Below are 129,402 nucleotides of genomic sequence, written 5' to 3'. Positions count from 1 at the left end.
ATCTTTGTTAGGGCGGGTAGGGGCCACCCTCTTACTCATTGGTTATAAGGGTTATGAAGCCTATTAAGGACCTGTTATCTTTAGCTTAATTTCACTTCAGTTCAGTTCAGTTGAGATTCAATTAGTTCAGTTGAGATTTAATTAGTTCAATTCAGGTCAATTCCTAATTTTTTTTCTCTCATAAAATATTCAGTTCAATTCAATTCAGCTCTAATCAGTTCAGTTCAGTAAATCAGAACAGACTCTAAATATAAGTGGTGAAAATTAAAGTATTGTTATTTTTAAGGGAAAATACACTTTAATAATCCCAACTATTGCCGATTTACCTACAACAATCCTAACTAAGGTTTATTTTTTAACAATCCTAACTATGCACCCAGTTTTCCTCCAACAGACCCATCCGGTCAACACCAAGTCAATGACTTGCTGTAACAGGTAACCAATACCCGTGTCAGCACGTGATTGGTCTAAATTAAAAAATAAAAATAATAAAAACAAAAAATCCTCACAGCCACCACCCCTCCCTTACGCCACCACGAAACACTAGGGGCAACCCCCAGCCCGTCGGGAAATGGTCGACCATCTCACTCGACCCTCGAAAATGGCCGGCCGGCCCTTCCCAACCACAAAAATCACCGTCGCCGGCCCATTCCCACCCCAAACCACCGAATTCGACCTCTAAAAACTCTCATTCCCGAACCACTGAAATCGACCCTTGAAAACAACCTTCCCTCCATAAAAAAACGACCGTCCTCCCTTCCCCAACCCCCGAATTCGCCCCCCTAGGCGGTTTCGACTTTCGAGGGTGTAGGAAGGGAGGAGGAACGACATTGATTGTTTTTTTTTTTTTTTTTTTTTTTTTTTTTTTTTTCCGACGAAAGGGGAGCGAAGGGAGGAGAATGGTTTAGGGGATGAGATGGTTCGAATGTGTGTTCTTGGGGGGTTGGGAGGGCCGGCCGACCATTTTAGAGGGGTTAGGGAGGTAGTCGGCCGGTGGCTGGTGGTTTTGAGGGTTGTCTTAGAGTTTCACGGTGGGTGAAGGGAGGAGGGGGTGGCTGCCTGGCTGGGTTGGTTGATTCGATTTCTTTTTTTTTTCTTTTTTTTTTTTGAAGTTGATTCGATTTTTTTTTCTTTTGTTTTTTTTTAAATTTTTTAAAATTAAGCCAATCATGTGATGACATGTGGCATTTAAAAAACAAAAAATTACCCTTTCAGCAGGTAACCGATTTTTGGGACTGCTGGAGGAAAACTGGGTGCATAGTTAGCATTGTTAAAAAATATACTTTAGTTGGGATTGTTGTAGGTAAATTGACAATAGTTGGGATTATTAAAGTGTATTTTTCCTATTTTTAAAATAAAGTTCGAAATCAAACTTCAAAGTTCTCCAAAAGCGAGGTTATAAACAACTACCAAGCACTTTGTACTAACTTTTCTTGTATTGAAGAAAATAATTGAAAACAAGTAACCATAATTTTAAGCTTAGTAGTTCAAAACAGAAAAAGTCGAAAATGGACAAATAGATAAACACCAAAAAAAAGTGTATAAATAATAAAGGCACCAATGCATCATGATTAGAGAAGAAAGCCAATATTTGCCTATCAAACTTTCCTATTACTCCATTTTCTCTCTCCATTTTCATAACTCAACCAAAAAAAAAGTTGTGCAACAATGAAGTTTAACAACAAAAATAAGAGTATCCCATATTTCATTCATTCATTTCTATTTATCCTATTTATTATCCTCCAAAATAACCACATTCTTTTAATCCACGGTTCACCTATCAAAACCGTTGTTATTTTAGTTATGGAAAACCGGTCCTTCGACCACATGTTGGGTTGGATGAAAAAACTCAACCCGAAAATCGACGGCGTAAACGGGTCCGAGTCAAACCGGGTTTCACTCACTGAACCGGGTTCTCCAATTATTTATTACAATGACACGGCCCATTATGTGGTTGACCCGGACCCGGGTCACTCATTTCAAGCAATGAGGGAACAGATTTTTGGGTCGGACCAAACCGGGTCTGAACCGGCCCCTATGAATGGGTTCGCTCAACAAGCGTATTCTATTAATAAGAGTATGGAAATGGCTACACATGTTATGAATGGGTATAGACCGGAAATGGTTCCGGTTTATCAAGCTTTGGTTCAAGAATTTGCCGTGTTCGACCGGTGGTTTGCTTCCGCTCCGACCTCAACCCAACCGAACCGGCTTTTTATTCACTCGGCTACTTCAGCTGGGGCTACTAGTAATATCCCGGCCTTACTCGCTAAAGGTAACTCCTAGTACGAAGTATTAATTTTTTTTACTACGTATACCTCTTGTCGTTCTTTTTTAGTTGGCGTGTTTCTTTTTTCACTGTTATCGATATGTTAATTATAACTGAAATTTTTCTAGTTACTTGAGCTTTTGCTCTCCACATATTCATTACTCCGTATTTTATAAACAATTACTTCGAAAAATTATTTATCCATAATTGTTAAATTTGAGTCCGCCTATTTTAACTCGTGTTAGAATTATAACATTAATCTTGCATCGTTTGTGTGTGCACAAAGTTAGAAATTTTATTTCTTAGAGAACTTGGGCACTTGTTTAGTAGTTGATGCGAAAACATTTAAAATTACTAGTGTAAAAACATTGTGCAACGGAAGGAGTACGTGTTGCAAGTATTGATTTATTGCATAACGATAATGATTAATGAGTAACACGTCACTTGATTATATTTGTTAAACAGGGTACCCTCAAAGGACTATATTTGAGAACTTGGATAGTGAAGGAAAATCTTTTGGAATTTACTACCAAAATATTCCAGCCACATTGTTCTACCGCAATCTAAGAAAACTTAAGTATGTCACAAAATTTTTACCCTATGGTACGTTTTTCAAAAGACATGCTAAAGAAGGGAAGCTCCCGAGCTACGTAGTCGTGGAACAACGATACACGGACACTAAGGCTAACCCAGCCAACGACGATCACCCATCACACGACGTGTACAATGGTCAATTGTTCGTAAAGGAGGTGTATGAAACCCTAAGGGCTAGTCCACAATGGAATGAAACCCTCCTCTTAATCACATACGACGAGCATGGTGGGTTTTACGATCATGTCCCTACCCCGGTTAGTGGGGTCCCTAGCCCGGATGGTATTGTGGGGCCAGAGCCTTTCTTATTTAAGTTTGATAGGTTGGGAGTTCGGGTCCCTACTATAGCAGTTTCACCTTGGATCGAGAAGGGCACTGGTAAGTATACAATCAACCCCGTGTTTATTTTAATTTAATCAACTTTTATTTGACTTTGGAGAAATTGATGAGAGAAAGTATCTAGATAATGCTTTTGACTAAATGGGTTGAGAGCTGGATTTTGTAATTGCATTATTGGTTTCATTGTGGCCAAGTGGAGTCCAAAGTAAAATTTTGATGATATTGGAGATTTATTTAATTAGCTAGAAATGCAAAACGTTATAATTGAAATAATGAAATCCCACTAAAGTTGAAGATAGAATTAGCTAGAAACCTAAAAAACATAGATGGCCAAATAATTATTATTTTTAACAAAAAGTTGTAATTGAATAGTTTGTTGACCTATGTTGTACAATACTTCAAAGAGTTTCCACATTAGAAGGTAAACCTTTTGAAAGAGTTAGGTAAATTGACTTCCTACCACATCCATGTTTTCTCCATTTACAAGATACAAATGATGTTTGATTTGCATATCTTTTGTAGATTTTGTACGATTTTTCGTGCATTAATGAATGAATTTTAGTTTAAAAGTAATATAGTTATTTACCAAAAAATAAAATTTCTAAACAATTTAAACATTGATTAATTGATGATTATATATATATGATGGTTTGGTAAACATAGAGTTTAGAACTAATATCCGACCTTAGCTCAGTTGGTAGAGCGGAGGACTGTAGTTGTTCAAATAGACATCCTTAGGTCGCTGGTTCGAATCCGGCAGGTCGGAATTTTTTTTATTATTCCATTTTTGGTTGGAAAATTAATTTCTTATTATTGCACAAGTGTTTATAGAATGCTCAACTTGTTCATATTTGACACATTTTTGCAGTTGTTCATAAGGCTAAAGGACCATATCCAACATCAGAGTACGAGCACTCGTCGATTGCAGCTACTGTCAAAAAACTCTTCAACCTGTCTAGCCCTTTCCTAACTAAAAGAGATGCTTGGGCTGGCACCTTTGAGGGCATTGTACAAACCCGAACTCAACCTAGAACAGATTGTCCTGGTTAGTTCAAACTTTTCTTAAACTACACCAGTGTAACATAATGTATGTCTTCGTGTATTTCTTGAAAACTCGTTGTTCATATAAATATTTATGTTCGTGTATGTGTTCATAGTGCAACTGCCAATGCCGGTGAGGATGAGGCAGGGGGAGGCAGATGAAAAAAGGCAGCTGAGTGAGTTTCAGCAAGAGCTGATGCATCTTGCAGCAGTGATGAAAGGCGACGACATACTGTCAAGTTACCCTGAGAGTATAGCTAAAGGAATGACAGTGAAGCAAGGGAAGGAGTACATGGAGGATGCAGTGAAGCGATTCTTCGAGGCAGCAAGACTTGCCAAGAAGTTAGGAGTTCATGAAGAACAGATTGTCAAAATGAGGCCTTCTCTCACTTCAAGACCTTTAAAATCTGACACTCAACAACACCCTTAAGGCCCTATATAGTCAGTGTATCAGTATAGGTAGATTAGATCATCTAATCCGAAAAATGTACCAAAGTTTCAGGTAGTTAGTTTTGTTGTAATATGGAGTGTAACATTATCAGAAATATGGGAAATATAATTAACACTGATCACAAATTTCAGAACCCATACACATTTCTATAAGATGCAATTATGCACCGCGAATGGACTGTCTGACTGTCACTTCTGTATCGCGTTTTTTTATCTTCTCTGTTCATATATCTGCTGCACCACTGCTACACTTCATATGTAACTTTTCTCCTTAACAAAATCTCAATAGTAGTTCTATGCTTTATATAAGAATTTCCATGAATGTATATTATCCTCAGAGAATGTGTTATAATGTAATTACAGATTTTCCCAACCAGGTATATTGGCTGTGGCTTCGTTCACCATATTTATTAATCTTACCTGCAGCAAGAGTAGCAGCCATCCACAATACTCAAATGTGATTTCGAGTTACTTAAAGAAGCTCAATGAAGCAACGCAATCGATTATGACTAATAATGTAAATTTGCAGCATTGTTTAGACTTGACAGACAAACTCATGTAATTAAATAGAGGCTTACCACAGTCTCAGGAGCTCCAGGAGGAGGCAGTGTAAGATTCTTAGGTGGAGGACCGTCTTGAAACGATCTCTTGTCGAAATGCCAATCAGTGATCTGTCCATAAGTAAGCTCTCCCTGCATAGTTGTGACTATCAGACCAAAGAAATAGCTAGATGCTTTGTTACAACGAAAATTGCACTGATTTTCTAGCATGGTTCATTCTGATTATAGTTAAGGATGTACTAGCAGTTGGTTCCTAGAGAATGAAAAGGCGGTATATGCCAATAGTATTGGCTTGTCTTAATCACAACCATAAGTATAATGGATGATGAGAAACAATGGTTAATATGTACCTTCTTGTTATAATCACAACCATAAGTATAGTGTATGATGTAACTATTTCCAATATTCCAGTCCCTTGGAGGCTGAAATTAAATACAGAGGAGTTAACAATAATATTATCAAAGTAAATATACACATTGCTAAAATACAAATTATGCAAATATAGCCATAATTTTAGTACCTGCAACATGAGATGTTCATGAAGATTGTGCTTCACCCCATGTAATGCTGAAGCTATGGCATATGCATACCTTCACACAAGCACATTTCGACCTTAAACTCAAGACAAATATAGTCACGTACATCTATAATATTATTTGAACTAATAATGTGACGACTGAATCCAAAAGTAGATTGTAAAATTTGAACTCACATTTCTTGCACCCAATCAAAGGTACTATCCGCCTCTGGATCACTTTTTATTCGCAAAGATATATTCATCCAAGTAGGCGCGATTTCTTTTAGTAATGACTAACAAGTTGTAGAGTGTACCATTATTAGTCTAGGAGAACATAAAAAAATAAATGAGGTAACTAGGACAAAACTTCATTGCTTTCTTATTTACTTGTACCTTTGCTATTATAACTGGTGAGCTTCCAATAGGATCCACATTCGATATGGATCCTACCGGGTAAAACTTCCGAATGATGTTCTCGTTTTCTTCGGGTTTGATGTAGAAAAACGGATATGCTGCCGGGTTTTTTCCTTGTGCCAAATTAGGCAAGGGTTTCACAAATAGATGGTCTGGTTCACCCATCAAAATATATCTACATCAAGATTTTATGCGTAATTTTGTTTGATAATGTCACTTAGCTTGTTACAAAATAAATACTTCTTCATAAAAGGAATTAAGCAAGGAAATCACTTTTTTTTTTTTTGAAAGAAAGCAAGGAAATCACTTACTCTTCCTCGATTGTTGCCTTTTCCAACCATTGAACAAAAGCCCATGGTCTGTTTAACACAATGTATCCCTATACAAAATGTTATCAAATTTAGAACAAGCCTTTATTAATTTTTGAGAATTTTTGGTCAATAAAGTTTGAACCCAAAATACATATACTAATTCAAAAGAATATACATTTCATATTTTCATCTTTCGTATAACTCAAAACAAGAGCAAGTGTTGTTATTTTGACTGGATGCACCATGAGCACTGTACACCCGGGTCCACCAACTAAGTGCCAGTACTTTTTTGTATTTGGAAAGACAGAGAGGATGGCTTTATTATTTGATTATAGGAGGAAAATTAGAAGAGATTACTATTTTGAGTCTATTAATCATACTTCATACCTCAAAGATTAATTAATTTATCACAATGGTACTCACCTGATCTACACCCTCAGGAAGAGGATCCACCACAAAGGAAGGGATCTCCTCCATCAAACTATCGGGTTGACCCGAATGCAAAACCCGGGTAAACCCACCCATATCGGACCCGGGCAAATCTTTAACTCTCTTGTACCAATAGTACATTATCCTGCACTGCCATTTGCTATAGAGTGAATCTGTAGCTGTTACTGCTACATGAAACTTCAGCCGGTTTAAGCCCACGCCCTGATCCGGGTCCGTGGGCATGTTGATAACCGGTTCAACACGTCGATCCGGCCCGTAACTACTTAACACTCTTGGTTGACTTCTTATCAACAATAGAGTAGAGAAGTTACACAAGGCTATACAAAACCCAATAGCTAGTCCCACAAACAAAAACATAGCTCCCCTGCTCATTCTAGTTCTCCTATTCATTTTTGTACAAGTATGGTTTATCACATGAAAAAATATTGAAACTTTAGAAAGATTTTACAAGAAAAATGAATGTAAACCAAATTACAATTACAGAATTGTAGAAGAGGAGGTTGGATAAAAAATATGAAGCTTAACAAATGAAATTGTTTGTATTATACAAGTAGTTCATAATATAAAGCAGACAAGATAAGTTGTTGCAAGAAATTATTGATTATATATGATAATTGGTGTTTAGTATATGGATAAATGAACACTAGCCCATTTTTTATTATATGAAATGATCAACCAACCAAAATTCAATTGACTTGTGTATAATTAATTCTACTAATAATTGATTCGAAACTACACTGGTCTGACCAATACAAGTCTAAAATGGCGGTGGTAGTATCGACCTGTAATTGAAACCAACCATTGCAAGGATAAGACTTACATGTACCGTGATCATACAAGCAATACCTTATGCTCACATTGAAACCAAAGGGGGCGGCGTAAATCTTTTTATAGTCTTCCATAATTGAATTCAAGCATCTACTTCTGTGTTGAGGTAAAACTGTTAAAAAGTAAAACATAATTTGTATGTCATTAGGAAGGAGACTCCCCTCTCTACAAAATACACTGTAGTTTTTTTCCTCTGTTTTTCAAAATATGGAGTATTTCGGTACATTTTCTGTATATTCATCCCATCAAAAACTAAACAGACCTATGCTTTGTATAAGAATTTCTTTGTATATGCTATGTTCATAACATACTGCGTTCGATTACAGGGTTTACCAACCAGGAATATTGGCTGTAGCTTCATTTACCATCTTTACTAGTCTTACCTGCACCAAAAATCAGCATTATACACATCATTACAAAAGAGTTTTAAACTGCTGCAATGTTAATGAACAAAAAATGGTTATGTCATGTGGAAGTTTTCACTAATAATGAACATTAGAACAACGCGTCATGTTGTTTGTATAACATGTGGTGTCTGGTGTGTATAACCTGATATATGATGTATTCAGTAAGTGGCTATCTAAGTCAGAGACATACCACGGTCTCAGGAACGCCAGGAGGAGGCAGGGTAAGATTTTTCGGGGGAGGACTGTTTATATACAATCTCTTATCAAAGCGCCATTCACCAATTTTTCCATAAGTTAGGATTCCCTGCATATATAAATTTGAAATTCAGAGCAAAGTGACTGAAAATAATGTACTAATGTATTCATGATTATTAGTACCTTCATGGTATAATCGCAACCATAAGTAAAATGGATGATGTAACTTTTCCCAATATTCACGTCCCATGGAGGCTGTACCATGAATTTTTTGTGAAGAATATGCTTTACACCGTGCAATGCAGAAGCTATGGCATACGCGTACCTTCATACAACCACATTAACATTAATATCAAGCAAGCGCGAGTTGAATAATGTTGATCAAGGTGATAAAAAACAGTTACTTGTATCAGCTAACTCACATTTCTTGCACCCAACCAAAAGTGCGGTCTGCTTCAGGATTATACTTTATTTGCAATGATACATTCAACCAAGTAGGTGCGATTTCCTTCAGCAAGGACTATGACAGGAAAAAATTCATACCAAATTAAGGAAACTACTAGTTCAACTTTGACAAAGTGACACAATTCATTGCTGATGTACCTTGGTTATTATGACAGGAGAGTTTCCAATAGGATCCACATTTGATATGGAGCCTTTCGGATAGAACTTCCTGATAAGCTTCTCGTTTTCAGCTGGTCTGATGTAGAAAAATGGGAATGCAGCCGGGAATTTTCCGTGTGCTAGGTTAGGCAAGGGTTTAAGAAATATATGGTCTGGTTCAGCCATCAAGACATATCTACATTAACATTGGTAAAATGTCACTTACCACAAAATAAAGCAGTCAAGGAAGTTTTTACTCCATACTTACTGAATCCCGAATTAGTTGTTTATCTCAAAATCTTATAATTAAGGATATGTGAACAGGCCCTAAGTATTTACACGGGTGTGAAATATTCAATCACGAACCACTACTATTTTCATAAAGGCGACAACTTTTATAGACGGAGCAAGTATCAAAGATTTGGAGAAGTCTTAAGTTTTGATGCAATTACTCACTCTTCCTCAATTGTTGCCTTTTCCAACCATTGCACAAATGCCCAAGGTCTATTCAGCACAACATATCCCTAAATAAAATAAAAATCTCCACTTTAGAACAAGCAAATATAAGAAATTTTTATGTCAGATTACATACATTTAAATATGTTAATAGAATAGTAGAAAGTAGTTCTCAAATCAAACAAGTAACCTATTATTTATACCAATTATCTGCAATGAATATTGTCAATGATGAAAGATGTATATGTATATATGATTTTGAAACCTTGACCAGTAACAGGTACCAGAGAAGCAATTATGCACCTAACCATATAATTATTTGACCTTGATTTCATGAAACATGAACTAAAAGCAAAGTAAACTATACTATATTCTGCTAGACTAGAAAACCACATCACCATACAATAAATTAACAAAATTGCCAAAAGCCCAACCAATAATAATTTAATAAGTACCAATATAATTAGATTAATTACTTAAAACAAATTAGATTAGATTAATTGCTTGTATATATGCATAATAACTTAAGAGTTCTACTTACCCAAGAGAATTATGTAAGCAAGTAAGCAACTTCCCCTATTTTGTGGTAAGTAGTATTTGAAAGTTCCACTTCCAATGCTTCTATGCATATGCCAACGAAACAACTTTTCAATTTTTTATATCCTATGAATTTGCACATTTTATAAATTTAGATGTCAACCAAACAACCACTAATCTACTAAAGAACGGATTTTTTTTATTGAACTATCTAGTCTAAGAAGAATTAAAATGAGGTTTTGAAGGTACCAATTTCTTACATTTTAAAATTCTTTCTTTGAGAGGATTCTCACACTACATGACTACAATCACCCTCTACTAAAAGTTCTTTTTTTTTTTTTTTTTTTGAATACCAAAAGTTTAGTTTGGTTGGTTGCTATATATTTTCATGTGCATAAAGTGAAATGACACAAAACACCAATCCAAACAAAAAAATAAACCAAAAGACAAACTTGAAACCAAAGCAAAGCAAACTAGACTAGACTAAACTAAAGCACAATCATTCTAACAAAAAACTAAAACTAAAACTCACCTGGTCAAGGCCATGAGGGAGAGGATCCACAACAAAAGAAGGGATCTCCCCCATCAAATTATCGGGCCGGCCCGAATGTAAAACCCGAGTAAACCCGCCCATATCCGACCCGGGCAAACCCTTAACCCTCTTATACCAATAGTGCATTATCCTACATTGCCATTTGCTATAAGGTGTGTCTGTAGCCGTGACTGCTACATGAAACCTCGGGTTCGGGCCTTCGGCTTCTTTCCGTTCTTTAGGCATTTCAACAACCGGGTCAGCCCGGCCCGGATCATTATAACCCACTCTTTTAGGTTGATTTTTTAACCACATTAAAGTGACAAAACAAACCCCAATTGTTAATGCCACCCATAAAAACAGAGTTCCCCTGTTTCTAATGCTTTTCCTCCCATTCATTTTCCCTCAATCATTCAACAAATTCTGCACATAAAAATGATTTTAACAAAATGGGTATGAATAAATTTTGAAAAAAAATTGAAACCCCAGATGAAATTCTCAATTTTTATTGAAATTGATTAAAACAGATGTTAGTAAAAATGGTGAGTTAAAAGAGGGTACCTGAAATTCTGGAATTGATGATGCAGAGGAGTAATTGCAAAGGGTGGGAAATTGGAGGAGAGAGAAAACAGAGGAGAGGAAATAAAAGGGGTGAAGTAAGAGTTAAAATCACATGGAAAGTGAGAAGTGGGACAATATTGATGGAAGAAGAATGTGAGAGGGAAGGAGAAAATTCTCCCCGTCTCAAACGTTACTCAACTTGACAACTGGGGTTTTGTTTTATGGACTGACTCGCTATTCATTAAGGTTGCAGAAATAAACAGTTGACTTTCTTTTGTCACGCATATGCTAGGAATTAGACTTGGGCACGGTCTTGGCCGGATCCTTTAAGCTTAAGTGTCATGTCAGCGTGTTTTGTACTTAAACAAATCGTGTTTGTAACGGAGTGATAAAACTTTTGCTAAGAATTGTGTTGATTTTATTATATAGGACCTCATGTTCCATATGGCATGTTGTGCAACTCGTGTTGTGATAATATTTTTTGTAAATAGATTTTAAAAATATATAAAAAATATATATATATATATAAAAGAAAAAAAAAAAATCAAGCGAGCGAGCGAGCTGATACATGGATCAACTTTTTAAACTCGTGACGTATTTTGAAAATAATTGACCTTCCAATGTATTTCTTAGTACCATGGCGGACTTGTTATGAGTCAAGCTTTTTCGTGTCGTGCCTTATCGACCCATACTCATCTCTATTAGATTAGGGCTTGTTCTCTTACGTTGAAATTCAGTTCAGTTCAGTTCAGCTTCTAATTTCCTTCTCTTATAAAATATTCATTTCAGTACAGTTCAGTTCAGCTCAGTTCTGTTCAGTTCAGTTCAGTTCAGTCAATTCAGTCAATGAGAACAGGCCCAGTCTTAGACTCGATACACCTATAGGGTTTTATTGCAAATAGAAAATTAATGTTTGTGTTAGTAAACTACTCTGTAATTTCAAAAAAATAAATCTTCACATGTCAATAATTCCATACTCCATAGTACAAGCCATTATTAACATTCAACTATACCCGTCAAATTTTTTATTTTTTTTTCATGTATTGCGGTCACAATTGTTTAAAATCTTATCATACAATAGAAACTTTTGTGAGTTCATTTATCTTTATGTAAGAGTAATAGATGATCACATTTTAATAATGAACACATGAGATTAAAACACTACAATCGTTCTCCTTTTCAGACTTGAGACTTCCCAACCTCAAACGTAGTTTTGAACTTCTGATAAACTTTGTTCATTCCAAAAACAAAAATTAACCCAAAAAAATACAAACTTTATGTTTTTAACTCATCATACCTTCTTTTAGTAAAACTCAAATGTAATTAACATTTTGTAATAAATGATAGGAAGTTCAAATAAATTGATTATGACATAAAATGAAAAATATGAATACTTGTTTAGATTATAAGAAACAAAAATTAAAGTGAATTGTAATTAGCCAAAAAATATATCCGTGAAATTGGATCGGGGGTTTTGAACCCGACGTGAATCGAACACGCAACCTTCTGATCTGGAGTCAGACGCGCTACCATTGCGCCACGGATCCATTTGTTAAACATTATTATGACAATTTATATTAGAACATTAAACCAACAAAGTATGCAATTATTCAAATACATTACATGAAATCAATGACTTTTCACATGAAATTGAACTACAAGATTGTTGTTGCAGCTCTTCGTGCTAATATAATCCAACAAATAACGCGATACACGATGAAAAACCCGATCATAATCCCAACATTTTCCCATCTAATATCTCTATCAAGACCTCTATTCCTCAAAACATCACCTCCATTCATCAAACAATTACTAGCAGTATGGTTTTTATTGTTTGCCCAAGCAAAACAATCATTTCTCATACCCCAATATTCGTTAACAATCAATGAGTCCAAAGGGTACCTATATAATGAAACATAGTACATAAAAATCCAATACTTTGGTATGATCTCTTTTGGTATGAAGTAGCCAGAGAACAAGAAGAATGCTCCAAGAACGGTGCAAATGAGCGAGTTTCCGGCTATAAAATCCGGGGATATTGAGCTTAGGAACATGACTAATGAGCTAGCCATGGAGATTATTAGCCATACCGCGAAAACAAAGAAGGAGAATGCTTGGATTGAAGGGTTTAACCCTACAATCCAATACACAGGAACAGAGAAAAGAAGGGCTATTACAAGTAAAAATGGGAGGAATATTAGGGTATTGGCTATCATATAAGAAGACATTCTATATGCTTTTCTTGAGGATTCTTTCATGATTACCTTTCTTTCTTGGAGGTATATAGGTAATGCTTCAACTGTCGACGAAAGGAGGAAGCTTAGACTGAATGCAAATAGGCCTAATCTTTCTCCAACACCGGTTTCGTTTTTTCCTAGTTTCACATACACACTTCCTAGGCCTAATCCTCCTACAAGAGCTTGCATTGTTCTTGCAAGAAATAGTTGCTTTGTTCTATATATCACTTTCCAAAATCTTGAACAAAGGATCATTATTTCAAGACCCCAATTGTAGAAATACCCTTTAATTCCTTCATCAATTGTTGATGAGCTTGATTCGTGGAAGTCGAATTTCTCATCCTTGTTCCAAATTGTTGTGTTAGGAGAGGTATTAGGTTGCTCGATTTGTGAAATTGTCGATTTTTTATCTTCGAGTTTGGAAATTATCTCCATAGCAAACTCTAAGGCATTTAATTGTAAGGGAATTTGGTAACCAAGATGGGAGATCCTTCCCTCAAGCGATTCGAGGCTTCCACTGTGAGCCACCCACCCATGGGATAAGATCAAGAAGTGAGAAATATGCTTAAACATTCGATAACTCGGTTGGTGTATCGAGAAGATAACACTCTTTTGTGTCGATTTCGACATCAATGAAGAAAGCAATTCAATGACTTGAAGTGCTGAGGAGCTATCTAACCCTGAAGTTGGCTCATCTAGGAGCAAGATTGGAGGGTCATGGATCAATTCGACACCAATCGATACACGTTTTCGCTCTCCCCCGGAAATTCCCCTGTTTTCTTCATCACCCACAAAGCTATTTGCAACTTGGAGTAACCCAAGTTCTTGCAACAAACTCTCAACTCTGTTTTTCCTCTCCTCTGAGGTTAACTGCCTTAACCGAAATTTGGCGCGAAACATTAAAGTTTCTTTAACGGTTAACAAAGGAAGTAAATCATCTTCTTGGGCCACAAACCCACATAAAGTTCTTAATTGGGCTGGGCTTTTTATTGGGTACCCATTTACAGAGATTGAATTTGGGTCAAATTCTTTCTCTTTTACTCTCCCAGAAATGACCCTTAAAAGGGTGGACTTTCCTGTCCCACTTGGGCCCACAATAGCTAGCATTTGGGAACTTTGGGCTGTGAAAGAAATTGATTTGAGGATCTCAATGTTGGGCTTGGGCTTATGAAATGGGCCCCCATTTTGTTTGAGGGTGTAGGAAAGGTTTTTGACACTTAACTTGTAAACCGTTGTGGATGGTGGTGGTGAGTGGTGGCGCGAGGAGGAGGAAGAGGAGGAGCAACTGGATAATTCTTCGTTCGAGTCTGAGGTCGAAAAAAGAATTATCGCGTCATCTTCCGTGGCGGGTAGTTTAAAGCATTTTGCCATGGTTTTGTTTGGGGGTTATATGCTTAGGTTTGGAACTAATATATGGCAAAGTATTTTATAGTAAGGGAGTTTATGTATTTTTGGAGGTTGGAGGTTGGAAGTTGTAACTACCAAAGTTTGCTTAATGGTGTGGAATTTCTTGTGTTTGGTTATCTAAGAAATATTATGTACTCAAGTTGACTCTAAACTAAAGACTTGGGTTGGGTATGAATGGAAATAATGGAATAATGGTTTTTTAGTTTATTTTGGTTAACCAACATAAACTTAGGTTAAATTAGGTTTGAAAGTAATTTGTAGTTCCCTATTTTGGAGATTACTTTTCCCCTGAGTTTCTCATGGTAACGGTAACGTATGGACATTTGATTACTTTCCTTGATTTTATGCTATCTTTTTAATAAATCACCACATTAATTAATTTGTTTTTGTTTTTTAACTATCAATTTTATTTTTATTTTTATTTAAAAAAAAATTAAAAAAAATCCACACCTTCTTTTTGTTTCAAAAAAATTTGAAATTGTCACTCTCCAAAAAAAAATTAAAATGATCATTTTCCTCGTTTCTTTATTTCTTGAGATGGTCACTTAGGCATTTTTCCTTGTTTTCTAATGGTCACTTTCCTTATTTTGTTTTCTTCCTCTTTTGCTCTTTCTTTTCTGTTTTTTTTTTAAAAAAAAAAAATCACTTTCCTGGTTAGTTTATTCTTTACATTTTTTTAAAAAAAAATGTTCACTTCTTAATTTTATTAATTTTTTCTTTTTTTTACAATAATTACTTTCATTAATTTGTTTATTTTTTGAATTAATTTAAATGATCACTCAATTGGTTTATTTTTTCCTTATATTGGATCACTTTCATTAATTCATTTATTATTTTTCTTTGAAATGATCTCTTTCCTCAACTCATTTAAATTTTACCTCTTTTAAAATAACATTTTCGTTACTTCTTTTGCTCATTTTTGTTATGACATATAAAATCACTTTCTAAATTAGGTTGTTTACCAAACCAGACCAAAGACCAGCATTTTCAATTTCAATAATAGGTAATCGCCCTGATCGGACCGGTTAAGCTGTGAAATTTCCTCATTTAGAACATTATTACATGTTAGCTAATAATGATTGAAAAACTTTTACTGAATGTTTTGTTTCTTGCATTAGTTTATGTAAAATTGCCATAAATTATCACCTTAATAGATATTTTTTAAAAAACAGGAGTAAAACTTTAAACAACTAGTAAAAAATAATTCATTTTTGACCAAAATGAAATGGGGATAGAATTTCAATCCAAATAACCATATGAATACATCAAGCTGAAACAGAATTTACACATAGGTAAATACCAATAATGCAATTAGTTTACATAAATTCCTAAATTGTCACTATCTTTTAGTCCCAAAGTAAATCATCAATTAGCTCAAACAGAACTTATAAAGTAGATTTGTAGACTTATGTTAGTTTCAAACAACATTTAAACTCATTTAAGACTTTCAAATAACTTTTCAACCTCTAATAAGCTAAAACTTTTCATCAACATACATATACAAAATCCTATATGTTGTCAACCAGACAACCACACCATTAGTTGTTGGGGTGGCAAATACATTCACATACAAGGAGTAAATTAAGTAATGAATTTTACGTCGATGTTCATACAGGGAATAAGGGGTTACTCTAATGGGAAAATGAGGCAAGTGGATTTATACTAACGAATAATGGATAAACGATTACTCTTATAAACAAATGTGGTCCGTCCATAATCAATACTTACTTCTTATTCAAGTAAAATTTTAGAACCATATATACTTCATATAAATTAAACATACAATTTATGGAATATATTTTCCATAATTCACTTGCCCAAATTTTTGTTTTAAGTTGAAAATAGCAACTAACACCTTACCAGAATTGTTTTTTGTTTGTTTTTTTTTTTTTTTTTTTGTATTTTTTTTTTGTTTACAAAAAAAAAATGTTTTTTTTTTTTTTTAAATATATTCCCTCCTTTACACGATTGCTAAAATTAAATGTAGTCGTCAAGAAGGAAATCTCAAATTGGAAAGCAATGGTTTATCCAAATAATTCAACTGAAATAAATTATACGAAGTAACAAATAAATAAAAATTTATAGGGAGCAAAAAACTCAGAGTTGTCATAGACATATCTCCAACCTAGTGGCATGTGATAGCTTAAAAAGATACAGTTGAATAAGACACTTCACATATAAAGCCAAGGGTACTTCTGACATTATTATGCGTTGATTCAAGACTAGGACGATTTGTTGATCAATGTTCAATGTCTGTGTACAATTTTATTACCATTAATATTTTAATTAAGTTTAATCTACCATGGTCAAACCCATTTATAGAAGCTAAATCATTTGTTGAAAAAGTTTTAGTAACTTTTTTGTTTGTTTTCAAGAGATATATTGGTGATCTTTGCTTTTGTTTCAGTTTTGGATTAGGTTTTCATGGGTTGGGATTTGGGTTTGTTTTCATCTCCGAATTGATACATCATATAATCGTCTTTTTTTCATAAAGTAGTTCTATCATGAGTTAATTACTTGGAATTAAAATTAAAAGTTAGGGCATGTTCTTTTCAGCTTAATTTCACTTCAGTTCAACTCCTAATTTCGAGTCTGTTCTGATTGACTGAACTTGACTTATTAGAGTTGAACTGAACTGAATTGAATATTTTATTAGAGAAGAAAATTAAGAATTGAACTGAACTAAACTAAACTGAACTTATTGGAACTGAACTGAACTAAAAATAATCTGAAGAGAACAGATCCTTCCTTCTCTCATAAACAATTCATTCCAGTTCAGTTTAGTTCAGTTCAACTCAGTTTAGTAAATCAGTTTAGACCCTTATTATGAGACTATGAAGAGATTTCATATATAATACGTTTGGTTTCGTCATTAATAATATTGACATACTATATTAGAGTCATTGTAATAATTAATTTAATTCAAAAAATAGATGATTCAAGTTTTCCTTTAATAATACATAGTACTCCGTAATATGTATACAGAGTACGAGATAAATATAAATAAATTGTAAGAATTTGTTGAAAATTAAGGGTGAGGATCGAAAGTTTATTGGACACGAAGTATATTTTATACAATCTTATTTTAATGGTAACAGAAATGTGGTTTTCATCAATTGACTCTTATTTTGACGTGTAGGTATAATTTGATGAGCATCAACTAATTAAACTAACGTTATTTCACTGCAAATTTGTATTATTATCGTTGAGGTAGAAAAAAAAATGAAAAATTTTAGAGTTTAGCACCCTTTCACATCTTGATTCTAAAATCAATTCCAAAATAATTACGATCGTAGTGCCAAGAATATGAGATACATATCAAAAAGATAAGATTCTACGTAAACATAGAGGGGTGTGCAATAAACCTTGATAAGTTCAATTAGAATAAAGTACTAATTAAAATAATTAGATTAAGATCTCCAAGGTTATGTTCTTGACAGTAATCAAGATTATACTACTAATTTTGCTTACAAATTCCCGACTTTTATGCATCGTTAGAATCGAAGTCAATTTTATAAATAAAATGATCTTTTGTTGACCTTTAATATGTGAACTAAGGGGAGTACTACAATACTCGTACTTATCATTATGTACGACATACGTATGTTGCGGCATGTCCATGGTATAATGAAGTTGCAAGTCTTGTAACAACATAGAGCTAGGGTTAGATAAATGGCTACATCAAATATGATTGAGAGAAGGGGCCACACTAATTATTATTATTAATAATTAATATGATTAATGATATTTTGACATTACTAGAGTGTATGGTATAATAGAGCTTATGTTGTCAAAAAGGGAATAAAAGGAAATATTTCCTAGAATAAGCTAAACATCAGATAGTCCATTTCATCTTAATCACAGTTATTTTCGATAATCTTTTTTTAAAAAAAGTGATAAGTTTCCGACTGCGTTTCTATCTACAAATCTATTTAAGTCTCAAAGAGTATTAATTAGTTTTAGTTCTGATGCCATTAGGATAAAAAATAAAAAGGATTAAGAAAAATCAAGCTCGAAAAATCATGTAGGATCTCTTAATGTAATTATGTAAACATGTGAAGGAAATACCCGTTTAATTAATTACTACCTCCGTTACAGGTTATGTGCAACGACTTGACATAAAGCAGAGAAGGAAAATGTCTAATCATTGCACATAACCTGTAACGGAAGTAGTATAACACTATACAAGATCTTACAACTGTCATTTCACTTGCTCTCAGCTGACGAATGATATATACCATGAATTTTCTTTAATGGAAATATCAGTTCAATTAAATATAACACTACACGGGATCTTACAACTGTCATTTCACTCGCTCTTAGCCGACGAATGATATATACCATGATTTTTTCTTTAATGGAAATATTAGTTCAATTAATTATAACACTATACAAAATCTTACAACTGTCATTTCACTCGTTCTCAGCTGACGAATGATATATACCCTGACTTTTTCTTTAATGGAAATATCAGTTCAATTAATTATAACACTATACAAAATCTTACAACTGTCATTTCACTCGCTCTCAACTGACGAATGATATATACCATGACTTTTTCTTTAATGGAAATATCAGTTCAATTAATTATAGCACTATACAAAATCTTACAACTGTCATTTCACTCGCTCTTAGCTGACGAATGATATATACCATGACTTTTTTTTTTAATAGAAATATCAGTTCAATCAATTATAACACTATACATGATCTTACAACTGTCATTTCACTAGCTCTCAGCTGATGAATGATATATACCATGACTTTTTCTTTAGTAAAAATATCAGTTCAATTAATTATAACACCATATACAAGATCTTACAACTGTCAGTTCACTCGCTCTCACAAATGCATGCAACCATTGCGTATTAATTCTCCTCTTTCAAAAGTGTCATCCAATAGCTTATGATCTTATAAGTTACGCTAACAAAATTGTTCTTGACACATGTTAAAATTGGATGTCTTTTAATTGATTAATTGTCATATAATAACGCGTAATCCTGTAATTGAAGTTTTACTCCCTTATCAATGTCGCAATTAAGTCTTAATACTGAAACTATGGGATTGCATGCCTTTTTCTCTAGAGTTATTTTGTAAGCCTAAAATCTGAAATGATTCATAATAGACATAGGAAGAAATCAAAAGAATATTCCTTGTTGCTTGTTTCTAAACCATTTAAAACCTTCACATGTACTTGTTTGATCAACCATCTAGAAAAAAATATCTCACATTAACAATTCAATCGCGCTACATAAATATTTACACGTGTATGAAAATAACAGTGAATCAGTAAAAAAAAAAAACCAACTCCGATCCATTCAACAACTACACACGTGACAAAATAGCAAACTAACCCCATCAATCCTTCACTACGCGTCGATAATCAACACTCCTCGGAGTAAATCTAGTTCAGTATTAAGTAAAAATCAGGTAAATAGAAAGAGATTGTGAGCAAATAAGGTAATACTGAGAAAGTACCAAACATGATACTATATCCAAATCAATATGTAAAACTGTAATCCAACGGATTTTATAAGCGCGTAAAAAGCATCCACATTGATTTTCCACCTCTTATTTAAACCAACTCTTTCATACAAACTACTCACACTTTACTAGTGTTATAAAAAATAAAACACTTTCTCTCTCTTCATTTTCTCTCTCCACCGCAAAAACCGTCGCGAAAATGTCTCGACATCGCCGTCAAGCGTCGAGAGTTATTCCGCCGGAAATCATGGCATTCGATTCTCCACCGTCTGATCCTTGCTTTCTGATTGATCAGATCACAGCCGTTGATGGTAATAATCAGAAGAATCCTAACCGTCAATCAACTGCTACTGCTGTTCCTGCTACTACTGATCATCAGCAAAATGTGGGACCACAGAATGTTGGTGGTGCTCCGCCGTCAGATGGCAAGACTCCTGCTAAATCAACGCTTAAAATTTAGGATTAAAATTGGCCCAATAATAATAATAATAATAATAATAATAATAATAATAATAATAATAATAATAATAATTTCTCTTTTTTTCTTTTTTTTTTTGGGTTCAATTTTAGTGGTTTGATTGTAATGCTAAATCTTATGATGAAATAGAAAGTTGGATTTTATCCTTTGAAAATAATTTTGATTTTGTTGCTTCCTTTAAATTTTATTATCATGTTCATTTATTTTTCATTCTTGTTAATTTTTAATACAGTAAAAAATTAATATGATTAATTGAAATTTTGTTGAAGTGGGATGATGTAATTATTTATAATTGTTCATCCACTTATTTAAAAAGAAAATTAATTTCTTGGCCAAAATTTTATGATAAGAGCTACATTAACTTCTCATTTTGTGATTGACCACTATTTTGTCAAAAACTCAATTTCAAGGTCGATCAGCCACTTATTAACATGAATTTTGTTTGCATCAAAAAACATGAATTTTGTAAAAATAACATTTATGAATTGAAGAATTTTTTTAAGCACTTGAACAATAATGATAATAGAGTAAATATTTTTATGTGAAGTCATCTTTTTAGATTCATTTGGTGAATTTTTCTATACTCTGAAATTTATGAATTGAAGTATTTTTGAAGGAAATTGATTAATAGTGACCACTTGGCCAATATTCCTTCTGTTTATTTTCATGTTTACACTTTAATTTTCACGGTCTCTATACACTTTTTCACAGTCTTTAATTTTCACATTCAATATAATTTGAGTAATAATTCCAAAAAAATTGATATTTTATAAAAATATTCATTTTAAGATGAATTTTTTATCAACATCATCTCACATGAATATAATTTTGTTCATTATAATACGGGTTTTTTATTTTTTATTTTTACTACTCGTGTAGTCAAAGTTTTTAAACGGTAATCACCATAGTCAAAATGTAATAATAGAAAAGATATTGATAGAGTAATACAGTATTAATAATCAAATATACACATTTAAACTTGCATAATTGCAAGTAAATAAGTTATAAGAAATGAGGACAACACTTCATAGCATTAAATACATACATATATCAATTATTTTAGAATTTGACTGAAAAAGTCAAAGTAGAAAGAATTAATGGACTCATAATAGGTATTTAAGGTGCATAATTAAAGCATCAATAAAAGTTTAATTATAATCAACAGTGAAAAGTTTGTAACATATAGTTATGAATTATATATGACTATTATGAGGTCTAGCATGTAGCAAACAAAATCATCATGTTAATGTGATTTGCTTGTACTTGATTTTATCTTATTACCACTTTTTAAAAACATCAAATTTTGCGCCTTGGATTCGTTACAAGATTAAAGAGATTCAAGACAAGCTAAGTTTGACTACACCTTTTATGTCTAAATTTTGTGTTAAAACTTGATTAGACACTATATCAACTTGATTAATAAAATGAAGGCAAAATTTCAAAAGTAAACAAGGCTTTCTATACATTCAAGTATTAAGTAAACCTAATTATTCTATACATCTCACTATGTATTTAATAGATTCTAGAGATTATTTTGTGTAATTCTGTTTGGAAAATAATCGACATAAAAACTACCTTTAATCCCAATGAATTTGTCTAGATACGCTGCTTGTTTTCCGCAAATTATATTAACTTCTCCTTTTAAAATGGTGTCATATCTCATGTTTAAATTATTTTAATATTCAATATAGTACAATCATCGTAACTAAGCAAGTATAACTGTGTTGACGTACAAGACATAATCCACGGCCATAGTTGCTGTGTAACAATGGATAAAATGACATTTGGATGGTTTAGAAACGTCCTACATAACATAAGTAACTACCATATGGATGAAGTGCATTATTCTTGTCCAAAATGTCCTATTCTATTGAGATTTTAGACCCTAACACCATAAATGAGTTTATTGTCCTTTATAAAAAACTTGTAATTGCAGATGATTTTCAATGGGTCCTAGTTTACAAGTCTTTATCTTTATACTTTAGGATATTTTTCTTTCATTTATAAATCAATTATATGATGTTTGTTCGTATTATACGACTATATTATAGTATGGTCTTATATATGGACGTGCTTCATTAATAGGGGACCATGCCATATGTTGTGGGCAATTTTATCATGTGATATATTATTATGATAGATATATTTCATGGCTGAGACACAAGATTCGGATTCCGATCCGTACTCCTTGAAGTTGTGTGAACATTATTTCTTCAATGTCTAAATGATGAGAAGACGATACACGTCTAATACAAAGTATCTTGAGATGAAAAGGTCTAGATTATATAACAGAAAGGGAATTGATTAGTTTTTTTTATTTATTTATTATTTTTTTTTAAAACATGATTAGTATTATAAATCAAATTTTCATTTTATTTTAGATACGTTTGAACTAGACCTGGTTATTGGGCGGGTTGGGTCAGGGTCGGTGCGGGTCGGTTGCGGGTCAGGGTCAAAGAGGGTCACATTTTATAGGGTCAATATAGGGTCGGGACAATGTGGGTCGCGGGTCGATAATGGGCGGGCCTACAAAATATCAATCAAAATAAATATTAGACAAAGCCATTATTAAATACATATGAATACAAATTCATCTATATAATTATTTTTACATTATGTATTTTCTTTATCAACTAAATTGAAAAAACATGTTGGCCCTATATTAACCCTACCCAATAAGGGCCCTGTCCATTAAAAGCCCTGTCCATTAAAAGCCCTATAAACTTGGCCCTGACCCTATTATCATTGGACTACCCTGTCCAATAATCACCTCTAGTTTGAACTATAAAATCATTGAAGTATTGGACATGTGACATCACAAAATTTGCTCATAATATGGAAGTCTTTATTCTTATCGGTGAAGACTGAAGGCGGTATAGTGTTTCATTTAACTAAGCACATGATTAGTATTAGGCATTAGATATTAGTGGCACAAGAATTTAATTAATGTTATTTATTAGGTTTGTGGATAGAGTTTCCTAAGTGCTTTTACTTGCTGTATTAAGAGTAAGGGGCGGTTACATAAATACACATATGATGAAATATATATATATATATATATATGGTGAGTTAAGTTAATTAGCTTGATTGATCTACTTTGAATCAATTTAGAATCGAAAGATGGGCAAAATAAAAAGGATTTCTTTCCATCATAGGGCGTGGACGCGCGGACAGAATAATTATGTACATTATATATATGAAGAACATTTTTCCAAATAAAATAAAGCCATGTTAATGAAAAAATGCATTGTTCAAAATTATAGGTTGCTTATCTATCACAGACCAACTCTATTATAAATGAAGCAAAATCTTTTAAAATAGTGCTAAAAACATCTCATTAAAATGAACCTCTTCTAATGTTTATCTACTTATTTTGCTAAAAGTGCTAACACACAAAAAAGACAACATGTGACTATATGTCTATTTGAGTAATTTGACTATATAAGTAGCTGAATGGAAGCATAAACTTGAGACGTATAAACACATTACATTCTAAAAATTGTGGCTTCAAAACTTGGACATGAATGGTTTATGGTTCTATGAGTTAGTTTTTGCCTCACCTTTATCTTTATTCCTCAATTTTATTGCTTTACATATACAGTAATTCATTGACCAACTAAAGTAACTAACCAATTAAACACAGTTGCTCACTTGCTCAACTACTCCATTGGAATTACTGGTTTCAAAGCTTTGACCACCGTCTTTCACTGTAAAGGTAAAAATACTTCTGCAATTTGTGCATGAAGAATCATATAGAGTACTCCTCCCGAAAGATGTAAACATGGATATGGCCGTGTCGGGCCATGTCTTATGTGAGCCCACGTGCTTTGGTGTTAACTAGACCAAACCCACTAGTTATATGTCGTGTTGAATTTTTAAGAACTTAGTTCATGCACAACTCAAACCTATGTGATATCATGTGAAATTTACGTGTCTATTCAAATTTCACTAATTTTGCGTGTATTGTTGTGCCGGGCCGAGTCGTGTTAAGCTTTGTCGTGCTTCTCTCAAATAAAGATTGTCCATGGCTTCATCAAAAAAAAAAAAAAAAGATGGTCCATGGCATGACACGAACAGTAACACATTGTTCTATGCTTTATCATGCAGGGTTATATTGTGCCTTGAGTAAGCCTGATCTAGTGTCATCTTTATTCATTGGTATCATCTTTATTTTCACTTCATAAAAAACTCTCAATACTAAATTAAGTAAAGATAAGGTGTGAAGACCATGCTAACTAAAATAGTAAAATAATGGAACAATTATATTATGTCAAAATTCATTCCATCAAAATATCAAATCATGCTTTGTTACGGAGTACAGTATAAGATATCTTGAAAAAAGTAAAGCCGTGGTTTTTGTAGTAAAAATCAGAGTAACATTCAACAATACTATTAATCAGTAAAATTTGATGCAGTAACTTTACAACCCCATTTCCTTTTTTATTTTATTTTTTTATTTTATTAATTTCATATCATTTCCCTAATTGCTGTTATACTTCAAAATTCAACAAATATCAAATGTTGAATTTTAAGACCTTGCTTGAGTTTTCTTAGCGAAAAGTTAATAAGATTAAACATAATCTAAGTTTGCCACACTCTATAAGTGTTTCCCTAAGAGTAAATAAAAAAGTACAAGTACAAAATAGATAAAATCAAGCCTCACTAACAGTAACAATCTAGCCCAAAATGCTGGCCCAGGAAATACACAGCTTACTTCTCCCGTAGCCCAATGCATGGCCCAACTTCAGCAACATAGCCCATCAGCACTATAGCCACAACGCATTGGCACCCAGGTGAAAGCCGTGCAACTAGAGCTGTCAAAAGTTGACCCGACCCGAAATACCGACTCAAACCCGATTATTAACCGACACATCTGAACCCGAAAAAATGGTGTCCGAAACTCGACCTGAAACCAACCCTAGACCCGAGTTGACTCGAGTATGTGAGACCCGAACCCGAACATAAACTGATCTGGAAATGACCCGACCTGAATGTAACCCGTAAATTATTGACCTGAATCGAACCCGACTTGAACTGAAATTGACCCAAACCCGTTATAACCCGTCAAAACACAAATTTAACCCGACTTGTTACAAACCTGACCTAAATTCAACCCGACCCGTTCCTAACCCAACCTGAATTTAACCCAACCTGTTACAAACCCGACTCAAAATTAACCCGACTTGTTATTAACCTGACCCAAATTCAACCCGACTTGCTATTGACCCGACTCGAATTTTACCAGATCTATTACTAACCCGACCCAAAAATTCAACTCGGTTTGTTACTAACCCGACTCGAAATCAACACGACTTGTTATTGATCCGACCTAAATTCAACCCAAGTTGTTTCTGACCCGATTTCAAATCACATTAAATGAAATTTAGACCACCTTATTATTGTTGATCAAAGCCTTTTGTCTCGGGAGACCAAGTCGGTCCAGGCCAACAAAAGAAAGGAGCATCATCCTCAAATTTAAGAGTTAAATATAGTATATATTTGTTGTATGGTCAAAGGAGATAATTATCTTCCTAAATTATAAACTATAGTTCCCTATTATATTGCCATATATATTATAGTCAAAGGAAATAATTATTTTTTGCTTGATAAAAATGATAGTTATCTATTTATAGCTAGTTGAACCCGAAATCCCGAATATGACCTGACTTGGAAATGACCCGACCGGATTGTAACCTGCAAATTATTGACTTGAACAAAACTCGACTTGACTCCGAGAATGACCCGACTAGGAAATGACCCAACCTGATTATAACCCGCAAATTATTTACTTGAACCGAACCCGACTTGAACCCGAGAATGACCCGACTTGAAAATGACTGAACTTGATTATAACCCGCAAATAATTGACTTGAACCGAACCCGACTCAAACTCGAGAATGACCCGACCTGATTCTAACCCGCAAATTATTGCCTTGAACCGAACCCGACTCGAACCCGAGAATTATCCTAACCCGTGAAAACCCGAATTAAACCCGACCTATTGTTCACTCGACCCAAACCCGATAAGAAGTATGACCCTACGTGACCCGACTCAAGCATGACCCAACCCAAACCCGACTCGCATAGGTTATGTAATTAATCCGAATTGACCCGACCCTAGTTCACCCGACCCACTCTTACCGACCAAAACCCGACCCGTTTACCCGAATTGACAGCTCTACCCGAAACCTCCAAAATTTCTCAAAAAAACCTTCAAATTTTATACCCATCCCCGCCCCATCACCCGCCAAACCTCCCTCCATCCCCGCCCCACTTGGGCGGGGATGGGGCGGGTCTCCCATTTAACCCGACCCACTGCCATCCCTAGGTAAAACCATCCAATTTGCCTTTAAACGACCAATTTACCGGTTTACAACTTGCAACGATTTCATTAACTCAACCTTACCACGAATATTTGTGACAACATATAATGATCATATATGGATCCAAACGGCATTATATGACCCCGAGATATATCCCCTATTATCTCAATGCTTTTCGACACCGGGCCCCTAAACATTCGAAATTTTTCAAAAAGAGTGGATATTAGCCTTCAATTTTGGAATTTTTTGACTTTTTATCGCCCGGATATATAAATTGTCGAAATGTTTACCATGGTCCTAAATACCCTCCGGGAGTTCAATTGGGTGGGTAAAACCATCCAATTTGCCTTTAAACGACCAATTTACCGGTTTAGAACTTACATCGATTTCATTAATTCAAACCTACCACGAACATTTGTGACAACAAATAATGATCATATATAGTTCCAAACGACATTATATGAACCCGAGATATATCCCATAGAATTTCAAGACTTTTCGACACCGAGTCCCGAAACCTCCAAAAATTCTCAAAAAGCATGGATATTAGCCTTTAATTTTGGTATTTTTTGACTTTTTTTTCGCCCGAATATAAAATTGTCGAAATGTTTACCATGGTCCCTAATACCCTTCGGAAGTCCAATTGCTTGGCTGGGTAGAACCATCCAATTTGTCTTTAAACGACGACCAATTTGTCGATTTACAACTTGCACCGATTTCATTAACTCAAGCTTACCACGAACATTTATGACAACATATAATGATCATATATGGGTCCAAACGATATTATATGACCCCGTGATGTATCTCCTCAAATCTCAAGCCTTTTCGACACTAGGCCCCAAAACCTCCAAATTTTCTCAAAAAGCGTGGATATTAGCCTTAAATTTTGGAATTTCTTAACTTTTTTTTTTCGCCTGTAAATAAAAATTGCCAAAATGTTTACCATGGTCCCTAATACGTACCCTCCGGGAGTCCAATCAATTAGGTGGGTGGAACCATTCAATTTGCCTTTAAATGGTGAATGCACCGATTTCATTAACTCAAGCCTACCACGAACATTTATGACATCATATAATGAAAATTTATGGTTTAAAAATATAATTATATGGCCCCGAGATTTATCCCCTAAAATCTCAAAGCTTAACGACACCGGGCCCTTAACCTCAAAAATTTCTCAAAAAGCATGGATATTATCCTTCAATATTGGAATTTTTTGACTTTTTTTCGCCCGAAAATAAAAATTGCCGAAATTTTTACCATGGTTCCTAATACCCTCCGGTAATCCAATTAGGTGGGTGGAACCATCCAATTTGCATTTAAACGACCAATTTACCGGTTTACAACTTGCACTGATTTCATTAACTCAAACCTCCCACGAACATTTATGACAACATATAATGGTCATTTATGGTTTCAAACGTCATTATATGACATCGAGATGTATTTAATAAAATCTCATTTTTATTCGACACCTGGCCCCGAAACTTTAGAAAATTCTCAAAAAGCGTGGATAATTAGCCTTCAATTTAGGAATTTTTTTGACCTTTTTAAGTCCGTAAATAAAAATTGCCGAAATGTTTACCATGGTCCCTAATACCCTCCGGGGGACCAATTGGGTAGGTGGAACCATTCAATTTGCTTTTAAACTACCAATTTTACCGATTTACAACTTGTACCGATTTCATTAACTCAAGCCTACAACGAACATTTATGACATCAAATAATGATCACATATGGATCCAAATGACATTATATGACCGCGAGATGTATTTCCTAGAATTTCGAGAATTTTAGACACCGGGCCCGAAGACTCCAAAATTTCTCAAAAAACGTGGATATTAGCCTTCAATTTTTTAATTTTTAACTATTTTTCGCCCGTAAATAAAAATTTCCAATATGTTTACCATGGTCCCTAATACCCTCCGGAAGTCCAATTATGTGGGCGGAGCCATCCAATTTGCCTTTAAACGACCTATTTACCGGTTTACAACTTGCACCGATTTCAATAAGTCAAGCTTACCATGTACATTTATGACAACATATAATGATCATATATGGGTCCAAACGACATTATATGACCCTGTGATGCATCTCCTTTAATCTCAAGCTTTTTCGACACCAGGCCCCGAAACCTCCAAAATTTCTCAAAAAACGTGGATATTAGCCTTAAAATTTGGAATTTCTTAACTTTTTTTTCGTCTATTAATAAAAATTGCTGAAATGTTTACCATGGTCCGTAATACCCTCCGGGAGGCCAATTGGATGGGTGGAACCATCCAATTTGCCTTTAAACGACCAGTTTACCGGTTTACAACTTGCACCGATTTCATTAACTCAAACCCACCACGAACATTTATGAAAACATATAATGATCATATACGGTTCCAAATGGCATTATATGAGGCCGAGATGTATCTCCTAATTCTTTAGGCTTTTTGACACCGGACCCCGAAAACCTCCAAAATTACTCAAAAAGCGTGGATATTAGCCTTTAATTTTGGAATTTTTTTGACTTATTTTCGTTTGGAAATAAAAAATTTCCGAAATGTTTACCATGACCCCTAATACCCACCGGGCGTCCAATTGGGTGGTTGGAACTATCCAATTTGCGTATAAATAGACAATTTACTGATTTACAATTTGCACTGATTTCATTAACTCAAGCCTACCACGAACATTTATGATAACATATAATGATCATATATGGTTCCAAACGACATCATAAGACCCCGAGATGTATTCCCAAGAATTTCAATACTTTTCGAAACCAGGCCCCGAAACCTCCAAAATTTCGCATGGATATTAGACTTCAATTTTGGAATTTTTTGACTTTTGTTTGCTCGGAAATAAAAATTGTCATAATGTTTACAGTGGCCCCTAATACCATTCGGAAGTACACCTGGCTGGATAGGACATCCAATTTGCCTTTAAACAACCGATTTACAGGTTTATAACTTGTACCGATTTCATTTACTCAAACCTACCATGTACATTTGTGACAACAAATAATGATCATACATGGTTCCAAACGACATTATATGACCCAAAAATGTATTCCTTAAAATTTAAAACTTTTCGACCGGGCCCTGAAACTTTCAAAATTTCTCAAAAAAGTGTGAATATTAGATTTCAAATTTTGAATTTTTTTAACTTTTCGACACTGGGCCCGAATCCTCCAAAATTTCTCAAAAATCGTGGATATTAGCCTTCAATTTTGAAAATTTTGACTTTTTTTTTCGCCTGAAAATAATAATTGCCGAAATATTTATCATGGTCCAAAATACCCTCCGGGAGTCCAATTGGGTGAGTGGAACCATCCAATTTTCCTTTAAACAACTAATTTATCGGTTTACAACTTACATCGATTTCATTAATTCAAGCCTACCACGAACATTTATGACAACAAATAATGATCATATATGGTTCCAAACGGCATTTTATAACCTTGAGATATATCACATAGAAATTCAAGACATTTCGATACCGAGCCCCGAAACCTCCAAAATTTCTTAAAAAGCGTGGATATTAGCCTTCAATTTTAGAATTTTTTGACTTTTTTCGCCTGGGTATAAAAATTGCCGAAATTCTTACCATGGTCCCTAATACCCTTCGGGAGTCCAATTAGGTGGGTGGAATCATCCAATTTGCCTTTAAACGGCCTATTTACCGGTTTATAACTTGCACCGATTTCATTAACTCAAGCCTACCACGAACATTTATGACAACAAATAATGATCATATATGGTTCCAAATAGCACTAAATGACCCCGAGATGTATCCCCTAGAATTTCAAGACTTTTTGACACCTGGTCCCGAATCCTCTAAAATTTCTCAAAAAGCGTGGATATTAGCCTTCAATTTTGAAATTTTTGACTTTTTTTCGCCCAGAAATAAATATTGTCAAAATGTTTACCATGGTCCCTAATACTCTCCGGGAGTCCAATTGGGTGGTGGAACCATCCAATTTGCCTTTAAACGACCAATTTATCGGTTTACAACTTGCACCGATTTCATTAATTCAAGCCTACCACGAACATTTATGACAACAATAATGATCATATATGGTTCCAAACGGCATTATATGACCTCGAGATGTATCCCATAGAATTTCAAGACTTTTCGACACTAGACCCAAAAACCTCCAAAATTTCTCAAAAAGCGTGGATATTAGCCTTCAATTTTGGAATTTTTGACTTTTTTTCGCTCGGAAAAAAAAATCGCCGAAATGTTACCATGGTCCCTAATAACCTCCGGGGGTCTGATTGGGTGTGTGGAACCATTCAATTTGCTTTTAAACTGTCAATTTACCGGTTTACAATTTGCATCGATTTACCGGTTTAAAATGGTCAATTTAATTAACTTGCACCGAACCCGATTTGAACCGAAATTGACTCAAACCCGTTTTAACCCGTCAAAACCCAAATTTAACCTAACTTGTTACTAACCTAACCTGAATTCAACCCGACCCGTTCCTAACCCGACCCGAATTTAACCCAACCTATTACAAACTTGACCCGAAATCAACCCGACTTATAATTGACCTGACCCAAATTTAACCCGTCTTGTTGTTGACGTGACCCAAATTTTACCATACCTATTACTTACCCAACCCAAAAATTCAACCCGATCTGTTACTAACCCGACTCAAAATTAACACGACTTATTATTGACCTGACCTAAATTCAACCCAAATTGTTCCTGACCCGATTTCAAATCACCTTAAATGCAATTTAGACCACCTTATTATTGTTGATCAAATCATTTTGTCTTGGGAGACCAAGTCGGTCTAGGCCAGCAAAAGAAAGGAGCATCATCCTCAAATTTAAGAGTTAAATATAGTATATATTTGTTGTATGGTCAAAAGAGATAATTATCTTCCTAAATTATAGACTATAGTTCCCTAGTATATTGTTATATATATTATAGTCAAATTAAAGGAAATAGTTAGCTTGATAAAAATGATAATTTTCTATTTATAGTTAGTTCAACCCGAATATGACTTGACTTGGAAATGACCCGACCTGATTGTAACTGCAAATTATTGACTTGAACATAACCCGACTTGAATCCGAGAATGACCCGAATTGGAAATGACCCAACCTGATTATACCGCAAATTATTGATTTGAACCGAACTCGACTTGAACCCGAGAATGACCCAACTTGAAAATGATTCGACCTGATTATAATCCGCAAATTATTTACTTGAACCGAACCCGACTAAAACCCGAGAATGACCCGACCTGATTCTAACCCAAAAATTATTGTATTAAACCGAACCCGACTCGAACCGGAGAACAACCCTAACCCGTTTTAACCCGTGAAAACCCGAATTAAACCCGACCTATTGTTCACCCGACCCGAATGTAACCCGACCTAATTAAACCAGACCAAAACCGATAAGAAGTATGACCCGACGTGACCCGACTCAAGCATGATCCAACCCAAACGCGACTCGCATAGGTTATGGAATTAATCTGAATTGAACCGGCCCGAGTTGATTCGACTCACTCTTAACCGACCCAAACCCGACTTGTTTACCCGAATTGACGGCTCTACGTGCAACCGTGCAAGGTGCATCCAAGCATTTTTTCGGCTCATTTACTATGTATTTCTTCATTTAAAAAATATATATATATAAATGAGCAGAAAATACCTTTGGGGTGCATCTACTTCTATATACATCCAAGTATAAAAGCTTTTGGCAAACGAGAATACAATGATATTACCTTTTCACTATATATTTGCATCACTTTGACTAAGTGTCTTAGTGCTTTATACATAGATCAAGCATAATCATGTATGTAATTGTAGAATTATGTCAATATATTTTATATTGTTCATAAATATTTAGGTGAGTAATAATTGTTACAAATAATTTTTTTAGATAAATTAATGTTGAATTTACACTATTATTTATAATTTATTTGTTGTAAAATTTAATTATGACCGTGCATGGCACGGGACTTAACCTAGTAATCCAATAAAGGTAAGTAACAAGTCGATTATTGACTTGATATACTAATATCTTAACTAGTCCAAATGCAATTGTGTGTTCGGTGATCACTAACTTTGTGTAAACAGGCAAATGTAAGGTTTTGTTTCTCCAAACCAAACCTTCAAATATATGTAGATTTCGAGTAGCTTTAAGCCTTCGAGGCTTCAAGGCTTTTAGCACCCATAAGTACGTAATTAGAAATGTCTACATTATTGTCTTTTGTGACTCGCTTTCTTTTCCTTTTATAATGTCTTGACTTTTAATTATGGTACCCAAATATATACCTCAAATTCCCAATCTCATTTCTCTTGACAATCAATTTGCTTTTTATCCCACTACCTTGGCACAATAATGAACTTGAAAAAAGTAAATCTACAAAAATCACAAAAAGCCACACCTCGTTTGTCTTTCCGTTATCATTCTTCATGATTAACCCACATTACATAAGTGTCAATCAATTCATAATCCAAAACATAGATTTTAGTAACCCACATTATATGTAAACAAATTCACTCTTGAAAACCAGTCAAATATCTTTGGAACACTACTCTTTAGTACCAAGCTTGAAATCAATTCTCATAGAACGAACGATGAAATCAAATGGATTGCCGAAAGAGAAACTAGTTTTGACACCAAGTACTTGTTTAGGGTACAAGTCGAAAAAGTTTTATACTTCGTACTGGCAATCTAACCTATTTACGGAGTAGAAAGAAAGTTGCATCTTCGGAGTACCATTTATTCAGTAAATTTTTAACACTAATGACATTTAAAAAGGTCATGTCGTACATGAGTTAAGCTTGGACAAAAACATTACGATTACATATATGCATTTGTTTTAGACTGAATCCGAGCATAACCTTTTTTTGTTTTTCCATCGAGGAATAGAAGTGCTCGTAAACCATCTCACTAACTTATAGCAACAAACACAAACTCCATCTTTTAACTAGATTAGAGTATCTTTTAAACACTAATCTTGTTACCTTAAACCATTTACGAAATATTGAAGAACTTTATGACATTTCAAAAAAAAGCCCGGCTACCATAGAACACTCTTGAACCATCCTTCTTCTTGTTCTCAACATCCAAATCATTGTTTCTTTCCATAATTCGAATCACATTCCCGGGTGTTTTACTATCCGTGCTCGAATCGAGTTCCATGGGCAGCTTCATATTTGCTAAGGACTCAGTAAATTGCTGCATGCTCTTCATATACATATCCACAATTTGCTGCTGCATTGCTGCTTGCTCCACCTCAAGGCCTGCATTCCTTACTCGATTCGGAAAAACCCGGCTTGTATTCCCATAACCTGAACTTTCACCTGTACAATCTTCAATTTCATTGGTTTTCACTCTTTGATCACCATCTACCTTACTCTGGCTCTCCCCTGTTTCGGGTTGTGTTGGTGTTGGTGTTTGTTGATCACTGGCTGAATTTGAATCAGCCGTGTTTCGGTCATCACTTAGGCTTGTTGTGGAGCTTAGAATCCCGGAATTTCGATTACTCTCATTCCGAGAATTCTCGTTCTCATTCTCAGTCTCTTCTGAAGAATTTCCTGCCATTTCATAATCATACTCGGCTTTTAAAGCCGAGCCAAGATGAAGAAATGAGCCTAAAGAACAGGTATTGGAATTAAAAAACTCAGAGATCATCACTTGATCTTCTGTTGCTGCATTAATATCAGGGAATTCAACTCTTGAATAATCATTTGGATCAAGCAAAACTACTTCAGAAGAAATAGATGAATTCCCTGAGAAATTGCGAAACGGGTTGTTTGCAGAGGAATTCAGGGGAGAAACAGAGGATAAGTTTGTTGAAAGTGAAAGACTCAATTGAACAGTTCCAGCAGGTGAGTGAAAAAGATCAGTAGAAGAAAGACTGAAATTTTGACAGCTTATTTTACCTCCTTGGCTAACAATCTGAGGAATTGGGACTAAAGCAAACCCCAAAAGCTGATCTTCAAGCAAGTTTCTAGCTCTACTTAGCATCCATATCTCACATTTGAGAACAGCATCTATTTGCTTCACATTCAACTCTAACTTCTCTTCAAATTCAGGGTTCTTACCTCCTCCTACGACAACCCGAGTCGAAACCATTTCATCCGGGTTGTAGGTAAGGGAGAATTTAGAATAAACATCTTGGTTGTCATAGATGCATATGTTGTGTATGTTCCTAGCATGGTGTATAAAGATTTCTAGTTTCCCTGAGAATTCGACTCCGTTTTCAGGATCATCAGAATGGTAACAGAATCTGGATGATTGATTCAAGGACTCCATGAAGAAAAGAGCATGAATAATGGTCAAATATGTATAGATAGGATAACAAATGAGAAGACTAGAAAGGGAAGAATTGTAAAAGAAAAGTCATCTATTTATAGAGAAAGGTGATGTATAGTTTTCTAAATAGTTGTTGATGAAGAAGCTAGAAAAATAGTGTCTTTAAGTCTTCTAAGACAGTTGGTGATTCTTAAAGTATGAAGAACATAACTAACAACTTCAAGTAAACTCAAGACAAAGCAGAAAAAAATCAGTAGAAAAAGACATACAACAATTAGGATACATTGGAATGGAAGGAATTTGAGCAAATTGAGGTGGGTGAAGGTAGTAGGTAGAATGGGAAAAAAATGAATGTAGATAATGATGTTATAGGAATAATGTGTCACTCTTCTCTTTTCACCTTCCTTTTTATAGGCCTATATTCTTTTTCCCATCTTTTTTAGTGTTTTTATCAAAATAGCTCCGTTTCTAATTTAGAGATGCGCAAAAAAACCAAATTTAACAGTTTTTCGTTCCAAATTAACTCCTATCTTATACTTGTATGAATAATCCTAAATAACCTATACATATCAGGAATATAAATATCGTTCATTGAAATGGTTATATGAGAGGGTATGTTATGTGTACTATACTTTGTATATATTTTTAAAAAAAATAAAAAATAAATAAAATAAATAAAACCAAAATAACATAAATAGAGATATTTAAAGTAGAGGAAGAGAGAGAGAAAGACCTTTGCTTTGCTTGACAATGCAGCTTCCACTTCATAAGTGATGAGGCCTTCCTCCACTGAAATGTAAATGGGGATGTCCCACTTATTGACCTTTACTAGGGTTTTGATTACATCTCCATCCACAATTCACAAAGTTACTACACTTTCCTGAGCTGCAAGGCAAGCAAATGGTCCAATTCACTCACCAAGAGTGTCAATACCAACAAAAATGTCTGTTTCAAAAAAGAGAAAAAAAAAAATGTGATAAAAGTTATGCTTTAGGAACTAATGATCTTCATTCACATAAATCATTTCGATTAGTTACATATCTACTGCCATGCACATACATTTGACTATCAAATTATGCTGGAATATGATGGGGCAACAACCAGCACCAAACTCCAGTCATAAACACAGGTTGAAAATGTCCCGTGTGAACGGAATCTCAACCACAGATAGTCAAAAATGGAGCGCGGAGAGACTAGTCATATCACAAGCATTGTCGTAGCAGCTGTATGTACGTGACTACGTATGCATGTAAATCATATCTACTCAAATGGAAGACTATTCAAACACATAATTCCCATGAGAAAATTGGCAGACAAGTAAAAGGGTAAGAGGTGAAAGAAGAGGACAATGGAAGAATCCAAGATATACACTAAATGCACTTCATAAATGTGTCAGCTGAAAGAATTATTTACAAGAACAAATCCAAAGAATTCACAAGAACCAAGTTTAAAGGTTACTGCAATATCTTTCTTGAAGAAGTTCCAGCCCAGAAATAATGGGATGATAACTAAGGTACTAATTGCAGAGTATATGATTAAAGAGACCAGTCAGCTATGGTGTCATTATTTTACATAGCGGAAATTAAGAGACGGAAGGTACTGTACAAGGGATGCTGGTGGTGAGTTGACACAGAAAGCCGCTGGCTTGCAAGGTACTTTTCACAACACCCCCTTATCAGCTACTCCTACCTAACCTAGCCAAATGCTGTTGATGTTTTGCCGCAGCTGCCTTGTCAGCAGCTTCGCGCTTCAGTGCCCTCTTGGCACGTCGCCCCATCAGATCTTTTCCAGCCTCTTTCTTCTTGGATGTATCAGAAGAGCTGGCATCTAAATCCTTATCCACCTCTTTCTGTTTGCGCTGACGGGACGAACTAGCGCCTGAGTTCTGAGAATTTGATCTAGGGACAGGTCTTGCCTCCTGGCGACCTGCCCTTATGTAACCATTATCTCCCCACCTCCGGTTGCCAATGCGAAGACTTGGTGAGCTATGAAAATAAGCATCCTCAAGATCCTCATCATTGAGATCTTCATATTCATATTGATATTGGTATTGATAATAGAAAATATCATCCAGCTCGTCATAAAAGTCATCTCGATGCTCCACAACTAAAGGTTTAAACCATGAGGCTCTCACAAGCAAGCACACGCTTTCTTCAAGCATGTAGTCATGCAAGCTGCAAGATGAAGAGCAGCAGAACATAAGCAAACTGCACATGCATGATGCATCATGCATCCAGGAAAAAAGCGTGTAACTCTGATCCTATCTCAACAGCATAGCAGTGTATAACAAGTGAAACCAACACCCTTATCTCTGCCTACCAATGTGAGAGGGGGAAAAAAATCATAAGATAGCTAACATAAGATACAGGAAAAACTACAAAGTGAGTACCTTCCCTGCAATATTTAAATTCTTATATATTCTGTACCTTCTAAAAGGGGACGGGGCAGAGGTCGGAAGGAAATTACTAATGTGTTAAGAGCTCAATACCTTCCATCAAGCGCACGATGAACACTGAGGGATTCAAATGGATTTTTGCACTGCGGACATTTTGGATTCTCATGATATGTTGCCCATTGCAGAATACAGTTGACACTGAAAATGCAGAAAATCACCCAAAAAAACATCAATAAACTTCCTGAGTTACTTAGGTAAATAAAGTTAAATCACAGGATAATTTAAAATTTTCATGATCACAATAAAATAAGATGACAGTTTGCTTCAAAGGACAATGGAATCCAACACCAGTTTGAACGATTCCAGAAGAAGTTTTCCATGTAGTTTAATGTTAATAAATATAATGGACCTTTTAATATAATGTGCATACTGGCCAAAAGAAAATTTTCCCTTTAGCTTCTACTAAAAGCCCTAGTTTCAGGTGGCATAAAAATGTGTCAGAACATCTTTTGGCTGTGCTTAACAACCTTTATGACAAAGACATACTGCTCATACACTAACGTAATAGAATCAGAAAAGAATGAGAACAACTACGGGATGGCCTGGATCCCCTTAAGTACTCCGAATGCTCATAATCATACTAAGCACTAAAATAATTACTACTTATTATTAAAGTATTAAACAACAAATGAGCATGCCCCATTTTATCCCACATCTCCCAGGTGAAGCCTACAAATATAACAAGCTTTCCTTCCATAATAGTTCAAGTATATACTTAACAAAGAAAAAGATTCCATGCTCCAATAGCCAAGTGCACAAGTAACAATATCTTCCTTTTACAGTAGTCAAAGAATAGATTTTCGTAACAAATACCTAGTCGTAACAAATACCAGATGTTCACCAACAGTTTATAATTTCATCACAATTACACAACAACACGGTATGTTGACATTATTAATTAACCAAACTCGTAAATACAAGTCAATTCTACCCCTTCTACTTAATACAAAATCAATTTTTCAACTTCCTAACAATTCAATGGCGAGAGCTGTACTTCATTGTCCATTCATATATTGTACAAAAAACAGAGCATGATTCGTGAAAGTTATAAGGATTTGTAATTTTTAATATTGGTATATACGATCACAACCATCTGAATAAATCCAATCAGTTACACCTGATGAGATAATCACATATACTGGCCATATATTACGCTCTTCTGTGGGCAGTTGTCGTCTCAAAATCAATATATACTTAAACAAATTCAATGGCATAAATTCTGCCAAAATGCACAAGTTTCATATAGAAGATCAACATAACAACACAATGCAAATCAATCATATTCATATAAAACCAAATATCCAAAAGATCAATATAAACACACAAAATTCAATCAAATGCAGAGAAAACAAAATGTGAATGAACAATCGTGGAAAACAATAAGAAAGGAGACAAACCAGTAAACATGCTCGCAACCTTTAACAAGGGCAGTTTCCTGAAGCTCAATGTCATCCAAACAAATGGCGCAGACACCATCATTAACCACCACAGCCACAGCAGAAACCTCACCCCCTTCACTTTCTTCTATCTCTTCCTCCGCCTTCATTTTCTTCTGTTCCACACAATAACCCAGGAAAATGATCAATAAATTTGATCAAATAATACCTAATCCCCAAATCTAGATCAGCTCGGATTAAAAAAATACCCTAATTAATCAATAACCCAGATGCTAAAACCAATCAAATAACCTAAAATCTCCAAATTGGGATCAATTTAAGCTAGAACCCTAATCAAATCGATCTCCCAGAAGACAAAATCAATAAACAACCTCACTTTCCCAAATTGGGATCAGTTACAGAAAGAAAACCCTAATTTATCAATTACCCAGAAGCTAAAATCAAACAAACAATCTCAAATCCACAAATTGATATCAATTTTTGACAAAAATACCTAATTAATCAATGACCCAGAAATTAAAATCAAACAAAGAGCTTAACTTTGTTTACCTGATCTAGGATGACAAGCTGGTTGTTGAGATCGGTAGTAAAGGTTTCGTCAACAAAGGCGGTGAGTGAAGTCATAGCTTAGAAAAAATGGAGGATAAAAATAGAACAGGAGAGAGAAAAAAAAGGGGCTGAATAAATGAAATAGCCCCAAATTAGAAACAAATTAAAGGAAAGGAGATAGAATCTAAGAGGGTATAATTCTTATACTTTTTCCAGATTCCTGCAAATAAAAAGAAGGAAAAAAGTACAGAGAAATTGGAGAAGAAGGGAGAAGAGGAAAAAGTCCCCTCCCTTTTTTTTTTTTTTGAGGGATAAAAATTGGAAATGTAGTGGTTGATATTAATTTATACCAGTCAATTTTCTGGGTTTTAATTTTTTTTTTCACCTTTGAAAATGAATTATTTAATGATTAATTGATTATTGTTCCAAAATAATTGGGGTCATTTGGATTTTTTTGTGGATGTGGTGCAAAATTCAGCTTGGAATGTGCCTTCAATGCCTTGGGCTCCAATCTGCTTCCTATGGGGGTAAATGGTTGTCCACTTGTCTTTAATATATTTACTATAATCCTTTTCGATTGTAACTTTGATCATTGTTTCTTGTAACAATATCTGGAATAAGACTGTAAGAGTGTGAATATTAAAATGTGAGATCTTGTTGTAATCGTCTAACGATAATAAATATTAACAAGTGTAAACATTTTAAGCATCTAAAAATTGGTTACACTTTTGATATTAGGTGAGAAGCATGATATTAGGTGAGAAGTAACCATTAGCCATTTTAATTACTCAATGATCAATAAAACAAGCCACAAGTAGGGGTTGAAAGAATGACTTCAATTTGAATTTTGGCTCAAGTTCTATGAAATTCAAAGTAGAAACTGGTTTAAAATATTAGGTCCAATTCAATCCATAAATAGGTAGTTTGGACCCAATTCAAAGACACACATCAATAAAAAAAACACATCCATATTCTTTTCATACCACACAAGAATATACGATGTAAAAGTTTACACTAATAAACCTTCTTTTATACACTATGCCTATGCAAAACTTTGACCAATAATATATTTAATTATAAAAAAAATCATCCAGAAACATGACAAATCTCAACCCTCACGTTCTTAATAAACCAAATATCCGTACCTCCAAATACTCTCTTGGTAGGATACAAACCTTAGATCTCTTATTCAAGATAAGTTTCTTACGACTCTTACCAAGTGAGCTTTTTTTTTTAGGTGTTTCACCCGATTCACCCTTTTGGCTAATCCGGCAAGGACACGAGTCCTCCCTACCACATGTAGTCCCAATCACCACTGCACCTACAATTAATTGGTAAGTGAGCCAATACTCCGTTGGTAGAACCGTAGAAGTATTTGGTAGTTGTTTTGTCTTGGCTAAAATTGTGTTGGGCTAAGAGCTGGATTATACAAGGCCCATTGTTTGATTGAGGCAAATGTGCACAAAAAGTTTAGGCAAAGTCCAGTGTAAAAAAGAACAAACTTAGAACTCACCCAAAAGGCCAAAACCTCTTCTTCTTCTCTCCTCTTCTTCTTTAAAAAAATGGGCGTCGACGAAACTCCGGCGACTGAGATTTCACCGGAGATGGTGGAGCAAATTGAAGCCTTACTTGAGGTAATTATTTACTTAGATTGTAAACTATCTTATATTATTTCTTAATTATTTACTTAAATTCCTTTAATTAAGCAATTAATCATCCCCTGTTTTCAATGCTATTCATCATCATACTATGATTATTTGATTCATGTTGAAAACATATGAATTTGATACCCAATTTGGAATTTTATTGTACCCTTTATAAGTTTATTGTATACTTGTATAAATGAAGAATCTTGCTAATTAATTTTTGTTTTCTAGGTTAAATCAGTGACATATTAATATATGTGTTGATTAAAGTAATTGGTGTCTTCATGATTATGTTTGATGAGTCTATTAGCAGGATAGCATATAGATTGATTAGTATACTGCCTAATTTATTTGTTTTTGGTTACCCATTATGTAACACTATCAAAATTGAATAAATTAAGTGATATTAAAATACATACGTAGTACAAGTAGTTGAATTAGGCATCAAATTGCACAAAGTTTTGACATGGTACTTTTAATTAGTTGTATAAATGTTATAGGGAGAGTATAGGTGTTAGTATGGCTTAGTGCTAGCTAGAAGTCTGGAACATCTATAGCAGTTTCTGGTTCATGGAACTAAAGAGGGAACATAATTTGTTAAGTTAGTCCACTAGGCACTAGTGCACCTGTGTTCGGGTTCACTCGTTCTAGAGCGTGGTGTCGTGGTTCTTTGGGGTTTGGGGTGGGCGTTCCCTATTTTGATTCATGTACCCACTTAATCTATTATTAGAGTGGGCACATTTTTAGGGTAGGGGAGGTGGCACTTGGATTTTAATCCCTTTTTTGTGCACGTTTTTGGCCTAAATCCGCGATGTCATATCAAAGAATTTCATTAAATGGATGGCATTTTCTTATTCCCCCTACGGAAATTGATGGGTTGCATTACGTGACAATCTTTATTTCCATTTCCTAGGCGGCTAGATATGATGATCTTGATGACCTGAAAGAGTTAGAATCTGCTGGAGTCTCTCTTAATGCCAAGGATTCTCAAGGCCGAACAGGTTTGATTGCCTTTATCTCAGTTTTCCTGCTTTTTATACTTGCATTATTGATCATTGTGATTTGGCATGATATCATACATCAATTTATTCATGTCTGGACTGGATTTTTTGCAATCCAATTCATTTCTGTATTGCTACTTTGTTGCAACAAGCCAATGTTGGATATTGTCCTCCTACACTTACAGACTTACTTAGCAAAGAGCTTATTTGGGGTTCATATAGTACTGCTTGGTTGTTCTGTTGCCTATTCTCGTTTGATCTGCGTTTCTGTTAACCATGTAGCCACACAACGAAGTTGTATATTCTGTGGCTGCTGTCCATAGTGTGAATATGGTACCAGAAAACTGCCATTTATTTGTAATAGGTTGATGAGGACCTTGTTTTAGTCATTTAGCTTCTCTAGTCCTTTTACAATATTATTCCATATCTAGTTTGGAAGATAAGGGAGGGCTATAACTGAAGGTGAAAGTTATTGGCCGTTTTTTTTTTTTTTTTTCCCAGTAATGTGACTAAATGTGTCAGTTCTGCCATTTACAGGCAAAGACATGTACGTTACTCTGTAAATAATGTTATCGAATTGGGCCTCATTCCCAGACTACATTGATTGTTAGTGAGGACCAAATCATGAACTTACCATCCCATTGCTTTCAAAATTGTTAATTTTTGCTTACATGGCAGTAAAATTATCCTATTTGTTGATTTAAAGCCCTTTGTACCCTTAGTGTACCTGCTAATATATCCTTGTGCTTTTTTAGATATCCTCTATGATTATTCCACCAATCCACCCTGACATTGCAATTTTGCCTCATTGTTTTTCCATATGCATTTGGCAAATAAACATGTGTGTGGCCAGCTTCAAGCTTGAGAAAAAGCATGATTGTGATTAGTGACTTAGTATTGTCAATTAAGTGATTGGCAGTGGACTACTAGACTCTATGTTCTGCCAAAGCTCCTGTCGTACTAAGATTAATGCCTGCATCACTTTTATCTTCGCATGCCAGTCTTTTGTTTCATTGTCTTTATTATTATTCAATGCAGCTCTTCATATGGCAGCGGCCAATGGTCACCATGGCATTGTCGAATACCTTATAAGTAAAGGTGTGGTAAGTAGATTTAATCCTTCCATAATTTACATTATTCCTAGTAGTGATTAGTGAGTGTGCTTGATCATTCAATAGAATTGAGATTTAATAACACCTAAATACTAGTCAATTTTGTGGTGAGAATATATAAAATGTTGCGACTTCATCTTCCTGATTAGGCCCTGACGCCCTGTTCATTTCACCTTATTTTTTTCGAACTAAAATCATTTTTGTTGATGAAATTAATTTTGCTGAACTCAAATTATTTTTATTGAACTTAAAAAAGTTTTACCGAACTTTGAACTGAACTTATTTTTATTAAATTAAAATATTTGTATTGAATATTATTTTATTAGTGAAGAGAACTGGCCTTGCTCCCAACTTCTCACTTAACACTGTGAGTGCTACATATCAAGATACTAAAGATGGTGCGTAGACAAAGTGATGATCTATCGTAGTTAAATGGTGAAAAAGAGATCTCCAATTCAGGCATACTCAATCATGGTTTATTGCAAAATCAATCATGCGTATTCAATCATAGTTTAGTGATGAATTCTGGTAGATTCTAGCACTCACTGTAGACTGATGAAGTTGTCTCTCATAGGCTTATAAATCTTAGTATTAACACTTAAAAGGACCAAAAAATCATGCACCGAACCATGTTTGATGATTTTCATAGTCATAATCTGTTGCCGTTCACTTTGGGCACTTTGGTCTGGATAATTCACTTAGTTTGGCTGTTTGTGCACATCATCATGGTTTTATACATGACTCCAATCATTCCATTAGTCGTAATAGGGCTAGGCACTTGAAGCAATTTGTTGTTATAGATAATGGTCCTGTAAGCTGTATCTTTCAATGCAAGAACCTATTTGCTAAGATATTCCATACTTAAGCTTGTTTTGCTGAGAGTTGTTTTGGGATGGAGGTGACCTTTTAAGAAGTTTCCCTGGGGACACACAAGTGAGAGTATAATTTGTTGGAAGGACATCTTAGTCTGTGGTGCTTGTTGTTAATCCTGGAAGCAGTCTTTGTATCTATTAATGGTCCGGGAGACCAGGAGGTGGTCAGGGTGTTACGGTTCTTGTGCAAATCTCAGCTTATTCATATTTATATGTATTGTTCCAGAAACATCTATTTATCTGAGTCATTCTTCCATGTAACACAGGATCTAAATTCTCTGAATGAAGAAAAGAACACACCTCTTCATTGGGCTTGTCTGAATGACCGCATTGAGGTACTAATAAATTACGGAGTTCATTCACTGTATTACGTGTCATATTCATGAAGCATTCACTGCTGATTAACTGCTCTGATCTAGGTGGTTAAAACTTTAATTTTGGCTGGAGCAAATGTCGCGATCCTTAACAGGTACGACTCTTCTAATTCTGCTTATTGTTCCAATTTGAAATGTTCAAGCGTTATATTGTAGACATTGTTGTATCCTAGTGCTAGAAAGTTGGGAAGCATACCATACTTTGGGTGCAAATGAAAACTCAGTTAAAATTTCTTTAGTCTAGTGAAACAGCGTAATGAGTTTAATCCATGTTTTGAATGTTTAGCCATGAGCGCACACCAATAGACGAAGCTTTAAGTAAGGGGAAGATGGACGTGCTCGATGCCATCAATTCAGCTGTGGCTCAAGTGGAGCTCAGTGGAGCAAGCGTCTCATAACAAGAAACATTTTTAGTCACCAAAGTTCCATATAGAGTTTAGACCTCTCTTAGGGTTTCGAGCGGAAGTTATTTGGGAGCATTGTATCTACACAAAAAACCAAATTCTCACTCTTGTTTGAGCATCAATCATTTATATGATTTCTACCCTAATGTTTTATTTGGCCCTCTAGCAACTACTGTGAAATTGTCTTTATGTAATCCTTGGCTATATGTGTTTTGGCCTTTAGGGATCAAATACACACTGTGAAAACTGAATCAGAGGAATGGCATAAAATGGCGGTATCGCCGAATTTGTAGTAAGACAGTCTAAAGTTGTTAGTTGTTTGTTAAATTTTCTTTACTGTTAAAAGCTCATGACAGGTTTTTGTCTGTTGGCTTCCTAGGTCTAGTTACTATATACTTGTATATGCAAACTAAACAGTGCCAATTTTCTAACAAGACAATCTAAAGAAACTCTGTAAAAATAATAGATGGCATGATATTAGTGGCATGTTATCTCACTACTAAAATTCTGGTAATGAACAAGGAGTGAATGATCTTAACATCTTTTAGCAGCGAGCTTAATTTAATTTAACATTAGCCAAAGTAAATTAGATGAATCGAGCAAAAAATCAAAACGTGTCATTTAAAAATATATGCGGAGTTATAATTATGCATATTCTTAAATTTGCAAAATGGAAAAAAGCTGAGTACAAGGTTGCTGCGGATAAGATGAGGACTACATGAGATAATTGTATATGAATATTATTCTTTCTTGTAGTTTTATTGGCATATCAATTAACCTTTTATTTAAAATCTTTATCAATGAACTTTTTTTTTTTTTTTTTTTTTTTTTTTTTTTTTTTGTGAATGAATGAATGAAATGATTAATTATAAAATTTTATTAATGTACTCTCAAATTTCACTAATACATAATAATACCCCAATTCTCTTTTAAAGAAATTTTTAATGTGAAAGATGAGATAACTATCAAGTATCGACTGATGAGTTACCTCTTAACCTAATTAAAGAAGAAATTATTGAGGTACGCTAAATGTACGTATGTGTATCCATGTCCACTTAATAAAAAGCAAAAACAACATTCTTTTTGACATTCTTTTTTAGAATGATATTTATTTCAAGTTCTCCACTATTATTGATCTTTATCCTTTGTATAATCATCATTCATCTCCACTACTAAGAGAAAGGTAGAAAAACTATTCCTCAAAGTCATCCCTTTTCACCAACAATAGTAATAGTAATTAACACAAAAGCAAGCAAACACACATTAGGAAGATGCTAAGTTTCTATTTCCTTATATATGTAACCACATTCTCCAGCACTTAGAGTTAGACTAATAATTAAGCAACTTTCTATTTTAGGAATGTAAAACAAAACACCTTCTTTTAGACTCTAGAAGGTGTATATTAATGTAGCCTCTTGGGTTTCAAAGGGACAAGCAATTTCATATGCTTTATCAACTTTTTATAAAGTTTGAATTTTGTTTTATTATTAACTATATAGTATAATGTCAATGTTATTCCCTTTTACATTAGCTTTTTTATGCTATTATGCCGTGTACGTTATAATCTTTTACTATTAACAACATAATATATAGTCTTTGAACCGCCGAATGTCATTGACAAAATATAAAGATGTTTGTATTAGAAAATTTAATTATATTAAAAAGGGGACATGGAGGAATCAATTAGGGAAAAAGGTGGAATAAAGAGGGAGATAAAAAAAACGGGAATGAAGAAGATTTCTTTCAGAATTATTTATCTAATGCATAGAAAAGAAATTAGCAATTAGAAAAAAAGGGAAAGAAGAGAGATATATTGGTAGATGAAGGGGGAATGTCAAGGTAAAGAGAGTCAAATGATTCATCCGTAAAAAAAGTTAAAATAATAGCGAATATATTTTTTTTATAACAACTATAGAGTTTGGTTATACCTTATATCACTATACTAAATTTGACATGACTAAATTTATTATTTGAATGTCCTCGAAAGATTTAAGAAAAACGAGCGTTTATCTCCTTAATCTCTAGCATTGCTACTTGTTTGTTACAAAATGGGCTTAACTAGATCTTCTTGATCATCATCAAATTCATAATCAATCAGAAAACGACAACACAACATTAGTCAATTACACAATTTCATACACTAATAACATCACTAAGTTGAGGTTAATTTCAAACCCTTGATAATTAACATAATTATTGATTATAAAAAAAATAATGCAAAGGAAGAATAATTCTCGTACCAAAGCACATGGTGTTCCCAAAATGGGTAACAATAGAGTGTATAAAATAAGAAGCTTTAATTTACTACTTGGAGTATAAGCCGCTTACCAACTTGACTTATCTTTCGGCTTCACATGCTTACCACCTACGTAATCCTAATCATATGAACCTACTTTTATAACCATTTTTCAAAATATTATTAATTATATGTTATTGTTAATACTTTTAATTAGGGTTAGCTGATTAATTATAGTAAATTTAATTTGCATTTTCGGTTTGAAGTTAAATGAGCTTAGTAGATCTTCTATAGCCTATAGCTAGGATAGATAAAGTTGTAAATAATACGAGGTTGTGAGTTGTGACACGGTATAACAGAAACTTTACACGAAACTACCGATCTCTAAATGGTTTCGCTAATCGAAAGTGATTATCTAGAGAAATAGCTGAACTGGTTTTTTGATTTTAAATGACATTGATTTATACGAGTAAGTCATAAACTATAGTTTAAAGACCATGAGATTTGAATATTACAAGGTCATTAGTTCAAGGTCGAGAAAAAGGTCAACCGTTAAATATGATTATTATTATTTCTCTCTAATCCCATTACCTAAAAATGCAAAACATAGAAAATTACATTCCTAGGAATCTTATATTATTTTATGTATACACAAATACATAAGTTAAGACTTGAGAGCATAAGTCAACCAATTTCCACAATTGGTGACCAACAAAATTAAAATCAGCAATATTATCAGGACATACTGCCACTTTTACAGCAATAATGATAATTTCAAGGTATTCCCTAAAAAAGATTCTAGAAAACTAGAAAATTCACTTATTCTATTTCTAATGAAATGAAAGTGTATCCAAGGAATTATATAAACAAAAAAAATACATAAACTTGTAATTTTTTTTGGAGATTCTTTATTTGCAAGGATGATCACTACCCTATGACTACAAAAGAGTCCGAATAATGTTCAGATATACACAATCATATTCCTAATCGGTAAAACGTTAAAAAAAAAAAAAAAAAAACCGATACTCCCTCGAACCTAGTAAATTGAAACAAAACCCTAATAGTAGTGTGGCAAATGAATGAATATAAAAGTGAGTGATTCCAGCTTCAAAAATGGGAGTGGCAAGAATATATACAAGGACCAATCATTTTCCCACTACAAGCTAGCACCACTTTTCCTTTCGGCCCCCCTTTCTGCCTACTTTCCGTTTTTTCCCTCTAAACAAGAATCAACATCTTAACCTTCAAAGTATTGTTAATAATACTAAGGTACAATCTAAATTATATGCTTAATAAGATTCTTTGATATTTGATTTTTAACCCTAAAGTTCAAACAAAAGTCATAGATGATTGGAAGAAATTCCTTATATAATTGGAATCTTGATTTACATACAAAATGACCCCACTTTTGTACGGATCCATCAAAGCCTAAACTTATGTAACATGCAAAAATTAAAACATAGAGATTTTGCTGAGATTAGAGGCAGCATGCATGATTTCATTACATTATACAGACCTCGCCCGTGAAACTATTGAAGAAGTCGACTTGATAGGTTCACATATACGCAACCTTAATTCTACCTAAGCTTATAATTATTGTCAAATATTTGTCTTTCTGGTCAGACACAAACCTTAGAAATGCAGCAAAGAATAAACTAATAAACAGGTACAAGTAAAAAAAACAAGTCCTGGAAAGAGTGTTTGATGTAGTGTACTACTGCTACTCTCTTTCAGGGCAAACAAGGACAATAGCTTTATCATACAAACAAAACCTAGAAATTTCGCGACATTTAACTTAAAAAATAAGAGCTTCAACTAAAAATCATGCATCACATCTGTATAATCCCTCCGTTTAGAAATAATTGTGAATGTTATTTTTGTCGCTTACTTAATAATAGACATAACATGAATTTAAGCTATATAATATTTTGTTTATATTGACTAAATGTCATTTATTAGTCTCGCAACAAAACACATAATTGGATGATCAACGGATCAAGAAGCATGACATGTTCCCTAATCCAAACTAAAGAGAAGACACCAAAGACAATAAACCAAATTAAACATGATAAATCAATCTTAACACAAAATAACATGTTTAAGCAATGCACATGTATATGTTCATGCCTTCAGCTAGATATAACCGATCTTCAAACATCGACGACTAATGGACTAATTATCTATCACTAGAGTTCAAAGGAAAAAACCTCAACAACATGAGATGTCGGATGATTAACTCTAACGAGCAGAACCTAGTTTTTACAGCTTTCTCGGCTTCCCTAAGATATCAAGATCAGATAAGTTAGTTAGCTGATAACAGGCTGAACAAACATTCAGCCAAAAAAGGCAACAGGATTTCACTGATTAAAACTAGTCTTTGTCGAACTATCAGCACATACTTTCAAGTTTGATCAATTCAGAAACATATTATAACGTTGTGAAACGTGTGTATATATATATCAAGCCTCAATAACACAATGCATCAAGTTCATACAAAAAAGGAAGTAATGACATACGTTACCTCTTTACTGCAGCTGTTGCAAGAAAAAGATGCAAAATTAAACTGATGTAAATGAATTTAGACTAGCTAAAGAATGCCGAAGATCTAAAACAGAAAGACCTGCCAAAACAAGTCATAAACATTTATAAAAATCACCTTCACATTTCTTCGGCTTAAATTCTAGCTTTCCATCACAAAAAAGAATCAGAAACCTCATAATATCAATACGAGTAACATTTTGTTATACAGTTGATTCTTGACAAGCTTTCCATAAAATTTTGTTTATTTAGAGGGTTTTTAGCTAGTTAGATCTCATAGAAAGGGGAAAACTACCACACTTCAAGACAACTAGTCGCGCTACATGTGGCCTTTCAAGTTCTAGAAAATCAAAGATTGAAGTGGTTAGTCCTATGGGATGAAAGATGTACACTCACGAAACAAAAACTCGGATTCATCTAATGACATTGAATTGAATCACTCCAAGATAGGTAAAGACTAGAGAGAATAAAGTCCAAAAGTTAGTTACGAAAATGCAGACATCCCAAGAGGAGTACCAAATAAGGGTAAGAACAAAACAAATCATTGAAGACAAACCCATATGATAATCCCCGTATTATACCATATAAGTCAGCATTTGTGGGCATAAAAAACATATAATACCCAAACAAGAGACAGCTTAATGCATGCATAATCACAACTCTTATTATTAAAGAACAATCTAAGGATTAAACAATAACATGTGGAAGTATGTATATATATTAAACATAGAATCACATCAAGTGGGCACCATACTAATTAAGATTATTAACAAAAACTCGAAATCCCAAGCAAGGCGAATGAGATTAACACAACACTTATCTTAGGCTGATCTGATCTCATTAATCTTATATTATGAGAAGCACATGTAAATAAGCTAGATGCATCCAAATTAGACAATGTTATGATTTATGAACAGACTATATATGCACAGTTTTCACAACAGTAACAAATTTATGCAAACCAGCAAAGATATATAATCATTTGGGGTAGAGGATTAGGAGATTAAAAACTCGAAAATGTGGTAGAAAATGAAAGCAGTAATTTTCTCAAGTAATCAAAAAAGGGTAAAGAAACAAGTACATCAAGGCATTGATGAATGCATGCAGTAGCTATATTGTCCATACTATTTGAAAAAGAAATATTAACATAATAATTAAGTAACAGAAAAGCAAAGGTGTTCTTGACAAGGACTCACTCGATCTATAGAACGTTATGCACAATGAACGATTATTGACTAGATCGATTTGGGGGGTTACAAATTAGTATAGGGTAAAAAAAAAAAACTCCTTAAGATTGAACGATTTTGCTCATCTGCAAGAAGGGGGTTACCATTTCTCGTAGTGGAATGCTCCCTTAAAAACAATTTTCTCCTATGGCAATAAATGATGGCGACTTTGCAACTACTAACCCCAAATCTTTAAAGTCCACAGCAGGCCAAACTAATAATGGTGAAAGAGGTACATTCACATATCTAGTTCATCTGGAACTAAACTAACCAAACTGAACAAATAGGAAGTTAGGGAAAAAGTTTGGTAGAGCAGTAGTAGTCTCAGTACATAAAAACAACATTGAAACACTTACAGAATTAATCATAAAGATACTATGGTGTTTTTATTTGAGTCATAAAATACACCATATGAAAAATTTTAATATAAGGTTCACAAAATATAACCAAAAATAAATAAATAAATAACAGCATAATATGAAGAATAATAATTTATATCCATCAGAAAATAATGTTATTGTACAGGAGTCAAAATAGTGTTATCATAAGCAAGACAAAATGTAACACACAATAAAAGGTAAGTAATGTTTTCATACCATATACTATACTGTCTCCTGTGAAATGTGCAGTATTTTATTTTGGTCTGCCTGCAAAGAAAATCATTCATACCTTGCTATCTAATATTCCAATGGCAGAAGTTACAGAAGCAATAAACAATTAATTTAATATGATTATATATCAAACAGTTTCCTTGCATGCCAAGTTTCTAAACTTCAATGTACACACGAAGAAGAAATTGAAAAGACGCCAAACCAAGACTATTTTTTTGCGGATTAGAAAAGCTCATTCAAAATTGAAGAGATAATAAAATATAAGAATTAATAAGTAATTCCCCAATTGAAAACCCTATTCATTAATCAGAATAATCAGACCAATAAATAAAAATATAAAAATCAAGCTAATTATTGGGATACAAGAAGGTCGGATTAATTACTCACTACTAAGAAATATAGCAGTAGTAATTAATCACAACATTGATTAAAAATTTTGAATCTTTTGTAATTTCAACAACATTACAAAAGACTCAAAAGAAAATTTCATCAAATACTAAAGAGTATATATATAATTTTTTTTGTTCCTATTTTTTTTAAGGGTTGGGTTTTATTTAATTTTTTTTTTTTTTTTCTCAATTTATAGTGTTACCATAGCTTGAACCTCCAAGCAAACCACCACCACCCGAAGCACCATAGACATCAGAAGGATCGAGAAGCGGCGACGACGAAGATGCTCCACCATTTCTACCAGCACTACTACTAGCAGCACCACCACCACCCAAATGTAACTCGGATAGATTAGGAAATCCATCTCTTGGTTCAACCCCTTGATCATATAGAAAGCCCTTAAAAACATGTCCACCAATTTTCACCACTGCTTGGTATGCGAACTCATCTTCCCCGTCATCGACTGCGGTCACCCTTACGCATTTGAACACTGCTGGCGCCTTCACTTGCCCCGGCAATGAGTCCTTGAAGCTCGCATCTATCTCACCACATCAAACAAACAAACAAACAAACAAACCAATCAACACTTTGTTGTTTTATTGTGGTATAGATATATTTTCCAATATCTCATATCTCTAACAATCGTGTATATAATTGAAATAGGTATGTTTGTAGTCGTACAAATGTAATTAGTTACCTTGGTGGCTAGAGCTAGTCTCGAAGCTACGAGGCGGGGTGTTGGAGGTGGAAGTGTGGGAGGTTGTAGCTGTATTTTGAGAGGAAATAAGGCGAGGTTTTTTCGCGCCGGAGGTGGAGCCAGAAGATGCCCCGCCTCCTCCACCTCCTCCGCCTCCCACACTTCCACCGCCAGTTCCGTGGGTCCCTGCTGCTCCAGGGACTCCCATCATTTGCCGTTCTCTTCGTCTAGCAGCGGGGACCCACGTGCTCTTGACATGAGTAGAGCAATCAAAACCCCTACTCCTACAACAAGTCCTACACCTCCGATGGCTGCAGTCTTTCTTAGCTTGGTTTCCGCAATCCTGACAAGTGAGGGCCCCACTTCCGCCACCGCAACCCATTGCAGAAGAAGACGAATGGAGTAAATTCGGGCCAGTCGGGTCGAAATTAATACTCTTCTTCGGGTAATTCGGGCTTCCTCCTCCTCCTCCTCCCATTTGTTGTTGAGTTTGCCAGAGTTGGATTGCACCCGCTCTATGATTACGACTCATGAAAGAATCATTTCCATCCAATGTATTATTATTATTATTATTACTACCACCAGTCTCTCCAGCGCCGGCCACGTTAAGACACGGGCCGGCGTTGAAGAGGGGAATAACGCCGACTCCCACCCCAACTCCAAGAGCGGTAGCGGCGTTATTCCCACCATTCATCCCACCACCCCCATGATGGTGGTGGTGGTGGTGGTGATGATCCAGCATCAAGCTGGACTCGTGCTGCTGGAACGATGTAGCGGGAGCGACAACAAACATCCCCATCTCGGGAGAGATTCCGTACCGAGACGAAGCAGGCCATAAAGTGCCAGCAGCAGCAGCCGCAGACGCGGATGCTGCTGCAGGGCCAGCATTGAATCCTAAAGAAAGATCGTTACTCTTATCAGCTGCTGCGTTGCTTGCTGATGACGCCACCCAATCCGCAAACGCTCCTGAATCCGACGCTAATCTCCTTGTAGTAGCCACCACCGCTAATCTATCTTCAACACTTTCTCTTTATCTTATTATAACTATAATACTATCTGATTTCTCTTTATTTCCAATTCAAAACAAATTAACAAAATCAAAAAAAATGGGGTAAATTTGTTGTGAAAATAATTTAATAAAAAAAAAATGGAGGTTGTTATTTGTTGTAATAATCTTGGATGTTCTTCTTCTTCTTCTACAAAAACTGCAGAAGAGACAGAGAGAAAAAATGTGGCAGTTTTTAAAGCAGTAAGACAGTAGAGAGCAGAAGAAGATCAGTGTGAAAATAAACAGAAACAAAGGGTAATAACGACTTTTTTTTTTAATCTTTTTGATAGGAGTAGTAGAATTTTACTCTTCTTCTTCTGATTTCTGAACTTTCTCTCTCTTATAATATCTCATTATATTTGCTTCTAAATTCTATCAACAACTTTTATTTTTAGAAATTAATGTTTTTTTTAAAAAAAAAAAAAAGTGAAGGGGGTGAAAGTATTATTGTTGGTAATACTAGAAAGTGAAACTCCAATAATCAGAATTTATGGTAAAATGGAAAAAGTGACAAAGTGTATTGTGTGTTTTTTTTAGAGAGAGAAAGAGGGTTTTTTTTTAATTTTATTTAATTTTCGTTAGAGAGAGAAATACTATTTGTTGGGTAGCATTTGTAAGTTAGCTGGGTTCAAAAAGTCACATGACACCCTCTCTCTATATTTATCTATCTATTTAAAAATTAAAATAAAAAAAAAAAAAAAGAAATTCTCTCTCTAGATCTCTTTCACTCACTACTTGTACAAACTTCACTTTCTCTCTCTAGAATTTAGTTCTTCCCCTCCATCCATTGGTGGGTCCCCCTTTTGTGGGGGATTCATTTGGGCATGTGTGGTTTTCTTTTTATCCCCCTCAACTTGTGCAAACCCTTTACAACAAGTTTAATTTCTAACTTAATCAATTAATGGATTATTTGAGTTAAATTAGGTTTTTTGTTTGGTTCAACTTGTTTTGTTTAAATTTTTCTAAACCTCATTTATTTGAGTTAACTAAGCATTAACTTATAATAGCTAGGTTGAGACAAACTGATTTTTAATTAGTGTAGAGTAGTTTACAACGAAGTTAATGTTGTTATGAATATGTTACTTATACAAAGTGGTTTTTATTAAAATTTCACAAGTTATAATTTAAATTATGTATGGTCTGTCATTACTTACTTACAGATTAATTGAAGTTAAAGAAAATGGAGTAATGAATAGAAAAAAAGTTAATGATTGGAATATATACCCCTTTTGTAATTAGTTAAAAATGAGTAGTTAAAACTTTGCTATTTCAAATACCAATATGTAGTTAAAATACGTTCAATGTGACTAATAATTTTGTCTAAATTCAGCCAAAAAATAATTGATCTAAACTTATAAAATCCGAACTTATATGATATTTTTTTCACATGAAATTAATCAAAATAAGTTGAACAAAATTCGCTTGGGCCTAAGTCCACTTGCATAAGGATGTAATAAGATTAATATACTTTAGATCATATCGAATTAAAAACTTGGTAGATGAAAATGATGTGAATAAATTTCCGATGGTACCATAGTGGTACCGCCTATAATTCGAAAAAGAGAGCCAAAAATCCATATACTGATATACATAATTGTACTCAAAAAGCTAGGTGTGAAGTAGTATGAAAGGAGATAGTAGGGGTCACCCAATACAAAAACACTAAGGAAACTAAAAAGTCCATTAAATTCATGTTGATGTTCAAGTCTTTAAAGTCATTCTAAAAGAGAAGTTAAGCGTGTTAATTCAAAGTAGTCCCCTTTGTTATTCCTAAGCATGTTTTTGAAGTGACTTTATATAATTTCTCTTTTTTATTACCTTAATATCCCCCACCAATCTGATCTTTTGTAGTCATGTTTCTGGAAAATTCAGCTAGCAAATGAGAATAGATTCTGCTAAGATTAATGTCATACACTGTTTGTAATTTGTTGTTTTTGTGACATTCTCATTACATTGCATAGTTATATATACTGCCTTTCATGCTCAATATGTCCAATCATCATGCATTGTTTAAGCTCACATCCAATCCAATAATTCTACTGATACACTGATCAAATGAATAGGAGTTCTAATTATTTGATAGTTCGGAATAAAGTTTTACAGCGTTATTCACAATTGTTAAGTATCTCGGTTTTACAGTTTTTATGTATGGTAGTCTTAGGATCACATATTCGAATTATATATTACACTGTGAATACTGAGAACAGATCAAAACTCAGTATACTTAAACGACGTTCTAAGCTTAGAAAATCTTGTAACGTGAAGCTTAATCCTCCAAAAGATCCGATCATAACAAAAACACACCACAAGTCAAAGACAATTAGCTAGGTAGATAAACCTATACATCAATTACAAAACATTAATCAAGGGTCTATTAATTAATTAGATAGGACCTATAAATATACAATAGCCCTAGAATTTACACCAAAGTGACAAAATTTAGTAAAATTGATTGGAAATAATATTCCTCAATTAGCCACTAGCTCCAAAGATGTTGCACACCATAAGTGTACCAATAAGTGAACTTGAATTTCAAGTCCACCAACCATCAACCCTAGCATTTTACAAGGCAACAGCAGTCCACAAATTACCTTTTTTTTGGTCAATTACTAGCAATAATATTCTAACATCCGTAGTGATTTTATTAGCATAGCTTTCCACACCAAGTAAATATAAATTACAACTATATTCATACTCAACTGCCTCACATCAATTCAAATTTATAAACCAAGGGCGACTATATATACTATACGGAGTACTAAATTACTACCACACTTATTTAGAGGTGATAAAAACATTCAAGTCAGTTCGAATCTTAATAATTTTTAATACCTCATGTATGGCGTATTATTACCACTTAGACAATTTTCCATTTTGTTGTTTCTTTTATTCGCCTTGTAATTCTTTTTTACCCTCTTACAATTTTGAACTTGGATTTGACATTATTAATTTACTGACCTAGAGGTACGAAATGTGTATAATCTTTAGTTGAACTCAAGAAATTATAATTAGTTGAATATGACCTAGGTAGTATAAGCTTCATTCTGGCTGAGAGCTAGGCACTACTAGACCGACAAATGTACCAAATTTTTAACTGTAGTCTCTGTGAATATAAGATATAATTTCTCCATCATTATACCATCAAGGTAATCATTTTTTATCCAACTATGTATGACTTCCATCATTATCAAAAATTTATGCTTATGCCTAAAGTATCTGCTCTTCAACTGTACAAAATACAAGTTGCATCAAGCCATCAAGTAACGCGACCACCCTTTTATTTTAAGGTGCGCGCATATGATATGAGCGAGTACTCTCTTTGTTCCTTTTTTTAAAGTAACTCATTCTTACCTGTTTTAGAATTTTGATGAAGTAAAGTATTATTGTCTTAGGGCTTGTTTTGATATACTGAAGTGAACTGAATTGAACTAAATTGTTTATAAGAGAAGGAAATTAGGAAATGAACTAAACTGAACTTTAGTTCAAATTTATTTTGGTATAAATAAACATAAAAGAGAAGCTAAGTGTAAACATTAAAATGAGACAGATGAAATAATTATGCATGAGTACATCTATCCTTGTTACGTACTACGGTGTTTATTTTACATATTATATAGAAACAGAACTATAAAAATGGGAAATGAAGACGAAATTTGATCTCAAATCACTAGTTCCATCCGAAAACCCTGCTGTTAATACTCGTCGTTGTAATAATTGTTACAGTTACATAAATAGGAGGGATATGTTTTCCCTTTCTGTCCCCTCTTGCACATTTGTTGTTGTTATCAGTTGATCCTTAAGAGAGAATTGAAGGTTTGTCCAATAAATGCTTGGCAGAAGGAGTTTCTTGTGGATGGAAGGGGTAGAAGCATTATGGCTCAGAGTAACCACCACCCTTGTTATAGCAAACCTAGGCTGTCTTAGGTTACCATTTTTATACACATAAATTATACCCCCAAACATTTGCTCTAAATGTGACTTATCATGGTCACTACTTTTAATATCATTTGATGCAAAAATTCACCCTCTTTGTACCAATGTTATTATTATATCTATTAATGATCGATAATCTCAATCTTGTTTATACTATTCACTATAAACACCTTTAAAATCACTTTTTCATACGCAGTTGATTGAAGTTTTTTTTTGGTGTTCCACCCAGTTCCCCATTTGAGCTAATTCGAAGATCAGTTATAGGTGGTTAGGTTTCAGTCCCTGGTTAAAGTCTTTTTAAGACGTAGTGAAACAATAATTGTGGGTTAAAATCGGGAAAAAATGACTTTATAATGATTATGGAAACAAAAGATATGGAAGGATGATGATGATGATCCACACTGAATGAATCTTATCCGAATTTTCTTTAGGTTTATCATTATCATTTTCAAACCATACATACTCCAGCCAACATGTAAGAGATCATGAGAGAATTGAATTGGGATTTTGTTCTTTTTATTTGTCATGAAAAAGAAAGTAAAGTAAATAGTGAATGTATGTGTGATTGTGAAGCTGGATCCCCGTTTGGAGGGAAAGGAAAAAAAGAACACAGCAATCTGACACAATTGATTCAAAGAGAAAAATAATGAGGAGCTAACCTACCTTTAATTTGTAATCAAACAAACAATTTCCAGGGGGAGTCACATCAAATGTTAAGTCAACTTGTGAAACCCCAAAAACCAAAAATATCAACATTAACATACAAACATCATCTAAAGATGAGATTGAGTCGGGTCGGATTTGTAGCACATTGATCGAATATGTAAAATGACACATACATTAAGGCTTTGAGCACAAAATAGGCACAATAACAACTGCTTGCAAGGCCTAAATCCACCCCCCCCCCCCCCCCCCCTTTTTATGAGAAGCATGGCACGACATAATATAGCACAACAAAACAAGTTAGTTTAAGTAGAATTTCGATTTAAGCATATAGTACCAATACAACATGTAGTGAGTGGCACAACCATATGTAAGGCTTCTCAAGGCCTAGAATACACAAGTTTGACTCAACCCACAATTATCTTTATCTTGCATGATCTTAATTATAACCGCCTAATATAATCCGGTAGTCAACTAAACTACACTTGTACGTAATACCTAGTAAATGCAAAAACCTTAACTTAAACGGTAATACCATCTTTGTATTAGATATCTGTAACATGTTAGTCATTTAGCCTTACCCGTAACTCCATCAGTAAACCATAAAAGCTGACTTTGATTCTCCCCCACAAACATTTGTTCATCACCATTCAATATTGTGTCCCCGTTGACCATCACACAGTAGTAGTAGCAGTACTATCTCCTAGCAACTCCCCATTACCAAAGAGATCAGATAAAAAGTAAGCTAAGAATTCAGAAATTGTTTTCCCTTCATTATTTTTTTTTTCTTTATAAGAAAATAATTAAGAGAGATTCTCAAATTCTGAGTCCTTTAGCTTTCAGCTTTAACTTGATATCATATCATCTCCTTCCCTTGAGATCTGCGTTTTAATTGCTTTTGTTTTACCATAGCTTATAGCTTATAGCTTATAGCTGATAGTACTATACTACAGTAGTAGTTGTAAGAAATACGGAGTAGCTTATTCAGAATTCAGAAAACTGAATGTGCTTTGGGTTGAGTGCAGTTTCTTACATGCTACTACTAAGAGTAACATTGTAGTATAACATAGAGTAGTACATTTTTAGCATAAAAGCTGGTCCATTTATGAATTTGTTTCCTAAATACTTACGCAACTAATGTGGACAAAAACTCTATCGCATTCTTACTTAATTACACTCTCTTAACTCTCTTTTCGATCTTTTTGTACATTCGTAACTATAAACCGACTCTAGTTTGTTTCATTTAAGACGCGCACATAAGTAAGTTTGTGTACGGCTAGTTTTTTAAGATCTTGTTCCTTTAGATATAGGGTTTGTTCACACTTGTTAAATTGAGCTTAAATGAAATGAACTGAATTGAATAGAATTAAAATGAATATATATTATGAGATAAACAAATTAGGAGCTAAACTGAAATGGACTGATTGGAGCTGAACTGAACAGATCCTTTTTTAGACGAACAAAATATTGAAATATATACGGTGTAAAACTGAACTGGAAAGATTTGAGCTGAACTGCACTAAAATAAATTAAACTGTATTGATCTAAAAATAAGTCCAAAAGATTATGGCCTTCATTGACTAACTTTTGTACATCTTGTCAAAAAAAAAAAAAAAAAAAAAAAAAAAAAAAAAAACTTTTGTACATAGACGATATTTTACAGACCGACTCAGATTAAAAGGTACATTTTATTTATGTTCATTTATTTTAACCATCAAACATCGCTTAATGTAGGAACGACACAAAGTAATTAACTTATCGTGTCAACAAACTTCTTAAAAATTACAAAGTATCAATCTTGGTGTCCATGATATTTGAATGCCTTGAAATTAGGGTTTGTGTACAAATTTCATTCCATTCAAAATCATTTTGTTAGGAGTAGATTTAGTAGTGCTGATTACTAAATTAAACTCAGTATATTAACTTCATATTAAGTTTATACTCTGGTATGTTCCAAAATGTCTAATCCCCAAATGAATGAAATTGCTATGATGGATGTTGTGAATTTTTTCTCACGCACATTCACAAACCACAAAATTAAAATTACAATAATAAGGTGATTTATATAAATGTTGACGTAACACTTGTATTTTATGACATGACATTGGAATATATGCGCAATGAAAATCACTTAAGTATGACAGCCAATTTAGGTCCCCACTAATTAATCATGCTATGATTATCATTTCACCACTAAATATATGCATTAAGGTTTAAGGTTATCCAATAATCTTTATACTGATTTGTGACTAAAAAGAAAAAGTAGACACAGATATATTTGAGGGATTGAAATGATAGAAAATTGATGTAGACTTTACACATTTTTTTTATGTGATGAATGACACCTTAATACATTAGGTTTTTTTTTTTAATTGTTATTTTTAATTAGCAATATAAATTTTATGAATTGATTTCTCTTACTTGAATTTATTTTGATTTGAAATAAAATAACTGAAATTGAAACAAACGAATCCGATATAAGAAATAAAATATATTATTAATAAATATTACTACAAAGTATGAAGTATAATATTAATTAACAATCGGTGGATACTTTTGCCATAAATTCCAACTTAAAATTTCTATGAGTAGCTTATTTTTACTTGAATTAAACAAGCTATATACTTATATGATTGTATGACAATATTAGGGTTTATTAAGACTAGTTAAAACTTAAGATTACATTACTTTTCTAGAATAAGTTAATGAAGGTAGGAATAATACTAAGTAAAAACTAAATCGATTAAGCCAATGGGTATTATGAAGTACTTACCAAATTTACAATCGTTTACAACCATAAAAAGCTTTATCTTAGTCAAATTAAGACGACAACAGATTATTAAACCTTATTTGAACTTATTGCTCACTATCTTATACGGAGCACTTTGTATATACAATTGTATAGTACATAGTATATTGAATTTAGATAGCCGTTATCTAAGCTTATGTATTAGACTATCCATTTAGCTTAGTACGGTTAATTAGTGGGCAGATGATGGAAAGAAATATTCTCTCTTTTTCAAAGTACAAACACTCGCATGACACAAAATGGAAGGTAAATATAATTGTTTGTGGATTAATTTGTATGGAGACCCTCACCCTATTATAACCTACATACCTAACCTAGCCCTAACCCTAGCCCTAACCCTAGCTAGCTTGCTAAATTCGAGCTAATGGCTAGGGCACTATAGCTTATACAAAGTACAAGTACTTTAATTGTATTTTACTTGTATATTTGATGTAATGGTCACATTTGTATTAATTCTTTTGTATTCTTTTTTCATCAAAAATAGGGAACATAATTCTGACATAAATTATATGTATAAGTTAATTATTTAGCTTAAAGTATGCAAATTTTTATTCCCATATGGAGTATATGGTTTAATTACTATAGTGGAATTTTGTGTCACTATGACTTTCTGAGCTAGTTTAGGTTGACACTTACTAGCAAGCAACATTCGTTATTTGCTTGTTGATATTTGCTTAATTACTTGCTTTCTCTTTAACTTGGATCAATGATCAACTTATGGTAAAAAATTGATACATCAATCATAATATTACTAGCATTATTATCTCTAAATTAAATTAACTGTATAACGAACTTTGATTATTAATATCTTTAGTTATCTAATGGTAAAATTACATATCTAAAGTTAATTTTTTGTTGAAAATTACATTTTTAGATAAATCTAGAAAATCTTAATTATGGTAGAGATTGTTTATATATATGTATACGTTAGTAAAAAAAACAAAAAAAAAAAAACGATTAAATTAAGAAAATAAATAGTATATGAGTCGAATTGTTGTAATTAATTTAAAAGGAACAAAAATATAGTAGTGACATGTTAATGATGAAGTTAAGAACAGCTATCGAAAAATATAATAACACTCGTTCTGAATTCTTAATATTTGGCATAAACAACAATATCTTTGCACGTTGTTTAAATAAGTTAGCTTAACTTTTAGGGAGGAATTGAAATATCGAAAACAAAGGTAAAGATTCATATCTTTTGGAAAATATATAGATTACGCTCATCTTTTTTGTACTCCTTTTTAAGTTGGATGACTAGATCGAACATGAATGATCAGCAGCAAAGGGACCTAATCGATGTTGCCAACATTTTTTTTAATACTACGTATCATTCTATTTTACTAAAACAAAAACATGTTTAATTGTTTTGTACATTTGTAGTTATGGCTTATTCTGATACGTTTATTTTCAGTTCAGCTCCTAATTTCCTTCTCTTATAAAAAATTAATTTCAGATCACTTCAGCTGAATTCAGTCAATGAGAACAGACCCTTAGTAATAATCATATTAAAGGAGATTAGTAAGATAGAGTTTTAATTAGCTTAATTATCATCTAGTAATGTTCAATAATACGATCCATGTTACCGAAATACAATACATTAGTTAGGATAAGTAAACGCAATTGTATGTATATATCACATGCACTTTGTACGTATAATATACTCCCTAACATATGTAACTCTATTGAATTGATTGAAATTAAAGAAGAGAGCAAAGATGGATTAAGTAAACTATGTCTTATTAAAAAAAAATGATACACGTTCGATGAATGATGACTTAATTAGTTGACTTTTAATTTCATTAAATGTTGGTTTTTCTACATCTTTTATGTATTAAAGAAATTTACTTTAGTCTTTACTTCTTTACCAAAACTCCCTCTCTAATCTCTATCTCAATTATATATATATATATATATATATATATATATATATATATATATATATATATATATATATATATATAAACAGTAATACGGAGTAGTAATTTCTTGGATTTAGGTTAAGATGAGCATAAAAAATGGATCTACTTGCTAAAAGGGGACATACCACCATGTGGGGTACCAAAATATAAATACACTAAAATAAAATTACTGATGAATAATCAAGGTTAATATAAGTAGATCATTTTTCTAATTTTAATTGCAAAATTATTACAGAAAATTAAAGGGTTAAAAAAAAAAAAAAACAAGGTGGGACAGCAGTTACTGTAGGGCGGAATTGCGGACAGCACGCCCCCTCCGCAAAATATGGCTCGCTTTGTCTACAAATAATGGCCCCCTCTCTCCCCTTCCTCGCCTTCTTGAGCACCGTGTCCTTCTCAAGTGTTTTTTACTCCCTCCGTTTCATAATTATCGTAATATTAGAAAGGGACTTAAAATTTTAGGAAAACTTTAGACTGAGGCTAAAGGAGAATATAGAATAATGTTTCAAATTTGCAAATAAAAGTAGTCGAACGTAGTATAAAGTATAATTAATAACTAGGATATATTACCTCTATTGAGCACTAATTTAGATATAATTATATGAATAGAGGTGGCAAAAATTCAATAAGTGTTACAACTAGTCAATTCAAAATGAAATTAGTGGCTATCGGTTAAGAATTTCATCCTATTTATGAATTCAACGAATTGTTTAAACACTCAAAGCCGACACACCACGCTCATTTATTAGCGCTTAGGGTTAGTTGGACACGGCTTTATCTTTTAAAACTGAAAATAGCGCGATAAATGGTTAATACAAATTAAAGTAATATTGTATTAGAAATTTAGAATGACTTGTAATAACTTTAAGGCCAATTCGATCTTTATACTCCGTAACAATTTGAAATTAATTGTTAGATGATTAATTAAATTATCATATTGTAAGCAGAATGTTTTTGATAAATACTCGTAGCTTAATTAATAAAATGAATAGAACATGACCTATTAAAAATAGGATCTTGCTAACGAGCGTCCCGAGGCATTAGATAAGGATAAATTATATTGGTTGAAATGGTATTAAGTTAGGAATTCATGACAAAATCACGCGTCGTTCGGTGTAATTAATGTTAATTTTACTTTAATATTTGCACTTTAATTCTCTTATCTAACGTCCCGGAGGCGCTCATTAGCTTTTTCCTTAAAAATATAACATTTAAATAAATAAAAAGATGATTGAGTCACGTGCATGGATTATTTAGGTTGATGATAAGGTAAGATTTAAGAACCATTGCTTTGATTAATAAAATCACCGACCATGAAATAAATGTCTCATCCACGTCACATTAAATCAAACTTTTAATAATCTATTTTAAATTCTCACCCCTACAATTTGATGAACACTGTAATTATCATGATTATAAACCTAGCCATCCAAATCCATCTTCATTTCTTGCCTTACTTTTTTGAAACCATCTTAATGTGGGACCCACTTTGTCACCTTTTTAGTGGAGGTAATTACAGTAGTCATTATTATTAATTACTGTTTATTTCTTAATAATAAGTGGGCTTCTTCTTTTACTGTTGAGAAACAATTACTGTTTAAACAGTACATTATTATTATCAATAATAACACTCTTAATACTCTATCGATTAATTACTTTAACATAGTGTTTGTTACTGTAGCATTAGTAATAATTGTACAACTTAACACTGTATAATTATTAGTGTGCTGAAAATTACAAAATAGGAGGGGTAGTGTCAATGATTTCATATATGCCTAATCATTTGAAAAAGCAACAAATAAAGTTAATTAGTGTTAGATTATGATTTTGCACGTATGCTTCATTGCCTAACATGTCGCTTATTTACTTGCATAATTAGCTAGAATTAGGTTCTTTAGCATCTTTCCTAGTCCATTACTGCGGCAAATAAAAGTTGATCATATAAAGGACTGTTCTAATTTACTAAACTAAACTAAACATATTGAAACTGAACTGATTTGAATAAAGCTGAAATAAATATTTTATGAGAGAATGAATTGAACTGAACATAACTGATTGGACTTGAATTAAATCGAATTGAAATTAAGCTGAAGAGAATAGGCCCTAATTATTTGTCTACCTTATAACCTCGAGATCAAAAGGACAGATCCTCTCAATAATTACTAGTAATTGTGAGAATTGAAGAACCCAACTCAGTAGATAATTACAAGTGTACGCAATTGACCAATCATGAAAGGTCTAATAGTGATTATATTCAAAATCGTTATATAGCAAGCGATACAAAGTATGTATGTAGCGATATTATTCTTTACCAGCTTCTTTGAGCTAATTTTACTAGGGGTAATCCATTTTATGTGTTTAAGCATTATTACTCGGATAATAATAATACTCCACTAAGATTGATGTTCATTTCTTTCCATGTGAACTCATGAATATTTGTTGTTTTTAATTTGTGTCACATTATTATTTTACTTTGATGAAATAATAACACTGTTTTGAAGCATTACACTATAGAAAGCGCGCGAAATGATTTGTACTCATTAATTTTATTTTTAGTAACATGTACTATTTTCTTTTTAATGACAATCCTTATAGGTTCATATAACATCCTACTGACCTTAGTGATGCACTGTACATTTTAAAATGGGTCCATTTCCACACAACCATACTTGTTTATCCATATGGCAATTTTCAATATTTGGAGTAGCTAGGGTTGAGAAAAAGAAAAAAAAATTGTCTGCATGACTTAAGGCCTGTTCTCTTACGTTGAAATTCAGTTCAGTTCAGTTCAACTCAGTTCAGTTCAGTTCAGCTCCTAATTTCCTTCTCTTATAAAATATTCAGTTCAGCTCAATTCAGTTCAGTTCAGCTGAGTTCAGTCAATGAGAACAAGCCCTTAATAATTTTAAATCGCCAAGATTTTAATTGTTATAATCACCAATAAAAACAAATCGACATTAATATCGAATTGAGATGATTCCGTTGCAATTTCTAGTTCAAATTTCTTAAATAAATCACAAAATTGACCATATAATTTCATATTAGACACGCGAAATTAAAAGTAGGTCTAATATTTCTAATATGTCATAACCACTATGCAAAACTAATTATAAACCTTTGCAATCAGTTCTACCCGTTTAAAATTAATTGAAATGATTCCTAATATTACCGGTTTCAATTTCGATTATGACGAAAAATTATGTTGATCTATTCCATTTGGGACCATTGGTGTAAATGTTCCCAATTTGATTACCCACATGGGTGAAATATCTTCACGGATAACCTTTAAAAACTTTAATCAACATTGAACCAATAATAGAGTTTTTTTGCCTCAATTTTGTGCAACAAACTTGTCCTCTTAAACAAAAGGAAAAAAATAAGACCAAGGGACAAAAAATGAAAAAAGTCTTTGAAAACAATTGAGGAAAATCAATGGATCAATCGACCAAGTACTATTAATTTGCTCTCATTTTCTTAGCACCTTGAATAAATTATAAATATACTACGAGTACTATTTTTTATAATTATAAATTTTAATAATTCGAATCATGTAATATTATTATTATGTTTCATGAAAAATTGACATACCAAAATCTAGCTTTAATTTACTGTTGTTAGTGACAATGAATGTGTTCATAGAGCCGCACGTTTGGGTGGTTGATCACAAGGATGACGTTAATTTTGCCGGTTTAATTAGCTAACATAATCATTTTTATTAAATTATTAATGTCGGCTACCTTCTAATCTTAGGAAAGAGATGTGTCTTCTGATTTGAACCTTAATTGTCATTTAGCTCAAACATGATTATTAGCCAAATGTTGGTTTATTAGCTTCTTTGATTTGGAACGTGTTAACTCCTAAATTATTTTTTTAAATTACTAAATAATAATATTATTCGTATATTTTATTCAAAAGAATTTATATTTTTGTAGGTTTAAGAATTGAGTAATTTAATGTTTAATTTGTGTGCTGTTCTAATGCCATGAACATTTCCAATTGATTACTTCATACGTAGTATTTCATGCATTAATTCAACAGATGCAGCTTAATAACAAGCCTTCAAGAGTTTAAGACCAATATTATCAACTCTTGGAGACATTTTGTTAGCTAATTATAATCCAATAATTCGCAATATATTCGTTAAAAAAAAAATAATAATAAAAAAAAAATGAAGGTGATAATTTATTGACTATTTGAGCAAATAAAATAAAGCACAATGTCCCTATAAGGCTTAGATGGTTGGATGATAATGGTTCTAAATTTATAATAAGAATAGATGATAATAAATTGGCTAAAGAGTTATTGGCTCATTTAAAGAGTATTGTGTCTCAACTTATATATTGCAAAGGCAATTATACAACAAATTATGTAGAATGACAAATTTTTTTTTTTTTTTGACCCAACATTGAATTACAAAATTAAAAGGAGTAAAGTTTTAGAAACATCATAACAATGACTTTTACATAATTTTCTTAGTTTTTTTTGGGAAAATTTAGGGTTAGTGAAAATCATTTTATGGAGTGACTCTATTTTACCTTTCCTGTTCCAAAAAAAGAAAAAAAAAAAATTATAAAAAGGATGATAAAAATTTTAAAATAGAAAATTGAAAGTGTGATTGAGGTAAAGCCAAATACATGGGAACTAGCAGCCGAAAACAGTAAAGCTCAGCACATTAAAAGGATCAACATTCCAAATTATACACGGCAAATATTTTTCTATAAATATTAATAAACCCAAAGTTTATTTGGCTAAAAGAATGCGGCGGCATGCCTTAAAAATCTAAATAATAAATTAATTATACACAATTTATATTTTTTTGAAAAAAAAAACTTTGTCTCAAAGCCTTGATTTTCTCCAACCACTTTTCAGCAATTGAATGGCTATTGTTTTGAATGGCTATTTGGAGCCGGTTGTTTTCAGATTATTTTCAGTTCAATTCGGTTGAGTTTAGTTTTTAATTTCATTCTCTTATAAAATATTCAGTTTAGTTGAGTTTAGTTCAGCTCAATTCAGTTAAATCAATCAGAACGGACCCTAGCAACAAACAAAGCTCGCAATTTTGCAGAACAGATCATATATAATAGAAAGAGTAAATTAAAATACTTTAAAATATTTGGCAATCGGATAAATTAGTTGCTCTTAAGTCTTTACCATCTACTTGCATTAGTAAAATTGTATAACGTGACTATCACAAGTGGATTTATATAATAGGGGAATTATATTAACAAGATGATGCATTATTAATGTTGCTAATCGGGATTAGGGAATTATATTGTATAATTATTTAAATGCTGTTTGAATTGCATGATTCTAGCTGGAACTACAGTACTAGATTTGTAAACAAGAGTCAAACTTGGTTTGGTCTAAGATTATTAACTTGGTAAGGTACTACTAATTGTCATTTTTTTGAAAACTAATTGTCATTTTTTTGAAAACTAATTGTCAATTTCATGCAAACTCATTTTATTATTGTTATAAATAAATCATGTGAGTGGCTTTTAAAAAATAAAATAACAACGAGTAATATGCCACCCAAAATCCTTACCACTTCAACAAATATAGTGAAACGACAAGTTTAGTGAAATATACATAATACACTAATGATGAGTTTGACAAGTGACAACCTTAGAAGAATTTCTTTTGTGTCAGTTCACCCTTTGGCTAATTCGGATTCAAAACTCGGTTCTAGATAATTAGCTTTCAATCCTCTTTTAGTTGACTCGTATAAGAGATTGAACGCATGGTACCACTTATCAAATACTCCCTCCGTTTTTAAATACTTGCTCCACTTTCCTTTTTCAATTGTTTTTAAATACTTGCTCCATTTCCTTATTTGGAAAGTTTTTACGATATTAAATTAATTTATCTTACCTGGTGAACCCAACATATATTCTCTCTCCTCCAATTCTCTCCACTATTTTTAATTTATACTTCCTCCATTCTATTAATATTGCAACAATGGACTTTTTGCACTATTCATCGTTCTTGTTTGACTATATAATATGAGTTATACATTAACCAAAATATAGTCAAGTGGGATCTTGTTGGATTCGTCTCATTTAATACTTTCACAATATCAACTTTTTATAATTTTAGCTCGTACACAATTATAGATATTTAGCATATAAAATGTGTTTTGGGATGCGTAATTTCCTCCTTGTTGCAATATTAACAGAACGAAGGAAGTACAATTTTTTATTCTTCTATCCACCCCACTACCTTCATATTTTATTACTTTCTCCAATTTCTCCTAAAACTCCGCGCATAGAGAAATAAAGCAAGTATTTAAAAATGGAGGGAGTACAGCCTCAATTACCACTGCAACAACAATCAATTGATATTTTTTTGTTATATCTAATGCAAGATTAAATTAATCTATGAAATAATTTTACAGCCTTCAAAAAAAAAAATGAAATAATTTTACAAATTAATGTAAAGGAAAAAAAAGGGAAAGAAAGGTAGGAGCAGGAGCAGAGGATTGGAAAATGCAGGCATGTTTTAAGGAGGAGAGAGAAAGAGGTGAATAACATCGAGCCCTGTGTTTGTTAATCAAGAAGCAGACCAATACTCTGCCAATTACTTTTTCTCCACCCAACCTTGGATTATAAACTCTCTTGGTAATTTCATTTTTTTTTTATTTTTTTTTTTTCTTACACAATCTAATCTCTTACACATATCTATTGTCCTCTTTTACTCTATCATGCACCTCACCCCCTTTTTCATCTTTTTGTCAGTCACCAAACCCTTATTCTAATATTCTTACATTTTTAACCTATGTTTTTTCCCCTATTCAAAAAAAAAAAAAGTATAGTCATATGATACGGAGTATTAAAATGAGTTAAAATATCCGTATTTAATAAATAATTTTTATTTTTATTTTTTTCACTAATTATTACGGTAATTTACTTTAACTAATATTTGTGATTTATACATAAGAATAATTACAATTTTATGAGTAAATTGGAATCAGCGCAATCAATAATTTATTAATATTTAGTTGTTACGGAGTATAATTTTTGCTTGATGATAATAAAAAATATTATCAGTCAAAGTATTACATTAGCATACGCGAATTTTAAACACAAATGTAACATTTACTTAATATTTTGACTTTTTTTTACTATTCATCCGTGTTTTAATAAGTGTTACACTATGACCATTACATTGTTTTAGGCAATTTAATTGACTTACAAAATAGGAAAATTTGTAAATTACCACCCAAAAAGGGGTGCTGTTTTGAAATTACCACCCAATAAAATTTTTATTTTAAATTACCACCCATTAAAAACAAAATTCTTTCAGATTACCACCTTTTTTTGTTTTCCAGTGGAAAATCTGTTTGAGGGCCCCACATAACGGCTATAAACGGCTACTTTGACTCTCTCTCCCCGATTTCTGTTGTTTATAAATTGTCAAACTTCAATTTAAAAAATTTTGCCCCAAATTTCATTCTAAATCCCTCAAATTTCAACTTGTACTGTTAGAAGAAGATATAAACTGAATTTCATACTCTGATTTTGCAGCTAAGTTATGATTCCAGTATTTCGTAAATTAGGGTTTTTTCCCCTAATTTAGTAATTAGGGTTCCTGAGGCAATAAAATTTGGGGCTTTTTGCAATTAGGGTATTTGTTTGCAATTAATTGTGCGGTTTAGTTAGAATTCTGCTAATTGAAGTTGATGTTGTCCAATTTTGTTCTTCAATTGTTTATTATGCTGAATAATTGTACCTTATGTGTTGTGCTTTGCGATTGAATGATTCATTGATGCATGAAGTTTTAAGCTAGTTCTTTTTGTTTGTTTTTGGGATTATGTCTTGCAGAAATGGAGGAGAATAAGTACATTTCCACAAAAAAGTAGACTTAGGGTTTTGATTAAATCCTATATGGGTAGTTGAGAACTTGACAGAGAATTAAAGGAAGAAAGAGGGAGAAAATTAATGATTTTTGGTTAGATTAACAGAAGGAATTGAGGAGAGATGAAGAGTATGGAGTTTAATGCAACAGTTATAACATTAGGTCGAAGAAAAGAAAAAAAAAGGAGGGAAGTTAAAAAGGTGGGACCCACAGTCGGATTTTCAACCGGAAAACATAAAAAGGTGTTAATCTGAAAGAATTTTATTTTTAATGGGTGGTAATTTAAAATAAATTTTTTATTGGGTGGTAATTTCAAATTAGAACCCCTTTTTGGGTGGTAATTTACAAATTTTCCTACAAAATAAGAAGTGAGTGGGTTAATAAAAAAATTTAAAAAATATATAAATAAAAAAAAAGTAGTACTTGTAATATGGTTGGGTGGGAGTGTGGGACATTAAAAGAAAAAAATACGAAGTATAATATTAAAATGTTGTTTTTTGTTAAAAAAAATATACGAAGTATATCACACCTATCAAAATACGAAGGGAGTAATACCAAAAAAACGTCAAAATTATGATAAAACTAAAAGCGTTTTAATTATTACTCGTATGAAATAAAGGAAATGTATTAGCCTTGTATAATTGTATCCATCCTGTCTAATAAGGGCCTTGTAACCTTGGCCCAAATTCGGTACCATGGGACTAATTTACCCAATAAAGTCTACTTCAAACTCTTTTAAAATGAACCATAGAATTTTGTCTTTTATGTGAACATCATTGGACATAAGAAATTAAGTTTTGCATTCAAGCTGAAGTACAATGATGTTCATTTGATTCATACAATGTATAATGTTAAAGTACCAATATCAAATACTAGTACACATGTATAACTACATAGTACAAAAATAAAGACAGTGATAAATAGACTGTTTATAAGAATGTAAAAAAAAATAAAAAATAAAAAATAGAAATGTTAAGAATTACTCTTATTAAAAACATTGATTGATAAATATTATTATTGTAATTCTAGTATCTTTTTAAGAATCCTATGAGTTGCACGGTCAAACCCTGATTTTTTGAGCTTCTGGCAGAGTAGAGCAAGTGTCAACATAGCATATTTCAGCAGAACAGATCACGACGGTTCAAAAGAATAGGATCCAACTTTTATCCATTTTGAGCCCTTGAAATTACTTGTTAAAAAATGAAAATTAAATTTAAAATATCATCAATTCAAATCAGCAATTAATACTCATGTTGACATGCAAATGGTGGCAGTCATTTGGTGTGCAGTAAATAAACAACAGAAGTGACAAAATACAAAGTCTTTTTCAAACATCCTATTGGGCTAATAGGCTGCAAATAAATTAGACTGGGCCCCCACTTAATTCTTTTAGGGCTCCGGACTTTGGCCCTATATGTCAAAGCTTATCATTCTAGCTCTTTCTGCTTTAAAAAAAATAAAAAATAAAAAACAAAAATAAAATGAAGAATATATATTCTCTCCCCATTTTTTATTTTTTTTTATTTTTTTTTATTTTTTGTATCTAAATTCCTTTAGTTTATCATTTTTTGCTCTAGAAAACAACTTACAAACAATTTGGTCGTATATGAATTTAGAAGCTTTGGACCTTTTTCTTATGATTGGCCTATAATATTTTATTATAACTATAAATTAATAAATTCAAGCTTAGATTATGGATCTTAATTAAATATTTAATTACATAATTGAAGTCAAAATCATTTGCTATAAATCTTTGGATATAACATGTGAAATAGGTTGAAAGTTCAAATCCTAGAGTCTAATCCTAGTACTAGTATGTAGGCAATGTTAGCTAGCAATCTCATAACTACTACTCGTAAAAGGAAATCCAAACCCGTGATCATATTGTTCATGACTTCAACATTAGGGTTCTTAGATTTAAAAAATACATCAAACTCAATTTGTTACGCTAATAATGATTGGATTGCAAAGCGTTGTTTGTATGCTATTTTAATTTGTTACATAGTTTTATCATGACATATCTAAATTAGGTGCACGTATTATCGTTAAGACGGTGCTTTGTGAGCAACTTATATTAACTTAAATAATGATATGCGTAAAAGTTAAAATTTTCCACATAAATGATTTTGCAAATTTTAACAATATATAAAAAATAATAATTAAATTAATTAATAAAACACTTTCATCTTACAAAGTAAATGTATTTCAACTATCAAACCTTTTTTTTTTCTGTATATTTTACTCTAACTCAAATTAGAAATTACCTTCAAAATAACTGAATGGTCATAATGTATTATTTGAAGTTCATTATACATTTTTTTTTTTTGAATAAATTGAGGAAATCCTCCTTTTTTTTTTTTTTTTTTTTTTTTTTTTTTTTTTTTTTTTTTTTTTTTTTTTTATGACATTGTTTGGCTTCAATCTTCATATTCACCAAATTCCTTCCCTTTGTCATTGATGAAGCGTGGTGAAGCAAGGGACCACTCTCGTATTCAACTATAATCCCACAACCTATAGTAGATCCAAAGAACCCGTGCTAGTTTAATTATTAAATTTGTCTATTTTTTTCTCCATAATTTTATTTCCTCATGGGATATATAATTTCCTCATAACTAAAGTCCTTCACTCCTTCGTCTTAATTCCAGTTCAGTTTAGCTCTAATCAGTTGTTCAGTTCACTTCAGCTTCAAGCACTTCAATTCAGTTCACTAAATGTAAACAGACCCTTATTATTGTTTATATACAAAGTATTTTATTATTTTGAAACTTTTAAAATTATCATCATAGTTGTTTTATGTAATAAATTCGGGCTATTATAACAAACCTTGTACATTGTACTCCAAATTCAAGAAATCGTAAACTTCTTCACATCGTCACAACTTCACACCTCAAGGGTGGAGAGAAGATAAAAGAAATATACACATAAGTCTACAATGCAATAGTGCCCCTAGTGATGTTTGATCTTATTTTTTGTTCATGCACTTATCGAGAAAATTTGAACCAAAGATGTAACTACACCGGGGTGAGTATGTTTTAGGTGTTCCCTTATTAGAAGAAAATTTGAATATTTGAACGAAAAAGTGTTTTTCATTTATTTGCCATAGTAATCCGCTAGGATGTGAAGACCAACCCAAGGCCCATTTAAGGAGATTTGGGTCGAAAGATAGCTTGGTCCCAAAATTATTGTGATATGGATTTTTTTAAGGCCCATTACACGAGTTCCTGCTATTTCAAAGGCCCAACAATCAGCATTCATCTCATTGTTATTGCCCACCATTTTTTTTACACATAATTAGATTGATAAATGCGTTTTTAAGATTATTGCCAAATAAAAAAGGATAGTTTTACAGTTTAAGTATTAAAAAATGATAACTAATGTTGATATAAGCATTTGGCAAATACTATGTACGGGTTAGTTATATACTTATATAATATAATTACGTAGAACACAGGTTAGTTATATACTTATATGACATGAACGGGATATTATATACTACGTATGTACGATTAGAGCCCTTGGAGGCTTAAGACATTTCGTCAATACAAATACTACCTCTGTTACAAGTTATGTTCTACGATTTGACATAAAGCAGATAGGGAAATGTCTAATCGTTGCACATAACCTGTAACGGAGGTAGTAGAACAAATTTCATGGTTTCAACCCTTTAGAGAAGCATAGTTCGAGAAGACTATTACAATCATTCTCGTACTTTGTCCACCTCATTATATCCAAATTTCTTATGAAATATGCGGTCAATCTTTCACCCATGTCCAAAAGTTATGAAACTTCAAATAAATTGAATTAAAATTAGTATTCATTTGCAAGATACATGTGATATTATTGGAAATAAATAATTAAAAACTACAAACTAGGTTTTAGGGTATAAAAAGTAAAGCATATGATTACTATGTCAATCTTGACAACATATAATAGTCAGAGAGAGTAGTTCATCATGGAAAACTTGTAGTTTTTCCTCAAATTACAATTATTCTCTAAGATTAGAAAAAACTTGTGATACTTTTGAATGCTGCAATTAATTTAAAGGCTACTTTGTGATAAAAGTGTGTTTAGTTCAACTACAATTGACTAAAGTTAATTTTATTTTAATTAAAACGATCGATCTACATATAGTTTTGAATCAGCTGGAACATTATTAAGTTTCTAACATACTACCACAAGTCTACAACTACTATTATCGTTATCGTTGTCATCAAGAAGAAACAGCATTAATAATAACTGTAACAATACATAATCAAAACGAACTCATCAAATCTTACCATTAGAATTAGAACACCCTAATGGGCATATGCAACACGTTCATTAACTACCCTCAAGACTAATAAAACACTTCTTTAGATTTTTTTTATGTTCGGTGGGGTTGTTTCTAGGGGTTACTTATTCAGGGTTTACTCAATCGCTCAGGGATTACTTATTTAGGGTTTACTCAGTCGGTCAGAGGTTACTTATCCAAGTGGTCAGACCACACTGTAATGTAACTTCAGAATAAGTAACCTCGGCCACATGGTATATATGGCAAACCGCATATAAAAATTTGTGTATAATGTATGGGTTCGTTCTGAATGATCAATTCAAACTAAACAATGAATTGAAAGAGATCGATGTCGCTACGCCGCTCGAGTACGCTTAAAAAAAGTTCTAGCTTTGCCTAAAACTTTGCTGACATTGCATTACCTAGCTTATACATACCAGTTATAGCAACTTTGAAATTTTTATATCTCAGAAATAATACATCAAAGTTGCATATAATATGAACCGGAGGTATTACATGCTTTAATTACTTTTGAGAGAACAACACTACTACTAGATAGTAGATTAGTAGATAGTGTAGTGTTACGATGGCAAAATGCAGGTGATTAATAAGTGATCACATGATTAATTCATACTAATTAAACTACATGTAAGATCGGATCAACATACAATATATATATTCAATATCACTCTATATTCATCCAAAAACAATATATATATAAACATTTTTTCATATAAAAAATAAAAAATAAATAAAGAGTTAGGTATAATTTATATGTACAACATTAACCAAAATAAACCATATATCATGATGCATGCTAAACTTTTCATTAAATTAGCATCATATACATAATCACATAATAAAAAAATATTGATCACTCTAGATCACCACCAAAAAGCTACCCTAAAATTAAAATCTTTCTAAAAAAAAAACTAATTATGTGCTAATTTTTTTTTAAAAAAAAACTATAAATACATTTTTTCATTATTTTAGCTTGATTTGTATCCATTCCAATCTCAATAACTTAGAAGTAGGAGAAGCTCTCATCTTGTGCTCGGAAATCGTTTCGAGTTTTGGAGACCATCCTTGATCTTTAGCCCTAACAAGTTGTTCATATTGTTTTTGCAACTCCGGTGTTGTACATATAAGTGTATTATTAGGACTATTAGATGGACTATTACTATTATTATTAGCACTAATAATCCTAGTAATAAACTCAGGTACAACCTTAATCATAAGTACTCTACCATCTTTATCCTTAATATACTCAAAAGGACTTTTATTACCATTGTCATTACCACCACTAAACAACTTACAATAACTATTATTGTTACTTTTATTACTAGGGCAACTACTAATAATATTGTTATTGTTATTGTTACCGTTGTTGTTAGGAGAAGGTGTTGAGAGGGACTGCAAGGAGGCCGCGGAGAGGGGTGGTCCACCACGAGGAAGGCGGTCAAGGGGGAGGACAAAGTATGTACGGCCAGCCACGAGGTAGTCGTGGATGGCTAGGACTGGGATCGGACGGCCTAGAATGAAGGAGTCTGCGTGACACACAACACAATCCGGAAACTCAAACATGATCTCTCCTGCTTTGATCTTTGTACGCCCTTTTAACACTTTTGTGTTACCTTCACATAATATAAGCTTTATTCTTGGATTTGTACATAATAATAACAATGAAGCTCCTCTAAAACATGATATTGTTGGATTAAATTTGGTTAATATTTCTAAATTAACCATTTTTTTTTTAAGAGATGGTATGAGATTCGGCAATATTTGGGGGAATGAAGAAGAAGCACAAGACAAGATAATATATATAGAGGTGGGTATATATATATACATAAGTTTGACTTTAGAAAAAGTCATAAAGTTTAATTTAATTTTAATTATTAAAGTGGGACATATTAATTTAATATTATTGTATAGTATTTGGTAGGAAAAAGTCTAGATTTGTTTTTAGTATATATAAATGAGGTTAATTTTGGGATTAAAAAAGGGACGGTGGTCAGCTATGCCGGCTTTGAAGAGTTATAAGTTGCATGCACTATCACTATTATTTTGAAAGGGATTGGTCGTAAATTAATTCAGATTAGATCAGATTAGATAATCAATCGATAATATGAAAACGATTGTGTGTGGACTGGTCATTGATGTTGTAGCTATCAAGGAAGTTGGATATGTATGATTATGATTAATTGGCTTAGTATAGTCAATTAATTGAGCAACTAAAGTCATCTTAATTAATTATTAATTGTGCTATTTGTCATGTGCTTAGTTGCTTGTTTTGGGAGCGAAAAAATCGACAGCTAATCATGTAGAGGTATTACATGATTAGGGGGTTAATTAAATCTCAAATTTTGATATAGATAATTAGATACTAATGTTGGATTAATTTATTAATTTGTAAGCAATCACGCATGAGCGTATGAGATGCCAATGTTTTGTCCCTTTAGTGAATGAAGGACATAGGCAATTAAAAGATAAGACTAATTTAAATGGTTTCATAATTATTATTTTTTAACACTTGCTTTAGAATGTTTGATTGTATTGACTTGGGATCAATTTTCTAACTTATATATAATTCATGTTATAATAGGTTTTTGACGAGAGTAATAATTTAACATCGCTTGTTTAGGTAAAGGATCGAGTTTTCCAATTCAACTACTGGTAATTGTCTAAAAGCTTGAATCCCGTGAATGAAACAACAAATATACCTTATTTGAATACCAATGCGACTCAAAACTAGATAATCATAATTTTGAATACCTTGAATATCAAGTTGTACTCTTTACATGTTCTTTTTATTTATTACTCCATTGTCACGTGAAATAAGATTAATTAGGTTCTTAAAATTAAAATTCATTGAATACATTATTTGACTTATAGGTTACACAGTCTAGTTGAGGTGCCATTACAAGCTAGTGTCCAAAATTTTTAAAAAGGTCAACGATTCTAGTTTCATCAAGGAGTCAATATTACCAATAATTTTGGAAAATCTTGACTCTCCTTTCTTTAAATTAAGAGCCACTAAGTGTCACGTTTCAATCATTATTCATTGGTATCTTAATAGTAATTGTGTAGGGATGCTTTCCTTAACCTTTTTTTCCCTACAAAATTTCCAAGTAATTATTAATATCTAGATAAATTAATAAGTATAATAATATATACTGTAACAAGATAATTTTTTAAAAGTATTAAAATGGATGTCGGATGCATAGAATTATAAAGGTGATAATCCAAATACGGAGTAGTTTGTAACTGTTATTAAAAAAAAGGTATGAGTTGTCGAATTAATAATGAATTTTCAAAAAAAACTAACAACAACGAATCCACTGATTATTATTGAGAAGTGTGTTGTTGTATGAAAGATAATTTGGTGTTAATGATAAAGTGACATAATTGAAAATCATGAATTAAAATGACATGATTCAGTTCATATGCATTTCAAATATCTCTTTATTGATGGCATTACAACTTGCAAGTAAAAAAAAAAAAGCCTTTAAGACAGTTCTAATGATTTTCTTTCACATCCACTCAATAATTACTAGCACTAGCTCCTGGTAATAAATCTTATGAAAATTTTATATAACAATTTTTTTTTTTTTTTTTTTAAAAAAAAAGTGTTAGTTCATAATCCAAATGATAATTTGAAAATGAATATAGACTACCAAGTATTACCAAAATAGTTAGTTGAATACTTTACCAATCATGTTCCATAATTTCATATGATAAGTTGATGTTGAAAATAAACTTGCATGTAATTAGTTTACTTACCCACCACCCCAGATACTTAGAGTTGACCATAATCATCACACCCCACTACTTCATTCACCCCACTTACAAATAATTGATTGTCAAACAATTCACCTAAAAAAATCATGGACAGTTTTATATAATATATATATATATATATATATATATATATATATATATATATATATATATATATATATATATATATATATATATAAACTCCTTGATCTTATAACGATAATTTTGTGCTAGGGACTTGTCATAACTCATAACAACAAAGAAATTGTATTTACGTATAATAATATCTTAAACATACAAGAGAACATGCATTATTGTGTGTATATTCTCTATCATGATTATGACTACTGTATAAATTGGAAGATAAAAATCCGATATTGAATGATTTTGCCCATCTCTGAGATGAAGTTATTAGACTTATCACGACGCTCTTAGAAAACAATGATCAAAAGTAACAAAAGATTAACCACGGGCAGTTTGACTGCATCCCTTAGTAGACTGAAGCACAATGCAAGCAGCCCACTATGTAATATGTATGTAGATGCACAAGATATACTTGGGAAAGTGATGAAGCTTTATTCATGCGCCTCCTCTTTGCCATTATTAATGGTCGGGCCAAAATGTGTTACAATTTCAATTGAATTGGTGAAACTTAAAACATATAATTAAATGTAAAATAGTATTGATATCATTATGTTTTTCTGGTCAAAAACAATGTCATTTTCGGATTGTATGTTCAATTCAATTAATTCATTCACATGCACAACCCTCCTCTTCTTCTCATCATGGTTATCTGCAAAATTAGGTGCTTGATTGCAGGCCGTTATTGATTCGACCATGACACAATGGAGTATTGGACCTTTACTCTGATCCAAATCCGCTGACGATTATTATCATAGCTTGGCCGGTAAGAAAAAGAACCCTTCACAGGTCAACTCAGTTCATCTTTACAGATTTAAGTGGATTCTACGGTCTAATCTTTACTTGGTTATTAGTTTGAAATTATTTTACGGTTATAACTTATAGTCTATATTTTAGACAATTAATTAATGAGATGATTAATTTCAAACACATTGGGTGTTGATTAATGTAATGCCTAATGCAAGAATTATTATTCTTTCAACACCCTATATAATTTGTTGCCCATTTGTTTATTCTTTCAATAACCATAACAAACAACTCACATTTATTCCACGCGTTATGAAAAATTTATGTTCTTAAACTATTTGCTTGCAAAAAATCCACATCAATAACAACTACGAGTACTACAACATTTTTCTAGCATTAAATAAAATAAAATAATTTTTTTTATTTTATTATTATTATTATTATTATTATTATTATTATTATTATTATTATTATTATTATTATTATAAAAAACAAAACGTACAGAGTCAATCAATTTACAAGAAATTGGTAGGGAGCCGAGATACAATCTGGGCCCCCACCCCTCTAGCTATAGCGAACCCGATCCTGCTGAAGATGTGAGCAGCTGCACGAGCACCAATATCCTGAGTCTTAGCGAACGCCTGAACCCGCTTCAGCAACGCAATAGCATCCTTCTCTAATTCCCCCAACGAAGAAAAGGAGAAAGGAAGAAAACCATAGCCAATAGCCCTGCAACGCGCCCCATACTTGTCCCGCTTCCGCTGAGCCGCCGCCGACACAACACGACCAGGAACGAAGTCAGACAACCCCGATTGTGTCAAAGGTGAAGACCCCGTCAAATCAACACATACATCAAGGCCTCTATCCCAGGAATAAAGCAGCACATCTGCAGGTCGTAGAGCCCCGTCGTTTCCTCCAATCAACCCAATGTTAACCTCCTTTCGAGCAGAGATTCCAGACCGAATACAAATATCAACAAGGGTGTCACGAACAACATTGTGCCGATGTTTAATACCCACCATCCCAGCACAAGACACTGCATGATCCCCATAAATATCCCCGTCAAAAACCCTAGAGCAAGCAGAACACGGTGTTGAAACGGAGAACAAAGGAACACCTAACCGGTAGCAAAGAACACTACGGTAAGTCTTACCATTCATAGTCTGACCCAAACCCGATATCGGGACCGTCCGCAACCAGGCCGAAGAGTGATCCCCCTGTTGGGACTTCCATAAGGCTACCTGACGCGGAGTTAAGGAGAAAGTGGAATCCGCAGATGCAGTGACCTTCGTGAAATATATATCTGCCAACTTTTTCATGAGTTTGGGGGCAGCGATCTCACTAGGGTTACTCAAAAGGTCGGTCTCCGAAACGCTGTTAAAAAGACTAAGAGCACCATCGAAGGCCGGTCCCGGACCAACAATACCAGAATGGCGAAGAAGCGTAGCCTGAAGACCAGAAGACTGCAGACGCGATGCAAGGAAAGCATAAAGCCGAACATCACCCGCTGAATAGACACCCAAACCACCATAAGAAAAAGGTAAGGTGGCAAGTCGCCATTGCCAATCACCAAAGCCAGGCCCCGAAGCTGTTACAATGCGCTCCAAAGAAGCCCGAAGGGCCAAGTCAAAAGAAACTTATGCTGTTTCAAAAAGACGAGGAGGACAAGTGCGCATAGCAAAGTAGAGTTTTGAAACCCCAGTACACGCACGAAGAAGCAACAACTCGCATTGGGGATCATCGAGCTTAGCAACAGCATCCAGTAGCACAACGGTCTTCGACACTCTCTGTGAAACAAGCTCACCACAGAAAGAGGAATCAGCACTGACAGGGCCACCCAGTAACTTAACACCATGCACAGGACGACCAATATCCGGAGGAAAGACACCGACGAGACGACTACGAGGGTCCTCCGAGGGCCAGAATACTTCTGTTTTCTCAACGTTGACATGGAGTCCGAGACGAGGTCCTTCCGCCAAAATCAACTCCAAAACCTTTCCTACCACTAAGGTGTCACCAATAATAGTGCCATCATCTAAATACCAAGCTTGCAAACATAAGTCAAAAGAATCCCTGATTTGGCACACTAAAGGATGAAGAACCAAAGCAAAAAGCAAAGGGCCTAGAGGATCACCCTATTGCACTCCCTGACATGACCATAAGGTATGCTCCCCATAAAAAAGCCTGGCTGGAGTAGAGTAACAGAATTCAACCCAACACGAGAGAGCTGGACAACGGAGACGAACCTCACGCAGCATAGCCGAACGGTCTACCAAATTAATTTTTTTTTTTTTTTTTTTTATTTTTTAAAAAAAGTCTTATAATATTTTTCTCCTTTCATGCGACTTACAAGTGATGTAATGAAAATAGGTATAAAAAAAAGAAAGTGTTAGATTAGTGGGTGAGCATACCGTATGCATACCACCTACTTTGAGTATAATCCAAACCAACAAAGCCATTTCTAACATTATCATCATTATAATATCATCATGATGTCTAATTATTATTTATATATTTAAATTAAATGGATTTCATAAATCTACAAGAATAAGTAAACTCTCGTAAATACCACGGAGTTTTAAACAAAACAATTACAGTATAAAATAATAAACATTAATATTTATTATAATAATATGTAAACGTACTAAAATGTACGTTTGTGATATAATAGAAAAGTATTGTATTAATTGTGTGCGCAACAAAAACACAATTATTAGAGTCAAAATTTCACATAACGGTTAGGAGAATCCATCAAACAACACCCCCAACCTCACACTCAATTGACATTTTATTCGTAAATGTTCAATTAACAAAGTTGTTTAACAAAGATTAAGAGATTTAAGACACGCCAAAAATGAGGTATAAATTAATTTTATATGAAGAAAATAAAAGGGAATAATTCCTATAAAGTTTATTGGCGGATAGTATTGGCAACTAGTATGAATGTGTGATAGTTTTAGATTTACATCATCCCACTCGGTTTAGACACAAATATACAATAGAATAATACCTTGATAGTCACATGCACTATTTTACAATGTTCGAAAATGTCCTAATATAGTACGAGTAGGAAACTGTAGGAGCAATTTAATATTATGTCGAGTCTTCAAGTAAAATCGTGTAATAGTCTAAACTATCATCACAATTAATTCCAGGCGAAAGGAGTATCAAATACAAAACTATATACAGTAGTACATGTGCAATGCGCTACAACGCTAGACTCTGAAATTTGTTAAATTTGGGGACAGAGATTAAGAAAGCAATCTTAGCCAGCATAATTTTGTTTGTCACCTTAAGGGAAATCACAACCCAGCTTGAGGTCTCGAATATCATCCGCCTGCAGGTTGCAATGCAAAGGGTCAAGATTACATAAGACTTAGGAGGATTCCAGATTTCACAAGAAGTTGTAAATCGAAATCTAGAGCAAAATGAGTAATATAGTCTGTGTTTCTGCCTAAAGTAACGAAAACTGCATCAGTGTTTCTGCAGAATTTGTTTAACCAATTTACAACTAACTTCACAATAAATTGAAAATCGGCGGTCAAAATTATGAAAAATGAAACAGCTTTATGATTAGTTTGATGACATGATATGGAAAATAAAGGGAGCAGATTATAAGCAGCTCATGAGTCATGACCTAATCAAAGTCACATCAGAAAACTTGTTTAGTAGGATAAGTACAAGACTTTTTGTTTAGATGAACGGGCAAACGACAATCAAATGCATGTTGAGAATGTATAGGATGAAGCATCATAGTCACAATTAGTCAGTAACTAAGATTAGAGTTTGTATTACATCAACATGAATAATCAAATAATGAATAGGTCCAAAATCTGCTGAAAATTTAGACCAAGGCCAAAAGAAACAACCTACTTGGCTATAAATATAATTTGATACTTATAAAGTACTCACCATTTGAAATAATGGAGTAAACTTCTCAACTTGCTTTGCAATGCACGTAAAAGACTAGACATGCTATTCGTTAGCTGACGCTTGTGAATTGGATGGAGGCCGAGTCATAAATAGAAATTTTACAAAAAATTGCCAACCACACGACTTCCATTATTAACCCCTGAAATTTGAACATAGATGGACAGTCAATAACAATATAAGATCCCAAGCCTGCGAAAAAGACTAGATTTTTTCCAATCAGCAGTAAAAACAGACCAAATAGCTATGGATCAGCTGGTATACGTGCCACCAGGCATGCACACCCTCGTTGACCCATTATGTTAATACCTGGCATTGAGGGATACCGGGATAGTATTAGCATATTGGGTAAACGAGATTAAGTATTAACATATTGGGTTAAGTATTCTATTACATGTTTATACCTTTCTCTCTCCTCTCTTTAACATTCATGCCATATCTCTCTACGTAGGAATTAGTTAAGAAGGAAGTACCATAAATATATAAAAACTGCAGAATACTTCATACTTGCTCACAGAGGCATGAACCTGAGATTCACCTTCATAGCAATTAGCCCTTGTGACATACTGATGAGTCTATTTTATATATATATTTATTCCCCGTCCCACGGTCATATTTGTGCTTATTTGGGCTCTACGGAGCTATTTTTATTACTAATATACGTTTTCTAGCGTTTTTGTAGAGTTGGTATTATTTTGTAGGAATTTGAAGAATTATGACAATTCCCGAGCTTATTGAGCCACTATGAAAATATTAGAGATGATCGTACCTTATGACGAGTTTTTGAAGCCCAAGGTCGAGCTAATTAAATTTGGTTCGGTGATTAAGGGCTCGGTTTGTTTGGAGTATTAATTTTGTTGCAAGTCCAAGATAAATTAAGAAAAGAAAAATTCAGCCCAAGTGAAAAAGGCCTGTCGAAGTTATGCCCAGATTATGAAGTCGAGGAAAAAGGCGCGCCCGATCGGGCGGCCCTTTGCCCGATCGGGCGCGTGTTTCCGGAAGTCGGTTTAAGCGTTCGTTTTATTTGCTTTAGCTTAGGTTTCGTAGATTAGTATAAATACTCTTTTGTGGAGCTAGTTTTAGTTGTCTTGGATCATTGTGTGAGACAATTTTCCTTAGATCATCTCTTTTCTCTCTTACTCTCTCTCTACTTTTCTCTCTCTCTACAACTCTTGGTTTATTCCATACTCTATCTCCTTTACTCTGGTAACTATTCCTCTCTCTTACTTAAATCTCTTTCTATTATGCTTTATTTAATTGCTTTGTTTAGTTTAGTTTTATTATGTTTGAGTAATTTAATTCTAGGGTTTATGGGGATCCATAATTAATATGAAGGGATAATTTGTTATTGTTGATTATTGATATTGCATGATAATTTCTTATTGAATTGTTCTAATTCTTTGCAATTAGATTATGAATCGAGCAGATGTAATTTGATTGTGAATGTTTAGCAATATTGAATTGATGAATCGAGCAGATGTTAATTTAATATTAAAGGCTATTTTCAATAGGAACTTAGATCTAGTAAATTGCGAGAGCCTGTTAGATCTATGTTGGTTAATAAATTGCGAGAGCCTGTTAATCATGTTATTTATGCAATGTCAATGATTGATTACCCTATTTTACCCCGGAGTATTATTTATTGGTGAACCTATGCCCTAGATCCTTTTATATATTATTTTCTCCCTTTTCCTACTCTTTTTAGTTTAGTTTCATATTCAACTTTTAATATTGGTTACTTAAATAATTTAGATTATAATATTTAATTAGGAGTAAAAAGACTTGTTTCCCTGTGGAGATCGACCCTACTTCCCTATCTACTTTAGTTAGTGAATTAGGTAATTATTTTTGATTAGGGGATACGACTTTACCCTGTCAAAATTTGGCGCCGTTGCCGAGGAAACGGTTTTATTTTTATTTCTAATTATTATTAGAGTCTAGATTATTTTTAATTTTTTTTTTTTTATTATTATTATTTTTTTTTAATTTTTAATTTTATTTCTTTTTTTTTTTTTTATGATTTGAAAATATCCATGCTTATGTCACTACAAGAATTATATAATTTTTATGCAGCACCTAACTACTGTAGTTGTCAACGTCTTTGTTATGAAAATCCTAAATGCCCTTATAGTGAGTTTTTTGTGCGTGCTCCGGATGATTTTAGAGTCTTTCCATATACATATGATCATATTCAGAAACGATTAGTTGCTAATGAAAGTTATTGGAAGGATCTTGATGAAAAAGTCTACGGACACTATAATAATATGAATGTTATTGAGGATGAAGAACCGTCGGTTATAGAATTTGTGGTTGAAAAATCATTGGTTGACGAATCGGTGATTGAAAAATCATTAGTTGTAGAAACGGTGGTTGATAATTTCTTTGTTGATGATGAGGTTATTTGTGAGGGTAAAATTTTAAAGTCATTATTGGAAGATCAAGACAATGACTACCTCCATGTTCGTTCTATTAATTCTAAATTTTTAGCGGAGGAAGTAGAAGGTTGTGGTGTATTTTCATCTCCCTCTTTTGATTTTTCTTTCTACCTTGAGTTCTCTTTATGTGCTCCAAACTTTCTCTTTGTAGGGATAAATGTGCTTGCTATTAAGCCCTATATAGTGCTTAATGAAATGTTTGCAGGAGCGTTTGATAAGTTACTCAAGGCATTGAATTCTTCCGATTGAGAGAAGGAGTATGGTCGAGCGGGACCTTGATAAACTAGCGCTTTGCGGGAGGCAACCCGTATTTTGTTGTTTTTTTTTATTTAGTTTTTTATTTATTTATTTGTTTGTGTGTTTTCTTTTTGTTTTGTTTTAGAGAGGTAGAGGAGAGTATATCTTATATTAGTGGGAGTGTGTTTTTGTACAGGTATAGGTTTAAGAGGTCAAAAGACTTAGAAGAAATTGAAGACGAAGAAAAACAAAGGAAGCGATCGGGCGCGCAAGGAGGGTTAAATTTCATGCCTCCACTCGCCCGATCGGGCGAATTTGCGCGATCGGGCGCGAGAAGAGAGCTGGAATCGAGCCTTAATTAGCCCGATCGGGCGGAGTCGCCCGATCGGGCGCGCAAGTGCAGTCAGAAACTCGAGCAAATTTCGCCCGATCGGGCGAGGTTGCCCGATCGGGCGCAAATCGAATTAAGGAAAAGATATATCGGGCAGAGCTCGCCCGATCGGGCGCGCGTATGCGTCAGCAAACTTAGTCAACTTCGACAGGCCATAACTTTTGCGTTTATTATCCGATTTTTGCGTGTGACCTGTCGTTGGAAATCTCTTCAAGTCTAGTTTCCAATTCAATTGGAATCACTGTATTATCATTTATACATCAAAAGTTATGATCAGAATAGTGCACCTGACTCAAATTTGAACTTTTTCCCACTAACACTTTGTTTCTTTCTTGCCCAATTTTGTTCCAAAGAGATGCATTGCAATCCTCGAGACTTTGGTGACATTGATGTGGTGATGATGAAGAGTAGTCACCTTGACTACTAGCTTCCCTTTAAGACAATGAGGACATTGTCTGATTTAGCTTGGGGGGAGGTTCTCGTGTTCGTATGGTACATCTTTCACTCTCTCTCTTCTCTTTTTACTTTTATTTTTCTTAGTACAGATTTTATTGCTTTCTTAGGTTAGTTTTATTCCAATGAATTATGAATCATGCTTTCCTGTGCCCCTTGATGAAAATTTTTCGAAATTGTTTTGATTCTTGGTTATTGATGATAAATATTGTGGATTAGTTGATCATGATTTGATGTTTGATTGCCTTGAAACCTTAACATGCGTCAATTTTGTCCAACTACTTGTGAATATAGTCCTTGACTAGTTGATTTGGTTAGGAAATGTGTGATAGTTCCATTTTTCCTGGTATGTCAATGAATTTTAGTATTGGTTTGCTACTATTAGTAATGTTTATATGATTCATTATTATGCACATTGAGGAGGACGAAGGCATTTGTTCTTTTAGGTAGCCTCCAGACATTGTAGATACATTTGTTCCCTTCTTGCTACCCATGTTGTTGCTTTGACCTTTTGTTGTTTATTAGCCGCATTACAAGCCTATTTTGCCCCATTGGTTACTAGTCCCAAGCTTGGCTTGGGGGAGCTATTAGTGAGTGAGGTGAGGGAGTTGTAGTGTGCTTACTATTTGCACAAATTTGGGTGGGATTTGAGAAGTTGTTTTGTTGTTATTCATGTTTATTTTTGATGAGTTTCAGAGTTATATTTTCTTGAAAAAATAAAGCATGATGTTATGAAAAAATAGAAGTTCAAAGAAATAAAAAATGCGAAAAAAATAAGTGAACTTCGAAAGAAAAAAAATGTTCAAATGTTCTAGTTGGAGGTTGATCAAAGAAAAATAATTTTGAGCCTCAATGAAATATTCAAGTTGGGAAAATAAAGTTTGTTTATTCACTCTACTTCTTCATTATTATATCTTATGAGTGAAATTAAAGAGTTGGGATTATTTATTATGATTGGAGTTTATTTGGTTGATGTTAGAGTTGGTTATGTAGGAGATGTATGATCATTATTTATTTTGATCATGGGTTTTATTAGGATATGGCTCCTTTAAGCATAGCTTTTCTCTCACTTATTCCCAAATTTATCCTACCCTTTACCCTAGCCTTACATTACAAGCTTTAAAGACCTTCTGACCTTTGTGCATAGAATTATATGAATGTGAAAGTGTTGTTTATCAATGCAAGTTATGATTTGGCATATTTCGAGTCGACTAGTAGGATTGAGCGTTCATTGTTTTATACACACAAGAGTGTGAGTTGGGAGGGCATTGTTCACATTAAAGGGGTGGTTGGAGAGCGATCGAGTACATCTTTTACTCGCCACATAAATGAGAGTTGAGTGTGTGAGCACTAGTCTTGAATTCTATATGCTTTTGTGGTTTGCTCTATTTGACAATTGTTAGGGAAGATTGGTAGTTGGATGGATTTGATTGGTTGACTTTGATACATGTTTGTCAGATTTACCTTAAATCATATTTGTTAATTTAAATTGTTTTTGGGGTGAAGTATTGATTTATTTATTCATTGCTTTGCTTAGGGACAAGCAAAGGTTTGGCTTGGGGGAGTTTGATGAGTCTATTTTATATATATATTTATTCCCCGTCCCACGGTCATATTTGTGCTTATTTGGGCTCTACGGAGCTATTTTTATTACTAATATACGTTTTCTAGCGTTTTTGTAGAGTTGGTATTATTTTGTAGGAATTTGAAGAATTATGACAATTCCCGAGCTTATTGAGCCACTATGAAAATATTAGAGATGATCGTACCTTATGACGAGTTTTTGAAGCCCAAGGTCGAGCTAATTAAATTTGGTTCGGTGATTAAGGGCTCGGTTTGTTTGGAGTATTAATTTTGTTGCAAGTCCAAGATAAATTAAGAAAAGAAAAATTCAGCCCAAGTGAAAAAGGCCTGTCGAAGTTATGCCCAGATTATGAAGTCGAGGAAAAAGGCGCGCCCGATCGGGCGGCCCTTTGCCCGATCGGGCGCGTGTTTCCGGAAGTCGGTTTAAGCGTTCGTTTTATTTGCTTTAGCTTAGGTTTCGTAGATTAGTATAAATACTCTTTTGTGGAGCTAGTTTTAGTTGTCTTGGATCATTGTGTGAGACAATTTTCCTTAGATCATCTCTTTTCTCTCTTACTCTCTCTCTACTTTTCTCTCTCTCTACAACTCTTGGTTTATTCCATACTCTATCTCCTTTACTCTGGTAACTATTCCTCTCTCTTACTTAAATCTCTTTCTATTATGCTTTATTTAATTGCTTTGTTTAGTTTAGTTTTATTATGTTTGAGTAATTTAATTCTAGGGTTTATGGGGATCCATAATTAATATGAAGGGATAATTTGTTATTGTTGATTATTGATATTGCATGATAATTTCTTATTGAATTGTTCTAATTCTTTGCAATTAGATTATGAATCGAGCAGATGTAATTTGATTGTGAATGTTTAGCAATATTGAATTGATGAATCGAGCAGATGTTAATTTAATATTAAAGGCTATTTTCAATAGGAACTTAGATCTAGTAAATTGCGAGAGCCTGTTAGATCTATGTTGGTTAATAAATTGCGAGAGCCTGTTAATCATGTTATTTATGCAATGTCAATGATTGATTACCCTATTTTACCCCGGAGTATTATTTATTGGTGAACCTATGCCCTAGATCCTTTTATATATTATTTTCTCCCTTTTCCTACTCTTTTTAGTTTAGTTTCATATTCAACTTTTAATATTGGTTACTTAAATAATTTAGATTATAATATTTAATTAGGAGTAAAAAGACTTGTTTCCCTGTGGAGATCGACCCTACTTCCCTATCTACTTTAGTTAGTGAATTAGGTAATTATTTTTGATTAGGGGATACGACTTTACCCTGTCAAAATTTGGCGCCGTTGCCGAGGAAACGGTTTTATTTTTATTTCTAATTATTATTAGAGTCTAGATTATTTTTAATTTTTTTTTTTTATTATTATTATTTTTTTTTAATTTTTAATTTTATTTCTTTTTTTTTTTTTTATGATTTGAAAATATCCATGCTTATGTCACTACAAGAATTATATAATTTTTATGCAGCACCTAACTACTGTAGTTGTCAACGTCTTTGTTATGAAAATCCTAAATGCCCTTATAGTGAGTTTTTTGTGCGTGCTCCGGATGATTTTAGAGTCTTTCCATATACATATGATCATATTCAGAAACGATTAGTTGCTAATGAAAGTTATTGGAAGGATCTTGATGAAAAAGTCTACGGACACTATAATAATATGAATGTTATTGAGGATGAAGAACCGTCGGTTATAGAATTTGTGGTTGAAAAATCATTGGTTGACGAATCGGTGATTGAAAAATCATTAGTTGTAGAAACGGTGGTTGATAATTTCTTTGTTGATGATGAGGTTATTTGTGAGGGTAAAATTTTAAAGTCATTATTGGAAGATCAAGACAATGACTACCTCCATGTTCGTTCTATTAATTCTAAATTTTTAGCGGAGGAAGTAGAAGGTTGTGGTGTATTTTCATCTCCCTCTTTTGATTTTTCTTTCTACCTTGAGTTCTCTTTATGTGCTCCAAACTTTCTCTTTGTAGGGATAAATGTGCTTGCTATTAAGCCCTATATAGTGCTTAATGAAATGTTTGCAGGAGCGTTTGATAAGTTACTCAAGGCATTGAATTCTTCCGATTGAGAGAAGGAGTATGGTCGAGCGGGACCTTGATAAACTAGCGCTTTGCGGGAGGCAACCCGTATTTTGTTGTTTTTTTTTATTTAGTTTTTTATTTATTTATTTGTTTGTGTGTTTTCTTTTTGTTTTGTTTTAGAGAGGTAGAGGAGAGTATATCTTATATTAGTGGGAGTGTGTTTTTGTACAGGTATAGGTTTAAGAGGTCAAAAGACTTAGAAGAAATTGAAGACGAAGAAAAACAAAGGAAGCGATCGGGCGCGCAAGGAGGGTTAAATTTCATGCCTCCACTCGCCCGATCGGGCGAATTTGCGCGATCGGGCGCGAGAAGAGAGCTGGAATCGAGCCTTAATTAGCCCGATCGGGCGGAGTCGCCCGATCGGGCGCGCAAGTGCAGTCAGAAACTCGAGCAAATTTCGCCCGATCGGGCGAGGTTGCCCGATCGGGCGCAAATCGAATTAAGGAAAAGATATATCGGGCAGAGCTCGCCCGATCGGGCGCGCGTATGCGTCAGCAAACTTAGTCAACTTCGACAGGCCATAACTTTTGCGTTTATTATCCGATTTTTGCGTGTGACCTGTCGTTGGAAATCTCTTCAAGTCTAGTTTCCAATTCAATTGGAATCACTGTATTATCATTTATACATCAAAAGTTATGATCAGAATAGTGCACCTGACTCAAATTTGAACTTTTTCCCACTAACACTTTGTTTCTTTCTTGCCCAATTTTGTTCCAAAGAGATGCATTGCAATCCTCGAGACTTTGGTGACATTGATGTGGTGATGATGAAGAGTAGTCACCTTGACTACTAGCTTCCCTTTAAGACAATGAGGACATTGTCTGATTTAGCTTGGGGGGAGGTTCTCGTGTTCGTATGGTACATCTTTCACTCTCTCTCTTCTCTTTTTACTTTTATTTTTCTTAGTACAGATTTTATTGCTTTCTTAGGTTAGTTTTATTCCAATGAATTATGAATCATGCTTTCCTGTGCCCCTTGATGAAAATTTTTCGAAATTGTTTTGATTCTTGGTTATTGATGATAAATATTGTGGATTAGTTGATCATGATTTGATGTTTGATTGCCTTGAAACCTTAACATGCGTCAATTTTGTCCAACTACTTGTGAATATAGTCCTTGACTAGTTGATTTGGTTAGGAAATGTGTGATAGTTCCATTTTTCCTGGTATGTCAATGAATTTTAGTATTGGTTTGCTACTATTAGTAATGTTTATATGATTCATTATTATGCACATTGAGGAGGACGAAGGCATTTGTTCTTTTAGGTAGCCTCCAGACATTGTAGATACATTTGTTCCCTTCTTGCTACCCATGTTGTTGCTTTGACCTTTTGTTGTTTATTAGCCGCATTACAAGCCTATTTTGCCCCATTGGTTACTAGTCCCAAGCTTGGCTTGGGGGAGCTATTAGTGAGTGAGGTGAGGGAGTTGTAGTGTGCTTACTATTTGCACAAATTTGGGTGGGATTTGAGAAGTTGTTTTGTTGTTATTCATGTTTATTTTTGATGAGTTTCAGAGTTATATTTTCTTGAAAAAATAAAGCATGATGTTATGAAAAAATAGAAGTTCAAAGAAATAAAAAATGCGAAAAAAATAAGTGAACTTCGAAAGAAAAAAAATGTTCAAATGTTCTAGTTGGAGGTTGATCAAAGAAAAATAATTTTGAGCCTCAATGAAATATTCAAGTTGGGAAAATAAAGTTTGTTTATTCACTCTACTTCTTCATTATTATATCTTATGAGTGAAATTAAAGAGTTGGGATTATTTATTATGATTGGAGTTTATTTGGTTGATGTTAGAGTTGGTTATGTAGGAGATGTATGATCATTATTTATTTTGATCATGGGTTTTATTAGGATATGGCTCCTTTAAGCATAGCTTTTCTCTCACTTATTCCCAAATTTATCCTACCCTTTACCCTAGCCTTACATTACAAGCTTTAAAGACCTTCTGACCTTTGTGCATAGAATTATATGAATGTGAAAGTGTTGTTTATCAATGCAAGTTATGATTTGGCATATTTCGAGTCGACTAGTAGGATTGAGCGTTCATTGTTTTATACACACAAGAGTGTGAGTTGGGAGGGCATTGTTCACATTAAAGGGGTGGTTGGAGAGCGATCGAGTACATCTTTTACTCGCCACATAAATGAGAGTTGAGTGTGTGAGCACTAGTCTTGAATTCTATATGCTTTTGTGGTTTGCTCTATTTGACAATTGTTAGGGAAGATTGGTAGTTGGATGGATTTGATTGGTTGACTTTGATACATGTTTGTCAGATTTACCTTAAATCATATTTGTTAATTTAAATTGTTTTTGGGGTGAAGTATTGATTTATTTATTCATTGCTTTGCTTAGGGACAAGCAAAGGTTTGGCTTGGGGGAGTTTGATGAGTCTATTTTATATATATATTTATTCCCCGTCCCACGGTCATATTTGTGCTTATTTGGGCTCTACGGAGCTATTTTTATTACTAATATACGTTTTCTAGCGTTTTTTGTAGAGTTGGTATTATTTTGTAGGAATTTGAAGAATTATGACAATTCCCGAGCTTATTGAGCCACTATGAAAATATTAGAGATGATCGTACCTTATGACGAGTTTTTGAAGCCCAAGGTCGAGCTAATTAAATTTGGTTCGGTGATTAAGGGCTCGGTTTGTTTGGAGTATTAATTTTGTTGCAAGTCCAAGATAAATTAAGAAAAGAAAAATTCAGCCCAAGTGAAAAAGGCCTGTCGAAGTTATGCCCAGATTATGAAGTCGAGGAAAAAGGCGCGCCCGATCGGGCGGCCCTTTGCCCGATCGGGCGCGTGTTTCCGGAAGTCGGTTTAAGCGTTCGTTTTATTTGCTTTAGCTTAGGTTTCGTAGATTAGTATAAATACTCTTTTGTGGAGCTAGTTTTAGTTGTCTTGGATCATTGTGTGAGACAATTTTCCTTAGATCATCTCTTTTCTCTCTTACTCTCTCTCTACTTTTCTCTCTCTCTACAACTCTTGGTTTATTCCATACTCTATCTCCTTTACTCTGGTAACTATTCCTCTCTCTTACTTAAATCTCTTTCTATTATGCTTTATTTAATTGCTTTGTTTAGTTTAGTTTTATTATGTTTGAGTAATTTAATTCTAGGGTTTATGGGGATCCATAATTAATATGAAGGGATAATTTGTTATTGTTGATTATTGATATTGCATGATAATTTCTTATTGAATTGTTCTAATTCTTTGCAATTAGATTATGAATCGAGCAGATGTAATTTGATTGTGAATGTTTAGCAATATTGAATTGATGAATCGAGCAGATGTTAATTTAATATTAAAGGCTATTTTCAATAGGAACTTAGATCTAGTAAATTGCGAGAGCCTGTTAGATCTATGTTGGTTAATAAATTGCGAGAGCCTGTTAATCATGTTATTTATGCAATGTCAATGATTGATTATCCTATTTTACCCCGGAGTATTATTTATTGGTGAACCTATGCCCTAGATCCTTTTATATATTATTTTCTCCCTTTTCCTACTCTTTTTAGTTTAGTTTCATATTCAACTTTTAATATTGGTTACTTAAATAATTTAGATTATAATATTTAATTAGGAGTAAAAAGACTTGTTTCCCTGTGGAGATCGACCCTACTTCCCTATCTACTTTAGTTAGTGAATTAGGTAATTATTTTTGATTAGGGGATACGACTTTACCCTGTCACATACCTATAGAAACAGTAAAGGAAAATATCAAACTGATGGTACAAACAGTACAAACAACAGTTCAACACAAAAATAGTGCATATGTTATAACTCTATAATGCAAAAAGTCAGAAATACTAGCAGCATAAGACAAGCAGCAAATCATATACCTCTTTTCCAGACTTTATAACTTAGAGCAAGAAGTTCCTAGTAGTTTAGCAACCTGCAATTCCTAAGTGCAGTTTCGCAAATTGATCCTGGAAAGTGGAAACAAGCAAACACAAACGGTGTGTAAGTTCACCACAATGCATGAGTGAAAAATATAGCAACATTAAGAGCTGGAAGACAACTTATCCAAAAAATGGAGTGTTGTAACTTGCAATCAAAGCAGGAACACTATTGCAGGCCAAAAAAAGATATAATCAAGCTACCTTATAAAAGTATTATCAGGTTTCATTTGCATTCCATACAGCCAAACCAGAGAGGTGATGATCTGTGATCTGTCCAACTTATTCAATTCCCTGACAAGTGCATCAGAATTTATCATCTGGCACAAAGCCTCTTCGAAGCATTTCATCATGGACCCTGAAGGCCTCTTTCAGGTTATCCTGACTAACATAACCATTAATCAACATTGTATAAGTAGATCTGTCTGGATTTACATCTCTTTCTATCATCTTCTTGTATATCAAGTTTGCCTCTTCCATTCTAGATTGTCTACAAAAACCATCTAATATCACATTATATGATATGACATCAGGTAATATCCCCTGATACTCCATTTGATTAAACAAGACAAAAGCTCTGTCCATCATCTCTTCTTTGATATATCCTTGTATAAGAGTGTTGTAAGTAAAATTATCAGGAAGAATGCTCTTTGCTGTCATCTTAGCCAGGAACTTTTCTGCCTCAGCTACATCTCCAGATATGCAATAGCCTTTAATGATGGTATTACAGGTCACAATAGTTGGCTCAATACCTCTTTTAACCATCTCATCCCAAAGCTTAAATGCCATATTAAGACGCCCCACACTACAAAATCCATTAATGAAAATACCATAGGAAATGTGATTAGGGTAAATTCCTCGATGAACCATGTCAGCCCATTTTTCATTAGCTTTTTCCATGAAACCCTGCTTACAAAAACCATCCATCAAGATGTTATACGTTACAATATCTGGTTTAAGGTTCCTCTGAATCATAGTTTCAAACAATACCACTGCTTTGTCCATGTCCCTAGCCTTACAATAACCATGAATAAGTGTTGTATATGTGTAAAAATCAGGGGATATACCCCTTTGCAACATCTCATCAAATAATTGATCAGCCTCACCAAGCATATCTTCTTTACACAAGCCATTCAGAATGGTGTTGTACGTCACCACATCCATAAGACAACCACTTTCAAGCATCTCACTACGCATCCTTAACGCCTCAGACATAACACCTGATTTACAAAACCCACCAATAAGAATGGTGTATAAAACACTGTCTGGAGCCAGCCCCTTGTCCTTCATCTCTTTAAAATAAATCAAGGCTTGATCAAGTTGCCCTTTTTTCGAAAACAAACTAATAAGTGACGTATAACTAATTACATCAGGAACCACACCATGGTGTATCATTTCATCAAATAATTGTTCCCCATCCACAACATTATCTTTCTTGCTACACTCAATCAACAATGCATTGTAACTATTAGTATCAGGACACAATCCCGTTTGCCTCATATTACTCAACATCTGCCTAGCCCTACTATACCCTCCCATTGTACATAACCCTTTTAATATTGAATTGTAGGTAATCACCCCAGCTCTCAAGCCCTTACTCGACATCGAATTCATCATTTCAATAGCCTTTTCGACATTCCCATCCCTACAATATGCATTAATCAAAGTGTTATAAGTAACATTATCAGGAAATACCCCCTTGGCCTCCATTTCTAGTAAATAGGAATTCACATTCCCCATCTTACCATCCTTACACAAAGCATTGATCATTATATTCAATGTATAAACATTCAACTGAGCTCCATATTTAACAATTTCTCGGTATATCTCCCATGCTAAATCAACCCACCCAACCTTCACTAACCCACCAAGAAGACTATTACAAGCATTAATCGACACTAAAACCCCTCGACTAATCAACAATTTGAACACCTCAGCAGCCTCCCTCAACCTCTTGGCTTGCACAAAAGTCCTAACCAACAAATCAAAAACACCCGAATTCGAACCGCATTGATCATAACTCCCCATTAAAGAATCAACAATTTCTACCCTCGAAACCCCACTTTTTCTAACCATTCTAAGAATCAAAGCTTGAGCATCTGATGCCCTCCTACCCCTAACCAACATATGAACCATAACACACAAAGAAAGCGTGGAATGTCGAAAATTAGGGCAATTAAACAAGAAATAATCAATAAACTTCAAACCCAGATGCAGATTTTCACGACATTGATACAAAATTTGAGCAATATCAAAAGGGGTTAATGTGCGATAGTTATGAAAGTGAGTGGACTTACCAAGCTTCAAATTCAACAGGATTTTGTCGACCGTTAGAGAAGATGGTACTGAATTTGGTGAAATGGGTTGCTGAGAAATTGGGGATGAATTTGAGTAGAGAGATTTGTGAAATCGAAGAGTTGTTTGGTGAAAGATTAGGCGTTGAACCGCCAAGCTGCCTGTGAAGCGCGGCATAGAAGGAAATTGGAGAGGTTATGGAGGAGTGAATGATATTTCCCAGAAAACAAAAAAACATCAGTAGGACTGTAGGAGTAATCTAAACGTGTTGAAACGTTTGTTTCGGTTCAGTTCGGTTCAGTCTAGTCGGGTCGAGTGTAGTTTAGTCGAAATTTGAATCTCATCACTTTTGAGTTAAGTTAGTTAGCTTGGGTTTGGACACTTTTGGTTATTACATGAAAAATGATTGCTAGTATGTACGGAGTAGTACTCAATACTTGTATTTTACCTGGAATTCATGACTACTCGTACAAAATTAAGGTTGTATGTTCGAATTTTGTATAGACAACATGCACGATTTTTTTTTTTATAATGGTATTTTGAACACTTTTAATACGAAGTAATTAAGAGGTGAGTAGGTCCACTTAAAATGTCGAACATGTATCTCATTATTTATGCTTAAGAGGGGGAAAAAAAATCAACCGCTTCAGTCAAATTTCGTCAATATGGATAAACAAATCACAGTATATGTTCACCTGTGTTACCAAATGAAGAATTCATTCAATGCAATAAAATGGCAAATGGAAATTAATACTTCGACCTTGTTCACTTCACCGTATTCAATAACTCCATTTATCCCAATGATTTTGCCCAATTACTAGATTTTGGGTCGAATTTTGAATTCTTTGACTATAAATTATCATTAATCTACAATAAACGATGCAGTCATGTGGGATGTTATTGAATTTGTCTAATTGTATGTTTTATTAAAACCAATTTTATATTTCCTTTACGTATATGGAAATGGAGATATTGCGTCTTGAAGACCATGAATAGTAAAATCAGGAAAAACTAAAATAAAATAGAGACAAAGAGAGTAATAATAAGTAAAAATAAGTTTAGTTTCGTAAAAAAAAAAACTCTAGTGAACAAATATAACAAAGAATCTGTTGAATAAGTTTTAATCATTAAATTTAAGGTTAGTAAATCAAATTTTAGTAAAAATAAGTTTAGCTCGATAAAAATATTTTCAATTCATCAATATTAAGGTGTAAGACTAATGTCGTGTTTGGTGAAAAGTTGAAAGTTGAATATGATGGTGTCAATTGATTTTGACTAGATGGTCGTATTAACTAATTTAGCTAACTAATTATATAAAAGTGTTCGGTAAACAATTGATTGCTTATAGTTTGTTAAGTTTGCAAAATGATCAATTGTGGGGTTTTGATTAAATCAGAATATAAGTGTAATTTCACTATATAAAATGCTGAATAAACTAATAAAAAGAGCTTATTTAATGGAATAAGTTTATGAAAAACGAGCTTTTTAAGTGGAATACTCTCTTAATTGTAATGGTTAGTATTAACAAAGTCAACCTTCAACACTTCTAAATTCTAACATCACAATGTCGTTTTGCACTAATTTTCTCTTTTAAAAAAACAAATCCAAAAACTAGTGAGATATTTTAAAAGTCTGACATGGCATTCTTTGATTGGTCTCGCCACTTCATCAACACGTAAATTACTGACGTGGAATAAAGATTTTCCAACATATTTTACCCGCTACAAAATAATCTAACCTTCTTCCTCACAGACAAAACCTCAAACCAAACATTTCATAGCCAATATAAAACCGCCACGTCATAACCTCTTCAACACTGATTCGTCTGTCACCCAATTTAAGTGAAACTACATGTCTTCCATCAAATTTATCACCCCAAAACTAACGGTTAAATTACATAAAAAAAAAAATTCCCCCAATTAGTTAAAACCCTAATTTAATTTCCAAACTTTATTTTTTAGATTTGATCTCAATTTAGCAATCTGGAAAATTATAAAACTCATCATCTTAATTAGTTCTTCAATTTTTTTAATTTTCTCTCTCCTCTTCCCCCCTTTTTTTTCTCTCTCTAGTTCTTCGATCCGCGATTTTGATTTGATTTGGGGAAGAGATAGTTTGGGAAAATTAATTATCAGATCTAATTACTTCTCCAAAGGTATTTCTTTGTCTGGATTTTGGGTTAAAAATTGGGTAATTTTTTTTATTTAATTTGTTGTTGATTGGTTTCGATTGTTTGATTTGCAGGTGTAATTTTTTAAGAATAGGAAGTAATTTTGAATTGCGGGATTTTTGTCGTTGAATTTGGGAAATTTAAGCTGAATTAAGTGTAGAATTTTGGAGGAGTAATGAAGAACCTTGAACGTTTAGCGAATCTGGCCCTTGCAGGTTTGTGATTTTGTTTCTGTGATTGTTATGATATAATTTGAGTTATTGTTCATGCTTAATTTTTTAAATGTATAATAAAGTTAGTATCTTTTTATTTATTTTTTATCTTTATTTAATTTGGTCATGAATATGAAATGGCTTGATTAGTGACATTTGATAAGTTTTTAATTGAAATTGGTATGTTGGATGGCATGCATATGATGTTGATATATGACAATTTTAGGATAAAAGAACGCTGTATACTGTAGTTAGCACTCTGAATTGATAGTTAAGTATAAATGAAACTGGCCTCGGGGTTGTTGAGCATACAATATTGGTTCGTGGGGCGGGGGCGTGGACTAGGGCAGGGCGGGGCAGGGCAGGGCGGGATAAACTTACTCCTCCATGCTTTTACATAAAAATGTTGCTGAAATAGTATGGTATTAGTAGCAGATAGCTATGCCAGGTTGCTGAATTGTTTAGTAGGCTAATTGTGTAGAGCTTATGACTGACTTTTTCTTGTAACTGTCATGGTTATATTCGAGCAAGTTGGTTTTTAGTTGGTGTTGATATTAGATGTGATTGTGGTAGCATGACGGGGGTTGGTGCGATTGAAAGGGATGCTCTTGAGATTTGAGTTCATATTATTTTGTAATTAGTATCTAGTTACTCTTTTGCAATTCCTTGATGCTCTGATTTGTGTTTTAACACCCTTTTTTTTACTAGAGGAAATAGAAAATTGTATGATTCAATGGGTTTGCTGGTCTTTCAGGCTTATCTTTGGCACCACTTGTTGTGAAGGTGAATCCAAATGTAAACGTGGTATTAACAGCTTGTCTTGCTGTATTTGTTGGCTGTTACCGGTCAGTCAAGGACACACCACCAACTGTAAGTACTGAATTATATGCAATGCTGCTATACAATGAATGTTTTCTACATGCAGATAGTGGAGGCGGCTATTACCTTATAAGTTGCTTATTTGTTTATATGATTGTCTGTCTAATGCAGGAGACTATGTCCAATGAACATGCTATGAGATTTCCATTGGTTGGGAGTGCCATGCTGTTATCTCTGTTTTTACTTTTCAAATTCTTTTCAAAGGACTTGGTCAATGCCGTGCTAACTTGCTATTTCTTTCTTCTTGGAATATTAGCTTTTTCGTAAGTATTCACCATATGGTGTACCCTATTGCTATAATATCTTCCAAATGTATTGTCGATGGTTATCCCTTAGTTTAAACTTATTTTTTCTCTGTTATGTGTTGTCGTCCTTTACAGTGCAACATTGTTACCTGCAATAAAGCGTTTCCTTCCAAAGCACTGGAATGAAAATGTTATTGTCTGGCGCTTCCCTTACTTCCGCTGTATGTTACTTGCCCTTTAGTCCTTTTGAAGCTTTTGACATTATCATTATTATTTCTTTGGTTTGCTGCTGGTTTTTAATTATTGTTATGTGATTGTTTCTTTAATCTGCCACTGTGGTATTATGGACGAGGCTTATAATTTTATACGAATTTTTTTTACTCCGTATCTGGGTATCACTTCAATTTTTGTTATGGTTTTGCTTGGAAGAAAAAAAAGGACATGATGAACAGTTTTTGGTGGGTGCTGGTTTGAGTTAATATTTATTTCTTCTTCCATATAGCTAGGAGTATATTTAATCTATTTTATTATTTATATTTCCTACTAATATGTATCTTATATTTGGATGACCCTCAATAATGTTTCGAATGACTAAGAATTGTTATGAGTTACTCCAAGGAAATGGGAAAAGTTCTCGCCGTAGTTCATTTATGTTGTAAGATTTCTATTTCCACTATATTGGATTTTAACAATACGTCCCCGTTCCTGCACAGCCATTTTGTGTGCTCTTTTTTCAAATGCCAAATTATCTCCCTCTGTGTGTTTGTGTCCTCACACACTGCTGTATTGCTTGATGAAGTAGATTATTGGTTAACCTTACCTAAAATGAGGTTTTCATGTGTGGTTGGTTGTAGTATTTACAATGATGCTTTTTGTTTGGCCCCACAGCTTTGGAGATTGAGTTCACAAAGTCTCAAGTAGTTGCTGCAATTCCTGGATTCTTCTTTTGTGTCTGGTATGCTGCAAAGAAGCATTGGCTTGCCAACAATATCTTGGGCCTGGCATTCTGCATTCAGGTTTGACTGTTAGGCTCATTAGAGTGTTAACTTTATTGATTTTGCCCACTCAGTCCCTTATTATTAGTTAGCCCTTTCCTTTTGTAGATTTTAACTATTTCCCCCCCTTAACATTCAGGGAATCGAAATGCTTTCACTTGGCTCTTTCAAGACTGGTGCCATTCTCTTGGTAACTGTTAAATTTTTGGCTTTCTGTACTTGGCCAACATGTTACTTCTGACCAAGAATATGTTGAGTTTGTAAATGCTCAAGTATTGCTTGATTTTCTCTGGGCTTCTCTATATGCTTAGCAGGTGTCAATGAATTTGTGTACTTGTGATTAAAGTCATCCTATACCTTGAGTGACTTTGTTAGTTATTTGTTTTTGAACCTGACTATCCAAATTCTTGCCTGCCTTGCACAATATTGTGCATATAAAACATTTTATTGGCTTGTCTTTATAGACATCAATAAATTAAGGTAGCTGATTGCTAGTTATTGGGACTCCTGGCCTATTTTTCAATTATTTACTTGAGACTTGGAAAATTCTTTATGTAACATATAGAAGGTCTGAACATCATGATCATACTACAAAAATTTGATTTCAGTCTTGGATAGGAATGTAGGGAAAGTAATTGACGAGAGAATAACAAGTGCAGCAGGAAGAAATATAACTTAGTGTAGAATTGGAGGCAGCACTTTTGTCTTTTGTTCTTTTAAACATCTTTTGCCTGAACTCCCAAAGATGATTATGATATTAGTAAGTACACCAATATGATAATGACCATGCTGTGCTTCTCATATTGTATGTGCTTTTGTAAATTGCATGTTCTTAATGTTTCCTGAATTCGTTCAAGAGTTTCTTCTTCTCTTTAGATCCTTCAAATTACTCTTTGTAACAAGTTCTACTTTTAATGTTCAAAGAATAGTCTTTGTGTGCATGGTTTTCATTGGAGTGGATAGTTTTTATTGATTTGTGGTTTTTTGAACGTTGGCATCTGTTCTGGCTTTTGTAAATTTCATCCTTTCTTCAGCTTACATTTTTTTATAACTATTGGTAATCTACAGGGTGGACTTTTTCTATATGATATCTTCTGGGTGTTCTTTACTCCAGTTATGGTTAGTGTAGCCAAGTCCTTTGATGCACCTATCAAGGTAAGTTCTTAGCCAGTGCCTTAATTTGTGTATTGCTTTGAATTATATGATGTATGCTTTCTCTATTGTTGTTAATGGTTCATTTACTTTGCAGCTTTTGTTTCCCACAGCAGATGCAGCGAGACCATATTCCATGTTGGGACTAGGAGATATTGTTATCCCTGGTGAGAGTAGGAAAATTTATTGTTTAGATTCTTTTAGTGATTTGTAATTATTAATGTTTCCTGTTTCTTGCAAAGTCTGTGTTAGCGACTTAGTCTGCAAAGTATAGGGTTCGATTTTACAATTAATGTAGGTGGCATTGTGGAATATATGTGGAGTTTGTGTAGCTGTGAAGATTAACTTGTGGGCTGGCATCTTTTAATCTCTGTAGTTTGCTTGAGATCTGACTTTGGCCCAGGAAAGCTAGGCACTAATAGAGGGTATTTTAGGTCTGCGTAGTCGGTATTTGTGTGGTGTAGTTTATTAGTACCATACAGCCATGGACCCTGCACTTTCTTTCTTCATTCCTTTTCTCAGCTGTCCTTTCTCCTAATCTGACCAATAAACCTTGCTTTCTTATTTATTGCTGTGATGAAGTTTGCATGACTATACTGCTTTCATACGGAGGCTGTTGCTGGGAGACTGATCACTTTATGCTCCCTTGTGTTTTGTGTTTTGCTGTTAAATGGGTTATCTGACCATATTTGAAGTTTTCCTAGTTTCCTACTACTGGAGACTGGATGTGGAAAGGCATTTTTACTATGGATGCATATTCCTTTGGGCTGGGGGGGGGGGGGTGTTGGGCTTTTGCGTGGTTTCATGAGTTCCTGCACATTTTTAGAAAATGACATTTTGTAGTGTAATATGAGCAAAGGCGTTTCCCTATAATTAATGATTTGATTTTGGTTTGTGACTTCTTTAGGCATCTTTGTGGCGCTGGCATTACGATTTGATGTTTCGAGAGGGAAAGAAAGCCAATACTTCAAGAGTGCTTTTGTCGGGTATGCAGCTGGCATGATCCTTACAATTGTTGTGATGAATTGGTTTCAAGCTGCACAGGTGCATCTTTCTTCTTCCTTGCCATCGCAACTGTTTACTTACCTTCCTACTGGTTCCTTGTGGACTTAATTTTTCCAATCTTTCTTGTGTATTATAAAGCAGAATTAGCCAGGTTATATTAAGTTTTCTAATAATCTTAATTTTCCTTTCAGCCTGCACTTCTTTACATTGTACCAGCCGTCATTGGATTTTTGGCTGTACACGTGACGTGGAACGGTGATATTAAACCGGTATGTGACTTCTTCCCTAGCAGTAATAGTTACAGATTAAACAGGCTAAAATGCTGTTAAGAGTGTTGACGTTGTGTATTGTTAATTGTAAAGAGGACTTTTCACACTGTCAAACTTGGCCAAATTTAAGGAAAAATAAAGAGGGGGAGGGGGGGGGGGGGGGGGGGGCTACCACATTCCACAGTATATCGAGATTTTGAATATCTGACTTAGGTACCTTTGGTGAAATGGAGTGTCCGAATAAAGTAGGTTGCTCATTGTTTTGATGCAAAATGCCAGTAAAAACAGGGGGTGGGGAGAAGATATGATTGAAGAAGTGAATTGGCTAAAAAAGAAAGTTCTTCCTTGGAAAAATGCTTCTTGGGGGCCTTTTAATCGCTCCAAGTTTGCTTCTTTGAATATGAAAGTCGGGGGAATCATTTTCTTGCTCATATGATAATGCCAGATTTTTGGCATTTGGAGCTCTTTTTTTTTTCTTCCTATTATTGAACAAGATTTATGACTATTATGAGACTCATGTATTAATTCTGAGTGCTCAATTTTTTATCTGCTTCACTTCCTGCTTTCTCTGATTTTTCTGCTTCGCGTATGTGCAGTTGATGGAATTCGACGAGTCAAAGTTGGCCGAGGATACGTCATCTAAAGATGACAGCGACTCTGCATCTAGTAAGAAAGAGGAATAGAAGAGTCTCGACGAAGAAACAGTTAGATTGCAGCTCCTGAATTATGTTTATTTAGGGGGCGGAATTTCTCAAACGCTGGGGGCCTTTTCTAACTTATGCACCTTCACACAGTACCCTTGTAAAAGATTTTGATGGAATTGTGGATAATATCATTATCAGCAGCCCCATAATAGGAAACGGAGCTCTTTTTTCTACTGATTTTGCTGCTTTTTAAATCTAACATATTAATATTATATAGGAAATGTTTACTCTGGAAACTTTGAATTGTTTATTTGTAGGGGAAGTTAAACACTTAAATGAGGATGAGATTAAACCCTGTTCAGCAACTAGATAGATGAAAATATTCATTTGGTCTTTATACACACTAAAAATCAAGTATATAAAAGAAGTTATTACAACAGTATCTCAATACAGTAAGTTTATTCCTCTAACAAATACTACGTAGTTTTAATTCCCATCAAAGTCTCAAAAGATGAGATTATAGCTCCTGTAGAAGGTCTAAGAGATGGATTAGAATTAATCAGCAAACAAATAAATCCCATCTTCTCCTCCTTGTCAACATGCCAGGGAGAAAGTAGCTCAGAATGATCTTTGAAATGTTGAAGTTCTTGAGCCTTTTCCATGTCTGTCTTAAACTCTCTAAGCATCTCTAATAGAATAATTCCTAAACTATATATATCTGAAGAAAGACTGTAATTGACTTCGGGTGCACAATAGGCACCAATAGCCCTTGGGCTATATTCTCCGAAAATCCCGGTATCAGCCAAAGAAGCTAGACCAAAATCTCCAATCTTAGCTTTTCCATCTCTGTCAAAAAAAATGTTACTTAGAGATAAATCCCCATGCCTCACACCCTTGTGATGAATATGATGAAGCCCAGAAATAATATCTCCAAAGATATCATATGATTTCTTATCCTCTAAACTCCCATTAATTAGCAAGTCACTTAGAGAGCTGCAAAAAAAGTTAGTAAGTACTACATCAATACATCATACAATCTAATACGAGCAGTATATTTTAAAACAAAACTTGTTAAAAATTTTATTGTCGTATTTGTATCAAAATCCAAAGTTAAGACGGTGTCTTGGTATCCTAAAATGACGTATCGGACATTCGGATGGTAACATATATCACGTAAAACAATTAACAAAACAGACTTGATACATGCCATCATCAACAACATGCAAAACAGACAAAGCTAAGTGCCATCAGCCCATCAAGCCATCAACCCACACGAATACAACCAAATTCATTTTTCAAAAAATGATTTATCTTGAGCATAGCTCTTGTTGAATGTATAGAATTGGACCAGCTATGCATTTAAGTTCCTCATATGACCCCTTTTCCTCTCCAGCTTCAAAAAATTTACCAGCTATCTCCCTCTCAACCCAAGCTGAGTAGTAGCGGACGATATTAGGGTGAGACATTGCAGCCATTGCCTTGACTTCTCTGCATTGATTATATGACAATAAGATATAAAAATCCAATGTAAATTTCCTAATCTTTCATATAAAATCATATCTCAGATCATGCTCACATAGTTTTGCACTCTAGTCATTCACTCCGCAAGAAAAGAAGGCCTTATAAACTTGACGCATGATGTCTGAATATGGAAGAAGCCAATAACATAGAATGGAATAAGCAAGTGAATGGCTTGAGCATGCATGAAGTCCAAAGAAAGATACAAGCTGCTATACTAGGTTGTAGAGATTGGTGTATTCAGTACAAGAAAAAGAGTGGAATCACCTTAAATAATTTTTCCAAACAGGTTCAAGGAAGCTAGAATAATCTCAAAAGTTGTGAAGAGGCATGGGACGATAAAGAAACAAGGAACAAGTGCTTGAAGATATGCATTTTTACTGGAAACATAGAGCAAAACTCAATATGGGATAGATCTTCAAACGTGTAAAAACAAGGAAAGGGATAAATAAAATCAAGGGTATCCAAAATGAGGAAAACAACTAGATTACCCATCAAGACAACATAACTAAAGCCTTTCCCAACAATTATGAAGAATTGTTCAAATCCTAGATTTCTTTCAATCACATGGAGTGTGATTTACACCAAGATCCTGAGGTGGGTGACCGGTTTGATATCATGCCCAAGTTTTCAGATTGCCCCACTTACTCTTTATGCAGGTCATTTTTCCAAAGAAGAGATTACCAAAGCAGCATTTTCTATGAACCCTTAATAACTCCATGGGCCGGTCTATTCTTTCAACATAAATGGGACCTGGTTGGGGACAATGTATGGCAAGCAGCAATTTCATTCTTCACTTCTGGTTATCTATTGAAAATGATGAATATAATTTTTATCACAAAAATTGAAAGACCCAAAAAAAAAATCTGACTTTCGTTCAATAGGCTTGTGCAACTCAATGTATAAAACCTGACTTTCGTTCAGGAAAAATGGACCAATGGATCTGCTAATGTGCTACTACAACTTCTTATGCAGTCTTAGTTAATGTTTGAAAATTACAAGTAAACCAGTGAGTACTCACACTAACCACACATTCTATCCTCAAATAAAATCTTCAGGTGAACCAATGAGTAAATAGTTGAACATTAATACACTTTTGCATTAATACACTTTTTAATGCAATTCAGCTAAAAAAACCACACCTTAATTATTTACGAAATGCAATTCAGCTAAGCAGAACATTAATACACTTTTGCATTCAACAATTCAATATTTGCACACAATAATTGTTAGGGTATGAGCACGCAGCGAAAATGTAAAATAGAACGAGAAATTAAAGGTAAAATGTAAGATAAGCAATAAAAGGAGACACGGTATTTAACGTGGGAAAAACCCTCTAAATAGAGGTAAAAAACCCACGACGACGAGCACCAAAAAATTCCACTATAATAAAATGAGAGTACAAAGTTACCCCAATAAATAGGGTATTGAGATACAACTCTTATAATTAAACCATCAAAATAAAAGAAAAGAAAATAGTGGAATAAATTACAAGGAGGAGATTAACTAGGAAGACTAGTGTAAATGGATGAGTAATTTTGCGAGTGGGTTAATTTGTATGGAGGTTGAATGTATATTGGTTGGATGCCTCAATATGAGCCAAGCTCCAACTATTTATAGTTGGTTAGGTCGGTGGAAATGGATGCCTCAAGATGTATGAAGAATTCTCTAGATTTGCTTGCATGATAATATTGCTTCTAGAGAGTTGACCATTTTTCTAGAATAATCAACATAATTGTAGAATATTTGACATACTCTAGAAGCAAGAAGAATTGTATTGGGCTTCTTTAAAACTTGGTCCATATGAAATTTTGGGCCACATCTAACAATCTCCACCTTGGACCAAATTTCATGAGCTCGTCGTATGGGCCCCGAAGGCCTTAGATAGAATGGAAACCCACTAAGTCCAGACAATGTTTGAACTTAGTGGTAGGAAGTGGCTTTGTGAGCATGTCTGCAAGATTTTCAGAAGTGTGAATCTTCTTCACAGCAATTTCTCCTTCTGCAATTGTATCTCTGACATAGTGAATTTTGACTGAGATATGCTTGGTCTTGTTATGTATCTCTGACATAGTGAATTTTGACTGAGATATGCTTGGTCTTGTTGTGATAAGCATCATTCTTGGTGAGAAAGATAGCAATTTGGCTATCAGAAAACACATTAGTAACTCCTTGTGAGACACCAAGATCCATGACAAGACCTCGCAACCATGTAGCCTCCTTTATACCTTCATAATACTAATCACTATACTAATTTGATAAATTCAAACCTCGGCATCGTGTGGGCACGAAATCTAGTTATAATTCAATGACAAACAAGTTCAAACAATATCAATACAGCACTGAGAATTTTAGGCTATAACATTAGAATAGACGCAAACTAAACAGTCGTTTTATTATATGCTGCTACATGGTAAATAAATTAGAAAGGGGATTTATTCAGACAGCCCACCCTTATATTTGTAGTGTACATTCCATTCCAGCTTTATTGTCACTCTGCAGCATTCTTGGTGAATCCAAAGGTCAGGGACTCAGGGCTATATAAGTCATCCCAAAGCGACTCATCTTATTATCAGACAAATAAATTAAGACAAACTCGTACGCTTCATGCACTGAATAATCATTGCTCTACGTAACACCAATTGTCATGCACCTCTTCATAATTCTGTCCATGAGAAAAGAAGATGAGCTGAAAGCCCTAAAACATACACTATACTTCCTTTGCTCCATATTACTTGCAATATTTTGACCAAAAATGTCAGAGCTTTTTGGTCCAAGTGTTGCAAGTGATATGCAGCGGAGGAAGTATAAAATACAAGTGGGGAGGGTAGGCTTAGATGAAGCACAAGTTCCAATAGTCACTATGCATACTAGAACTCCAAATTTTCTCCAACAAGGACACTTTAGAAGTTAAAACACATTCAACAACAAAGCCCTAATCCCACAAAAATTAATCGTGTATTATTACAAGTATATGGATTAATTTTCAGAAGAAAACAAAAAGGGATTGTCATTTTATATTGTAATAATACACGATTTATTCCACTCATATACTTAGATTCCTATTCCACTGTCCTCACGTTCTGAATATCTGATACAATAGTAGAAGTGTAGAACACCTTAAAACACAAAACAATGATAACTATAAAAATGAAGTGCAAGTACAACTCCAGCATTGTGACAACTGACAGAAACAGTACTACCAGCACAATGAAGACATACAAAACCAGCACAAAAAACATAACAAGTATATGGCAAGAAACTACATAATTGATCAGATCAGTACTCACATTGATTTCAGTAGTCGTCCCCCTGCACCAGTTCTTTAATGTGACAAAGGTGTTTCTGTGCATAAAGACAGGAAAGAAGTATCCACCAGAGACTTCACCAAGAAAGCTAAAGCTCCGCACTTCTTGAATACGGCCGATTCCAATATGATACGCCAAGATTGAACTTGCAGAGCTCATAAATAATATGTCCTCTGTTGGATGAAATCCACAGGGGCGTAACCAAACAAGAATACCACCCATTTTCTTTTCCAACACACAATCCAGAAGGTTATCGAAGCAGAGTTTATACTTCAAACTCCATTCATTGGGTTCATTGGGGTCGTCAAGCAACCACACACACACACACATAGTCCTCTTCTCGCTTGACATAGGAGAGAAGTCCATTTGAAACCGCAATGCATCCTGGTTTAGGTGGAGGTGTCTTACATGGGTTGTTAATAACACGGATTGTCAGCCGATTAAGGTCAAAACATATAACTTTATTCAACAAGGATAACCTATACAATATGCCCTTCAAGTATACAGAGTGTCTGATTAACTGAAAACACTTCCCTGAAGAGGGTAGCTCTATATGCACCTCATGTGTCATCCATTCTCCAGACTGGGAATAAAAAATATGCAAACATTGCGGCTGAGTAGTAATGGATAAAACAATAACTCGGTAGTGTATGGATTCACAAGGATCAAAAGCTAGTGAGGCATAAAGGGAAGAAAGATGGACAGAAGGTGGAGTAAGAGGAACAGGGACACACTGTCTAATTGTTGGGTTACACACATAGAATTGGGGTTTGGGACGCTGGACAAACAAAAGCAAGCCATTACAACAGTCCAATAAATCAGGTCCACTGTGTTTAAATGGCAAAATACTTGAATATGACATGCCAGGGACATTCTTAAGAGAGGGATCCAGCCGTTTCCAAGGTAAACAAGTTTGATCAGGAGAGGGATCGGAAAAGGACTTCAAAAGATCACAGTCTATGTAGTGACTAGACCCACAATAGGCCACATGATGAAGGAGCTTGTCTTTAAGTTCTCGAGACGATGATGAAAAAACCCATAGCAACTCTCCAGAGACCCGAGAAACACGATAATAAACTCCAGAAATAGGAGTGTTGGCTGACAATTGAGGAACACAAACATAGGTGATGATTCGGTGCCATTCTTTTGAAACACATTTGCACTTGATTAGATCCCACCCAGAAAGTCTACTAAATATATCAAGCAATAAGTCCTTACATAAGGGCCCAAAGCTATCTTTTTCAGTGGCCATGAACCACTTAAAAGTCCTTACCGCTTCGGCTTTTCCAATAAGCACCTGAGAAGATATCACATATCAGACATAAAATAAAATGCCATGAAACTGGAATGTCCAAGGCTAAGATATAGTGTTGAGTTATACTACCTCCATCACTTGTTAACTAAAACTTTGGAATATTATCTGCGAGATATAAAAAATTCCAAGTATTTAGAATAGCAACATTTGGTTTGTTTAATTAAGTGGCGGTTGGGTTCAAATATTGATCCGCATAGGTCAGGAGTCATTCGAATCAAATATGTCATACTAAATTACCTAATACTCCGCCCCGTTTTAAATACTTAAAACTACAAAATTGCTATAGTTTGTTTGTTTTTTTTTTTTTTTTTTTTTTTTTTTTTTTGAGGAAACAAAATTGTTATAGTATTTGCACAAGAAAAAGAAAAAAAACTAAAATTTGCTATAGAGACTACAAATTCACAATATTACTAGGAAATCCAATTAGAATTACACGGCTACATAACTATAAAGTAACTAATTAAATCTCAATTAATCACGTTTTAAGCCCTAAACCATGAAAAACCAAGGTCTTAAATACATAAATCTGAAAATCAATTGCACATAAACTAGTCAATTTGCAATCTTTTACCATCTATATACTAATATACATAATCACACTCTAATAAACATGATTAAATCATAGAAAGTTTAAATCTTTGAAACTAATTAAGAGAAGTGTATTGAAAAGAAAGAAAAAAAGAAGTTAAAAAGAACTAACGTCTGGCTAGGCGACGGTGGCAGCAGGCGACGGTGTTTCCGACAGAGCAACGGTGATTTAGGCAGTTGAGCAGTCGAAGGAATTTTTTATTATATTTTTTCTGGTTGATGTTCGTGAAAACAGGGGAGGCAAGAGGCGTGAAATCAGAGAGAAAGAGTTTGTGGGCTTTGTGGGGGATTTAAGGGAATGGGTTCAAGGGCTTTAATGTTGATAATGAGTTTTCCTAATCCTAATAGGACTAATATTCCTACTTGAGCTTAAATGAGTGGATTTTAGGAGATAATAATAGTTAGTCCAAATAAATTAGTGAAATGAAATTATTTTCTCATTGTTATAAAAAAAATAATTCTCATTTCAGTAATAATTGTGACGATTGTCGGCGCCTGAATGATTCTCGATGTCGGCAACCCCTCCCCCTCCCTTTCCCCCACCCACACCGCTCATGCCTCGACGGAATTCTAGTCTGTTTTAATGAGGAATTCTTCCATCGCCTTGATTCCATCATTACTCCACCGCCGATTTTCTCTCCTACTCTTGCTCCAATTACTGGAAACAATGGCGTCAAATCAGTCTTTGTTCCTACATAAGATATGATTTTGGAAAGTAAAAGTAATTGGGAGGAGGATGCATTATTTTTGGTGGATAAATTAAGTGATGATTATAAAATTGATGTAATGGATGTTGAAAATAGAAACCAGGAAGTGTTGTAGTTGTGGTGGAGGTGGAGGTGGTGCAAAGGTAGGAAGATGAAGAAATACGGGTAATTTAGCTGGAGTTGGAATTTTAGAAAGAAAGGAGGGTTTGATAATGATGAAAAGAGTCAGTAACAGATAACATGAAAGTGGGAAAGGGTGAGTAATTGGGAGGAGGGTACAATTGATGCTTTCTCGCCGGTAGATTGAAGGTTTTCTTGCGTTCTCCCTGAGCAACTTCCGGCGCCGAGAGTGGGAAGGGGGGAAGGTGGGTAGCGTGGGATGGGGGGAAAGGAGAGGGAGTGGGGTCACCGGCGCAAAGAGATTTTTTGGGGCCACTTATTTTTAGGTGGTAGTGAAATATTATAAAAAATTAAGGGGTCGTTTGGTTCGAAGAGGGTAAACGGAATAGAATGAACAAAGGTAAAGAAGGAGAATGGAAAGCAAAACCATTCCAAGTACAGTGTTGTTTGTTTTACAAAAACACAAGGAAACAAACCACCAATCAAACCACCACACCACAACTATGAAACCACCTATTTTCTTCACTATGAAACCTTTTCCAGCCACCCCACCACCAAACCACCACCCAGCCTCACTCGCCGGCCCTCGCCGCCCATTTCCCACCCTTCGCCGCCCATCCTCTCTCCCTGGAAAGCACTCCCCCTCCCCTGAAAACATTGACCCACCCGCGAAAAACCCTAAAAACCCCTTCCCCTCCTTGTCAAACCGTCGACCGCACCTTCCCAACCATTCGCCGCCCTTCGTCGGCCCTCCTCCGCCCCTCCCCGGCCCCCCACATCTCTCCCCTCAAGAAAAAACATCCCTAGCCTAGAAAACCCTATAAAATAGCCTCGAAAACTCGTAAAACCCGTCGCCCGACCCTCCTCCACCCTCGAAACCTAGCGCCTAGGGATTCGATGGTGGTGGAGGGCCGGACGACCGTTTTACAGTGAGAAAGAAAGCTTTTTTTAGGTTTGTACAGGGATGGGGATAGGGTCTCGAGAGTGCGTGGTTCGACGGCGAGAGGAAGGGAGGTGCAACGAGGGGTGGGGTGACTGGCCGTGGTGCGGGTTTCCGGTGATTTGGGTAGGTGGGATGGTGGTGGTATGGTGGTTATTAGTGGCTAGGGAATGAGAATGGAAAAGTCTAGGGGGGTGGGGAATGAAGTTAGAGGGATTTGGGAGAATGAAGAGGGTAAAGGGAATGAAAGAAAGTGCTTAACAAACAACAACAAAATGAATGGGGGTAGTTGATTCTCATTCCCTGTGATGATTAACCCCAACCAAACGGTTCCTAAATGAGTAACAAAAGTCAAAATGGTGTAACTCAGTGATAGCAAAAATCAAATTTTCCTTGTGTATAACGACTATTGAAAAAAAAGAAAAAAAAAAAAGAATTAACACAAACACGAATAGTGAAGGGTCGCACCTTAATTTGGATTAAAACAACAAAATCCGAGAACAGAAATCAAAATTCTGGAAAAGAAAAAATACTACTAATTCCATAAATTGATGGGAAACTCAGAAGATGCTATTTTATCTCTGCCTTGTTCTCAAAGACCCCTCTTCTCTCTTTCTCTCTCCTCTATTTTTCTCTTGATTTAGGATTCCAGATTCGAAGACCCCATTAAAACCACAAATAACTTTTGAACAAAAAGAAGATTGGAAATTTTTATTGACCCTAAAAGTTTGATTGGATTTTGGAGTTGTATACACAACATGGGAGGTAATGGGAATTTTATGTATCCACCCTAGATCGTTAAAATTTGGATTTTTTTTTTTTTTTAATTTTTATTACAGCATTTTATTCTGTTTAGTCAATTTGGAGGAAGTTTTAATGAATTTTCATACAATTTTATGAGTTTAATTTGTGTAAAATAATTGTTTTTGATCTGGGTTTGCATGTTTTTCATGTAATCTTGATGTATTTTTGTTGAATTTTGTTGGGAATTGGGGGGTTTTTAATGTTTAGGGAAGCCAGTTTTTATTGCTTATTATTATGCTGTTTTTTGTATATGAACTGCTAATTTTTGTTGTTTAGAATGCTTAATTAATCTTGTTATTATGTGTATGTTGATGGCATGTTTACTGATTATTTTGTTTGTCAATTGGAAATCTATTTCAATTGGTATCACCTTTTTGGATGAAAAAAAAACCCATTTTGTGTGTAATAAATTGCTTGTTGTTCAAGGAGTGATACCTTTAACGGAAGGGCAAATTATGTGAAAGCTTATGGTTGATTATCGTCGTGTTTGTTCCGATTTCGATCTACACATTGGAGTGAACCTACATTGTGTTTTATTTGTTCTTTTTACTTATATACCTAACGAGCTTGTTAGATTTGCTCCTTAAATGCGTAATTATATTGAGGATTTATTGTTTAGTAGAGGAAAACCTAAAATTTGATTGTAATTGAAATGTGAAATTGGGACCTCATTGAAAGTCAGTTTAATTGTTGGAGTTTGGATGATATTGTTACACCTTGTTACTGATTTTCCAATTAAGCTTTAGTCATATTACTGCGATGTCTTGGTTGTTGTCTTTTGGATGTATAGTATAGACTAGAGATTCAATACTTTTGCAAGTTATGATTATCTTAATGAGCAATATCATCTTTAATACTTTGTGTCAATGTAAAACTGAAACCTGGTTATGCCATCAAATTCATCATAAATTACTCTCCTTGAAATTTTGCTTATTTGTCTTAATGCTTTTAGTTTGGTGTCATTTTGGTTAAAGATGTATTAAGCACTATTTAGATCCGAATTGGAGTGCTCTTGGTCTATACTGAAAACACACTTTCCCATGGTTTCCATCTCGTGAAAAAGGATTATTGTCTAGCTTGTTAATAATTATGTTCAATGTTTCAGATTCTAGCGAAGTACAATGTGAAGAAAATAAAGCACTTCCGGAGAAGAACAAGAGAAGGCGGTTCAAGACACCATACCAACTACAAGCTTTGGAGGATTTTTATAATGGTTTAATATCTTTTTGTCTTTTGACCTTCCCAAAATTAAAACACTCTATCATTGTGGTGTAAATGATTGATGTCTTTTTTTTTGCCTTTTTTGATTCTTTATCCAGAACATAAGTACCCAACTGAGTCCATGAAGGCAGAGCTTGCAGAGAATATAGGTCTGACCGAGAAGCAGATTTCTGGATGGTTTTGCCACCGCAGATTGAAGGATAAGAGAATCATAAATGGTGAGCTAAACCCACCTGGCAGACAGGAACTTTCAAGTGGTGTTATACAAGATCGTGGTAGTGGGCTAAAACAGGATTCATGCAGTAGTACCAAACAAGGTGATTATAGGCTTGCTGATTTGAGGGAGGTCGAGAGTCGGAGGTTTGGTAACAGTGATTTTCCCGCCGCCGAGATAAACTATGAACAAAGGGTGCTTGATGATGGAATTGAGATGGATGATACATCTTCAGAAAGTAATTCAGCTCTGCAGGGTAGCTTTTACCCCCATAAAAGGAGTTCTTTGGAGGTCGAAGCAACAGAATATCGGGCACCAAATGGATTTATAGCTCAAAACAAGAGGCGTGTGGGACCCTCAGGATACTTGAAAATCAAGGGTCAGACGGAAAATGCTGCTGTAACTGCAGTCAAGAGACAACTAGGAAGGCAATATCAAGAGGATGGTCCTCCCCTTGGGATTGAATTTGATCCACTTCCTCCAGGTGCATTTGAATCACCAAGCAAGAATGCTAATTCTGGTAAGTTTGTTCTCCTCATCATATGGTCTTTTATCATGTCTTTTGTGAACTTAAATGTATCAATGCAAAAGAATTTGGAATTTTGATCTTGTTTTTTACTTAAAACTTAAGAGAGTGGAGTCCCGACTTTAACTTCCACTGGAGGTGATTTTATCCTTGATGATTGAATGAGTAATTCATGGTATGTTGAATAAGAAAAAGTTATTCCGCTTTAATATGTAGTGCTTTGATGGGATTTTTCTGTCGAGGGTCCAAACCCTTATGTTCATTGTAGTTGCTGTACCATGGGATACTTTTTCCGGACAAGTTTTCTTGAGTGTGGTATTTTGCTTTGTTTAACTTGTCTAAGATTTGTTTCTGGTCTTATGTAATTTTTCATCATTACATGTATCCCGATGAATGATCACATTGCATTTCATCACCAACTCTTAAGTTCTTGGCTCTTTTGTTTTGTTCTACAGACGCTTATGGAGTTTCAGTACCTGTTGGCTCTAGCTCTTTCGACATTGGTGCCATTCACAAGCGACCCAGCCTTAGCACAGTAAGTGGATTTTCGATTTTTTTTTTTTTTTGTTTTTTTATTTTTATAATCATGTTTAGGTTCAGGTTTTTACTTCATTCTGCTTAGAGGATCTGGTGTAGCAACAGTTTTAAGAATTATACTAGGAAAGGCTGTTAATGGACACAAGAAAACAAATAAACAATCACCTGTAATGAACTGGGTATTTGTGATATGGTAAAATCAGGAAAGAAGATGTTGATTGATCACCAAGCAACCTGCTCTACTATATTTTAGTTAAGTCAGATAAAAAGAAATGCTAAAGAGTATATAATTGTTATGTTCTTCCACATCTCTCATGCAAAGTTTTTGCTGTTATTTACATTCTAGTTAAGTTGAAATTCAAAGCATCTATCGAGGGGAAGGAAGAAAAGCTCAGTGCTTTTGTTCCCTTCCTGCCCCCGCCGCCCCCTCTATACTCCCTTTGTTGGTACTCAAGGATGTACTTTAATTACATTCTAGCACCCCCCCCCCCCCCCCCTCTTTTTAATTAATTATTATTCTGCCCCTAGAATAATTTCTATGATATTGAATATCTCATTTAACTGAATATCCATGATGTGGTAGTGTGGTATTCGCAACAAATGCTTAGAAATTAATACTAGTGATATTTAATGTCCCATCATATATGTATTATGAATGCTTAACCTCTTTTTTGCTTCATGTATGCCTGTGGGCGGGTACTGCCTTACTGGGAAGTTTTTGTGTGTATTGAAATATAGTTACTTCTTTGCTCTTATACTATCTGCAAACTGACTTGTCTATTGTTGCAGATACGAAATCAGGACAAGTTTGTTGCTCCTGCTGATTACAGATCCTTGCATAAGACAGACCCAGACAGTTTCTCTTACCGCCAACCTAAACAGAAGTCAACTTATCCTAATCAAGGACGTGTGTTTCCAGCACATAAATCATCTTGTGTGGCTTCCTATTCTGCTAGAGAAAGCTCAGATTATGATGGCAGTATGAACAACAGTATCCTGCGTAAGCATGGACCATCGGGTATGGGATCTGATTCCTATGGCGGAAAATTTACCAGTGAACCAGAGGAGCCCTGGTGGAATGATTATGACAACGGGAATTCTGTGGCTGTCCGTTCAAGGGAACGATTAGATTCCAGGTCTGCTGCACCAGTTAGGAATAAGGACCCCATAGATAAAGAAGACAGAGTACCACCTAGCAGGATAATGAAGGTGTGTTTAGATTCGCATCTTTTCATGTTATTATTTTTTAGCCTTTTAAATCTGTGAGTGGGATGAGCTTTATATTGAATTTTAGAATAATTTAAGGGATGGCAGGATGAAGAATTTTATGCGGAGAGAAGACCGATAGTCAATCATCATGATTCAATCAGATCAAAAATGAGTCCAAATGAGCTTAGAGTGAGATTTTGCCTTCAACAAAATTCTATGTTAATTTCTTACAAAGTATTTTCTTGCATATGGTTGTGATGTTTTTTGTTTGCATTTTAAGGCTGTCAAAAGAGGGAGAGAAGAGTTGCTGCAGGAAGGTTATGTTGCTATGAGACCATCATCTCAAGAGCCACCGCAGTGGTCAAGACAGATTAGAGGGTGAGTTAAAACAATTGTGTATTTGTCTGAACATTGCCTTCGTTTTTTTGATTTTATGTTTTGTTATAGTACCAATATCAAGTTAAAATTTTGTACCTTGAGATGTATGATAATATATACGTAAGGTCTACACGAAATTTATGATTTATGATTGGATTTTTTAAAATGAACTTGCTGAGAACAAGTAATGGAGTCGTGGAGGGTGTGGGAACAACATCGAATCATGTCTTGTTCTTAATATGTTTGAACAGAGGGGGTATGTAATGATTGTTTTATTATTGTCTCTATGTCATTTGTAAAGAGCTGATATGGTATCTACTAGACCCTATTCATAACTGAACTTTTCACTCATCACACTGCTGCTTGCCTGCTTTCTATGTTAGCAAATTTGCTGTTCATGTAAGATTTGCTAAGGGTTACTTACTACTTAGTTGACCTGATAAACTCGCAGACAGTATGGAAGCAACTAACATAGATATAATGTTTTTCTTTTCTTCCTTTGCTTTACCAAAACTGGAATTTTGTTCCTTGCAGACCAATAGAAATGCCATCGAGTTTCAGTGAAGATGAGACTGCAGAAACTAGCTCCTCTATGGACTGAGAATATGTATTGTCAAACATGGTAAAATTTCAGATCAGGCCTGGCCGAAAAGAAATTAAATGCAAGTGAGCTCCAGTTAGGGTTTGATGAAAGTGTTTGCACCCTCAGAAAGTACATTGGTGGGTTGTACAGCTGGTTAGATGGAACAGCATTGCTCTATGCCCCCCATCAAAGTCCAAACCATGTCACTCTCTTCCTCCCCCTCCTGCTCCTTTAGCGATGTCCTTTTTGGCAAGATTGCTTGATCAACTTCTGTCGTTGAGATTGATCACTCAATCAATCCTGGCCCTGTCATATATTGTGTAAATCATCTGATTTGTTCTTGTTTAGAAACTAATTTTGTTATGCACCTGCAAGTTACGTTGCACGTGCTGTTTTGCCTATGTCACGGCTTAGGTTTCTTTTGTTAGTGTTGATCAATCTATCTGTTTTCCAGTGTATCTCATGGGTGCTTTTAATTTGTTCATCTAACTGATAGTCTGATACCAGACATACCACCATAAGTTGTACACTACCACCTTACATACCGCGAAACATTCACCCACACTATCTTTTTGAGGAGCTATAGTACATAATATGTACCTCATCTTACCCATATAACAAACTAGATTAAGTGTAATTTAACACAATACATAAAAAGACTAAGATAATTAATTAAATATCTCTACCCATCTTTTTTCGAGGACTTGCTTGCACTTCATCTCAAAAGTATGTGTATGGTGGAGTATGGATGTATCTGTGTTTGCATCACGCATGTCTGCATATTGTATTAAACACCCATAATCTTTGATCAACTAAGCTACCGGCATCCACACGTTGCGTTGAGCTTACAACGTTTATTTGCAGTGAAACCGCGGCTCATGATTGTACTTAGTAGAAGTACTTCAAGACTGAGCTAGGAACCATATGTATGAAGAGAAAATCTAACATTCTTGTACTGTAAAGCAAACAAACCAACAGTACTATCCAACTAAATGATTATGATCTTTAGGACACTATTTTCTTCATTCTAGACTTGACCCAATATACAGTACTATATTATGTGGGGATTTTGCTAGTAGGATCTTGCTACTTAACAAGTTGCCACCCCACGTTTGCTAAGTTTCTAAATGTAGATTGGATGCATGAAAAAGTTGGGTCCAACTATTTCATAAAATTATTGGATAGTACCATTATGCAAACCTATGGGGTTTTTAATCAAAAAAAAGGTTTCTTCACTTTTTATTACTACAAATCTAACTAGTATAGTCAATTTTAGTTAGAGTAGGGTTGGTCTAGATTGGACCACTTTTTTGCACATACAATACATCCTTTTGGGGTTGAATATTGCTTATTGTATTTAAAGCGGGTTATTGTTAACGTTAGCTGTATACTTGAAAGAGAACTTTATTAGTTTTTGTGTTGTTTTCTAATAACAAAGATTCATTCTCAAATTGAAAATAATGTGGTGGGTTGTGTACGCAAACTCTTGCTTTCTTTTCAATTCCTCCTTGTATATGGCGCTTTAGCTTCCTCTTTAAAGAATGTGTACACTTGTTTGTCAAATAAAATTAAATCTGGTCTTTAATATCTTAGATAGTGCCTTTTTGTTGAGCCCATAAACAAACCCACGTGTGAGCGGAAGCGTTGTCACACATTGAAATAGTATAAAAGTGAAGAGAAGTATTGGGATATGCATCCTACATTGAAGAAAAAATAAAGCCATGTATACTCTGTAAGGCTAAGGGGCTACTCCCCTCATTACAATATAGTTTTGAGATTAAACCTCTTTAGACTTATACAGTGGACACTCATAACGGATGCAACAAGATCCGATTTTAGTGTTTTCCAAAAATTAAAGTTCAGACGCTATACACCCAAACTACCCAATTCAATTATGACATAATTCATGCAACATAAAGGGTAGGACCATTTTGATCAGTTTGATGTAACAAAAAGTTTGTCGAAATTTTGAGACTTGTCCCCATATTTCTTGATAAAATTTACTGTCTAAAGTTTGTGTGGCATCAAAGTGGACCTTAACAAGGGCATTTTGGAAGACCTTAAAGTCCATCTATTCTTTGCACATGGACATTATTCTTGTTGATAGGGACTAAGGAGCCTTGAGATTACATTCATGATATTGAATATTTACTTTCTCAATAATGTCATGAAAAACTATAGCACATGACATAGATTGTAGTTAGCAAATGTTGGATGCTATAATTTTTCTAACCTAACTTCATAAATTAATTATAAGTGATAGTGTTATACCTAACTTGGTCGAGCAAATAAAACTTATATTGTTAGATTGATTTTAAGTTATCTTTCAATTTAGTGCAAGTGATTTTGATATAAATTATTCAATAATTTTATATATAGATGATGCAAATTTCATAAAACGAGTAGATGATTGATATATAAAGTAACTTTTTAAAGTGTTTCAAAATTTAAATTGGTAATTCACAACTTATTATTCATTCATTAATTGTTTTAATTTACTCGTTTAAATTCTCCAAATGTGCCTAAACATACTCTTTTGAGTATATCCGGTAACAAGATAAATTACATATCAGGTTTATAATTACGTGCATTTAGATAAATAGATATAGATGAAGCAATTTTCAACTTTAATTTTTTTCCCCCTTTTCCCTTTTTCTTTATCACTTTATAATTATTGTTTTCATTTATAATAATAATTATCATACCAAATTCTAAATATTAAGAAGAGTAATTAGTAAATGATTCAAGTTTCTCTCTCCTAAAAAAACTCATCTCTCTCTCTCTCTCTCTTTCTATCACTTTCTCTCTCTTTCCTCTGAACTCTGCAACTAATTTTCAGATCATTTACTCTCCCAGATTCTCTCTCCTACCTTTTCGCTGATTCATTTCTGACCATTTTCCTCTTTCTCTCTCCTCTTTTTTCCGGCGCTAGTCAATCCACCTTTGACTTTCTTTACACCCTCACCAAAAAAAAAAAAACTCCACTATTTTCTCGCATTTTGTGATTTCGAATTTGTTCGTATTTGAGTGTGATTTTTGTTAGTTCTTAGTGTAATTCAGCTGAAATTAAGCTGCGTAATAATGCCGGAAATCCGAAGTTTCTGGAATACTTGATGATGAAGTGAAATTTGATTTGAGGAAGTTGTTGAAATTGAAGATTTTAATTGAGAATTTGATGTATGGAAGGGTTTCATTACTTTGAGAATGGATGAGTTGAAGTTGAAGTTGAGTTTGAGTTGAATTTCTTTGGATTTTATGTGTTTGATTTTTGGGGGAAATTTCTGGTTTGAGCTTCAATTTTTGAGGAGATGGATAAAATGACTACAGATCTTACTCGCAATGGTCCTGTTGAAAGAGATATTGAGCAGGTAAATTCTTAATTTCTTACTATTTTTTTTTCGAATTTTTATGCTTAATTATGTTGTAATTTTGATTGTAGAGTTGTAATTGCTATTTTTAGGCGAAATTGAAATGATTTGAACTTATTATGAGCATTTGATGTAATTGAATGTATGAATAATTTTATCATTCATGAATAATATGATTGATTGGAGTTGAGATGTATGGAAATAGTTGAAGCCGAATTCGGTTTAATTTGTTAGGTGTTTAGGCTAATTAGAGATTTTTGAATGTTCATTTGTGTTCAAGTGTGAAATTAGATGACATTGTTTTTGCGAAGAGGAACTAGGAGTTAGTAGTAAATCCGAGGACAAATTAGCTGAATTTGTTAACTGATGGGAATTGTTTGAGACCAATTCAAATTAGGCTAATTTGTTATGTGTATCATCCAATTAGGAGTCTGGTCTGTAATCTGTATGTAGTTTCGTTATCACCATGGTTTAATTAGACAACATTGCTCTGGTGATGAAGAATACGAGTAACATTGATGTTCATAGACGATATAACCATGCATTTGGTATCTTGTTCAGTCGGCCTATATGAAGGGTTTGCGATTTAAACTCAACTTCACTTTGATTTATACTTAGGAATTATGCTACTTCATGGTTTTGTTTCTGATAGTAATGGTCTTTAAGAGTACACTGAGCGCAAATGCAAGATCCACCGTTGTAATAATGCCTAATATTAGCTTTATAAATTGAGAACTGCTAATATATATTAGAAAAAGAGGGAAGTTTAGGAGTCATTAGAAAGGCTACATTGCGGAAAGAGAGTTAGATACAGTTACATTGCCGATAATTTTGAGACACCAGTTGGTTTGGAATCATATCTTTCAAATTGCTGATCTTCAATTTCAAATATGTTGGACTTCGTCTCATACCATAGTTCCCTAGATGCGGTTCTGTCTTAGTGTTTGATTACTCCTGTCAGTAACTCTGCATGTAGTTCTTGTCTGCTGCCCCTCTATAACAAAACAGAGGCCACCTGGATATCATAGTTATGAGAATAGATGGTTAACATGTATAGTTTGTCCTCTCACCCGGAAAAGACTTTTTGCAAGGAGTCAAACACAAGGTGTCACTGTGTTAGTATAATAATATCCTTTGAGCATTTCAACGATCATTTTGATCATTTATAGGCTATTCGCTGGATTCATTTCAGGCGATTACTGCCCTTAAAAAAGGTGCATATCTGCTGAAGTATGGAAGAAGAGGAAAACCAAAGTTCTGTCCATTCCGGCTATCCAATGTAAGTTTCACTTTTTTTATGAACTTGTTTGTTTATGTTGTTCTTTCCTGCTTCAGATATTTGACTGGGTAATAGTACCCTGAATGCTTTCATTAGTATCTTTATGACTGAAATATTGATTACAGGATGAATCTGTTTTGATATGGTTCTCGGGGAAAGAGGAGAAGCACCTGAAGCTGAGCCATGTTTCCAGAATTATTTCTGGCCAGCGCACAGTAAGTCACTTACACAATTTGTTTAAGATCTTACTGAGTAACATGATATTTTCTGTTACTTAAAAGGAAAGGTAAAACCAAAAATCTAGTTATTTTTGAATGTGTAAATTTTTTGTTTTTTTGAATAACCATATATCCTGTGTGTTTTGTGTGATTCACTTGGTATATTGTTTGCCTTTTTTGTTTTTAATAAAGTTTAGTTGGGGGTGGTGGTAGGGGAAGGAATGAGGGATTGTAAGCTGCTGTTTGATGGTAATTTGGAATTATCCTAATGGTGTTAAACGATTTTGACTGAATTCGTTTAGTGGATCTGTACTAATCAATTACTTCTCCATACAGCCAATTTTTCAAAGATATCCTCGGCCGGAGAAGGAATACCAGTCATTTTCTCTCATATATAATGATAGATCATTGGATTTGGTATGAATTTTCTATACTCTACCTTATTATATGGAATTCTCCTTCCGGCCCTTTTGTTTCTTTATTTCTCTTCAAGCAATTTTCAAAGTTACTTTATATCATCAGATTTGCAAGGATAAGGATGAAGCTGAAGTATGGTTTAGTGGCCTCAAAGCTTTAATTTCAAGGACTCAGCAACGGAAGTGGAGAACAGAATCAAGGAGTGATAGCATTCCATCTGAAGCAAATAGTCCTAGGACCTATACACGAAGAAGCTCTCCTTTACACTCTCCCTTTGCTAGTGGAGATAGCTTGCAGAAGGTACTACATAATAAAAAAGGAACAGAAGTAATAAAAAAGTATCATTTCCTTGTTGAAATTTTATCTTCCATGCTTGATTGAGTTTTATTTAAATGAAATCAGGATAGCAGTGAACACCTCCGTCTTCATAGTCCATACGACAGCCCCCCTAAAAATGCTTTGGACAAAGCAGTCTCAGATGTGATGCTTACTGCGCCCCCTAAGGGTTTTTTCCCTTCAGATTCTGCTGCTATGTCTGTCCATTCCATTTCTTCAGGTTCAGATAGTGTATATAGTCAAATGAAAGGAATGGGTGCAGATACTTTTAGGGTCAGTCTATCAAGTGCTGTTAGCTCATCAAGTCAAGGTTCTGGTCTTGATGAGGGGGATGCCCTGGGTGATGTTTTTATCTGGGGAGAAGGTACAGGAGATGGTGTGTTGGGTGGAGGAGTGCGTAGAACAGGTAGTTGTTTTGGTAACAAGATGGATTCTTTGTTGCCTAAGGCATTAGAGTCGGCTGTAGTGTTGGATGTCCAGAACATAGCTTGTGGCGGACGGCATGCAGCTCTAGTTACCAAGCAAGGGGAGATTTTTTCTTGGGGTGAGGAAACAGGTGGCAGACTGGGGCATGGGGTGGATGCTGATGTATCACATCCAAAGCTCATTGATGCCCTCAGCACCACCAACATTGAGCTTGTAGCATGTGGGGAGCATCATACTTGTGCTGTCACCCTTTCTGGTGAATTGTACACCTGGGGTGATGGTGCTTTCAATTTTGGCCTTCTTGGGCATGGGAATGATGTAAGCCACTGGGTCCCAAAAAGAGTGAATGGTCCGCTAGAGGGCATACATGTCTCATACATCTCCTGTGGACCCTGGCACACAGCTGTTGTGACTTCTGCTGGGCAATTATTTACTTTTGGAGATGGCACTTTTGGTGTTTTGGGCCATGGAGACCGTAAAAGTGTTTCCATACCCAGAGAAGTGGAGTCCCTAAAGGGTCTTCGCACAGTTCGAGCTGCTTGTGGTGTTTGGCATACTGCTGCAGTTGTAGAAGTTATGGTGGGCAGCTCAGGGTCTAGCAACTGCTCTTCAGGTAAGCTATTTACTTGGGGTGATGGAGATAAAGGCCGACTTGGGCATGGTGATAAGGAGGCAAAACTTGTGCCCACATGTGTTGCTGACCTTGTAGAGCCTAATTTCTGTCAGGTTACCTGTGGACATAGCATAACAGTTGCACTTACAACGTCTGGTCATGTATATACGATGGGTAGCCCTGTTTATGGCCAACTAGGTAATCCTCATAGTGATGGGAAGCTCCCGACACGTGTGGAAGGAAAGCTTTCAAAGTGTTTTGTGGAGGAGATAGCTTGTGGTGCTTATCATGTTGCTGCCTTGACCTCAAGAACTGAAGTTTACACTTGGGGGAAGGGTGCCAATGGACGATTAGGTCATGGGGATACAGAAGATCGAAATGGCCCTACATTAGTAGAAGCTCTAAAAGATAAACAAGTGAGAAGTATTGCTTGTGGTACAAACTTCACTGCCGCTGTATGTCTACATAAGTGGGTTTCAGGTGTTGATCAGTCAATGTGTTCTGGCTGTCGCTTGCCATTTAATTTCAAAAGAAAACGACATAACTGTTACAATTGCGGGCTTTTATTTTGTCATTCATGTAGTAGTAAGAAGTCTTTCAAGGCTTCCATGGCACCTAATCCAAACAAACCTTATCGAGTCTGTGATAATTGCCTTACTAAACTTAGGAAAGCAGTTGAAACTGGGGCTTCAACCCGTTCCTCTGCTAGTAGGAGAGGAATCGTGAATCAAGGGACTGAGCTTAATGAGAGAGAGGAAAAGCTTGATTCTGGATCCCGTGGTCAGCTTGCAAGATACTCTTCAATGGACTCCTCAGAAGGTCGATCTAAGAAAAACAAGAAGTTTGAATATGATAGCAGTCGTGTATCACCTATACCAAATGGAGGGTCACAATGGGGAGCTAATATATCCAAATCTTTCAATCCTATGTTTGGGTCGTCAAAGAAATTTTTCTCCGCTTCAGTTCCTGGATCCAGAATAGTTTCTCGAGCAACTTCACCAATCTCTAGACGGCCAAGTCCACCTCGTTCAACAACACCTACCCCAACCCTCTCAGGACTTATGTCCCCAAAAGTGACTGTTGATGATGCCAAGGGGACGAATGATAGCCTTAGCCAGGAGGTTATCCGATTGAGAGCACAGGTATGGAACTTATTTTCTACTTGTAATGTTACATCTGTGACTATTGATTAATCCCTTTACATTGAACAATTTAGCATTTCTATAAAGTATCATAAACATTAGTGGCTTTGCTAGAATGATAAGACACCTTTTTGAAAGTTTACTGTGTATTTGTAACCATTACATTTCATAACGGAGATCTGTTAATTTAGTTTGTTATGGAAATGAGGATGATTATCTGTGAGTTCAAATTTATGGCCACTTGGTATTTCTAGATTCAATTGTGAGTGAACCGTTATTTTTAGTCTAATTACTTTTGAAGTATGCTGTTGCCAACATGGTCATAATTATCCTGTTCTTTTCTTGTAGGTTGAAAGTCTCACTCGCAAAGCTCAGGTTCAAGAGGTTGAATTGGAAAGAGCAAATAAGCAATTAAAGGAAGCAATATCAATAGCAGGTGAAGAGACTGCAAAATGCAAAGCGGCCAAGGAAGTGATCAAATCACTAACTGCCCAGGTATCTTTTAGATCTTCTTCACTTTCTCTATATTTCTATATTGTTCTCGACTCTTGTAACTTATCACGTTATTTTAAATTCATTACAAAGTATAGAGTCCTCTCTTATAATTTGGTGCACCTGTTATTAGTTTGATTTTGATTCGCCGGAATTAATGATAGTTATTTTGTTGCAACTGTGTACTGATCATTGATGTGATTTTGCGTTGATGAGTAATATATATGTTTCTTCATACAGCTCAAAGAGATGGCTGAAAGGCTACCTGTTGGAGCTACGCGAAATAGCAAGTCTCCTGTATTTCCATCGTTGTCCTCCACTCCTACTTTTGCTGACATCTCAAATCCCTCAATGGACCAATGTAATGACCAGATACCTAGCCTTGACTCATATGGTTTCAATGGTCTTGTGTTTTCAAATGGGTCAGCCACCCCTAGTAGCCGTAGTTCTGTTCAAAGTAGAGTAGCTAGTACAGAGGCGACAAGAAATGGTAATAGAACTCGAGAAGGTGAGCCTCGTCCAGAGAATGAATGGGTTGAGCAGGATGAGCCGGGTGTATATATTACATTTGTCTCCTTACCTGGAGGTATCAAGGATCTAAAGAGAGTTCGTTTTAGGTGAGTTCTTTCTTCTGTAGTCCTATTTTAGATTATGTTTTAAGTTGTAGACTTGTTAATTTCACTCTTAAGTAGTCTGTAGGCCACTTTTCTTTGCTCGTCAGATACAGCCATACAGGGGCATTTGGACTGTCGAAGTTTATATAATTGTTTTGCCCTGTTTATTGCAGCCGGAAAAGGTTTAGTGAAAAGCAAGCAGAACAGTGGTGGGCAGCAAACCGAGAAAGAGTATACGAGCGTTACAATGTTCGTACATCTGATAAGTCGAGTGTTGGTGTTGAAAGTGACCTTGGCTCATTCATCACCGATAAATGAAATTTGTAGACTTGGAGATTTATTTTTCAAGTTTCGCTCCTACAGCTTATGCATTCTGTTGTTCCACACGATTTTGTGCTGATCTTTATGAAGCTGTGAATCTTGGACTAATATTAACAGTCCAGATGCAGAGGTTCGATTGTTTTCTTTGATTCTTTCTCTAGTCCCTAAAATTTGATTGTAGCTTCCCTTTTTTTTTTCCTTATCTTTTTTAATTGTAAGATGTGTGAGGGTTGAGGGTGAGAAATGTATATACATTGTACGTTGCTGGCTATTGTTAAAAGCAGCTGCCTTGTAAATTCTGATTAAATGAAAGCAATTTTCAGGTTTTCTAACCTCCTTTGACAGGGCTTTCCAGTCTCCATGTATAACTTGGCTGAACATTGACCATACCGCGATGATTGTTCAGTATTTTTGATAATTATCATCTTAATAATATAAATTGATTGTAGCTTTCTTGTTTAAGCTGAATTTGTTCATATATACAGATCAAAGGGACAAATACATTCGTGACTCTGTCAATAGTTTATGTAAAGGTCAATGTATAGTCATTTCCGAGGCAAACAACTAAACACAAATTGAATGTGTTTAATAATGCTGTAAAGATTGTGTTTGTACTTAGTATGATTCATTTACATAACTACATCATAAAAACTCATTAGTGTATAACAAGTAGTATATATTTCATCTTGATGTACTAAAAAAATTATGATATTCAAGTAAATCAATAGGCAGAATCAATAATTCAGTATGCAAATGGGAAGGAGAGCAATAAACTGGATACCTAGGTACATCAATATGACCAATTCTTTACTAGAATTCTTGTTGCTAGTTGGGGATAACTATGATATAGACAGGAAAAATAGGAAAAATGTCATTTACAAAGGTGTGTCATCTGCTAACCCTAATTATACACGATAAAAATGTCATTTATGTAAAAAATTTCAGAAATGGCAGAACGTTCGTTTTTGTCGAAGTTTGCTCTTTTTATCTTCCTGATCAATTTGTCAGGGTCTCGTACCAAATAACACTTCGATGGTAATTCACTCCATCCGGTTAACAGCACGGCATGACCAATTGCATTTGTCTCTCCCGTTACAGCATAGGGCTTTCTGTTTCTGTTGCACTGATAGACTTCTTCGGAATTAATTTCGATGAATGCAAGAAGAGGTTGCTGGGATAATTTTGAGACAACTATATTTTCCTCATAGGATTCTGATTGCACCGGACTGATTATCACTCTGGGATAGGTTTTTGCTGACGGAGTTCCTTTAGTACCCGAAAAACGCTTATAATTTTCTTCCAAACCAATTCCATTTCGTTGGATCAATAGGAAAGCAGGCAGAATTGGGTAAGGATAA

General features: G+C 34.2%; 14 protein-coding genes and 2 non-coding genes across 20 annotated transcripts; 6 read left to right on the top strand and 10 right to left on the bottom strand.

The window, feature by feature from the left end:
- Positions 1 to 1,590: 1,590 nt before the first annotated feature.
- On the top strand, positions 1,591 to 4,857 carry LOC145628500 (non-specific phospholipase C2-like). The gene is made up of 4 exons (XM_081680811.1): positions 1,591 to 2,275; positions 2,735 to 3,238; positions 4,068 to 4,244; positions 4,357 to 4,857. Exons 1-4 carry the CDS (start codon positions 1,669 to 1,671, stop codon positions 4,668 to 4,670), a joined length of 1,602 nt encoding a protein of 533 aa, XP_081536937.1. The 5' UTR covers positions 1,591 to 1,668; the 3' UTR covers positions 4,671 to 4,857.
- On the top strand, positions 3,879 to 3,965 carry TRNAY-GUA (transfer RNA tyrosine (anticodon GUA)). The gene is given in 2 exon segments: positions 3,879 to 3,915; positions 3,930 to 3,965. It is a non-coding gene; the product is annotated as a tRNA-Tyr (tRNA).
- An 8-nt stretch (positions 4,858 to 4,865) lies between the features above and the next one.
- LOC145628501 (hydroxyproline O-arabinosyltransferase NOD3-like) lies at positions 4,866 to 7,505 on the bottom strand. The gene is made up of 8 exons (XM_081680812.1): positions 6,916 to 7,505; positions 6,493 to 6,560; positions 6,161 to 6,356; positions 5,963 to 6,060; positions 5,771 to 5,840; positions 5,601 to 5,672; positions 5,269 to 5,382; positions 4,866 to 5,110 (listed from the first exon to the last, which is right to left on the bottom strand). The coding sequence occupies exons 1-8, from the start codon at positions 7,330 to 7,332 to the stop codon at positions 5,048 to 5,050; spliced, it is 1,098 nt and encodes a 365-aa protein (XP_081536938.1). The 5' UTR covers positions 7,333 to 7,505; the 3' UTR covers positions 4,866 to 5,047.
- A 310-nt stretch (positions 7,506 to 7,815) lies between these two features.
- Positions 7,816 to 11,355, bottom strand: LOC145628502 (hydroxyproline O-arabinosyltransferase NOD3-like). The gene is made up of 8 exons (XM_081680814.1): positions 11,062 to 11,355; positions 10,501 to 10,923; positions 9,432 to 9,499; positions 8,976 to 9,171; positions 8,795 to 8,892; positions 8,556 to 8,697; positions 8,368 to 8,481; positions 7,816 to 8,153 (listed from the first exon to the last, which is right to left on the bottom strand). The coding sequence occupies exons 2-8, from the start codon at positions 10,897 to 10,899 to the stop codon at positions 8,100 to 8,102; spliced, it is 1,071 nt and encodes a 356-aa protein (XP_081536940.1). The 5' UTR covers positions 10,900 to 10,923; positions 11,062 to 11,355; the 3' UTR covers positions 7,816 to 8,099.
- A 1,181-nt stretch (positions 11,356 to 12,536) lies between these two features.
- On the bottom strand, positions 12,537 to 12,608 carry TRNAW-CCA (transfer RNA tryptophan (anticodon CCA)). The gene has a single exon. It is a non-coding gene; the product is annotated as a tRNA-Trp (tRNA).
- Positions 12,609 to 12,670: 62 nt separating this feature from the next.
- On the bottom strand, positions 12,671 to 14,676 carry LOC145626296 (ABC transporter G family member 23-like). Its single transcript, XM_081678726.1, has one exon. It carries the CDS (start codon positions 14,667 to 14,669, stop codon positions 12,717 to 12,719), a length of 1,953 nt encoding a protein of 650 aa, XP_081534852.1. The 5' UTR covers positions 14,670 to 14,676; the 3' UTR covers positions 12,671 to 12,716.
- Positions 14,677 to 33,724: 19,048 nt separating this feature from the next.
- LOC145626295 (uncharacterized) lies at positions 33,725 to 35,642 on the bottom strand. The gene has a single exon (XM_081678725.1). The coding sequence runs from the start codon at positions 35,262 to 35,264 to the stop codon at positions 34,011 to 34,013; it is 1,254 nt and encodes a 417-aa protein (XP_081534851.1). The 5' UTR covers positions 35,265 to 35,642; the 3' UTR covers positions 33,725 to 34,010.
- A 971-nt stretch (positions 35,643 to 36,613) lies between these two features.
- LOC145628499 (uncharacterized) lies at positions 36,614 to 39,942 on the bottom strand. Its single transcript, XM_081680810.1, has 4 exons — positions 39,666 to 39,942; positions 39,117 to 39,271; positions 37,753 to 37,857; positions 36,614 to 37,438 (listed from the first exon to the last, which is right to left on the bottom strand). Exons 1-4 carry the CDS (start codon positions 39,738 to 39,740, stop codon positions 36,940 to 36,942), a joined length of 834 nt encoding a protein of 277 aa, XP_081536936.1. The 5' UTR covers positions 39,741 to 39,942; the 3' UTR covers positions 36,614 to 36,939.
- Positions 39,943 to 41,141: 1,199 nt separating this feature from the next.
- LOC145626294 (uncharacterized) lies at positions 41,142 to 45,370 on the top strand. Its single transcript, XM_081678724.1, has 6 exons — positions 41,142 to 41,299; positions 42,225 to 42,312; positions 43,351 to 43,415; positions 44,563 to 44,631; positions 44,716 to 44,765; positions 44,957 to 45,370. Exons 1-6 carry the CDS (start codon positions 41,228 to 41,230, stop codon positions 45,066 to 45,068), a joined length of 456 nt encoding a protein of 151 aa, XP_081534850.1. The 5' UTR covers positions 41,142 to 41,227; the 3' UTR covers positions 45,069 to 45,370.
- A 6,601-nt stretch (positions 45,371 to 51,971) lies between these two features.
- Positions 51,972 to 54,157, bottom strand: LOC145626293 (protein LATERAL ROOT PRIMORDIUM 1-like). The gene is made up of 2 exons (XM_081678723.1): positions 52,773 to 54,157; positions 51,972 to 52,613 (listed from the first exon to the last, which is right to left on the bottom strand). Exons 1-2 carry the CDS (start codon positions 53,569 to 53,571, stop codon positions 52,261 to 52,263), a joined length of 1,152 nt encoding a protein of 383 aa, XP_081534849.1. The 5' UTR covers positions 53,572 to 54,157; the 3' UTR covers positions 51,972 to 52,260.
- A 28,773-nt stretch (positions 54,158 to 82,930) lies between these two features.
- On the bottom strand, positions 82,931 to 97,484 carry LOC145628497 (uncharacterized). 3 transcript variants are annotated; one of them, XM_081680809.1, is made up of 4 exons: positions 95,189 to 97,484; positions 94,928 to 95,014; positions 83,849 to 84,008; positions 82,931 to 83,273 (listed from the first exon to the last, which is right to left on the bottom strand). In XM_081680809.1, the coding sequence occupies exon 1, from the start codon at positions 97,454 to 97,456 to the stop codon at positions 95,291 to 95,293; it is 2,166 nt and encodes a 721-aa protein (XP_081536935.1). In that variant the 5' UTR covers positions 97,457 to 97,484; the 3' UTR covers positions 82,931 to 83,273; positions 83,849 to 84,008; positions 94,928 to 95,014; positions 95,189 to 95,290. The 3 variants fall into 3 exon arrangements, 1 of the variants encoding a protein (XP_081536935.1); XR_014111452.1 differs by lacking the exons at positions 94,928 to 95,014; positions 95,189 to 97,484 and adding an exon at positions 84,340 to 84,478; XR_014111453.1 differs by lacking the exons at positions 94,928 to 95,014; positions 95,189 to 97,484 and adding an exon at positions 84,104 to 84,409.
- Positions 97,485 to 99,217: 1,733 nt separating this feature from the next.
- On the top strand, positions 99,218 to 105,081 carry LOC145628495 (signal peptide peptidase-like). The gene is made up of 12 exons (XM_081680806.1): positions 99,218 to 99,434; positions 99,524 to 99,664; positions 100,416 to 100,531; positions 100,652 to 100,803; positions 100,921 to 101,006; positions 101,674 to 101,801; positions 101,920 to 101,970; positions 102,849 to 102,935; positions 103,030 to 103,099; positions 103,840 to 103,976; positions 104,129 to 104,206; positions 104,803 to 105,081. Exons 2-12 carry the CDS (start codon positions 99,625 to 99,627, stop codon positions 104,887 to 104,889), a joined length of 1,032 nt encoding a protein of 343 aa, XP_081536932.1. The 5' UTR covers positions 99,218 to 99,434; positions 99,524 to 99,624; the 3' UTR covers positions 104,890 to 105,081.
- A 245-nt stretch (positions 105,082 to 105,326) lies between these two features.
- LOC145626956 (uncharacterized) lies at positions 105,327 to 108,488 on the bottom strand. Its single transcript, XM_081679394.1, has 3 exons — positions 108,292 to 108,488; positions 106,228 to 106,338; positions 105,327 to 105,843 (listed from the first exon to the last, which is right to left on the bottom strand). Exons 1-3 carry the CDS (start codon positions 108,486 to 108,488, stop codon positions 105,327 to 105,329), a joined length of 825 nt encoding a protein of 274 aa, XP_081535520.1.
- Positions 105,863 to 112,095, bottom strand: LOC145628496 (uncharacterized). 2 transcript variants are annotated; one of them, XM_081680808.1, is made up of 3 exons: positions 111,692 to 112,095; positions 109,659 to 110,973; positions 105,863 to 106,338 (listed from the first exon to the last, which is right to left on the bottom strand). In XM_081680808.1, the coding sequence occupies exon 2, from the start codon at positions 110,926 to 110,928 to the stop codon at positions 109,981 to 109,983; it is 948 nt and encodes a 315-aa protein (XP_081536934.1). In that variant the 5' UTR covers positions 110,929 to 110,973; positions 111,692 to 112,095; the 3' UTR covers positions 105,863 to 106,338; positions 109,659 to 109,980. The 2 variants fall into 2 exon arrangements, with proteins under 2 accessions (XP_081536934.1, XP_081536933.1); XM_081680807.1 differs by lacking the exon at positions 105,863 to 106,338 and adding an exon at positions 108,523 to 109,033.
- Positions 112,096 to 113,813: 1,718 nt separating this feature from the next.
- LOC145628494 (uncharacterized) lies at positions 113,814 to 119,276 on the top strand. Of its 2 annotated transcripts, none has more exons than XM_081680805.1 (8): positions 113,814 to 114,111; positions 115,256 to 115,363; positions 115,470 to 116,105; positions 116,567 to 116,646; positions 117,438 to 117,857; positions 117,963 to 118,046; positions 118,138 to 118,235; positions 118,770 to 119,276. In XM_081680805.1, exons 1-8 carry the CDS (start codon positions 114,105 to 114,107, stop codon positions 118,834 to 118,836), a joined length of 1,500 nt encoding a protein of 499 aa, XP_081536931.1. In that variant the 5' UTR covers positions 113,814 to 114,104; the 3' UTR covers positions 118,837 to 119,276. The 2 variants fall into 2 exon arrangements, with proteins under 2 accessions (XP_081536931.1, XP_081536930.1); XM_081680804.1 differs by having other exon boundaries at positions 117,954 to 118,046.
- Positions 119,277 to 121,560: 2,284 nt separating this feature from the next.
- LOC145628493 (PH, RCC1 and FYVE domains-containing protein 1-like) lies at positions 121,561 to 128,388 on the top strand. The gene is made up of 9 exons (XM_081680803.1): positions 121,561 to 122,186; positions 123,379 to 123,465; positions 123,591 to 123,680; positions 124,020 to 124,100; positions 124,206 to 124,400; positions 124,503 to 126,617; positions 126,966 to 127,112; positions 127,350 to 127,726; positions 127,897 to 128,388. The coding sequence occupies exons 1-9, from the start codon at positions 122,127 to 122,129 to the stop codon at positions 128,039 to 128,041; spliced, it is 3,297 nt and encodes a 1,098-aa protein (XP_081536929.1). The 5' UTR covers positions 121,561 to 122,126; the 3' UTR covers positions 128,042 to 128,388.
- The last annotated feature ends 1,014 nt before the right edge of the window (positions 128,389 to 129,402 follow it).

Source organism: Chenopodium album, chromosome 4 (genome assembly GCF_948465745.1).
Source record: "Chenopodium album chromosome 4, dcCheAlbu1.1, whole genome shotgun sequence".
Classification (NCBI taxonomy): domain Eukaryota; kingdom Viridiplantae; phylum Streptophyta; class Magnoliopsida; order Caryophyllales; family Amaranthaceae; genus Chenopodium; species Chenopodium album.
The sequence above is the reverse complement of the archived record's forward strand: the minus strand, read 5'-3'. Positions and strand labels throughout refer to the sequence as shown.

Coding starts and splice junctions, on each gene's coding strand:
- LOC145628500 (XM_081680811.1), top strand. CDS start 1,669: ATGAAGTTTAACAACAAAAATAAGAGTATCCCATATTTCATTCATTCA. Junction 2,276..2,734: donor CCCGGCCTTACTCGCTAAAG/GTAACTCCTAGT, acceptor TTTGTTAAACAG/GGTACCCTCAAAGGACTATA. Junction 4,245..4,356: donor ACCTAGAACAGATTGTCCTG/GTTAGTTCAAAC, acceptor ATGTGTTCATAG/TGCAACTGCCAATGCCGGTG.
- LOC145628501 (XM_081680812.1), bottom strand. CDS start 7,332: ATGAATAGGAGAACTAGAATGAGCAGGGGAGCTATGTTTTTGTTTGTG. Junction 6,561..6,915: donor TTCCTGAGGGTGTAGATCAG/GTGAGTACCATT, acceptor CATTTTGTATAG/GGATACATTGTGTTAAACAG. Junction 5,383..5,600: donor GTTGTGATTATAACAAGAAG/GTACATATTAAC, acceptor ACAACTATGCAG/GGAGAGCTTACTTATGGACA.
- LOC145628502 (XM_081680814.1), bottom strand. CDS start 10,899: ATGAATGGGAGGAAAAGCATTAGAAACAGGGGAACTCTGTTTTTATGG. Junction 8,698..8,794: donor TTTGGTTGGGTGCAAGAAAT/GTGAGTTAGCTG, acceptor GGTTGTATGAAG/GTACGCGTATGCCATAGCTT. Junction 8,482..8,555: donor GTTGCGATTATACCATGAAG/GTACTAATAATC, acceptor TTATATATGCAG/GGAATCCTAACTTATGGAAA.
- LOC145626296 (XM_081678726.1), bottom strand. CDS start 14,669: ATGGCAAAATGCTTTAAACTACCCGCCACGGAAGATGACGCGATAATT.
- LOC145626295 (XM_081678725.1), bottom strand. CDS start 35,264: ATGGAGTCCTTGAATCAATCATCCAGATTCTGTTACCATTCTGATGAT.
- LOC145628499 (XM_081680810.1), bottom strand. CDS start 39,740: ATGACTTCACTCACCGCCTTTGTTGACGAAACCTTTACTACCGATCTC. Junction 39,272..39,665: donor AGCTTGTCATCCTAGATCAG/GTAAACAAAGTT, acceptor TGTGTGGAACAG/AAGAAAATGAAGGCGGAGGA. Junction 37,858..39,116: donor GGTTGCGAGCATGTTTACTG/GTTTGTCTCCTT, acceptor CTGCATTTTCAG/TGTCAACTGTATTCTGCAAT.
- LOC145626294 (XM_081678724.1), top strand. CDS start 41,228: ATGGGCGTCGACGAAACTCCGGCGACTGAGATTTCACCGGAGATGGTG. Junction 41,300..42,224: donor AAATTGAAGCCTTACTTGAG/GTAATTATTTAC, acceptor TCCATTTCCTAG/GCGGCTAGATATGATGATCT. Junction 42,313..43,350: donor GGATTCTCAAGGCCGAACAG/GTTTGATTGCCT, acceptor TATTCAATGCAG/CTCTTCATATGGCAGCGGCC.
- LOC145626293 (XM_081678723.1), bottom strand. CDS start 53,571: ATGGGGATGTTTGTTGTCGCTCCCGCTACATCGTTCCAGCAGCACGAG. Junction 52,614..52,772: donor GACTAGCTCTAGCCACCAAG/GTAACTAATTAC, acceptor GTGGTGAGATAG/ATGCGAGCTTCAAGGACTCA.
- LOC145628497 (XM_081680809.1), bottom strand. CDS start 97,456: ATGCCGCGCTTCACAGGCAGCTTGGCGGTTCAACGCCTAATCTTTCAC.
- LOC145628495 (XM_081680806.1), top strand. CDS start 99,625: ATGAAGAACCTTGAACGTTTAGCGAATCTGGCCCTTGCAG. Junction 99,665..100,415: donor AGCGAATCTGGCCCTTGCAG/GTTTGTGATTTT, acceptor CTGGTCTTTCAG/GCTTATCTTTGGCACCACTT. Junction 100,804..100,920: donor CTTGGAATATTAGCTTTTTC/GTAAGTATTCAC, acceptor CGTCCTTTACAG/TGCAACATTGTTACCTGCAA.
- LOC145626956 (XM_081679394.1), bottom strand. CDS start 108,488: ATGATGCTTATCACAACAAGACCAAGCATATCTCAGTCAAAATTCACT. Junction 106,339..108,291: donor AAGCCACTTCCTACCACTAA/GTTCAAACATTG, acceptor TAATCAATGCAG/AGAAGTCAAGGCAATGGCTG. Junction 105,844..106,227: donor GAAGCTGGAGAGGAAAAGGG/GTCATATGAGGA, acceptor CTTTTTTTGCAG/CTCTCTAAGTGACTTGCTAA.
- LOC145628496 (XM_081680808.1), bottom strand. CDS start 110,928: ATGGCCACTGAAAAAGATAGCTTTGGGCCCTTATGTAAGGACTTATTG.
- LOC145628494 (XM_081680804.1), top strand. Junction 116,106..116,566: donor AAGCAAGAATGCTAATTCTG/GTAAGTTTGTTC, acceptor TTTGTTCTACAG/ACGCTTATGGAGTTTCAGTA. Junction 118,236..118,769: donor TGGTCAAGACAGATTAGAGG/GTGAGTTAAAAC, acceptor TGTTCCTTGCAG/ACCAATAGAAATGCCATCGA.
- LOC145628493 (XM_081680803.1), top strand. CDS start 122,127: ATGGATAAAATGACTACAGATCTTACTCGCAATGGTCCTGTTGAAAGA. Junction 124,101..124,205: donor ATGATAGATCATTGGATTTG/GTATGAATTTTC, acceptor TTATATCATCAG/ATTTGCAAGGATAAGGATGA. Junction 127,727..127,896: donor CTAAAGAGAGTTCGTTTTAG/GTGAGTTCTTTC, acceptor TGTTTATTGCAG/CCGGAAAAGGTTTAGTGAAA.